The following is a 142312-nucleotide window of genomic DNA, read 5'->3' as shown; positions in this document are numbered from 1 at the left end:
ATTATTTGTAAGAGGTACATAATTTATTAATTGAAGATACATAATATGTTAACTGCAGGTATATAATACGTTAATTATAAAGAAGATGTTATTTTCCCATCTTAAATTTCCCTTAATATTAATTGTAATGTGTATATAATTTATTAACTGAATGTACATAATATATTAATTGTAATGTGTATATAATTTATTAACTGAAATTAAATAATAATATGTTAATTGTAGATATATAATCTTAATATGTTTTAAATCAGTGTCCACAATATACGGTGCGTCCTAGTCCATGGTATAATAATTGTAAATTAATAGGAGTATCATTGAAAAATGAAAAGTTAAAAATTCAGAGTTTATTTCTCAAATCAAATGCTAGAAGTTATTTATATTTTAAAATAAATTGTGTTAAATAGAGTTGTAAATTTTAGCTCAAAGCCCCAAAGTATTTACTATTTAGTAGGAGTACATTTTCTCTATAGGCTATAGGCCCCAAATAAGAAAAAAAAAAAAAATTCATATTAGTCCGGGCTTCATGGGCCATGGCATCTAACAAAGTCCATTGGGAAGACGAGATTTTTCAATGTTTTCTTGAGAAGAATGAAGAAACAAAGTCAATTTTGTTAACATACCAAAATGAAAGTCTAGATATGTAATCAGTTATGCCATGGACCGAGTCCGTGAACTTGGGTCAAAATACACAATTTATATATTGAATGTTTGCAATTTAAATTGTAAACATTTAGTATGTAAATTGTGAACATTTAATATATAAAATTGTGAACATTCAGTATGTAAATTGTGAACCTTTAGTATATAAAAATTGTGAACATTCAATATGTAAATTGTGAACATTCAGTTTGTAAATTGTGAACATTCAATATATAAATTGTGCATTTTTAGACTTGGGTCCACGGAATAATTAGGGAGGTTCAAATCAAGCTTACACTACTTGTCATTAACAATATGTTTGGTTCATAAAATTAATTTTGTAGGAATAAAAATCATATTCTATATAAGATAAAATAGGCAAATAATAGAATATAAATTCTATTTAATTAATTTTTGAAAACAAAATTCTATTTAATTATTTAGTTTCGAAAGAAATAAACTTTAAGAATTGTATTTCAAAGTTTTATTAGTTTAAAGGATATAAGTGGAATAAACCTCCAAAAGACATGCATACCCATTACTCGGAATATATGTTTGTTTAATGATAATAATAATAATAATTGATGGTTTTGTCGGAACTGTGTTTATCATAAATCAGGTATATATATATGTATAGAAGTGCGCAAAAGAATTGTTAATACATTTATTAATAGTGGTTCTTAAATTGACTCGACCTATATCAGAAGTGGCCCCATATATATTTGTACCACAAAATGTCCACTTAAAATGCCAATTTTATGCTATTTTCCAACATATTACACATAAATATTTGAGCACTCAAATATAAATGTTTCAGGTGATTTGAATAAAGGCACACTTTGTAATTTTAAAATGAAGACTTAGAAGAATTCAAATCCACTTTGACCCTAGTTATTATATTGTGGATCATGGTCCAAAAACGACATCGTTTCTTTAAGTAAAGAAATGGCTACTATCTCATATTAATGGAGTTCCGTAAATGAAACTATATTTCATCTCAAATCATACTGCCTCACATTTGTTTTTATATTATCAAAAATGAAACTGTAGTTATATCAAAATGAAACTGTAGTTTTGTTGAAAGGAAACATCAGTGTATATAAAATGAAACTGAATAACAGTTTCATATATTTGAGTATATATTGTCCAATGAAACTGTAGTTATATCGAAATGATATTGTAGTTTTGTTGAAAGGAAACTGCAGTGTATTATAAAAGAAACCGTAGTTGCGTTGAAAGGAGACTGAATAACAATTTTCACATATTTGAGTATATAATGTTGAATGAAACTGTAGTTATATCGAAAAAAAAAACTGTAGTTGTGTTGTAAGGAAACTACAGTGTATATAAAATGAAACTAAATATGTTATACACATAGAGTGAACAGCGCGGAACAGATGTCGTTTCTGACGTTTTTTTTTCATTAAGACGTCTTTTTGATGCATGGACTACCATACATTGTAGACCGCAGTCTATAGTAAAATTTATGCTTTGACCCGCCTCAAATCAAAAGTGGATCCAACTAAAAATTATACCACAAATGATCACTTTAAATGCCAATTTAGTTACTTTTTTCAACATGATACATAAATGAGACAACGATAGAAATGTATGCAATTGAAGGAATGATCACTGTGAAATGATTTTAATATAATGATGTTGATTTGAATTTATCATCTTAGTAGAACCCTACAAGGTCAGAATTGGTGCTTGAGAATAAGAGGATTAATGAGTTACGTTTCAAGTAATTTAATAATACGTTTTAAGTGCTCTTCTTAGATGGTGATTGGTTCATGAATTGACAAAAATAAAAAGAGCTTATTAATTTAAAATATCTAAGCATTTACATGTTGTTGCGATTAGGAAGGCCGACGTTTGGTAAACAGCTTACATTAAAAACATTTAAATAAACCGCAATTAAGCGTTCCAGCTAAAAAAGTTCCAATTAGATACATTTTGTAAAGAGAAAATATCATTTTTAGTCCCTCAACTATAATACATGTATCAATTTTGGTCCTTGACTATTAAAAATTTCAAATTAGATCCATGACTATTCAATTTGTATCACTTTTGGTCCTTGACTATTAACATTTTCAAATTAGGTGCATGACTATTCATTTTGTATCACATTTGGTCCTGCCGTTAAATTTTTCGGCCAAATTTTCGGCGAAGTCATCGGGGGTGACCGGCGTTTTCTATTTTTTTATTTTTTTTTTATTTTTAAGTTTTTTTTTTATTTAAAAGTTACGGCGTATTAAAATAATTTTTAAAATAAAAATTAAATAAATTAGTCGGTCCCGATAATCTCAAAATGGACATCTACTAACCGTTTCAATAGTACAATTTCATAGATGCTCTGCATCTACCAATTTATTATAAAAATAATTATTCCAAAATCAATTAAGACGGCAAGCGTGTTTTGTTAAAAAAATATAGTATGTGCAGTCCAACTATCATCTTAGGCTTTTAGTTAGATGGAGTACATGATTCAATTTGGTATAAGAGACTTCCACGTGGTGTTGCTTGCTTGGGGAATATATAGTACAATCCGGAAATATGACTTTTTGAAAAATATTTGGATGCAATAGAAAAATCTAGTCAACAGAAAATATTTTTCGCTGACTGGGAAAAATGAAGGCATTTTGGCGGAAAATGTCTTCCACTAAATTTTGGCGGAAGTCATTTTCCGCCAACACTCAAAACATGGTTTTCGCCGGAAATCTTTTTGTTTTTTATAAATAATATTATTTTAAATATTATTATAAAAAATTTATATTCAAAATAAAATATGTAAAATGTTTAATTATACAATTCTACTCATTTTCTAGAAAATAAACCAAACACACCAAAACAGATTTTTACAGAATGCAACCAAACACTAAAAAAAAAAAAAAAAGATTTTAGAAAATGACTCATTTTCTATAATACATTTTCCAAAGGACCCTAAATGTAACTCCTATAATTAGGCCTTACTTTTTTTCTTTTTTCTTTTTTTTGAAAAATAATTAGGCCTTACTTAGATACCTTGTGGTTTAATAAAAAAGTTATAATAACAAAAGGAAAATAGTACATGCACTTCCATTTCAAACTCTCAACATGTACTCTCTCTTACAAACTTTTAATATAGATAGACACATATTCAGAGACTCACATAATAAAAATATCTAATATTTATTTATCACATCAGAAAATAAAAGTGAAGGAGTAGAATTTAAAAGTATATTAGAGTAGAACTCATAACAAAAATATATACACACGGAAAGGATGCGTACGGGTGAATGGACAATTTCCGGTTCCAATTACATTATATATAATGCAAGGATAAGAAGAGAGCCTCCACCTCCACTTGTCAACTTTCATAAATCAATACCAACTTTCCTCATTAAAGTAAACATTTCTATTTCATCTTCCATTATTATAACCCGTGATTCAATGTCTTACTAATCTATATCTATATCTATACATATATTAAAACAGAAGTGCGAGCTTTCCCGCTCATTTTAGTCCAAAAATTTTGAAATTGGTCAACATAATATTATATTATAGTATTCCTTATCAGAAATTATAACCTTCGTTATCTTTTTTTTTTTTGAAAATGTAACCTTCGTTATCATTCCTTATTTATGGCTAAAATTGACAAAATATTCAAAATATTATTTCATTCCTTATTATACACAGAAATTCCTTATTCAAAATATTTCATTAATTTCGTTATGGATTAATTGTAAATTGTAATTAAATTCCTTATTTTTTTCTGATAAAGTAATTTTGTCAATTCCATTCCTGTATGGATTCCTTATTTATGTACATATATTAAATAAATAGTCAAACAAAAAATAATAATTATTAAACAAAATTATAGTTATTATACCATGCAATTCAATTATGGTTCAAAATATTTTAATCTTGCGTATTTTTAATATATATATATATATATATAGATTATTATATAATGTATATTATAGTATTCAAAAAAAATATTACGGAGTACTATATTATGTTAATGTACGTAATTAAATTCGTCTAATGATAATGTTCAAAAAAAATTCCAACAATCAAATTGCTATATGATGTATATTATAGTATTCAAAAAAATTACTATATTATGTTAATGTACGTAATTAAATTTCTCTCATGATAATATTCAAAAAAAAATTCCAACAATCAAATTACTATATGATGTATATTATTGTATTAAAAATAATTTATTATATTATGTTAATTTACGTAATTAAATTCCCCTCATGATAATATACCATGCAATTCAATTATGGTTCAAAATATTTTAATATTGCGTATTTTTTTAGTTTATATTCGTAAGCAATCAAATTACTATATGATGTATATTATAGTATTCAAAAAAAAATTACTATATTATGTTAATGTACGTAATTAAATTCCTCTCATGATAATATTCAAAAAAAAAATTCAACAATCAAATTACTATATGATGTATATTACAGTATTCAAAAAAAATATTACTATATTATGTTAATGTACGTAATTAAATTCTTCTCATGATAATATCAAAAAAAAATTCAACAATCAAATTACTATATGATGTATATTATAGTATTCAATTCCAAAAAAATATTACTATATTATGTTAATGTACGTAATTAAATTCTTCTCATGATAATATTCAAAAAAAGAAATTCCAACAATCAAATTACTATATGATGTATATTATAGTATTAAAAAAATTACTATATTATGTTAATGTACTTAATTAATATTGGTCAAATATTTAATAAAGCTTATTTGGTAAGAAACTATAAAATGGAAATTAACTAATATCTATTAATTTGTAATATTGTTTCTATATTCACGTATCAATACTATTAATAAAAGTAAAATTCTCTCATTCAACTTTGCCGCACAAACTAATATTATTAATTAATTAGTAAAAGGAATTAATAAAGTTTAATTGGTAACAATTTTTTTTTATGGAAAAAAATCAATCATTGAGTGAATACTAATTGAGTAATTGGTAACAAAATTTAATTTACCAAATTTTGAGAATAATTAAACCATTATAATTTTGACTATAATGGAAACAAATTCTGCGTAATTTTATAAGAAAAAAATATATTAATTATTATTTACACCAATAATAATAATTCGAATACGTATTTATACGTCTATGTCTATACTACTATTAATAAAAATAAAATCATCCTTTGTGAAATTCCCGCCCAAACAATAGTAAAGATAAAATGAAAAAGAAAAATTGATATTACTAATTGGTTGAAAATATAAAAAGATCCTAATATATACTATATATAAAAGTAAAATCCTCCTATTTCATTTTTCCGTCCAAACTTTTGTAGTCAATTAATTAAATATTTTATTGGTCAAATACTTAATAAAGCTTATTTGGTTAGAAAATGTAAAATAGAAATTAACTAATATCTATTAATTGGTAATATTGTTTCTATATTCACGTATCAATACTATTAATAAAAGAAAAATCATTCCCTTCAACTTTCCGCACAAACTTATATTATTAATTAATTGTTAAAAAATTTAATAAAGTTTAATTGGTAACAAAATTTTATTTACCAAATTCTGAGAATAATTAAACCATTATAATTGTGAGAATAATGGAAACAAATTCTGCGTAATTTTATAAGAAAAAATAATATATTAATTATTATTTACTCCAATAATAATAATTCGAATACTTATTTATACTTTTATATCTATACAACTATTAATAAAAATAAAATTATCCTTTGTATAATTTCCGCCCAAACAATATTAAAGATAAAATGAAAAAGAAAATTGATATTACTAATTGATTGAAAATATAAAAAGATCCTAATGGAAAACGAAACAGAAATTAGGCCAGTTAGAAAAGGAAAAGGATATTACTAATTGACTGGAAATACTTTTAAAAAAATTACACTTCTTTTTGAAAACTTTAAATTATTTAAACTTTAAAAAAATTAATTAAACATGTGTTGTTAGATTTTTTTTTTATAATAATTACCATTAATTTATCCAAATATGGAGGAGGAAGAAAAACTAAATGCGATATGGCGAAAATGAATATACTTACAGCACGTTTGGTTCACGGAATGAATTTTGAAGGAATAGGAATACTATTTCACAGGGAATTGAATAAGTAAGGAATAAGACAGGAATTGTATTCTGTTGTTTGGTTCGTTGAAGGAATAGACTTTAGGAATTGTATTCCGATGTTTGGTTCGTTAAAGGAATAGAAATGAAATAGGTTTTAAAGACATAAATATCCTTATACAAAATAACAACAACAACAACAACAACAATAATAATAATAATAATAATAATAATAATAATGATAATAACAATTATTATTATTATTATTATTATTATTATTGGGAATAGCTAATACTAGGGGGTCCCCTAGGAATGACTATTCCCCCTACAAAGAGAATAGCTCATTCCCGGGAATGCTATTCCTAGGAATAGAATGACGAACCAAACAGTGGAATAGGTCTATTCCGGTGAATGGTATTCCATTCCCGACCTATTCCACGAACCAAACACGCTGTTAAGGTATAAAAGTATAATTCCACATATATAATAATTGCCTAATAATTATTATGGTAATTGAGCTAAACATTAGTCGTTGAATTTATATTTATAATAATTATAAATTATAATTAAATTATTTCTCATTGTTTCCGTATTTATTTTAGTATTAATATAATTACATAAGTCATATTACATATCGATCTTTTTAAGATAATTGTAGACAAATAAGTCATATATTACTTAATTAATTGAGTAATATGTTTGCACTAATCTTATAATCAAATAAATGTACGCGTTCAATATTAGAATTTTTTATAATTTTATCTTTATTTTTATTATCTAAATAAATGATAAAAAATTTATCCGCGTATCGCACAAGTAATTGGACAATTATTTGCTATAATTCAAGCAAGAAAAATATCAAAAAACATAATCGATCCAACCAATTTCATCAATTGCGCTATATTATATTCGATGTTATAATTTATATAATTGTATATCGATCCAAATATTCTTAAAATATTATAACAAATCCATTCCGTGCAACGCACGGGCGAAAATACTAGTATGATTTAAATTGCATGCATCAATTATATTCATTCTTGTCCAAACATTACAAAAAAAAAGTGTTAAATAATTTAATTTTTTGTTCTAAATTTATATGTGATAATTCACTTTTAGTCATTTTTTTTTAAAGAATATTCATTTTTGGTCCTAGTATTATTGTGGCATGTTCATTTTTTGTCATCTATCAACAAAATAATTTAAATTTTGTTAAATACAATAGCATTTTGATCTTCGATTATGGATTTTTTCAAAAAATAAAAATAAAAATAAAAAATATAGTGGGTCAACTTTCATTTTTATAGAAAAAGATCAAAATGTCCTTGAAATTAACGACATTTCAACAATTTTGTTGACAGAAAATAAAAAATGATCATGCCACAATAATACTATGAACAAATGAGGATGTTCTAATATAAAAGGATTAAAAGTGGACTGTTACATATAAATCTAAGACAAAAAAATAGAATTAACTCTAAAAAAAAAAATACTGAGTATCCGAGAAGCTTTCCTAAGGGCTGTTATTTCATTTGCGAGATTCGAACTCGATACTACATTTAAACTTGGCAATATCAACCTTAAATTTGATTAATTTATCAAAAAGAATTTAAACTCATCTTTGCTATTTGTCATCTATCTCGGTTGGTAATCCATAAGTACAGTTCTACTCCAAGTCTTTATTGAAGCCATTATATTGGGCAATTTTACAGTAGACCATGGTCTAAATAGCAACGTTGACCATGAAATATGTAGTACCATTTTAATGGGAAAATTGCATTTTTCGTCCCTAAGTTATAGGGTAATTGTAGAATTCGTCCCTAGGTTATGGTAATACTCACTTTTCGTCTCTAAGTTCTCATTGGCGTTGCACTTTTCGTCCCTGAGTTATTCAAATTGCAAATTTCGTCCCTAAGTTATCATTGCGTTGCACTTTTTGTCCCTAACATAAGTGTGCAAACTTCGGTAAATGTTCGTTTAGAAAATTTTTAATCGAACTTTTCCGGTTCAATGCCAATTTTTTTAACGAAGTTTACTGAAAAAGTTCAATTAAAAATTTTTTAAAACGAAAATTTACCGAAGTTTGCAAATTAGTTATGGACGAAAACTATTTCGGTAAATTTTCGTTTAAAATTTTTTTAATCAAACTTTTCCAGTTCAATGCCAATTTTTTTAACGAAGTTTACTGAAAAAGTTTGATTAAAAATTTTTTAAATCGAAAATTTACCGAAGTTTGCAAACTTAAGTTAGGGACGAAAACTACTTCGGTAAATTTTCGTTTAAAAAATTTTTAATCGAACTTTTCCGGTTCAATGCCAATTTTTTTAACGAAGTTTACTGAAAAAGTTCGATTAAAATTTTTTAAAAACGAAAGTTTACCGTAGTTTGCAAACTTAAGTTAGGGACGAAACGTGCAACGCAATGATAACTTAGGGACGGAATTTACAATTTGAATAACTCAGAGACGAAAAGTGCAACGTCAATGAGAACTTAGGGACGAAAAGTGAGTATTACCATAGCTTAGGGACGAATTCTACAATTACCCTATAACTTAGGGACGAAAAATGCAATTTTCCCCATTTTAATTAAATTTCAGTTTCATTTGACAATATTACTATGTTTTTTACTTTCATTTTTCTTCCACACTAGTTTCATTATAACAATACTGAAGTACCATTTTAATTCTACTATAGTTTATTTGATAACATACATTATTGCTTGAGCTCTATTCTTTTATTTCATTTTCCACAGACTAGTTTAATTATAGTAATGTTGAAGTATTATTTTAATTGCACTTCATGCCATTTGACAATATATGTTATTGTATGGCTCTGGATTTTAGTTTCATTTTCCACGCACACTAATTTCATTATAACTATACTAAATTATTATTTTAATTATACTACAGTTTCATTTGACAATAATGTGTTCTATTTTTTAGTTTCATTTTTTATACACACTAGTCTTATTATAATAATACTAAAGTATCATTTTAATTCTACTACAATTTATTTTGACGATCATGGTCCACATACATAGTAATGTGTGGACCAGGGTCCACTGTATAACAACGGGTTATATTGAAATACCCTTACCCTTGTCAAAGAGATAATGTTGTCACCTAAACTTTTACATATGAAAAAGCATGACTTTGATTGATCCATAAGAATAGATAGAGTCGTTTAAAATAAAATATCTCTGATCTCAAAGTAATGTATAACTAAATCAGATATTATATAAATTTAGTACTTAACATTTACTCATAACTAATGTGTGACATGACAACAACACTTACAAATTTTATTAGAAAGGATTCCATTCAATATGCATCAGACAGTACTTGGAAATATTAGATTTCACACCTAACCATTTAACATAAAAATCACATATTGTTAGACTGAATAATTAGCTTTATAAGATTCTTGATTTAAGTTGTTAGTGGTCCCATTTGTAAAGCTAATTAAAAGAATGGGTTGGGTTGGTGAGAAACAAATTATATTGCCTAATTAGTCATAATCAATTTGTTCATCTCAAAAGCGTGATAATAGCTGTCCATAACTCAAGAACTAACATCACTAATCTCTGTACTTAACTACCAGTCTACCACCTCGAGAATAGCTCAACCCATAACTGTACTATCATAATTACTTCACTACCATGCTTAGCCTCACTAATATAATATACTTTGTGCAGTTGTGCTCCAAAACACTTATACCATGTTTTGTTCATGGAATGAGTTAGTAATAAAATAACATTCTTGTGAATAATCTTATTACATTGTTTGACTTGGCCTTTTTGTCTTGGGAATAGTGTTTCTGGGAATGAGTTATTACCTTTATAGGAGGAATAATCATTCTTAGGGGGCTTGTCATTAGCAATTCTCATGCAATCGGAAATAACTTTTAAATTATAATATCCATGCGGAGCCATGGGGTTTGAGACTTTGTTGAGTTGTCTAATGGGGCCAAGTCCATTATATTGGCTGTAAATGGGTCTATAAAATTAAAAAGGATTCATTAGGCAACATCGAGCGATACAAGGCTAGGCTCGTTGCTAAAAGGTTTACTCAAAAAGAAGGAATCGACTACACGAAGACCTTTTCTCCTGTATCAAAGAAAGATTAACTTTGTACAATTTTGGTTTTGGTTGCACATTTCAATCTTGAATTGCAACAAATAATGGATGTGAAAACAACATTCCTTAATGGTGATCTAGAAGAGGTGGTTTATATTTGAAACAACCTGAAGGTTTCTCTTCTAGTGAATGTGAGCATTTGGTTTGCAAGTTCAAAAAGTCCATCTACGGTTTAAAACAAGATTCCTGCCAATAGTATATCACGTTTGATGGGGTCATTTCTTCACCTCTTAGATCATTGCATATACCATAAGATAAGTGGGAGTAAAATTTGTTATCTTGTTTTATATGTGGATGATATTCTGATCTACTTGCAACAAATGATGATAAGGGGATGTTGCATGAGGTTAAGCAATACCTTTCTAAGAACTTTGATATGAAAGATATAGGCGAGACATATTATATCATTGGCATAAAGATCCATAGGGATAGATCCAAGGGTATTGTGGGATTATCGCAAGAAACCTATATCAACAAAGTCTTAGAAAGATTTTGGATAAAGGATTGTTCAATAAACCCAGCTCCTATAGTGAGAGGTGATAAATTCAGTTTGGACCAGTGCCCAAAGAATGATTTTGAAAGAGAATCCATGAAGAATATTCATTATGCTTCAGTTGTCGGATGCCTCGAGTATGTTTAAGTCTGTACCAGGTTGGACACCGCATTTACTGTCGGAATACTAGGACGATGTCAAAGTGATCCGGGTTTAGACCACTAGAGAGCTGCACAGAAGGTTTTGATATATCTCAAGGGTACAAAGGATTATAAGTTTATGTTCAAGCTAACGGACATTTTGGACGTTGTTGGATATTTTGATGCGGACTTTGCCGGTTGCGTTGATTCTTGAAAATCAACTTCGGGGTACATTTTTATCATGGTCGGTGGAGCTGTTTCATAGATAAGTGCTAAACAAACTCTTGTCACCACTTCTACCATGGAAGCCGAGTTCGCTTCATGTTTTGAGGCTAGCTACATCTTAAGGTGTATGGCTTAAGAATTTCATTTCTAAGCTTAGAGTTATGCACTCTATTTCTAGGCCATTAAAGGTTTATAATGACAACTTAGTTGCAGTCTTCCTGGCTAAGAACAATAAGAGTGGGAGTCGAAGTAAGCATATCGACTCCAAGTACTTGGCCATTAGGGAGCGTGTTAAGGATAAGAAAGTGGTCATTGAGCATATAAGTATTGAATTGATGATTGTTGATCCCTTGACTAAAAGCATGCCACCATTCAAGTTTAGGGATTTTTTTTTTTAGAAAATGGGACTTGCGCTCACTTAGCTTTGTAAAACTTGAATACATTCACTTATTTTATGAAATTCTTAAAGCATTCAGATATTTTCTCATTATTATATTGTGCACATATTTTATTATTGAGAAAATATATATCTTTTGGACCTGGAATAAACATAAGGTTTTAGTTATCACATAAAGTACTTAGAGAACAAATTACATTGTGATTATAGTAGATACTACTCATATTTTTTTTTGAAAACAGATACTACTCATATATATTAAGAGGACATGTCTCATGTTTTTTGTTTCTTTGAGTTTATTAAGTCTCTTAAATGGTCATTAAGTGGTGCCATTAAGAATTGTAACAGTTGTAACGATAACCGTTACAAAGCCTATATTGATGGTTAATGGGCTATATAAAGCTAAGTCCCCACTGGTCAGGTTACAGTACTTTTGACAATTATACACCATTTATATATATTGAACTACAGAAAAAGTGGGAAACACTCTGCCAAAATATCTACAACAACTTCAAGGCAAAAGCTAAGGAAGAACAATTATGGATGGAAGTAGAGCTGTCAATGCGGGCTGGCGGGCCCCGCCCCGCCAAAGCCCGTCAAAGCCCGCCTTTGTGGCGGGGCGGGCTAAAAAGCCCGCCAAAAAGCGGGCCTAAGTAGAGGCAACCCGCCCCGCCCCGCCTTAAGCCCGCGGGCCTTGGCGGGGGCCCGCCAAATTTTAAAAGTTTTAAATTTAAATAAAAATTAATATAAAAATGTAGTAAGTGTATACTAAAATAATTTGGATAATTTAAACATATAGTAATGTATTTGTAATTTTTTAAACACAATAATGACTAATAAATAAGTGTTAATCCATAAGTTAATAACAAATCATTTATATAATTTACTAATGTTTTGAACTTGATTATATATATATATATATTAATTATATAGTGTTAGTTTACAGTTTATACTCTGTATATTATAATTAGTGTATTAATTTATAGATTGAAAACTAATATAATTATATAATTATATAATTAGTTTATAAAATTCAATGTAATTATATATTGAATTTTGATTTACAGTTTACACTGTAAACCAAAATTCAATTACTATTACATTAATTATATAAAAGGGTGTATATATATATTACACACACACTAATGTTAGTAATATAATCAAGATGAAAAGACATATTAAATGTTATAGATTTACTATTGTAGTATTTATTTATTTTAATAATTTTTTATTATACATTTGGCCCCGCCAAGCCCGCGGGTTAGGCGGGAGCGGGCTAAAAAGCCCGCCTTAAAACGGGCTCAAAAAATTAGAGCCCGCCCCGCCCTTTTGGCGGGGCGGGACGGGCTAGCTCGGCGGGCTAAGCCCGTTTTGACGGCTCTAGATGGAAGTTAGTTCTTATTTGTTACATATACAATATTGCATAAATGTATATGTGTTCATATTATGCTTACATATACAAGATATCTCTTTACTAATTGTGGACGTTGGCATGCTAATCAATGAGGATACTTACCTAAACAAGTAAACTAGATATGAATGTGCAAAATGCAATATTTTAGGACAAATTGCACACAATGATTTGCTAAACTCTACAGATGTCCAGTCAAGACAAGATTAAGGGTGTGTTTGGAAACTCGAAAAATGATTTTTGGAAATTATTTTCTAGGTTCCCAGTGTTTGGGGGTGTCTGGAAAATCAATTCAACAGAACCGTTGACTTGGGAAAATAAGCTTGTTTTGGAGGAAAATGACTTCCGCCAAAATTTGGCAGAAGCCATTTTTCAAATAGTTCCAAAGAATGAAAACCTTTAGTTTCCAGTGGAAAACAGTGGTGTTTTATTTTTTCTTTTTAAATTTTTAATAAATAAAATTATATTTAATATTATTATAAATATTTTCATATTCTAAATAAATTAATTAAAATGTTTAAGTTATATAATTCTAATCATTTTCCAAAAAAAATGAACCAAACACACCAAGATAGTTTTCCAGAATGTAACCAAACACTGAAAATGAAACTATTTTCTGGAAAATGACTCATTTTCAAAAAAACATTTTGCGAACGTCATTTTCATGATTTAAACACACCGTAAAGTTCAATTTTGTCTCCTCCCAATGGACAAATTTGAACTTCAAGTATAAATAAATAAAAAACTAGCGATACAAGAATGAACAGTGGAAAAGGATAAGAGTGAAGTAGAGGCCGGAATTATACCATCATCGAACCACTATAAATTGATGTCCTCTGCCAACTACTTCAACTACACCAATTGTAAAGATCAAGCGCTTACCACTACGCCACAAACTATAACTAGTAGGAAAGACACAATTGTATTTCTCTATACTTGCATAGCAGTCAGTGCCATGTTTCGAATGCAAGATGTTAGGCTTGGCTCTCCAAGCCATCACCCAACACCTGTATACAAAAATCTCTTAAAATATTTTGACTATTTAGTTAAGATTTCAACATCACCTTAATAGGTATTGTTGAGAGATCAACTCTTGTAGCCAACACTCAAGTTTTAATTACTAAATTTCGAACAAGTTTTAAAATCTCTGTAAGTCTATTCACCTCCTAGACTTTTACTCTAATTAAACCGGGACCATCATGGTTTTTCCAACTTAATTTTTTTTACTGAGTATTATTTTATATTATATAATATGAATCTCACAGGAGGTAATTAATGGAGTAGCTAGTTTAGAAGTAGAGCATAAGAAAGTTGTTTTAGGATTTTGTTAAGGAAAAATGAATTATTACATAACATTATTAGTTGCAAACAAGCCGTTAAACAAGAATAGAAAGACAAATAGGATTGTTTGTACACTTTTGGAAGGTTTGTTGCGAACTATTTTAACATTTTTCACATATTAAACTAACATTGGATTAAGCTCTTGCCAAACTCAATAGTCATAAAACCCAATAATAATAACAAAAAAGGAAAATATTATTCTTATCAATTATTTTTTTTTTACACCAAACTTTGTACCTTCAATTAGTATGATTTGTGGTTGCTCACAAATTAACGATACTATAATATAATATAATAAGTTAGTAAGATAAAATTACATTATTTTGTATACATCATTGAAGACATGTTGATAAAATAAAATTTGAATCTATATCTAATGTGTCTGAAATGAATATATAATTTCAGTAAATTACCTTTAAAACCTCAATAAAACTATATATATATATATATAAAGATTTTTGTGCAAATGATTTTATGCGTAACATTCCTCTTAACAAAATCTTTCTTCCATTACATTTTTTTATTTGATCAAATCTTGCAATACCTAATATGATTGTTAAGATACGTGTTAACTCAATAAATTTCATATTCATTCACTAGCTAATCTAGTTGTGGTTGAGTTTTTCCGCTCTAAATTAATTAAATAAAATCGTATCTTCTCCCAAACCCATGTCAGAATGTCACCAGTTGAGCTGCACATGCGGGCAAATAAAAACTTATCTAGTATTACGTGATATGGTGCAAATAATTTATTTTCACAATAAAAAAATGATAACACTTTTTTTATTTCTCACAAGTATATTGAGACTTCTATTTATGCAGCTCAACTTTAATTTTTAGTTGTCACTTTTAATATACAAATTTTGAAAATACAATACTTACTTCAGACCCTTCAGCTGTAATTAAAATACATTCTAATTGTAATCTAAAATGTTTGAAATGTAATTTCATCCTTTTTAAAATAAAAAGTAAAAGATTTATAAAAATCAAGAAGTATTACTAAAAATGAATATTCGTACATAAAGAGAGAGTGAATAAGGTCCACAAATTTAACGTGCGCTCCTTTATGGAAAAGCGAGATAATTGTGTGTTAATTCTGATTATCTAAAGCAAAACAATAAGGATGTATGTAATGCAGACTGTCCACCCACCCAAAAGCTCTCTAATTATTTTAGCATTAGCCTTCATGCATGCATGTAATGTAATCAAATCCCCCTTTTTAATTATGCTAAGCTAAACCCATCTTAGGGAAGTTAGGCAATCAATTCACAACGACCGGACCACTCCCCTCAGCTCCTACTTTTACTCTTCCCATAAATCACCAATCATTATGGTCCACACAGTTGTATACTTTCAAATAATGTACATTCGATACACAAATAATGTATTTTAATATATTAAAAATGTATATTATTTAAATACTAAAAGTACATTATTTTATATAATGTACATTCAATACACGAATAATGTATTTTTAATATATGAAAATGTATTTTTTTGTTATGGTCCACACAACACTATATCAGGGTCGGATTGTAGAGTATGCAAGATGTGCAACAGCACAAGGCCCCAAAATTTTAGAGGCCCCTAGTCCAGCCATGACCCAATAGTTAGTATATGTATTTGTGATTATATTGGCTCAAAATTAGGTTTTCATGGCTGATCTAAATTCTAGTATGTATATTATTCCAAAAAAATTCTACTCCGTAATACTCACGCGAATCACTTTTCTTCAATTCGCAGTTTATTTATATTTTGATAAGGCCTCACTTATTTACCAGCACAGGACCACGCAAATTAAAAAAAAAAAAAACCGGCCTTGCATTGTATTAACCATGGTTAACACAATAATTTGTCATAAACCACAAAATAAATTGATTGATCGAATTGGGTCATTTGGGTGGGGCCAAAATAAAAGAAAAAAAAAACAAAATTTCTTTGAAGTTTGAACATTAAAATTGATAGGTGTATTATTACTGCATATAATGATAGTGTGTCAATGATCTTGTGGTCTAGTAACATGAAGTGGCTTTCCCAAATGGGAAGTTATGACTCTCTTTTGAGACAAATTGGACAATTGTACACAAATGAGTTTTTCCCATGCAAACAAATTTGAGATGACCGGTAATAAATCATTATAGTTAAACATGTATTATTTGTTCTGCCGAATAATTCGAACATTTTTAGTAACTTAATATACAGTTACCTAATTACATGCAATTTTTATATTATTAATATATCCCGATGGTAATATACTTATGCTAATAATATTAGCATGGTAAGGTTGATGCATTAAATCAATCTAAATGTGTATAGAAAAATGATGTATGTACTCAAAGGGAGTATAACTCCACCTGTACAAATTTTATTGAATAAAAAAAGTGAATGGATAAAAAATAGTGTCCGCTATTTTTTTGATCAATCAAAACATGACATAGAAGGTAAATACGTGAGAGTATTAAAAGATAGAAAATTAGAAGGTAAATTTAAGAGGGGAATGTAGTAAGATTGTTTGACCATTTCGGTGGAGAATTGTGTGGTCTGTATGCATCAGCTTTTTATGTGTGGGTTATTGGGCGTAAGTCGAAAAGAAAATTGGTTATAAATAAGGGCTCCTAGGGTTAGGGTTTTCCCTGAACGAAAGCTTTTTATCTTCTCTGATCTTCTCAATTATCCTAGCTCACCTCTCATCTCATCATCATCATCATCCCTCCATAACATAACAACTGAAGCTAAGAAATGAAAAGGCACAAAGTGGTTGTGAAGAGAGAGCAATCTTCGCAGAGCTCTGCAAATTCTTCCTTCGCGGTGAGCACAATCAGGTACGGGGAGTGCCAGAAAAACCACGCCGCCAGCGTCGGGGGGTACGCCGTGGACGGCTGCCGGGAATTCATGCCGAGCGGGGAAGAAGGGAGCGGCGCCGCCGCTCTAACGTGCGCCGCCTGCGGCTGCCACCGCAACTTCCACAGGAGGGAAGTTGAAACCGAAGTCCTCAACGACGTCTCCTCTTCAAATGCAGCATAGATAAATATATATATATAGTAAGTTTATTTATATATGTGTGTATTTGTATTTGTGGCTGTAGTAATAGCTACAAGATTTTCGGTTTTGGGTGTCTGCTTAAACTCATCATATATATATATATGTGGCTTTGGAGATCAGAAGACTATGTTATTTTACGTTGTTGTAATGTTTTGGGGTTTGATATATAATACGAAATCTTATATTATACGAATGGATGTGATGCTTTCTTAACAGACAGATCCCAACATTTTTAGGTATACTTCTCATTCTTTTTAAGTGTTGTGTATGTGTGTATTTAGTTATTAGCAGCTAGCTTAATTAGCCGCATGCACGAATTGACTCTAAGGATTTCCTTGTCTTCAATAATCACTTACATGGGAGCCACATAGCTAAATGTCGTAAACATCTTCCTTAAATTAAGGATGATATATGGAGGAATTATATATGTAACATAATTAATACAGTCATCCATAGCAGATCAGAGCCTCATATCATGCAAAATTTGATGTATGTGTAAAGCAGAGACAATTTGGTAAATTGAAGAGAGAAAAGAGCAGTACAGTTGATGTTTAGTGGGGAAGCTAAGGGAAAACTTGTTGCTCTTCCTGTTTGCGACAGATGTCACGATTTTTGGTAAATAAAAGTTTATAAGCTTAAGGTCCTAGGCCAAGAAAATTGTATTAATTTGATTTATAGATCACGCAGGCCACTAGAAATATATATATTATGCAGTCATTACCTGAGGTGCACAACCAGCATAGGGCTAGCCAGCTCAAGCCAAGTTTAGCTTAAGGTATGTTCTATACTTTTTGGGTGAAAAGAAACCCACAGTCATTATCTAAGGCTATGCACGACCAACATAGGGCTAGCCGGCCGGCAGCTAAAGAATTGAACTTGAAATCTTATTATTACCTAGCATAACTAACTTGGTTGGGTTGGTTAGGTATATGCTATACTTATATATTTGCTGCAATTACACATACTTGCTTATGTTTAGATATGAATACATTACTAGAGCTATTTGCCTCTTTATTACTAAATGACAATAGACATATTTACTGCTCCAAACTGCAAAAGTACTAAAGCTGGACACAAATATCCACAATCCTAGACCAAACAAAAAGCACAGAAGGCTATATTTGGTGGGGGTAAAATTGTAGAGGCTGAGGAGCAGCGATGCCAAACAGATGCGATGTGTGCCACAAACACACAATTGGGGTTGGGTACCAGAATCATGTGGTTTGTGCGGAAGGGCATGAATGAGATGAGGGTGTCAGTGTCATCTGCCCAACATATGTTTTGCGGATCAAACTCTGAGCGAGGGAGAGTTGCAGTGCCGAACAGAGAAGACGATGGCCACTCAGAATTGAAGATTCATGCGGTACCAGAAGCGTGTCGTTTGATGTTGGGCATGTGAATGTGCATGCACACTCACACCCGGCCCGCTTCTATGTTAGGTATTATATATATATATATGGATGGAGAGAGCAACTTATTAGGTATGAGTTAATTGTAATCTGGTAGACGTCAAATCTTTTTCTCATCTACTATATATGACATATATGTCACGCTGCACCCAGCCTATTCCATCTATATTGTTTCATTTCTTACAATATAATATATATGTATATAATCCTGGTTAATTTCCATTATATTGTGCCCATGTTTTGTTAGGTCGTCCAACTACACGTACCCATTATCCCATCCCATCCCCAGAGAATGTGAAAGTCCAGGTGAAACAAATTAAATGTTTTCAAGCTTCTATTTGTTTTTATGTGCAGACATGGTAGCAATACACCATCACCAAAGTTTGTGTCTACAACACGCCAGGTGGAATATATATATATATATATATAATTAAAATTTTACACATTTAGTATTAGCAATTTGTATATTTAGTATTAAAAAATTACACTTGCAAAAATGCATTGCACTTAGAGTTTCGAATTTAGAGTTATGGTTGAGATTTTGGTTTTATTTGGTTTAGTTGTTCACTTTTTACTGCTTAAGGTCCAGCATTTGTGGTTTAGATTTAAATTTTAGCTTTTTTTTATTGATTTTATAAAATTTACCAGGTTTACATATTTAAGTGTTCAAGTTTGCAGTGAAGTTCATAATATTACCGCATTTCCGTGAATTTTTACATATATAAGGTTGAATTTAATTCCTATTTCATTCTCACCTATGGTACTTTTCTCACATGATCCGTAATATGTACATGCATGCATGCACTCTTGAGTCTTGACTATGTCTATGGTCATTATATTGTGTCACCCTCGTATTACCGGACGTGCTTCAATTCTGCAAGCCCAAATGTGGTTAACTTTAGTAACATTTGATGTGGGCTTGGGTCTGATCTTGTATTGGTGGAGTGGGTTTGGGCATGTTTGATTTGGTTTAGTTTTTATTTTGGAAGGTCTAGATGAGCTTGCTATTGTGAACTTTGAAATATTAGACTGTGGACAAAAAGGCAAATTATTACATGGACCATGGTCCACACAGCTGTGTGGACCAAAATAAAAAGTACATTATTTTTATACTGAAGGTACATTATTTTTGTACTGTAGGTATATTATTTGACAGTATATATCAAATAATGTACCTTCAGTACAAAAATAATGTACCCTAAAATAATGTACCTACAGTATAAAAATAATGTACCTTCAGTACAAAAATAATGTAATTTTTATTTTTGGTCCACGCAGAGACCATGGTCCATGCAATAATGATTGGGACAAAAAACACACATTAACTCTTTTAATTAATTATAGTTTTATTCATACTTTAAAATACAATTTCAAATATTATTACAATATATAATCAATAATAATATCTTAAATACAGAGAAAAGTTAAAATCTCAGCGATATGATGATTTGTATGATAGTTTATGAAGTGGCCGGATTGCATTGCATGCAAATTCCAACTCTATTCTAGAATTTTTCACTTAGACAGGCCTTGCTCCACTAAGAAGGAACAACGTACAACAACCTTTTATTATAGCCCATATATATATATATGGCCAACGTTTTAAATTCTTGTCTAGACAGTCCAGCCCAACAATATTTCCGAACGATAAACTCATCCAATTGCAGCCAAACATTGCCTGGACCCTTTTATAGTTAAAGGGGGATGGGCATGACACGTGGTGAGGTCCTAGAATCTAGATGATTAAGTGGGTGGACAAGGTTGATCGGGTCTTAACAACCACTTTTTTCAGATGGTAATCGGGTGATGGATACTATAAAAAGGTGCCCTTGCCCACCCACCTCTTACCCCACTATCCCCAACTTCTAACATCATCATCTTCATCACTTTCTTTAGACCAGAGCATCTTCCTCTCATTATTCAGTAGGCACACCCGTGATCGAACCTTACTCCAATCGTGTTTTGTGCGCTTGGATGCGGAGTCAAGGCTTGGTCCATTTCGTGGGCTTAGAGCCTTAGACCCTTATTGGACCAACTTTATTTACTTGTAGCCCAATTGTGAATTATTTGGACCTGGCATTCAATTAATATTATCTTTATTTTCTCATCATTTTATCTATATTCTTACCCAGTTTAATGATCGGTTTGGTCTCGTAAAACCATCACTGATGCCGTTTGTGGGGTTGCGCTACGAAATTATGCATTTCTAGAATCTAATCCACTTCACACCCTTTTTCTCAAAATTACCAGCGAAATATAACGAAATGCTAGGGTCAAAAAGCGAACAATCCCAAGACCTATGGGAATGCATTGGCCGGTAGGGACAGAGATAGTCATGTTCATGGGGATCAGTTTCTTAATCGAGATAAACAAAGGGGTCTAACTAGCATCTTGGTTGTCAGAGATGAAACCCTGGAGGTAAGAACTAATTTGAGCCCGCCCCCTGAGAGCTAAGCCTAGCGTCTAGTTGTTGGACCAGGAATTAGCAAACATTATCTCCGTGTGGATTGCTCAAAAGTAATGGGAGCACATCAAGGCCATATGAAGTAGGAAAGCACTGGCCTCAACGCTCAAGCCAACTTATTTCTCACCCTACTGAGCACATCTCAAGCCGAGAAGAAACTAGCTAGTAAGGAATAGGTTAAAAACCTAAGCTAGGAGCCCCATGTCACAGACGAGGCACTAGGAAAAGAACATTAGAGATGAGCTAAAACTCGCCCATAGGGATGCAATAGACAAGAGCAATGATCAGACCCCAAACCTAGGGAGCCTACTAATAGCTATTTTATAAAAGGATGCATGAGAAATTATCCTGGAGGAATTGGCCGACGAGATGAACAAAGGATAGAGGAGTTGGTACAATGGGAGGAAAGATATCTACCTATGATCCCAAAGGTCACAATCACACTTTCTTTCACATGCGAAGATCATGGAAGAACCTATCCCTATGAACTGCAAAGGACTAAGCATAAAGTAGTTTGACTAGGCCAAAGACCCCAAGAACATATCATTCTCTACTAGGACACCATGATGATGATAGGGGCCACGAAACTGATCATTTGATGGGTCTTATTTTCAACTCTAGGTGGAATAACTCAATATTGGTTCACGGGCTTAACTGGTGGATTGGTAAACTCTTTCTACAATCTTGCAATTAAGTTCATTGGTCACTTTACACACGGGAATAAAACAAGAGAACACTTTTTCTACTTGGCTACAGTCAAGCAAAAGTCTGATGGAATGCTTACTAAATTCTTGTCTTGTTGGCGAGCTGAGGTGGTAGTGATAAAAGGGATGGATGATAAATCCACTATCATCATGTTCATAGAAGCCTTAAGGGAAGGGGACCTATACAAGAACCTCAAGAGGAAAGCTCCAACCAACTATTTCGCCTTGATGGCAAAAGCAAACCAATATGTTGAAGTTGAGGAAGAAAACCGAACTAAGAAGAAATATGAAAAGAGTTCAGTCAAGAAGCCTTGAGTTGAGGAGCCCACTAAGGTGACAGTATTCCTTACGAAAAGGCTCCTGGAACGATGTGGAAAGCCTTAGGGGTAAGGCAACTAATCGTAGGTGAACCGTTGTGATTGCTTCCTTTGATGCCTCCAACACTAATGCACCTAACGCCATTAACTACACGACCAAGTGAGGTACTGGCAAGTGCAATAGCATGCGACTGCCACTGCCACCTCTCATGAAGTTTCTTGGTGTCGAGAAGTCCAAATATTGACAGTTCCACCATCGACATAGCCACGACATTGATGAATGTCACATCCTTAAAAAAACCGAGTTCTTCATTCAATGGGGTTATTGAAAAACTTCATAGGCTAGGATAAAATGGCAGGAAGAAACATATGAAAAAAAAAAAAAAGGAAGTACGCGTAGAGAAGGCGGGAAAGGGGAAAATAGACCCAAGAGGTGATAGAGAAGAGTGTGACTAGTAATGCTTAAACTGAGGGAATGTAGCAAAATACAAAAGGAAGAATGAAAAATCTTAGTTGGGCCCATACATAAGTAATGCGGCCCAATAGATCTGCATGTAGGGAATACAATGAAAAATCCTAGTTGGGCCCTCACATAGGGAAAACATCCTAATAGATTCGCATGTAGGAAAAATATTGAAAAATTCTAGTTGGGCCTGCATGCAGAAAAGGCGACGAAACAGGTCCAAATGTAGGGAAGGCGGTGAAAAAAATCCTAGTTCGGTTCGCATGCAGGGAAGGCAACCAAATAATCTACATGTAAGGAAGGGAATGAAAAACCACAGTACAGCTCGCACGCAGTGAAAGTGGCCCAACGAGTTTGCTTGTAGAGAATGCGATGACAAAATCCAAGTTGGGTTCACACTCAAAGAAGGTGACCCAATATGTCCGCATGTAGGAAATGTTGTGACAAATTCTAGTTCGCTCCGTTCAAAGGGAAGGCAACCCAATGGGTCCGCACGTGAGGAATGTGGTAAAAAATCATGATTAGGTCTGCAGGTAGGGATGTTGGTTAAAAAAAAAATTCCATTGAACTACATGCAAGGATGATTATTGGGACTAAGTCATCTACTTAGTATAATTAAGATAAAAGGAGAATATGTCGGCCCAAGGCCAAGTAACACAATGGGAGTCATGGTGAACTCCAAGGCTTTGCAAGATTGAGAAATCAAGAAGCAAGATTGTTAAGGATATCTAATAGAGGAACATGTGGGCCCATGAAGCCCTAATAAGAGTTGGTTAGGGTAAGGCCTCGCATGGAGTAGTTAGCGCAAAATGAAGGACGTAGGGAAATGCAGTATAGATGAGGAAAAAGAAGAAAACAGAGGAAAGGCTTCGTTTTGGAGTATCTGACAAGTGGAACATCTGTTGAAGTCTATGGGGTCAAGGCTAAGAGCAAAGCTTGAGAACCGACTACAGGCAATATGAAGGCTCCAGTTCGATTGGGTGAATGTAGAGGCCGTGATGCGAAACCGTGCGATCAGGGTCTACTACTTCCTCTAGTTGTCAAGGCAACTAGAAGAAATGGAACACTTGTAATGGAGCCATAGGGCTTAAGCCCAAAGATAATTGGGCATAGGGTGGGGTTTCGGGAGTTAACTGGTCCGCTAAATAATTGGAACCCATGGATAAGATTGTTGGGGCCTATAGTCGAAGGGGAAGAAAGTCGTGGCGCAAATAATGGGGCCTAAAAGCGTTACATAACTCAAGTTAAGCTTTATGAAGCCTGCAAAAAGACAAGGGGAAGTGCAACTAGTGGGTAGCCATGCAAGTGGAAGCAGTAAACATGGGTATGCGGATTTAGCTATATCGACGGTAACTAGCTAATCCACCTTATCTTTTTAAAAATAGTATATATGAAAAATATTAGCCATTCTTTTTAAGATTAATTATCTTATCATTTCTTTATATTAATATGAATTTTTAAAAAATAATAATAAATAATAAATTATATTCAAAAAATAAATAATAAATAATATAATTAATTACAATATAATTAAATTATACCTAATATCAATAAATTTAAAATTAATTTCACTTAATTGGACCTAATAGCAAATAATTACATACAAATGAATTTGATTCTAGGTGATTTTACTTTGTTAGTAAATAGATTATTCTACATGGCTTTTAATCTTTAACCGTTAACACATTGCATATAGATTGTTAAATTATGTATATCGAATTATAAAGGATGCAATAAATTTTGATAATTCAGTCAAAATTTTGTTTAATTCTATTAACCAAAACTTTCAAACAAAATTAATCGATAACTGGATACAAAACCAAAACTTTCAAACAAAATTAATCGATAACTGGATACAAATGAATAACTTTCAAACAAAATTAATCGATAACTGGATACAAATGAATTTGATTCTAGGTGATTTTACTTTGTTAGTAAATAGATTATTCTACGTGGCTTTTATAACCGTTAAGACATTGCATATAGATTGTTAAATTATGTATATAAAATTATAGAGGATGTAACAAATTTTGATAATTCAGTCAAAATTTTGTTTAATTCAATTAACCAAAACTTTCAAACAAAATTAATCGATAATTGGATACAAATGAACTTGATTCTAGGTAATTTTACTTTGTTAGTAAATAGATTATTCTACGTGGCTTTTAATCTTTAAGCGTTAACATATTGCATATAGATTCTTAAATTATGTATATAGACGTTAACATATTGCATATAGATTCTTAAATTATGTATATAGAATTATAAAGGACGTGACAAATTTTGATAATTCAGTCAAAATTTTGTTTAATTCAATTGACCAAAACTTTCAAACAGTCAAAATTTTGTTTAATTCAATTGACCAAAACTTTCAAACAAAATTAATCGATAACTGGATACAAATGAATTTGATTCTAGGTGATTTTACTTTTTTAGTAAATAGATTATTCTACGTGGCTTTTAATCTTTAACCGTTAACATATTGCATATAGATTCTTAAATTATGTATATAGAATTATAAAGGACGTGACAAATTTTGATAATTCAGTCAAAATTTTGTTTAATTCAATTGACCAAAACTTTCAAACAAAATTAATCGATAACTGGATACAAATGAATTTGATTCTAGGTGATTTTACTTTGTTAGTAAATAGATTATTCTACGTGGCTTTTAATCTTTAACCGTTAACACATTGCATATAGATTGTTAAAATATATATATAGAATTATAAAGGATGTAACAAATTTTGATAATTCAGTCAAAATTTTGTTTAATTCAATTACCCAGAACTTTCAAACAAAATTAATCGATAACTGGAATTCGTTAAAATACAAAATAGTTAACAAAACTGAAAAGTTCACTAACTGATTGATTAAACTTTTTTTTTATATGATCGATTAGTTCAAGTTTAATTAAAGTTAGTATACTGTGGATTTTTATTTTGTTACTAGCTAGTTGTAAAAGTGCACTATGTGCTGAAGAATGATCAATGAATAATAAAAAGTTAGTAAAATTAAACGATCGAATAAAATTTGAAAAAAAAAAACACATAAATCTTATACATTTTAGAAGATAAAATTTTAATTTTTGATGATAAAAATATTATTATTTAGCGTAATTCTTTAAAAATTGCATTGAACCTAGTAGGCCAGGTATTGTACTGTATTTCAAAAAGATTATATTTAATTTTTAGCAAATGTAATTAATTTTTCTTGATAGTTTTTTTTTTTAAATTATAATTTGATTTTAACACCGATACTATAATAAACGAAACAGATTGAAATATTTTGCTGAAGATAAACCAATGATGCATGTATTCCGCATCAAATAAGATACAAATGGAAGAAAAAAACATTAAAAATAATAAGAAGTGAGTTTTAAATTTAAAAATAATTTAAATTAAATAGAAGTTAAAACTTTCAAATAAGAAAATCATATTAAAATAAACACATAGTATTTATTAAATAAAATGTACTCCATATTATTGTATTGAAACAAATATGCAAATTTGAGAATGTTAGTTGAGGTGATTCATATCTTAAGAGGACAGAACAAAGCAGTTGATACTATGGTTGAGCTCACCCACGATATCGAAAGGGATCTGATATGAGGATAGTTGAGGAACTTAACCTTTGGAGTCTTTGAAAGCCATATTATTGGTGGACGCTTCCCTAGAACATGGAAAATTAGGACTAGCTAAGTCTTTTGGGGTTGTCCCTCCTCTTGATTTAAAAAAATAAAAAATAAAAAATAAAAATTATTATTAAATTAAATTATATTTATCGAAACAATATATAAAAGTGATGTTAAATTAAAATATATTTATAGAAACTACATATACACATGTAATCATGTGTGTGTATTTTACATAGTGAGGTTATAACAAAATGAAAAAATATTGAATGTTGTTTACGTAAAAAAAAAATATAAATATACAACACAGAGCACTAAAGAAAAGTATTTAGTGCCACTTATACAACTAATAAATCTTTAATTTCAGTTAAAAACTAATGTTAAAATAAATATTAAAAGGTAAAATAGAAAATAAAGTACAAAAAAAAAAAAACAACACAAATAACAAACAATTAATACAACATATATTACTAATACAAATTTTCCATTCTCATTAAGAATTAACATTATTATATATTCTCCGACCTTTGTTACTCTGATCTCTTGTGGTCCCCAGGACTCCTAGGTGGTGGCTATCTTAATTGTCAACTTTCTTGATGTTTTTGGTCTGTGCATTTTCCCATCACTCAAAAAGGCAACAAAGAAAGAAGAGAGAGTGAAATTTTGGTTGTGGCTCAAACCATGTAAAGCCAATTCCATCTCATCTAGACCTAACCCATCGACAACATTAACGTTTAACAGCTCAATGTGTTTTTAGCTTCTTGTCCTCTGACGTTGACCCATCGTTTTATGATATTCGTCCTTGTTTCCGATAATTAGTAACTAACCTAATCCTCACTCACACCACTTTCTTTTTCCCTTCCCCGTTTAGTTGTTTTCGGACATGATATGATATATGTATGTCCCTTCTTAAGGCTCCCATCCATCTACATCATAATATAATATAATGGTGCCATCTACTTACATTTTTGTATAATTTGAAACGTGTATTTTTAGAACACAGAAAGTTTTATATATATAATGGGATAGGTTTCGCTAGAACATTGAAGTCGTTGAATGTATGTAAGAGTTTGATATCAAAAAGTTTAATACAATATATGATACGAAAGGAAACCGTGTAGCTTTAGATGCTAACTCTAGTCTTAATTGTGTCATAAAACGTCACTTTGCTTATGGGTTATATGCTAATTGAAGCAAGAGACTAATCCTTTTGATATTAATTAAGAACATTACCACATAAGTATGTTATTTAAAATTTTAAAAAAAAATCTTATTCTTATGAATAACTGTTTAGATAGATTTTGATTATTTTAAGCATTCTGTATAGACAAATAAGAACCCAAAATTATATGAAATTTTCTTTTATTATTTGTAATAGCTAAAAATAGGATTTAGTAAGGTCAAGTCTGAAGATATACTAATGGCAGAGGTGTAAAATGGAAGATCTTAGTTCATACAACTTTAAAACAATTGAGATACATGTAGCAAAAGAGCTTATTGATTGAAGTAAAACAATAGAGCTCTAAATGAAAACTTCTAATCACTCTCGGAAGAGCTTACAAATCATTAGAGCTCCAAAATTAGCAGACCCTACATTGGCAATGCTAGTATTCTAATTGAAGTAAATTAGCATAGCTTAACTCAAACAATAGAAATTAAAATCTAGATTTTTGGCTGATCTAGCTCTTATTAGAGGATCTAAAAAGGAACGGTAGATATGAATGTTCAGTAGACTAAAACAATGATAACCTTAAAGCTTCCGTAGAGGAGGAGTTCCAAATTAAAAGACCTTGTTCATGATGAGTTAAAAGTCTACTAGCAGCGCAGCGTTATATATATGGAGCGAATAAGATCTACCAACAGTATCTCAACAAAGAGTCTAAGTGTGGAACAACGAAACATACCTTAAAGTCAATAGCAACAAAGCAAAAACTAGAGGAAAGTTTTTCCAAACTTCTATAAGAGCTAAAGTACAAGAATGTTGGAGAATGTCTACCGATGAATCTGTTGAAAAAAGGAGTCATTAGGCACAACTATCAAGAAAGGTCCACAAGATCCTAACAATAAGGCAAAAAGGTTTTTTTTTTAATAAAGCAATTTTTTATTTTTTATTTTTTGCAAAAAGAAACATGCACTCAAGAAAAACTTTGCAGCAAATTTTAGGAGATGACAACTTTGTGACATGGTTGCTCACCTACCAAAATCACTAATGGGCATATTTGAAGGTTTTCAAATCCCTCCAAGGCACTTGTTGCTCAAAGCTTGAAGAATAACTTTTGCATTCTTCATTATTCACAGTTCTAGAGAGATGAAGCAGCTTACTCGATCAGCTATATCCAACATTCAAAGATTCAACTTGAATCATCGATCGAGATTCAAAGTGTTGAACTCCAAATTTTAAACATACTCAACTTGAGAAGTGTTGGAAGTTTTTCACTCAAAGGGGCCTCATGGTAGATCCTTGCAATGAAGAATCTAGATAGTGAAGAATAATGGCTCCGTGACCAAGTTGTTTCGAAGGATTATCTTCGAAGATTTGAGCTAGTAACAAGGAGACTTTGTGCTTGATCCATGTGAAGAGTTCTTTGCTTCTATTTGTAACAATACATAGTGAATTTCTCCCCGAGTATAGGATAATAGTAGAGTAGGGGATTTTGTGAAAGACTATATAGCATAGTGTCAGTATGGACGGTGTGGTTGTTGTGTCCACACTTGTTAATAACTAATTTCTCACTAACAAGGTACTTTTGTATTGAATGATTTAGTGTTTGATAATAAATTAGTGATCTAAACTAATTTATGAGACACCGGTTATAAGCCATGTAGGAAAGATTTTAGGAGAAAAAAATTGTGGAGGGGAACAAAGTAATATTTATATACATATAGTTGGTAGTTAAAAAAGTGGGATTATAATTAGAAGTGGAAATAAAAATGCGTGAATGATGAATATAAATAAGAGTGATGATGATGACCTGAGAGGTGGTTGGGAGAATTCCATTCAATATAATCGATCATTCCATTAGGTTGTGGTTATAAATCACCTGTGTCAATGCTCATTTAATTAACTTAGATGTTTGATTATGTAATGGGAAAGTGAAAACGTATATATGCAGGGTGGGAAGATGCAAGAGATTTGAAAATGATGGGGAGAAGGGTGGGGGAGCGCAAATTATACTGTGGACCATGGTCATACTGCATTTGTGTTGAACTGATATTGTAGTTGTGCTGCAGTTGCGTGGAATAGAGACCGTTCATCCGTTTAACACAACTGCAGTTTCATACGGATGAAACGGCCTTTGTTCAGCGCAACTACAGTTCCCTTCCAACACAACTGCAATATCAGTTCAACACAACTGCAGTATTGATCCATGGTCTACAATGCATTGTGAACCATGGTCCACGGTTTAATAACGACGGGGTAGCGGTGTGAAAATGGCATATATTACATGTGGCCTTTTTATATGCGATAGGGTATGGTGGTCCTGTTGTGTCTTACCCCAGCAATCAGCTTTCGGTTTTCCAAGCTAATTAAGGGTCCATGTTTATATTTATAAATGACGGATGTGCTTCATCTTAACATGTGAATCATAGTTTTTTTTTTTTATCAAATGATACAAAGATGTGAATCTCCACTATTACATTTTCTAGAGATAGGGTACTAGTAGACTTAACATTTTATCAGCCCTCCGTTCAACAATTCTCTACCCCTGACACTTCTTAACTGCACAATTTTAAGTTTTAACTAGTACGCCAACTTTATTAATTTTCTTATATAGGTTCACCATATTTTTGATAGGCAGAGTGCTGGACTTGATTCTTCACTTACATCCATCCAACAATTCTCTTAGTCACTAATTATTAAAATTGACCATTTATCAGCATCCACCCAACCCCTGTAAATCTTTTTTTTTTTTTTTATAATACCCCTGTAAATCTATAATGGAGCAAAATTTATAGATGAATAGTATAACAGAGCAGCTGTAGCCTGTAAGGGAGGGAGGCCCAGCATATATATATGGAGTAATGGAGGGAGGGACGGAGGGTCACCCTCAGAATCCAATCAACATATCATATCCCCTGGTCTTAAATCACAAGTGGTGTCATCTTTCTCAACATTTTTTCTTCTCCATAACATAATTAATTACAAAACCGCTCGATTTTATTTCTTCACTAATAAATATGAATTAAATAACTACAACTTAAATACCTACAAATTTTTTCATTGATAAATTTGACTTTTTCTTGTAATGATAATACTTATAATATTCTAATGAATGTTACCAACAAACATATAAACATATAATTACTTGAATAAAAAAAATATAATACAATTGAGAAATGTGTTCCGTCTCAACTCTCAATTTAAAGAGTAAGTTGATAGTTAAATTATATATATATATATATATATATATATATATATATATAATCAGGTGTAAACTGATCTCAACGTGCAAATCTATGAACTTTTGAAGAACTGTACCACTATATGATTGCACCGTGGTCGGATTAGAGCCCTAATACTCAAGAGAAGTGTTGAACAAAAAAAAACGTTAATTTTATATATTTATATGTGTGGTCGCTGAAATGATCTGAGGTAGTAAAAGTAAAAAAAAAAAAACGATTAAATTAATTAATGAGATTAAATTGAATCTAGTTACCTGCCCAGTGGTTGATGGACAAGACATGTGATCTCTCATCACCTTCTAATAATTACCAAAGACTTAATAACTGCTTCACTTGAAAGGAAAGTGATATTAGCAATAAAAAAACATCTCTCTCAGTCCCAGTAGGAGGTTGAGTTTATTTCCCTAGCTGCTGCTGGTACTAGTGCTACCAAAGGCGAATACAGAAATCTTCTCCAGTAAGAACAAAAGATTAAAATTAATGAAATATATTGAAAATAAAAAAAAAATAACTTAAATACAGAGTCATAAATATTGTTAATTAGTGATGAAAAATCAAAATACATCAAGATAAAAATATTTAAAACAAAATATAAAATATAATTAATTTGATAAAATAGTTTGAATGAAAAATACATTATAAATCATTCATCTCACTATTAATATTAAAAATAAAAAAGATAAGAAGTCACAATGTTACAAATAAAAAATTCAATTAGAATTCACACTATTAATACAAGTATTTTCACCTGTGCATTGCACGGAATGGATTTGTTTTAATAATTTAAGAATATTTGGATCGATATACAGTTATATAAAAATATAACATCGAATATTATATAACGCAATTGATGAAATTGGTTAGATCGATTATGTTTTCTGATGTTTTCAGTTCTTGAATTAGAGCAAATAATAATTGTCCAATTACCTGTGCGATACAGGGATAAATTTTTTATTATATATTTAGATAATAAAAACAAAGATGAAATTAAAAAAAAAAAAATCAATATTGAACATGAACATTTATTTTATTCACTGTTGCAAAAATCCCCGCCTAGGCGCTAAGCACTCCTAGACCGACGCGAATTGCTCCCTAGGTGTCCGCCTAGCGCCTAACTCGGCCGACTGGGCCGAATTTGACCGAGTTAACTCGAGCAAGTCGGACTTGTTAATTTTATTATTATATTTATATATATTTAAATTTATTTATTTATATAAGTAAGAGAAGTAAGAGATATATATATATATATATAATATATATATACTATAATATATGACATACACCCACACACATTAATTAATATTTTGTTTTTATAGGTCACCGCCTAAAATCACCTAGGTACCGCCTAGGCGCCGCCTAGACCGCTTAAGTGCTAGTCTACCGCCCGACTAGCGCCTAGCACCTACTGCAACCATGATTTTATTATAAAATTAGTACAAAAGTATTACTCAATTAATTGAATAATATATGACTTGTTTGTGTACCATTATCTTTAACAACTGTCAATGGCATAACAACTGTAATTTCATTATGTGGACTGTACATCGTCAACGTGGCTTATTTTGGGCAAATTAATCATTTCTATATTACTCCGTACCTAAATTTAATTATTATCCACCACAATTAGCACTTGTTCAAAACTTTTATCTATACTATTTTCTACAAAAAGCATTTAATCATATAATATTTTTCTATCTTCAAAAAAATATACAGTAATATTTTTCTTTTTCTTTTTGCATAAAAGAAATACTGAACAGAAATACCCTTATTAATTACATCTAAACAAAATAAAAACAAACTTAGCCATTGTAACATTGTAACTAATTAGTAAAGACTTTAGTCAATTTATAATATATTTTTTTAATGACGAAGGAAACCGTAGTCACTAACGGAAGGTGTGCATTGAGTAATTCCCATCTTGTAACCTTCGTTGGCAAAGGACCACAAAGAGGTAATCAACATATATAAGTTGCCTAAGCTACTCTTAGCTGATCGGTTTAAATTAAGAAGGTCAATAAATTGTTCATATTGAAAGTATGTAGAACTTGTAACCTAAACAATATAATATTTAAATACAAGTAATTTAATTTTTTTTTTAAAGCTACCTTGGCAAAACTGATTTTACCAAATATTATATCATAACTTTACATAGTTAACAATATCACATGTGCGGATTTGGTGTAAAATAGTGGGTGAAAAAAAGACATTTTCCAAAGTCCAAACTTTGGTGATTTACACAAGCCTTAGGGCAAATTATACCATGGAACACAAATTGTAGACCTGGTCCAAAATAACTTTGTTTGCTATTGACATATGCTGAGAGACAATAGTTTATGTACCTATAAGACACATAATATGCTAATTATATACATATAACAAGTAACTACATACCCATAATATGTTAATTGCACACATATGGAGTAAAATAGTGGGTGAAAAAAAAATGACATTTTCCAAAGTCCAAACTTTGATGATTTACACAAGACTGAGCATATAAGACGTGGGGGCAAAGGGGTTGAGCTAGCACCACTATTTTTTCACAGCTCCGTACTACACACACTATTGCTCCCTCATCAACACCACAACACAAACATCAATAACACATTAAAGTGAACAACAAAAATTTTTAAAAAGTTCAACAAACCAATTACATTTATTAAGAAGAAAGTAACATGATTAAGAATATTATTATATTTCAACTTTTAATGAATGTTTAGTCCACTTTGTGCTGCTTCTTCTGAGACAGGAATATAATCAGAAGAATCACTATGCGATCTCTCTCTCACACAGAACCAAATCTGATTGCATATCTGATCTGCAGGCAAAACTCGAATAATCACAACAGGAAATTAACACATTTGCAAATTTATGGAATGAAGATGCGAATCAAATCAAAAAATTAAAAATAAACAAATTAAATTTCGCATCGAATAAGAAGAAAATTCTCCATTGTTATCCTTAGCAAGGTTTGAGTACTAATCATTTATAGAAGAAAGAAGCTAATACAGCGGAACAAAGAAACACTCCTACTACTACTACAAATAATAATAATAATCTGTAGCTAATCAAGAACAATACCATCCTGGGTTTGTCTTCTGTTTTCTCTTTTTATCTCGGACTATTCTAGCTAAAACGTTTTATTTTAAAATTCACGAGATTAGATTACGAAGAAGAAGATGACCCATTAACGGCGATGGTATTAGCGCTAACATCTTCGCTGTTATGGAGAGGCTGGTGGTTTTGGGTGTCATTGCCGTTGCTTTCTTGATGGAGGTTGAATTGGGCGGCGGGATTTCTACTTGCAATGTGAAAATCCAAACCATTAACGTTATCAATGTTGGATTGAGATTGAGATTGATTCTTGCAGAGGGTGTTCTTGTTGTTATGCATCCATACCTTTAGAACTCCTCTTTCCACGCCTACTTGGGTGCAGAATTGGTTGATCACCTCCTCGTCTCGCTTCTGAATCTTCCACCCAACTTTATCGGCGAATTCCAGCATTTTATCTTTCTGATCTTGGGTGAATTTTGTTCTGAATCGCTTTTTCTGGAGGGGAGCGGAGATTGGGGAATTGGTGTCCGTGGGGGGCCCAGAAAAGGCGGTGCTGAGCGCGAGGAGCATGTGGGGGGCGGAGGAGGAAATAGGCGGCGGAGACGGCGAATCGGAGGACGGCGGCGGCGGCGGAGGGCGGTGGCGGTGGAGGGACTGGTACTCGAGAGCCTTGGGCAGCGTCTCCTCCGGCTCACGGCGGTGGAAATTCCGGTGGCATCCGCACGCGGCGCATTTTAGCAAGGTGGGGTTAGTAGAGGCGGCGGCGGCGGTTGGGGAAGGCATAAACTCCCCGCAGCCGTCCACAGCGTGGCCACCCAAACTAGCCGCGTGGTTCTTGAGGCATTCTTTGTAGGTCACCACGACGGCGTGGTGAAGGGGATTATGGCGCTTGAGGACGCCGTTGCTGCTAAAAGACAAGGGCTTAGCATGGTGGAGAAGGATTGTGGGAGTCTGAGTTTCAGTTTCTGGGGTTTTCACAGTAGTATTGCTGCTCCCTAGACCCCCTAGGTCCATGCTTCTTCAAACTTCGAACATCTAGCGCTGGAAGGAGGTGGGGCTTTAAGTTCCAGATAGATAGATATATCAGCCCCCAACCTTTTTACCTTTTTTCCACTTGTTTTCCTCGCTCCAATCCTTAAACACCGGACAATTAGACGTAGGGTTAAGATTGCACAGGAAAACCAACCATGACGGTAGGGAGATAGAGAGAGAGAGAGAGAGAATTGAAGGAATGGGTTAACTTTGGAATTTGGGTTGGGGAAGTTGATGATGCCAAAGGGAGCAGGGTGAGGGCATACTGGTCTATATAGGCTTAACTCAATAGTTTAGTAGGTAGTAAGGTTCAAAATTTAGTACTGGTAGTATGCAGATTATGTTTAGAGTAGACAGATTTATTGTGCACACTGATATTATTTACTGAGCTATTGAGTTTTTGTAATTTACTTTCTCTTATATATTTTGTCAGGTTGGGGTGTGAGGGTCTTTAGAATTGGAGATTAAACATTCGGGGAGTTGTGTTGGGTGTATAGGTGTATAGTGTATGTGGAGTGTAGATAAAATTAATAAAAATCTTGGTGGTTTGTGGACATAAAAAAATTGTGGATTGTGACCCTGGTTGGTTTCTGTTTCTAATCTTAATCATTCATGGTTAAGATTGGTGCAGAGTGGTGACCCCACTCCCATCCCCACTAAGAGTCATGTGGGTAATAAATACAGTAACCTCTAGTGGACTGGGTAAATTAATGGCAATTCTGATCCTAATACTGTTGTACCACCTCCCCCCCTATTACCATTAGTAGCCTCAACCAACCTTTCCTTTGACTCACTCATTTCTAGCTTTTGTCTGCATTATTTGCTATTAACACTCACTTAATTCCCCTGCTAATCCTAATCTCTACTTTGCTATCTTCATTTATTATTGCGTAATCAACCTGACAATTGACAAGGTCCACATTGTATTATTTATTACTGCGTAATCAACCTAACAATTGACGAGGTCCACATTGTATTATGGACCTGAATTGAAACGAGAAGATATAAAATTCATACTCATAAGTACAAAATTTCATAACATAAGACACAAAAAATTACAATACAACACATATACATGTTATATATTTACTTATCTTTCAAATCTGATTTAGGTATATTATTTGTGTGCATAGGTATAAAACTTTACAATACAAAGACACACAAATTCGTAACATAAGACACAATTACTAATTTGTTTCATGTACAGACTTTCATAATACAAGACACAAAAACTCAAAATATAAAACACATAATAATAATTCTATTAATTTTGTTGGTGGACAAAAAAGGACACATAGTAACAACCCCGCGTATTTTGGTGTGCGTTGGATTTAGGGTGCAGGGATTGAAGAAACACACAAAGTCACAAGTCGCAAGAATGTTGCGCACCGGAAACCACAGTGGCAAAATAGTCCTTTCGCGCTCCTCCGATCCGAAAACTGAAAACTGAAATCAAAGCAATTTGTCTGTTGGGATCACGGGGAATTTCGCGACAACGAGCTCTCTCGCCCAAGCAAATACGGCGTCGTCCCACGCCTTTTCCCGTTACAATCTAAAATTGCATTTGAAAGGGTAATCGAAATACTTGAGATGGTACTCAAAAAAAAAAAAAAAATACTTGAGATGATTCGTCACTCTAATCCTTCTTCCCATAATTGTATAAGTGACTTATATTTTAAACAACAAAAATTTTAACTAAAGGATAAAAGTACAACAGTTATACAATTAAAGTAGACTAAATATTTCATTACTTGATTAACATACAATTAATGAGAACATATAATTATTGATGAACTTCTTGATTAATATTTTCGGAGTTGGGGCAAACACATAGTGTAGTGTCACTTACGAGAGAAATAAGCTATTCTTTTTGGAGTTTAGTGCACAAAACATGAGCCCTTAGAACTTAGTTATTAAAAAAAATCATAATTAACCTATGTAGAGCGTCATTCTACCATCAAACCTAGCCACGTTATATTTGCCGCGACATATGGACATGGTTCTGCCTATTATGAAGTTGCCATGCATGCGCGAATGCTTGGAGGCGGACGCATAGAGGCGAACGCGCTTATGGAGGCAGACGCAGAAGGCGAACACTGCACGCTTATGGAGTCGGACGCATGGAGGCGAATACACTTATGGAGACGGACGCACTTGAGGAGGCGGGCGCATGGAGGCGAACACGCTTATAGAGGCAGACGCACTTTTGGAGGCGGACGCATGGAGGCAAAAACGCTTATGGAGGCGGACGCACTTGAGAATATAGTTTAAGAGCCTATTTGACCATTTTTCTGACAAAAATTTAAAATTTAATTTATTTATTATAAATAAAATATATATGGACATTGCTAAGAACTTTCTATCCTGATAAAATGCGTCATCATATCATTATAGTTTATTAGTTTACAATCTACAACTCTGAAAGAACATTGCATATATTGAGTTGAATAAAGAATAATAAAATCTAATATATTAATTATAAATAAAATATATATGGACATTGCTAAGAACTTTTTATCCTCTGATAAAATGCATCATCATTATAGTCTTATTAGTTTACTATAATTCGGAAAGAACCTTGTATATATTGAGTTGGATAAAGAATAATAAAGATTGATTGTCGATTCTCTCTCTTTTCCTTTGTCTTTTCCTTCATTGTACGTAATATTATTGTTGATAATTGTAGTCAAGGTGAAAATCAATACTTTCATTTATACAGGAACGTCATAATTCACAATAATTATAACTAAAAATAAATAATAATAAATTCTTAAAATGCCCTTACCAAACCGAGAAGCCGTGCAGATACAATATAATTGCAACATGATTTTTCCTTGTGAAAAAAAAAATTAAAAAAAATAGTAAAAATGAGAAAGAGTTGCACATGGTATATAGCTATTAGCTAGGCACCCACTCAAATATGTACCATAAATAGAGCGTAAACGTATGGGCAAAAGATTAGAGGATGATATAATGAGAAGTGTGGTCCCATATATGAAATATGAATAGTGAATAGGGATTAGAATCCAAAGATTTCACCCATTACCCTCCCTCCCTATAACATGCCTTGCTTGCCAACCACTTTAATTTATTGATCACTGATGAGGAATGAGGATTACTCAGCCACTCTCAAGCTATACCTATTTTAAATTATATCCTTTCAATTCTTTATGGAATACATTATTACTATTTTCTCCATTCAAATTATCACCTAACCTCAATCCTTAACGTCAAATTATCTAAAAACTTTTTTTTTTAAATTTTTTCTTAACTAGCAAGTCATGAATTGATTGACCCTAATACGAGTTAATAAAAAGGGTATGTAATAATTTTATATATATATATATATATATATATATATATATATATATAATTTCAGGTGCGATCGTACTCTCCCGTGCGGTCATACACCACTCAATGTTACGAAATACACTACTCAATGTTAAGAAACACACCACAATGTTAAGAAACACACCATAGTGCATATTTGTGTGGTGTGTTTCTTAACATTGAGTGGTGTATTTCGTAACATTGAGTGGTGTGAACCGCACGGCCGCACCTGATCATGACTATATATATATATATAAAGTTAAATATAACTTAAAAGTAAAATGTAATAGAATCAGTAATACTCAAAAAATTTAAAGAGAAACATGAAAAAAAGAAGAAGATAGATTTGATAGAACTAATTTAACGAAGGGTTATTCATAAAGTAAATAAGACACACAAATTTTAATGTGGAAATGAAAGTGTGAAAATAATGTATTATTCTATGTTAAACTAAGTCAAATTTCACTATATTATGGATCTATTAGTACATGTATGTTGTAGAGGCCAAATTAGTATATTTTAATTTGTAAAGTTATTTGAAACGTTTAGTAGAGGTACTATTATCAAGCTTGAACATCTCTTTCTTTGATTATGAAGTTGTTTTTTTTTTTTTTTTTTTTTAATAAAATACAATATAGAATTCATAACAAGAGATTTATGAATTTCTTTACCATTCATGCATGGTAGGATAATGGTTATTCTTGCATAGTAATTAATGAGTTTATTCATATTATCTTCATGGCAAAAATAATGGAATAATAGGGATTTATGAGAAAATAATTGGTGGGCAAATTTTACTGTGGACCACGATACATATAAATAAATTTCATTTTGATAATATTGTTTTATTTTTTAGTTTCATTTTCCACATACTAGTTTTATTATAGTAATGCCAAAGTATCATTTTAATTCTTCTACAGTTTCATTTGACAAATACATAGTAAAATTACATAGTATGTTAAATACAAATACATAATTTGAATATCATTTAGATCAAGATCCACCAATCATTATTGTGTGGACCATGGTTCACACAGCTGTGTGGACCACGCTATCAAATAATGTACATTCAATATAAAAATAATGTACATTGTATTCAGGGAATATACATTATTTGTGTACTGAATGTACATTACTTTTATATTATAAAAATAATGTACATTTAGTACATTAAAAATGTACATTTTATCATGATCCACACAGCTGTGTGGATCATAATTTGTCAAGATCCACAATGCAAGGCAAACACTCGTACATTGCATGTATAACAATTGGAAAGTAGGTCATGAATTAACAAAAATGGTTCATTTGGGTCGACCAATTTTTAAATGGGTCACAATTTTTGTAAAGCCACATAATGGTGGACTAGTGGATAAATGGGTCAACCCATTTCAAATTTTGAAATTTCAATTTAAGCATTTAAAATTACAAAACTAATGCCACATAATAATATTAACATGAATTTTGTTGGGTATTTATCACAAATATTTGAAAATAAAAATTAAACAAAGAAAAAACAGTTATTTAAGGCGTGCGAAACACACTTTTTAAAAAAACAAAACTCACATTTTTTTATGGTTATCAGAGCATTGAAGCATAATTTCTCATAATACAATAGATTATAACAATATATTCGAACACTCAAACATATAGCTTTCAGTGAACGAACGTGAACAAAAGGAACACTTTTAAGAGCTTAAGGTTGTGTTTGGAAAGTAGGAAAATAACTTCTGGAAAATGAGTCGTTTTACGGAAAATATATTCATTTTCTGGAAAATAGATTCATTTTTCGTGTTTGGATGTATTCTGAAAAGCTGTCTTTGTTTGTTTGGTTCATTTTTTTTGGAAAATGAGTAGAATTGTATAATTATATATTTTTATTATTTTATTTAAAATATTTATAATAATATAAAAATAATATTTTTAAGTAAATAAAATTATAATTAAAAAAAAAAACAAAAAACAAAACCCTTCCCCCCCTGGAAACAAGAGCAATGCTCTGGATTCCACCAACCAGAGAACTGCTCTCGTTTCTACTGCGGAAACAAAGCCGGCGACGATGCAAGTGCATTTTCCGTCATTTTGGCATGATTTTTCCCAGTTTTATGTTGACTGGGTTTTCCATGTGTATCCAAACATGAGAAACTCAAAAAATGATTTCCATAAATCATTTTTCGGGTTTCCAAACACAGCCTAAGAGAGGTTGGAAGAAAGATTTCTCAGAATTTTAGATATAAAAATAATGTTTTAGCATGTTAAATTATTCTATTGAACCACATGTATTTGTAGAATAAGTGGAATTCATTAGAATCAATGCATTCAAAATTGAATTTAAAATTCAATTTGTAACTCTCAAAATATGTAAAATTAATCATATAAAATCGTATCAAAGTTAATTCTCATAATAAAAATTCAAATTGATCATAATTAATTATGAAACTGATCATAATTAACTCAACAATTTTTAGTTTGCCTCATTAAGAATAGAAGAAAAAAAAAGGAGATACATCACAAGTTTGAGAAAAATAGTATGACTTATTACGAACACTAATGTGCATCTAAAAGATCTTTCATACTGTGCCCAATCCCGAAATTGGTTCTATACATATGACCAGCAACGAGAAAAATAAATGTAATAGCTAAATGATGGTGTGCAATATCGTTCAGCCATAAACTTTGCGTTTGTGGATGAAATCCCCCGAGAAGCGTTAGAATGGCAGTTCCTGCTCCTTGGGAGGTCCCAAATAAATGACTACTTGAATCGGGGTTTTGAGCATAAAGATTCCACTGACCTGTGAGGTTTGCAAACTTTTACTACTTCCCAAACAACAAAAGTTTTTGTAAAGCTATATTATTCCAGCTTCGAAGTAGCATAAGTTTCGCACGAAGCTGTGCTGCATCGAGCACCACGAGTTTATGAAAACCTCTACTACTTTGAGCAACACAGATTTGCGCAACTTGTGTTGCTTCGAGTAGCATGAGTTCCCTCAACTTGTGCTTATCCAAGCAGTAGGATTTTTATTCTCAACATTTGGGAAAATTTTGAAAAGTATACAAAACCTTGATTTATCTAGGTCACGGGTGTATATGAGTCGAAACTTTTTGGGCTCATTTTGAGATTTGATTTACACACCCTTCTCTATGCGCGAAAGAGAGCCTCTATGTTCACTACTACATAAACAACATATAACGTTGGTTTTTTGAAAAACCGATGTTAAAAGTGAAATAATAAGATACAACGTCGGTTAATTAAATAACCGATGGTGTATGTCTTACGTGGAAACAAAATAAAAAATGAAAATAACATACAACACTGATTAATTAAAACATGCAAAAAGTAGTAAATGATATAGGGTATTGTTTACCAGTTCAATACACCAATATCTACGTCTTGGTACCCATCAGTGTGTCCAATCCACTATCTCATTATCAATTCATACAGAAGGTAAGAGAATTCATTCTCACCCAATGTGTGCCACACACGGTAAAGACCCAGTATGTAGAAGCTATAGCGGATTGTCGAGGACGGAGATATGTGTAATCAGTAGTCCACGAAATCTTTTCTTAGAGATCCACACTGTTGCTTTTTGACTCGCTAACTCACTCTTCACTGCACCATAGTTGCATGGAATACGGCTCAATGATTCAACTTCACTCTATTGTTTCTCAATTTTCTTCTTGGTAAGTGTTTATTTGTCTATATTTCCCCCATTTCACTAAGTCATTTTGCTTATAGATCATTCCAAATGTTACGAGATTAGGACTAAATTGTGTTATTTTGCAAAGAGATTTGTTTGGAAAGCTTTGGGAGCAAAGATAAGTATTTTTCATGCAATTTGCGGGCATTCGAGTCAAATGGAGAATTTTAGATGCATTTGGAGTCCATGAGAGCCAAATAGGAAGCTAAGGAGATGAATGTAACACTTCAAAGGGAGCCTAAGAGTGGTATTTTCAATGGTCTTTGTCATTTGGGCAAATCAAAACAAAAGAGAAGCAAAATATCAAGACATTGCAATTCTCGCATTACACGTCGACGTCTTAGTATCTGGACCATATCTCGGCCTAGAAATGTCCAAATGAGATAATTCGTGCTCCATTAAAAATAAGACTCGAAGGGCTACAACTCTAATGAAGAATATTAAGCCTAGTTTGGAAGTTTTGAAGGTCAAAAGACACGGCCAAGTGCATGGTCGTGCCTGAGGCCGTGTCAATCGGGCAGTAACTTCAGATTTTTGGGTTGATTTTGGCACGGCCGTGCTAATCTCGCTCTAGCCGTGCCAACCCCGCTCTGTTTATATTTAAGCTCATTTTGAGCATTTTCAACTTGGTTTTCGACCCCGTTCGAACCCTAGTCATTTTCTTTCACTTCCTTTCATATTTTTAGGTTAGATTAAACGTAGATTTAGGTTTCTAAACATATTTGAAGCTTGTATTGAAGGATTTACACTTGGATTTCAAGATTCTACCATCTATTTTAATAGAGAAGCTTTCTTTCCCTTATCTCTTTCCTTTGTAATGTTTATATTTATTACTTGTGCTTTTGCTTTATTTATGCTTATAATGTGTGAGTAGTTAGCTTTTAGGCTTGAGTTAGGGTTGTATTATCTGTCTTTATGCTTAATTTGTGATTATTGCAAAAAGGGGGAAGAACTCTAACCTAGGGTTCATGTGTTTGTGAAGGTTTTGTGTTAATATCTTGATAATGTTTGATGTACACATTCATTGGCATGTATTTGGAGGACTCATTGCCTTAACGTGAGTTGGGTGATGAATTCGAGCCACCCCTTGCATAAACCCGTTTTGCTCCTATGAAAGTAGGGAAAATTGGGGGTTATGATGTTTTGTGTACTTGATGGGCTTGGAATTGGTACACTACGAGAGTGGGACAACTCCTTGTTCTAATCCTTGTATATTTGCTCACGGAAGTGGCTTTAGACTAGGATACTTAAGTGCATTCCCCTTTGAATTCTTGGTTATTTGTTCTCCCTAACCCCGTAGGTTGTTGAAGCATCTAGTTGATAATGCCCCCTTGCTTGAATCATATTTCTTTATTTTGTATTTATCTCTTGTCCATATGTGTCTGTTCTACCTTGTTGTTGTTTGCTTAGTTTTTTGTTGATCTCCTTATGCTAGTGCCTAGTTTTGTGATCGCATATTGCATGCCATAACCCCCAATCCTCAGCAAAATGACATTTTTTTAACCTGTAATACTTATCAACTATGTTTCTTAAACTCCAATCAACAATAAAGTCTTCAGAAGATAATATATCATAGTGGTCCTTTTAGGAGTATAAAGAGAGTTTCTTGTGATTCAGATGTTGAAGATCATCTATTGTATATTATCCCTTGAATCATCTCTCTAATGTATACCACCCTGACTCTTGGAAGACAAGTAATCCTTTAAGATATTCCAAGTAATGAATTACTGTCTTACCCTTTGAGGTATATCAGGAGATAAGGACTTTCTTGTAAAATAACCTCAAACACTATAAGTGCTCTACCAATTGTTCTCAGATAAGTAAGTGTAGTCTAACGGCTAGTTTCCAAGACTCTGGTATAGTGTTTGTTCCGTCATATCTTCGCTTAGTACACTAAATAACACTAAACCTAACCTATCTAATTTGCCATAATAATAAAGCCAATTATAAGTTGGGGGTTACAACGTTTAAACACTAACAAGAAATCAGAATGATTTGAGCCAAAAGGCCCTCTTGGCTGAGGCTAGAGGAAATAGGAGAATTGGGTTGAAGGCTAAGAAGGGATTCTAAAGGCAACCAAGCCCAACTGATTCTAAGCTTGGTAGGATGGTAGAGGAAATAGTTGAAGAGGCTGCCAATAATCTCTTGGAGAAGATAACCGAATCAGTTATGTGCCACGATCTATAAGGGTCCAATGATGTGAAGTCTTCAAAATGGGGCCGAATTGAGATAGATTTGGAATTAAATAATTTGGGCCAAATCAATATCATTGATAATTCATTTCAAATTCCTGTGAGTGTGAGCTTAATTAATTCTACCTCTAGGATTAATTCCACACTTAATTTAAATGCCAAAAAGTTTGAATTTTGTAAGAAACCCTCAAATAAGACTTTGGAATTTAATCATAGCAAGGAGGATATGACATATGATAAGGTACAGTTGTTGAAGTCCACCGTGACTAGTTTACTTGGGCCGAGGGAATTTGAGGGATTACTTAGCCTGAGGATTTCTTCAGAGTTACAATTAGCGGGCCTAAGTTCTAACTTGGAGTATGAGACGATCGATTGGTGGTTAGATTATGGGGATGATTCCGATGATGAGGCTTATGTGGAGTAGTTAAAGCACCCTAGGGGGCGTAGTGGATCTCGGGCACGTGGCCGTGAGAGGAGGCGTGGTCACTATGAGTTTAGGTACCGTTTTTATTGTTATATTACGGATTTGTCCCCGTTTTTTTTAGATTCGGTTTGATCCAATATCTTTTTGTATTTGACTTTTGGTGGATTAATCAAATGGTTGGGGAAAAACGGTTTAGGGTTTTAGTATAAAAAAAACGCGGAGTCACACACACAAAGGATTTGATCCCGTTTCTCTACCTCTCGATCTTTTGTCTCTCACACAAAGGCGCTCTCTCTCTCTCTCTCTCTCTCTCTCACTCACTCTCACTCTCTAAAAATAACAATTATATAAATTTTTGATTTGCTCCGATCACTCCTTCATTGCTCCGACCAGTTTTCCGATCGCTCATAAATCTTATATTGGCTTGGATAGCTTACCCAATTGGTGGAAACAGGTACTTCTCTTTCACTCCATACACACACAGACAAACACACACACACACACACACGCTTGATTATTGTTTCTCTACCTCTCTTTTTGTCTCACACGCATATACTAGCTCATTCTCTCTCTAGCTCTCTCTCTAAAAATAGAAATTATATAAATCTTAGATTCGCTCCAATTACTCCTTCGATTGCTCCGATTAGTCTTCCGATTCCTCATAAATTTTATATCGGCTTGGATAGCTTACCCATTTGGCAGAATCAGGTACTTTTTTTTTTCACCATTTTCTCTCTACATCTATGTTGTTATATATACTAATTTTTAATTTCTCTGCATTGTTGTTGCTTTTTATTTTTTATTTTTTCATTCATTATGCTATGCATTCTTTTCCGTTTTGTGATGTTTGATGGTGAAAAGCATTAATTGTTAGTTGGAGATTACATAATAAATAATGAGATTACATAATAAATAATGAGATTTTAGATTACATAATTAATTGTATGTATTAATACATGCTTATAGGAAGTTTAAATAATATTTTTGTATCGTGAACGAAATTGTAAATGTTATTTTAAATTTGGTAGAAATTTTATTAAATTTGAAATATTGATATTCTAATTTGTATTTAAAAAAGAGTTATTCTTCTAAGTTTATATTTGAAGATATGGTTTTTAGTAAGATTTTTTTTTCTTTTTTTTTTTTTTCAAAAGATTTGGTTTTTCAATAGACATGGTTTTTTTTTTAAAAGAGATGGTTTTATGCCTTTTTATGTCTTCTAATTTTATATATTCTTATGTCTTATAAGTTTTATATCTTCTAATAATTAAGTCTCCTAATTTTACATCCCTTAATATGTCTTCTATGTTGTATATCATTTGATATAAGCCTATTAATGTTCTAGGTATTTTATGATAAATTAGAAGATTAGTCAATAGGGATACTATTAAATTATAAGATACTAGAATAGTTTGATATATCTTCTGGTTGATTATATGACGTTGATATTTTCAAGTTTATTAATTTTAAATATATTTATTGAATATAAACTTTTTGCAACATCCATATTTGCTCTAGTAATTATGAGGTTAGGAAGCAATTGTCTAATGATAGATGATAAATGCTAATTATCTCCATCTATTTCTCAACAATATCATGTTCTTGAAAGATAATTTATAATGTTCTTGGGAGAGTTTTTTTAAGAATTTAATTGATGGAAAAGCAACAAATGCTCTCTCATTACACTAGTAAGGGCTATCAAATACCTTTAAGGGGAATAAGTGAATACGTAATGTTTAAAAATTAGAATAGTAACTTTATTTTATAAAGATTCCAAGTTGAAATATACTTCCAATATCATATACTAGAACACAAGCGTATGGAAGAGGCGAAGATCTTATGAAATGAATTTATACGTTCTTGGCAACAGGTAATAGAAAGAGGAAAGAGAGAAAAATAAAAGAAAAATTTTAATTACATACCAATTCAAAACAAAAGTACAAAACAGAGAGAGCAAAGCTACTTATATAACAATTCCTAGCTAGTAACAACTCTCAACAAACTAGCTCAAGTAATCTTTGTGTCAGTAAAATATTGTGGATCTAATTTTGTTCTTCCTCTTTCTCAATCTTTGACTTATTGGGGATTATAAGGTAACTACCCAATATTTGAGGTGGCTTACTGGTTTCTTCAACTTCATGAGAGCTTATAGGGTTCCTCGGTGCGCAACTCCTCCTCACGGCGTCGCCGTCCTCCCCTGAGTATTACCCACTCATTCACCACTCTGATACCATGTTAGACAGTGAATAGGTTTGAATACTAGAGTGTGTTCTTCTGTTTACTGTGTGTTTAAAGTACAAGGAGATAGTCCTATTTATACAAGCTACAAAAGAAAATGAGCCACATAATTCAAAACCAACTTCGAAGGGCTAAGAGTAATTCTCTCACCCACCACCTAACTTCTCTAACAGTGATGAAATGGTTTTGACTTTGTTAGTCTCAAGCAAGCAAGAAAGTCTAGAAGAGGGGGCGGTGAGAGGGGGGGGGGGGGAATAGACTTTCTCTAAAATTTTGAAAACTTGTTTGAAGTAACTCAAAGTGAGCTAGAGTTTTGAAATGAAAGCTTGGAAGTATGTTTCCCTGCAACGAAAGTCTTTTAGCTTGCCTAAAAGAGAAGTAGCTAAGTTTTTGTAGTGGTTCGGAAAATACTTAATACTCTACTCTTCTCCTTAACTCCAAGAAAGTTTCACTAAGTATTGTTACAAATACAAAGTGATAGAAGCCTCAGGTTCTTCTGGATAGTCCTTGAAACAAGGGTTACAGACTAAGTCACCCTACATATACTTCACTATATAATTAACATTAGCCAAGGGTTGACCACCAAGTCGCTTTGCTAGGTTGATTGCACAACTCCTTATGGTAAAAGATGGTAGGCATCCAAAAGCTGTCATAATCCCCTAAAAACTCATTGTCATTCCCTTAACTTGTGTACGTAGCTGGATATCCATAAGGTAATACCTATTACCCTATCTGTGTATAAGTGCTCCAAAGGTAAAAAAGAGCTGCTCTTGCTTATCACCAATTTATCTTTTCCATAGACTCCTAGGTGTCGAACGAGTTGCAATTATCCAATAACTCTTTTTGTCATTCTTTGAATGAACTTCTTCCGAGGATGGTCTTCCTTAAACATACTTCAATGAATCTCCTTCATGCTTGGAATATAGTAGTGAATGCCCTTTTATCATCCATAAAAACCTTGTTTGAATGTCTTTCCTTCCGTTCCCCTTCATTTTCATTCGATTTAACTCTTTCCAGAAGTCTTCTTCCGAACCCTTTCCTTCTGGTTATTTCCGTCCAAAGCCTTTCCTTCTGGATGTTTACTTCCGAGACTACTTCCTTTTGATCAACTGGAATGCGAAGCCTTTCTAAAATTACAAAGATTTGAGATGGGTATAAAACACTTATACAATTCACTTACACCTTTAAAATCTATTATAAATAATTCCTTACAATTTTCCCGTTTTTTATGATGTCAAAACATAACTTAGAAAGAGATTGAATCAATAAAGAGGTTTTATTGATTGCACTCTCACACCATATAAAAGAATATTTTTAATTTACTTATAACATATTTGGGTACATAAGAGTTCTGCAAATACAAATTACAATTTGAATACAAAATCAATATCCAAGAAGTATTCAATCTACGTACTCCTAACAGGCTTGTAGAGTGATGATTAATTTGCAATGAGAAAGTGGACCATGATAAATATGTGCCACAAAACTTGAGTTTTAATTTCCTTTGCTTATAACTTGATGGTGGTTAGTTTAGTTGGGGTTTAAAAGCCTAGGTTTCTAAGTTACAGAGAGATTGACCTCAATTAACTAAACTTATATATGCTAGAGTGCCATGAGGGCTTAAAGTGTACAACTCAATTTGAATATTCTTACATTGAGAGATATGATAAAAAACTTAAGCAATGGTCTAACAAATAGTGTGTTATCACACTGTTTGATCGCATCTTGATAAGCAACATGATGGCTGGCTCTCACTCTAAATTTGACTTTTCTTATTCTACTTTTCCATTTTTTTTTTTTTCACTTTCTTAAGCTCTCATAACTCCCAAAACACATCTACAATCTATTTGTCCATATAACTTCAAAATTTATCAAATTGAACTCTAATCTACATGATTTGGTGATTAAGTTTTTGCGTTATAGGTTTCTGTTTCCGTTCTGGTTTCTATTTCCATGCTACCTAAGTTTTTTTTTATCATTTCTATCATGAGTCCTAGGAAACACATTTTTTATCCATTTTATTAAACCCCCCCTCCTCAGTCTTAGATTTCACATTTGAATGCTTACCACACATATCCTTCTCAAAAAAAAAAAAAAAAAGAAAAATCACACATATCAAAATATTAATCATTTTTTTTTATGTATACATGTATTGTACAACAAAGCTACAAGTATTAGCTGATTACATGGCGAATGTAAGTAGAGCCTCTAGAATGAGAACTAGGCAGAGTTCCAAGGAGCATTTGATGCATGAAAAAGTGATGAGGAAAGAACAACATCAGCAAAATCCAGAAATAGAAGACCCTGAAGACCAACTAACCCTATCCCAGTTGTTCATGAACAAAGATCGACCCTCTGTTGCTCCCTCTCTGGTCAGTGTGTTCTTAATTCATGCACACCTTAATAAGAAACAGCTAGCCTGGGTTTCACATTTTCTGAGTTTACATTGTATTCCTTTAATTTGTGCAGGTAACTCTTTTGGACCGTGTCACACACCCCAAAAGGTTAGTGATACTTCAATAGATTCCATAAGAACAATAGAAGCAGTGAGAATTTGGAAACTTTTAGTAGTAGTTCCAAACTTTTGTTACATGTAACACAGGAAACGATCAAAGCGAACCATAAAGAAAAGATTTACGAAATCTGCAGCTCACCCTTCACCTGTTTTGGAGGCCAGTCATGTTACACAAGTAAGTGCAGTAATTTTTTTTAGGCTAACAAGTATTTTTTGTCCTTGATTTTTTGTATAATTTTGTTTTAATCCTTAATTATATGTTACACTAAGGATTTGGTTGATACTTGCAATAAATGTGCAACAATTAATCATGCAATATGTAATTTCTTTAAATATAGATTTGATAGAAATTAATCTTAATTAAGTATTTTTTTTTATACTGCAGGGTCTTCCTGAAGATCACATGTTAGAGGGTGAACAGTTCAGTTCTGAGAGTGGGTTAAGTTGGAGTTTCTCTGGGTTTGACATGAGCAATTTCGGCATTAGAGTAAACGGGTGCCTTATAGATTTAGAGATCCCCTACTCAGAACGTATCAAGTACTACAATTTGTGTTCTGCCCGAAAGTTATGTCTACATAATGGACTTGTTGGGAGTAGTAACTGCAAGTTGGTTGCTGGAATCATTTCAGGAATAGTTAACATTGCAGATGAAATCCAAGCTTGCAGTCTTTCCACCTTTCAGACTAAGCTCAATGAATGGGACAAAAGGTTAGAAGGCTTTAAGTGCTTCGGTATGGAGGTTGGTTTTCTTCAAGAGCGAATAAAGGAGCTCTCAAAGCTTTCAAATCAATTTCAAGATCAGTATGGGTACAACATAGTAACTAGGCGTTCTGAAGTTATGAATGAAGAAACCCGTCTGAATGAAGAAATAACATCTCTTGAAACCAAACTTGCAAAACTGAAAGAAGCTAAACTCACTTTCCAGATTGAGAGAGAACATTATATGAACAGATGGCTAAGTCTCTTAGATAATCCTCGGGAAAGGTAGCTAGCCTTTTTGCAGATGGTGTCTAGCCCTTGAGGTATGTTTAACTATGATAGGTATTTCAATCTCTAATATTGCTTATGTTGTTATGATGCTAAGTTTTCGTAATTAAAATTTTATTCAGTTCTGTTAGATTATACTCCGTATTTGTATTTAAGAGTATGTGTCAGTATAGACACTTCCATGCACTTTGTTTTTAGTTCAAAGTGTAAGTCTAATGAGACTAAGCAAATGAGAAACGTGAAAATTTGTTGGCAAGATTCATGAACTAGCAAATCAGAATTTTAGTTGCGTATCTGATAAGAACGAATCAGACAGGGAATCATACAAATTTTTGAATTAAATATGGTACAACTTCTGAAATTTGATGATGGTTTCAATTTTTATGAGATCGTAGAACTTTTGTGCAATTATCTATCACTTAAATTTTTATACCAGTTTGATACTTTAGAAGAGGCTTGTTGCTTTTATTGATATATACAAGGGGATTGTGATTAAGAAATGGTTTTCATTCCTGTGTGTGCAGGGGACAACTCTCACTTGTGGAGCCATGACTACTGGGTTATGCATTAAAGAGCATTATATTCTCACCTGTCCCAAAGTTCTATCATGAAAGCTTGCTTATGTTGATCTTCATTTAAGGTTGATTTCTGTTAAACAAGTGTTTGCTCGAAAGTCCTGAAAAGTTGTTGTAATATGTATACATTGTTTTTGTATTTTAATTGATTATCAGCGAGAATGGATGGATTTAAATAGGGAAACATGTAAAATTATGAACAATGGGAATTTTGGATATTGCAGACTTGTTATTATTTAGATTATTTGAGCTTGTTGCCTTCCCATGTTCCAAAAGGATTTTGGTTGATAGCTAGGTGAAATACCAGTTTGCAGGGTTTTCCAGTTTATTTATGCAGAGTATACTTTTAACTCACATAAGGTTGGATTTACCTTGTAAATCATCCACTTTCAAGCTGACATGGCTTTAAAAAAAACAAAAAGAAAAATTATTATAAAAGCCAAGTTGGCTTGAAAACTTGCAAACTTTGCAAGTTTTCAAACTGTGTCAGTTTATTTATTTTTTAATTATTATTATATTACTATTTTGTTTTTATATTATAATAATGTAATGTAACTAGGTAAGAGTGAAATCATTTTAAAAGTGAGAGTGTGTAAATTTAGTGATGTGGAGATATGATCACTTTTAAAAGTGGGAGAATTTTGGAGATAAAAATAATCTAGTGGTGATCTTTTTATTGTGTTGGAAGAAAGAGAATGTTATATAGCTGAAGAGAATGTTATGCAGTCTTCATGCATGGGATTTTCTTCCAGAGGTTGTGCCAAATTATATGCCAAACACACAATTAATGTCCACATACTTACCTCAATTGATTTTAAGTAACAATCAAATAATCAAAGAACTTTGGTTAAAACTTATGAGTGACTCTAATTTATTACCTGAATACATAATATGATTAGTTACAAGTACATATAGCACAATACTCATGGTGAACATTAGTCCACAAAATAAAAATTGAATTATTCGAGATTGTTATGCCATGGATTCGGGTCCACCTTGCAAGGTGGACTCAGGTTCATGTTCACAATTTTAGAATTTTATGTTCATAATTTTTTGAACTCTATATTTACAACTACAGAACTTTATGTTCATAATTTCAGAACTCTATGTACACAATTTTAAAACTCTACGTTTACAATTTTATAACTCTATATTCAATAGTATAACACAATTTTTGAATCTATATAACAAAATTGGGAATATAGAGTTCAAAAATTGTGAATATTGAATAATGTAATTTTATATATTAAAATTTAAAATTGTGAATATAAAATTTTAAAATTGTAAACATAGAATTTTAAAATTATAAACATAGAGTTTGTAAATTGTGAACATGGACCTGGTTCCATAGCATAATTTGCCAATTACTCGTACCATAGACTTCAGACATTTGGGCCTTTACAAAAGTGAACCGCTCCGGCCCATGTCAAATTTGGTTTCAAAACTTCCCGCCCAAATATTGTCGACTAGATTTGTTGAAATTCCCTCTTCTCACACCGATGATACTGATAAGCTTATACTGAGCTGACAAGCAAATCAAGGCCATTACGCCTACAGGAACGCATAATTTCAGCTTAGTCGAAGATTTGGCCGGAGTTGGGCTTCAGCACCGGTGTTTTCTGAACCAGTTGTTATGGGTGCGGAGATGGAATCGGCGACTGTTGACGAGTTGATGACGGAGGACAATCGGCCGGGATCTCGAGGACCGAGGCTTGTCATTAAAGAGATGGTGATGAGAAATTTCAAATCCTATGCGGGCGAACAGCGCGTTGGCCCATTTCACAAGGTTAGGGTTTTCTTACAACTTGTCTTTCAGAAATTAAAATTGTTTGAATCTTCTGGAGCTTAATTGCCCCTATTCTGCAGAGTTTCACTGCCGTGGTCGGTCCTAATGGAAGTGGGAAGAGCAACGTGATTGATGCTATGTTGTTTGTGTTTGGAAAGCGAGCCAAACAAGTAAAAAGCAATTTTAATCTCATGTGTTTTTGTTGATTTTATTCTTATGTGTTGTCCTTTTAGTTTATGTTTTTATTTTTATTTATTTACGTAGTATTTATTTTTATTTTTTTTTGTCGTAGATGATGAATGGAAATGAGATTTCTAGTTGCAGCAGAAAATGAAATTGAAATTATGATTTCCATTAGTATTTAATGACTCCTCAAATTTTTAAGAATTTATTTCTTGCTACATTTGGTTATTTTCTCCACATGTCATCAGTGGTTGCATTTCATGTTCAAATTTGCAATTTGCTTGTATTTGAGCAGATGCGGCTTAATAAAGTGTCAGAGCTCATTCACAATTCAACCAATCACCAGAATCTGGAAAGTGCTGGTGTATCTGTTCACTTTCAGGAGATCATTGACTTAGTATGTTTACTTGTTCTTCTTTACTAATGAAGTTGAAATCGGGATGTTACCATTTCATTGACTTCACATGCCTCTTTATAGGATGATGGAACGTTTGAAGCAGTCCCTGGAAGTAATTTTGTAATTACTCGTGTTGCCTTTAGAGACAATTCCTCAAAATATTATATTAATGATAGAACAAGTAATTTTACTGAGGTCACAAAGAAATTGAAAGGGAAAGGAGTTGACTTGGATAACAACCGCTTTTTGATTCTTCAGGTTTGCATTTTATTATTATTATTATTATTATTTTTAAAATTTTGAAATGTAGTACAAAAAATTTGCTTGAATTCTAAGTTAAAGAAAGGTGTAATTTCATCAGGGTGAGGTTGAGCAGATATCGTTGATGAAACCAAAAGCACAAGGACCTCATGATGAAGGCTTTCTTGAGTATCTGGAGGATATTATTGGAACTAACAAATATGTTGAGAAGATTGATGAATCATTTAAGCAGTACGCTCTGTTACTTTGTCAAAGTTGATTATCTTCACTCCTGCAGATGGCTTTGTCTATTGAGTTTAAAGAATTTATTTCTCATAGTTCACAAGGTTTTACTTTAAGAAGGGAAATGGTATTTGAATAATCATGCTGCCTTAAATTTTCTTCTTTCTAATGTATGACATTGATATTCTGGTTTCCAACTTCCCATGTTTTTCTTTGAACAAGTTATTTTATGATGTCACACATTTAATCCCAAAATTGTATTAGTAGCTTAACTGCCATGAGTACACATCCTAAATAATCATATTGAGTGTATGCATGCAACATTTCTTAAGCCTGTGTTTGTGACATATTCAATTGCTTATAGGCTAGAATCCCTCAATGAAAAGAGGACTGGGGTTGTTCAAATGGTGAAGCTGGCAGAGAAAGAACGGGATAGCCTGGAGGTATGTTTTACACATAACAGGTGCCTATACTTTCCTCAATTAGTGCTTTGAAATTAATTTGTAATGTTGACTCCATCAGGGTGTAAAGAATGAAGCTGAAGCCTACATGCTTAAAGAATTATCCCTGCTGAAATGGCAAGAGAAAGCAACAAAGTTAGCTTTTGAAGATAATTCAGCAAAAATAGTTGAGATACAGGGTAACATTTCCACCACGGAAGAGAATCTGAAAAATGAAAGGTAATTTATCTATTTTCAAGCTTGAATTCATGTGGCTTGTTGCTTTATTGCTGTTGATTCTGAAAATAGCATGCACCGTTGCAGGGAGAAGATTCGAGAAAACAGCAAAACGTTGAAGGAACTTGAGGCACTTCATATAAAGTATATGAAAAAGCATGAGGTCTGGACTTTAGGTTCATCTAACAAACTTTATCTAGCCATTTAGGACCACCTTGCGTAGAGTTCCCTGCAGTCAGTTTGAATTCCTGTCTCTTTTTTCTTCCTTTCTAGCCTTTAATTATACTGGTCTTCACTTTTGCTTTGAAAACCAGGAGCTTGGTAATACCCTGGGACGTTGCAAAGATGAGTTCAAGGAATTTGAAAGGCAAGATGTGAAGTATCGTGAAGATTTGAAGCATTTGAAAGAGAAGATGAAGAAGCTTAATGCTAAACTAGATAAGGTTTAGGGAAAGCTTGACATTGACTATGCTACTATATGAGGAATTATATGCTATTACTTTAGAATTAGTGCTGACAGCCTTGCTGTTTTTGATTTTAGGATTCAGCAAAAATTGAGGATACCACAAAGAAGTGTGAGGAGTCAACTAATTTGATTCCACAACTGGAGGAAGATATTCCTATGCTGCAAAAGGTTTTACTGGATGAGGAAAAGATCTTAGAGGAAATAAAGGAGAAGTCTAAAGGTAGAGTAGTTTCATATGTGCTGACAAAAGATTAAGTATCTTCTGTTTTCTGTAAAATTACTTCATGAATTTGCTACTCAGCTCTTAGTAGATTAGAGAAAATCTCTCATCCCAAGGTTTCTCTTGATATTAATGTGGTAGATCCCATAATGGTATGATCTAGTTTAATGCCTTACCAAATGAAGGCTTTCATAGTCCTCTGTCAACCTGTCATTAGTTTCACCTGATTCATCTCCTTTGTTTGAATAGCTTATTTTTCATTGACTTAAATATTTATTTCTCTTGTGGTTTAATGGAAGTTGTCATGATGGCTCTGTTAAATTAATTTAAAGGTTTAATTCTCCATACTAAACAATGCAATTTAACATAAAGATATGGATTAATTAATTACCTAATGTGTTCCATCTTGTCTAACATTTGAAAAATAGTTGAGACGGAGGTTCTCCGAGGTGAGCTTGCTGAAGTTCGAGCTGAATTAGAACCATGGGAAAAGCAACTGATTGAGCACAGGGGAAAATTTGAAGTTGCATCAACTGAAATGAAACTTCTATCTGAGAAGGTAAGCTCTGAGATTGTGTTGTTCTGATGTCAATTGAAGTCTATCTTTTGTTTATTGCTTGTTTTGTTTTAAAGAGGGCTCTGTCGCAGTCACCTGGGAAGATATTGTATAGACTTCTACTGAGGAAATATATTATGTTTATATTGTGGGATTGCAACTGATGAGATATAGCCACAGGATGTGTTCTACACTTATTTTTCTTATCTAGAGTGTTTGTTGGCCCATTATTATACTAGTATTCATTCCAAAGCAAATTTTATGCAATTACATATATGGTCTAAATGGACTTAAATTGTAGAACATGCTTATTCTTGTTTAGTACAGATGCTATTATTTAGTGATCTTGCTGCATTATTTACCATATTTTCCCTATTTTGTACAAATTGATTAACTGCTCGTTTTAGTCTGTGATTTGGTTCGGCTGGTTAGACCTCTTGATGCTGATTTTGATTACTTGCAGCATGAGGCTGGCCGTGCTGCTTATGAGGATGCTCAGAAGCAGATAGATGAAATAGAAAAGAAAATTGAGACTAAAGGTGCAGGCATAAAGAACTTAATCAATGAGCTCGAGAGGAATAAGATTGAAAAATCAGAAGCGCAAAAATTGGAAAATGTATGCATTTTTTTTTAATTTAGTTTTTGAATATTCAAATTGCATGATGCTCTTCATATTTTCCTGGGTAACTGTGCATGGTGAAAATTTTGAGCCATTGCAGGAATACCTCCTAGAAGAACAAAGATTAACTCCTCTTGAAAAAGCTGCTAGACAAAAGCTCACTGAGCTTGTATCTGTTATGGAATCTGAGAAGAGTCAAGGATCTGTGTTGAAAGCATTACTGCATGCCAAAGAAGCAAATCTCATTCCAGGAATATATGGTCGCATGGGTGATTTAGGTGCTATTGATGGTGAGTGCCTTTATCTTTTTAATTTTTATGTGCTAGCTCACTTTTTGTATTTATTATTTGTCCTTTCACATGGAAAAAATTGCAATTTAAGTGTATCTAGATACCTTGACTACCTTCTCCTTATGTGCAATTGAGAACTTCCTTTGCTATGATGCTATGCTAGGACTTGTATAATGCTATAAATTACTTTTTAATTAAAATGATCTAAATTTGCAGTGTTATATATTGTGTTATAAAATTTATATTTTATTGCAATCAATCACATTCCCATATAAATATTATAATTTGAAGTATTAGTGTATGTTTTTCCTAGTATTTTTCTCAATAATTAATTAATTAATTACTTTATCAATGCTGTCAATGCAATTTTTCCCAGTGGCTTCTTATTTCAATGCATCAAACGACTGGCTCTTGCATTATTCTAGTCAATTTGCATTTTTTTTCTTAAAATTCTGCATTATATGTATGTGCACTTGTATTTATTTATTTAGTTTTATTTTGACAGCAAAGTACGATATTGCAATATCAACAGCATGTGCTGGACTTGACTATATTGTAGTGGAGACAACTGCAGCAGCACAAGCATGTGTGGAGCTACTTCGCAACAAAAATCTTGGTGTTGCAACTTTTATGATTTTGGTAGACATCTCTTTTAAGATGGAACAGTTATTTTTATTTTTATTTTAGTATTTTTTTTGTTTTGTTTTTGTTTTTCTTGAAGTTAGATTAGATAATGATCGATTAATGTTAATCTGGATGCTTTCTTTGTGTGGCCTGTTTAAGGTGCATCTAAAAAATAGCAACATTGTTTCCTGCATTTGTGTTTTTCAAGATTTTGTTGCTTGTAATAAACTAAGCAAAGTCTTAAGTATTTCAAGTAACAGATTATGAACATTCAGAGAAATTCTTTCTGTTCCTTAGTTTGGTTCTTAGGTTTGGAAAAAACTGTTTTTGCAGGAGAAGCAGGTTGATCATTTACATAGAATAAAGGAGAAAGTAACTACGCCTGAAGGAGTCCCACGGCTTTTTGATTTAGTTAAGGTTCAAGATGAGAGATTGAAGCTTGCTTTTTTTGCAGCATTAGGGAACACAGTTGTTGCTAATGATATTGATCAGGTAACATTTATTTAACTTTCATTCTTTGACCTCTGCTTCATTTTGATTTTTAGGAGACTCTTGAAAAAAGTAAAATTTTAAACTTTCCTTTACCATTGCCAAATGATTATGATGCAAACATTTGTGTCTTGAATTGGGAAGCAATTATGATTCCAAGCCATAAACCTGAGTGGATTGGTGTTGGTGAAAATGTGAAATAATCTCTCATTTCTCTCACCAAAAGTAGTGTGCTATTTGTGATTTATTCTTTTAAGATTATTTTTCCCCTGTTCATGCAATGATATCTTTGAAAAGAAATATAGCCATGATATGTGATTGCCTCTTGACCTATAGGCAACACGAATTGCATATGGAGGAAACAAAGAATTTAGGCGAGTTGTAACACTCGATGGTGCTCTTTTTGAAAAATCTGGGACTATGAGTGGTGGTGGAAATAAGCCACGTGGTGGTAAGATGGGATCTTCAATCCGACCTGCCAGTGTTTCTGGAGAAGCTATTGCAAGTGCTGAAGATGAGCTTTCAAAGTTAAGTGAAAGCTTGAGGAATCTAAGGCAAAAAATTTCTGAAGCAGCAATGCGTTACCGGTCATTGGATGAAGCAATATCTCACCTGGAAATGGAATTAGCCAAAAGCCAGAAGGAGGTTTCATATCTGAGACTTGTTAAAACATTTTTTTATAAATATTTTCTAAAGAGGCCTTGTTAACTTTGAATTCGGGGTTTTAACCAGATTGACAGCTTGAAATCACTACAAAGCGATTTAAAAAATCAAATGGATTCCTTAAAGAGAGCTTCAAAGCCAACCAAGGATGAAGTTGACCGACTGAAGGAGCTTGGCAAAATTACAACTGCAGAAGAAAAAGAAATAGACAAGCTGACTCAAGGGTCAAAGCAATTGAAAGACAAGGTTAAGTTTAACCTGGTTTTGTGCTTTTCAACTGTTATATTTCGGGAGTTTGTGGTTAGTTCAATTCTGTCTATTTAACTGAGAAAAAGTTTCTTAGTTCCTGTGATATTTTTGTTGTTGTAGGCTTCAGAGCTTCAGAATAAAATAGAGAATGCTGGTGGTGTACGGCTGAAAAATCAAAAGGAGAAGGTTAACAAAATTCAGTTGGTAAGAATTTAGTTGACGTAAATTCAAGTTTGGTGGCAATTAGTTTTACATTGGTGTGATAGAATTGATGCAACTTCTAATACCTTAGAATTCCTAGCATCTTCAATTACAAATGCTCTGCTTATATCAGGATATTGACCAAAAAAGGACAGAGATCAATCGCTGCAGAGTTCAAATTGAAACAGGTCAGAAAATGATTAAAAAACTGGTAAAGGTGATAGAGGAATCTAAGAAAGAGAAGGAAAGACTGGGTGAAGAGAAAGAAAAATTGCTTTCTATGTTCAAAGTGATTGAACAGAAGGCTTTTGCAGCTCAGGAAAACTATAAGAAAACACAGGAGGTTGGTAAAATACTTGTAGTTCTCTTAATCAAGTAAGATCTTTTGATAGGCTAAAGTAATTTATTTATTCATTTTTTATACAGCTCATCAATCAGCACCAAGATGTTTTGGATAAAGCAAAATCAGATTATGAAAACCTCAAGAAGGCCATGGATGAATTACGGGCATCAGAGGTCTTGTGCTGTTAAACTCATTACTGCCTTTTTCTAGTGAACCATCATTCCGTAACATTGTTCAACTGGAGGTGCAGGTTGATGCTGACTACAAGCTGCAAGATATGAAAAAAGTGTACAAAGAGTTGGAACATAAAGGGAAAGGTTATGAAAAAAAGCTCTGTGATTTGGATACTGCTCTCTCAAAGCATATGGAGCAGTAAGACCTCACTCACTTATTGTACTAACAAGCACTTCCAATCCTTGTTTCTTTTATTACTTATTTTAAAGTATATTTCTGCCTTTGGATCAGAATTCAGTTAGACTTGGTGGACCATGAAAAAGTTCAGGCAGCCCTTACTGATGAAACTCTTTCTGGAAGTTGTGATCTTAAAAGGGGTCTTGAGATGGTTTCACTTCTCGAAGCCCAATTGCGAGAGATGAACCCAAATCTTGATTCAATATCAGAGTATGCTTCTTGTGAATTATAAAGCAAAAGATCCATCTCCTTTCTTATGTTGATGTGCTAAGAGTTTTCACCCTCACCCTCGCTAGGTATCGGAAGAAAGTGTCTCTGTACAATGGAAGAGTTGAAGAACTTAATTCTGTAACCAAAGATCGTGATGATATAAAAAAACAATATGATGAATGGAGAAAAAGAAGGTTTGATGATCTGTCATAATTACTTTTTTTCTGTCCTAATTACTTATTACACTGCTAGTAGCACTTATGGTCTATTCACACTGAATAAGATTCTTTGTCACAATTGTCAGGTTGGATGAATTTATGGCTGGCTTTAATACGATATCTTTGAAGCTTAAAGAAATGTATCAGGTTGGATTATTTGAACTGAACTAATCATTTAATTCCATTTTCCAAGTTATCAGGTCAAAATTTGTCATTACTTTTACTTCTGCTGCAGTTAGACTGAGTTTTTATTAGGCAAGGAGTATTGCCTTTTGTTTTTATTTTTTCTAACAAATTGAGTCTAATGTATTTGTTTTCCAAACTGCTCGAACCTTCAATGTATTTGTTTACTATCGGTTTTCAGATGATCACCCTTGGAGGAGATGCAGAACTTGAGTTAGTGGATTCTCTGGATCCTTTCTCGGAAGGTGTTGTTTTCAGCGTTAGACCTCCCAAAAAAAGCTGGAAAAATATTGCAAATTTATCTGGCGGTGAAAAGGTACACCTGTGAAATATAACTTCATGCTAGTGTTAGTAATATTATAGGAAGCTAATCTAATATATTTAATTTAATGAACTGGTAATGTCAGACACTCAGCTCATTAGCCCTGGTTTTTGCCCTCCACCACTTCAAACCCACTCCCCTTTACGTGATGGACGAGATTGATGCTGCTTTGGGTATGCCCTTTTCATCTTTGTCACTTGGTAATGCTGTGTCTAGCCCCATCATTCCAACTTTCCAACCTCTGTGTTTATTGATATCTATGTTACACTTGCCAGATTTCAAAAATGTGTCTATTGTGGGACACTACGTAAAGGATCGTACCAAAGATGCCCAGTTCATAATTATTAGGTAAGGCTAAGGTACTTGAAACTAAAACATGCATGGTTGTGAAATTGATGCATTCGGAATGTAATTTGGAGCTAAATTTTGTGCAGCCTTAGAAACAACATGTTTGAATTGGCTGATCGTCTTGTTGGAATATACAAGACGGATAATTGCACCAAGAGTATTACTATAAACCCTGGAAGCTTTGTCGTTAGTCAGAAAGCTGCATGATGCCTTGGCAGATAGTTAGTTCGTGAAGCATGTAAATTATATGTCTGTATTTTATTGTTGAATGTTTGTCCAGCATGTCTTGTATAACTATTGTATAAATTTGGTAGCATTTAATGTCGACTTTTTTAATTACCCAGAAAGTGTCTAGAGCACACAATTCGTCTTATGTATGTGTTATAAGTAAATTTTACTGTGAACCGCGGTCCACAATGCATAGTAGTCCATGCATCAAAATGATGTTTTGTTTAATGAAAAGAAACGGTTCCGTTTCGCGCGGTTAATTCTGTGTGTATAACATATTCACTTTTATTTTATATACACTGCAGTTCTCTTTTAACATAATTACAGCTTCTTTTTAATATAATTACAGTTTCATTTGATATTATATATTCAAATATGTAAAATTATTATTTAGTTTCTTTTCAACACAATTATAGTTTTTTTTATAATGCATTGCAGTTTTTTTTTTTAACACAATTATAGTATCATTTCGATATAGTTACAGTTTCATTGGAGTTGTATTTCATGGTCCACCAAACTTTATGGACCATGGTGTACGATATAACAACTGCTAACTGATCCAGATTTAGTTTGGACATATTATATCAATTATTATCAAATCTTGCTAATGCCAGTTAAAAGTTAAAACTCGAAGTTATGTCGTGCTTGAAAACCGTACTATGTTGTAGGATTGTATTTTTATGTCCGTGACATGGAAGTGGTATTTGGTAGACCATTAGACAAAGACCAACCAATACACACGTGATTATTTATTTTTAGATTAATTTACACCTCCCTCCGTTCCGTAGATGAGATTGATATCTCTCAGACGATATCGTGGAAACTGGAAAACGGAAAAACATCCCATCGCCATCATTACATTTAAAGAAAAGCTTAGAAACAAACAAAAGTTGTAAGGCAGCAAAGCACCGATGAAGCCTTTGTCCTGTAGTGTCGAGTTGTGTACAAAACAACCTCATCTCTTAGTGGATGGGTAAGATGGATTGGTGGAGCTCCCTCTGAATAATTGTTTTTTCATTCCATTCTATTCTATTCTATTCCTCTTCCCAGCCGCCCTCCTCCTCGGAGCTTAAACAGTTAAGAACATGGAGCCCAAATTCGATGATGGCCATTCTATTACCGTAAATCTCTTGGATGGACATCAAAAACTCCACCAAAAGCCCGTTTCCGGCCAGACATCCTTTTTCAAGACCTGTTTCAACGGCATCAATGCATTGTCAGGTATTTTCATTCTCCTAAGGCTTTGATTTACTCTTTTCTTCTTATTGTTTGTGGGTCTTTAATTTATGGCAGTGCTTGATTTTCCAAATATGAGATGGCATGCATTTTGTTATATTATTGATTTGATTTGATTTGATGTGTGTAAGATCCGTTTGGAATAATTAGATCTCTATCTTTTGTCATTTTCTGCGTTATGGCTTTGTACTATGTGAATTAGTAGTTGTAAAAATGAATTATTATTAATTAATGTGATTATCAGGAGTTGGTATACTGTCAGTCCCATATGCATTGGCGTGTGGAGGATGGTTGAGCTTGATGTTTCTGTTGATAATCGCGGCATCAACCTTCTATACAGGCTTACTAATTCAAAGGTGCATGGTCATGGATTGTAGGATAAAGAGCTACCCAGACATTGGTGAGCGCGCTTTTGGAAGTGTAGGAAGGACTGTTGTATCCATAGTTATGAACTTGGAGCTTTACATGGTGGCCACTGGGTTCTTGATCCTAGAAGGGGATAATTTGGACAATTTGTTGCCAAATTTGAAGGTGGAGATATGGGGGATTGTGATTGGTGGGAAATCCAGTTTGGTTATTTTGATTGGGTTGGTGATATTGCCCACTGTTCTGTTGAACAATATGAGTATTCTGTCTTATATATCTGCTAGTGGAGTAATTGCTTCGGTTACGCTTCTGGGGTCAATGCTGTGGGCTAGTGCAACAGATGGGATTGGTATTCATGCAGATGATGTGGTTCTTGATTGGAAGGGAATCCCCACTGCTGTTAGCCTCTATGCCTTTTGTTACTGCGCTCATCCTGTTTTCCCCACTCTTTACACTTCCATGGAAAATCCCACACAGTTCTCAAAGGTATATATATGGCTATGGGTATGGCTTGGTTGGTTTCCTTTACACTACATTTGAATCACTCATGTGGTTTTGTTGGGCGAATGCCGGGTAGAGCCAAGTTAACAAGGTTGTTGGGCGGAGTCCAGTAACTGGCCAAGTCCAACACCCTAGTCTAGCACCATGTGCGACTAAGGAGAATGTTGGGTGGAGGCTGATAAAGGGCCGAATCCAGCAACTTGGATCTCGAAAATATGGCAATAAAGTTGCGTTTTTGCTACTAGCTATAGTTTTTGGCATAATGGTAAGCGTTTGATCCTAACAGCTTAACAAGTGGTATTAGAGTTAAGTCACGCGTTAGAGAGAGCTAAGTCCAACACTCTAGCTCTTATAAATGTGCTGCGGTAAAAGGAAATAAAGCTGCCCTTTGTTACTAGTTATAGCTTTTGGCGTAGTGGTAAAGCGTTTGATCCTGACAGGTTTCCTTGGCTTTGCTTGTGCCTTGTAGGTTCTGATTCTCTGCTTTGTAGTGTGCACCATTAGCTACGCATCAATGGCCATTCTGGGGTACCTTATGTTCGGTCCAAACGTCCTGTCTCAAGTAACCCTAAACCTCCCCACCCACAAACTCAGCTCCAAAGTGGCCATTCTCACCACACTCATCAACCCAATAGCCAAGTACGCATTAATGGTAAAACCCCTAGTGAATGCAATGGAGAACCTCTTTGCATCCCATTGCAGCAAAAAGGGGTCCAGCCTGGTGATCAGAACCAGCTTAGTAATCAGCACAGTGATTGTGGCCGTAGCCATTCCCCTCTTCGGCTACTTAATGTCACTTGTGGGGGCTTTCTTGAGCATAACAGCATCTGTTGTCCTGCCTTGCCTGTGCTTCTTGAAGATCTCTGGGATATACCGCACACTGGGGGTGGAGATGATAATGGTGTTTGTGATTATGGTGATGGGTGTAGCTATCATGGTTGTAGGGACTTACACGTCTGTGCTGGAAATCGTTGGCCATTTGTAAACCAAATTGCTCTTGATGATAGGTTGCTAGGAAGGTGGTGTTTGTCGTTTCTCGGTTGTACAAGTTTTCTGTAACATTTTGTTTTGTGACTTTGTGTACGTGGAAGTCATGTTAACATCATCTTAACTTTAAGTCACATTTTGTTGTTTAGTTTTGGCTATTTGAAGTTCCCCAATTTATATCATGAACCTGGGTCTGTATAACATTATGGATTCTGGATCAAAACGACGAGATATAAAATCCATGCTTATAAGGTACAGAATTTCACAATACAAGACAGAAAATCACAACACAAGACACCTGCACATGTTATTTATTTATTTTTCAATCTGATTTAGATACATAATTTGTATTTAAAAGTACATAATTTCATAACAAACACATAAATTCATAACATAAGATATAATTATTAATTTGTTTCAGATACAAAATTCATACTCTTTAAATTAACTCACAGCATAAAACACATATACATACATCAAATTTCTCAGTTTACTGTGAACCCTAATTAGTATAAAGATTGCTAGTGTCAGGTCTCGGCATTAGGAACGGAACATCGTAAACTGGGTTAAGACATTGGAAAATGCATATTTTGTTTGACCATTATTGATCCAATGTCTCTTTGATACAACAAACCAACTAAAAATTTAAAACAAAAAATTTATAAAAGTCTATAAATATTTGTGATATAAGACTTTCATCAACTCTTAGAAAATTTTAAAATTTTTTTATAAAAGTAAACTTTATAAAAATTTATCAATTACAAAGTTTATATGAATATACTCTCTTAAGTTCTAAATGTACTCTCATAAGTACATATTCTTTTTGTATAGTTTATATTGATTGAAAGGAAAACTAATAATCAATCAATGAATCAAGACAGGTGAGGAACAAGAGTAACACCATTATATAGGTTTTTTCATGATTTTTTGTTAGATTTACATGGAGAAAGAGAGGAGAGAAAAACAATGAAAAATAAAAAACAAGAAACAATCCAGTTGTCAAAAAAAAATATTGTTAATAACGCGCTCAAATGGCGCATGCAGCACCCATAAAAAACCTAATTATTGTAAATTTATTTTCATCTTACTCCTCCCTGCTCTTACCTTTTAAGTCAGAGAAAAACACCATCTTAAATCTAAGCCTTAAAAACAAACAAACAAACAAAAAAAAAAAAAAAAACAAAACAAAAGAGAAGAGAATGGACATCATGTATAAGCCTTAAAAAATACCAATGCAAAACATGCACGTGGAATTATATTAGGCATAATAGTCCATGCATGTCAAAGAATTAAAACAAAGGTGGCCTACTTTTATTCTCTTCTTTTCTTTTCCTTTCGTCTTATTAGGCAACATAATATTCTATAACAGTACACTTCAATAATTTTTTATTTTTTTTTCAATTTCTTACCATTTTATGTAAAAGCTTGTCGAGGCATGCCAAACTATGAATTGTCTCAATCATTATACCATAAATTATGGTTCAATTTCTTCCCATTTTATGTAAAAGCTTGTCGAGGCATGCCAAACTATGAATTGTCTCAGTCATTATACCATAAATTATGGTCCACACTCCACTTTAATGAACTGTAGACGGGAACTGACCAAATAATTTGTTCAATTGGCATGGGTGAGGGTTGAACCCCATACCATGTTCATGTGGTGTTGAACCACCACCACCACGCCAATCTGGTTCATAAAATTCATTATTAATTATTATATAGAATGTATATTTTTAGTATATTAAGGGTGTGTTTGGTTGACAAGTTTAGCTATCAAGAATGAATATCAAAGTTATTGTTATTGTTTGGTTGACAGGTTTTTAGAACACTACTACGGATTTTGATTACCCATTAATTGCAAAACTCATTCCATAATAAAATAAGCGTTTCATTTCCCTTTCTCCTCCGCTTCCCCAACTATTATGGAGTAATAATCATTCTCATTCTACCCTACTACCAAACATGCAAAACACTTTCAAGATTCATATTCAGATTCCCATTTGCTGATGAAGCCGGTTCACATTTACAGTGAAGAGGAAGCGAAGAAGAAAGGAAAGTGTTTTCAATATTTGTCAAGTTGTTACAGGAGCAGGTAACTGCTTACAATATATAGGCCTAGGCTGAAGCAGTTACAACAGAAGCCAAAGTAGTTACAACAGAAAATAGAAAGGAGAATACATGCAAGCTTTTAACTAATTTGAGCTGCCTTTCTCATCCTCTAACCACCCCTCGTAAGATGGCGCATGCAGGTCTTGCGTGCCCATCTTAGAAACGAACAACAGGAACTGAGCATTAGGAAGGGGTTTTGTGAAACCATCAGCTAATTGATTGGTCGAAGAGACAGATAACAGCTTAATGGTTCCCTGAGCAACTTTGTCACGGACAAGGTGACAATCGATTTCTATATGTTTGGTACATTCGGGAAAAACGTGGTTCTCAGCTATTGCCACAGCTGATTTATTGTCGCAGAACAGAACTGCTGGCTTCTTCATGCTAACTTGCAGATCCTTGAGGAGAAAAGTGAACCACTAAACTTCGCAAACAGCAGCAGCAAGTGCCCTGTATTCGGCCTCTGAGGAGGATCTAGATACAGTAACTTGTTTCTTTGATTTCCAAGAGACCAAAGCAGTCCCTAGGAACAGACAATAACCAGTGATAGATCGACGCGTCTCAGGGCATGAAGCCCAATCAGAATCTGAAAAAACATTGAGGTGTAGTTCAGCACCTTTAGGATAGAACAGACCCTGGCTAGGAGCCCGCTTAATGTACCTAAGGACGCGATGTGCTGCACTTAAATGATTTTCTGTGGGGCAATCGACAAATTGGCTTAATTGCTGCACGGCATAAGCTATGTCCGGTCTTGTGGCAGTCAAGTAGAGCAGGCGCCCAACCAATCTTCTATATGAACCAACATCAGACAGTGGCTCGCCATCATTGTGACTTAGGCGAAGACCGGGCACCATTGGAGTAGGTACATGTTTGCAGTGAAGGTAACCTGTTTCAGCTAATATGTCAAGAGTATATTTGCGTTGACATAAATTCAAACCATCCTTGCTTCTGCTTGCTTCTATCCCCAGAAAATAGCCTATCTTTCCCAAGTCTTTAATTTTAAAAACATCATCCAGATATGTCTTGAGTTCTGTAATCAAAGCTAAGTTCGGGTTGGTTACCAATATGTCGTCCACATATCCAAGAACTGCAATAAAACTGTCTGCACATCCTTTTGTGAACAGAGACGGATCTAACTTTCGACTGTGAGAAACCCATCCGAGAAAGAGCACTGCTTAATTTCGCATTCCATTGCCGGCTCACTTGTTTGAGACCGTAAAGGGAGCGCATCAATTTACAGACTTGATTAGGCTTTGAAGTTTCAAATCCTGGAGACCGGAGCATATATACCTCCTCTGTTAGATCGCCGTGCAGAAAAGCGTTGTTAATATCCAGCTGATGGATATGCCAGTCACAGGACGATGCAATAGCTAGAAAGGTTCGAATGGTAGTCATTCGAGCCACTGGGGAGAACGTTTCGATGTAATCAATACCGAGCTGCTGATTGTAACCTTTTGCCACAAGACGCGCCTTATATCTTTCAATCGATCCATCCGCTTTGAGTTTGATCTTGAATACCCACTTGCAGCCAATGGGTGTTTTTCCATGGGGTAAATCTGTGAAGCCAGTTCACATTTATAGTGAAGAGGAAGCGAAGAAGAAAGGAAAGTGTTTTCAATATTTGTCAAGTTGTTACAGGAGCAGGTAACTGCTTACAATATATAGGCCTGGGTTGAAGCAGTTACAACAGAAGCCAAAGCAGTTACAACAGAAAATAAAAAGGAGAATACATGCAAGCTTTTAACTAATTTGAGCTGCCTTTCTCATCCTCTAACATTTGCGAACCAAACACACCCTAAATATTTTATTATTATTATTATTATTTTTGTATTGAAGATTCATTTTTAAGTATATTATCAAAAATTGAACCACCAGTTCAAACCATTTTTTTGTTTTTATTTTTAAAATAATCTAAATTCAACAATTATATTTTTTAAAAGAATTTTTTCATTATGAAATTAAAAAAAAACAATTATATTAAATATTTAAACTTTAAAGGTAAACTAAAAAAATAAAAATAATTTTGAACTTGTACTTAATTTTACTAAGAATAAGTTGCTTATGTGTTTTCAAACAAAAAAAAAAGTTGCTTATGTAACTTTTTAGAAATAAATTAGTTTAAATTTTAATTAATTTACTAAAGTCAAAATAATTTTGGAGTCCCACCACAAGCTTTTTAGAAATGATTTTTTATTTTTTACATGATACACATATTTTTGTTTTTGTTTTTTTTTATATGAAATACTCATGATTTTATAAAAAGTAGTATATATTCTATACTTTCTCAAACATTTTCACCCTAAAGAATCTAAACTCCCACGATTGAAGTGTTCGAACCTATGATTATCTATTTAGAATGGTAATCAAGACACTTCAGGATAGTTGGCTCTATTTTTTTTTGAAAACGATATTTGGCTCTATTAGTGTAGCTTTATTTGCAAAAGATGGGCTTATGTAAGAAAAAGGAACTGCATAATCTAATCCAAGAAAACTGGTTTGGACAGATTTGTTTGGATTGAAGCAGGAAGGACATTCAGAGATGTCGTCTAGGGGTCAATGTCATTCCCCGTAAGAGGAAGAACCGAACAATCTAGTGGAAATTGATTTACCCTCTTATTTTTCTGTCCTATTTTACTTATTTTGTTTATTATTCAATAGTCAAATCAACTATTTATTCATTGTTTATTTTCTTTATTAATTTTTAAATTTAATTTTTATATTTAATAGTAATATTAATGTAGTTTTTAAATATAAAATTTTGTATACTAATATTAAATTTAATATTATAAAAAATTAAATTAAAAATAACTTCAATCAATTATCTTTAATCGAATCAGAAAAATAAAATGAGAAGGGGTATTATTTATTGGTCAAATTAATTTTTTTTTCTTTTGATAATTTTATTTATTATTTTTAAATTATTGTAACTTTAAATTTTAATATTTAATAGTATTGTTAATGCAATTTCTGAATATTATAAGCTTTATAATCTAAAAAATTGAATTTAAAATTATTTTAATCAAGTTTCATTTATCAAACCCGAGGGAGTATATTATTATTTGTCTTTTATTATGTCTCCATTTGTAGGAGATGAGGTATGGCCATGATAGAGTCGTAATGGGTATGCTTGAAAATTGTGGAATTTCTTTTTAACTTGGGATTTTTTTGGAGTCTATTTACAATGGAAAAATAAAATTTAAGCTACATATAAGTCATTCATTGACGAATAATTATTGAGTCATAACGCTTTTCAGTACAAGTTACAGGGGTTTTATATTCGAAAAGTTTGTATCCATTTATATTTGATACTAATTATAACTTGATGATTTGAATTTTAATATAAAACTCTAAATTTCGTGTTTATAGACGTCAAAAATTCAACACAATCAACATACCTCAAAAGAAGTCCCATTAAATTTGATTATATGCCTATACTAGGACAAATCAAACTTCAAAGTGTTTTCAAAAAAAAAAAAAAAAATCAAAGTAGAATAACCCACATTACCCTACCCTTTATGTTTAAGATAATATCCAAGTAGTAATTAAAATGTTATTGTTTGATTAGGAATAAAAGCACAGTAATTCTCTAAGGGTCCGTTTGGAAAGTAGGAAAATGACTTCTGGAAAATAGTTTCATTTCTCGTGTTTAGATGTATTCTGAAAAACTGTCTTTGTATGTTTGGTTCATTTTCTGGAAATGGGTAGAATTGTATAATTAAACATTGTAATTATTTTATTTAAAATATAAAAAATTATAATAATATTATTTATTAAAAAATAGAATTAAAAACTCAATTTTTTTAAAAACATAAAACAAAAACCTGTATTGTGTCCGCCTTTCGTCGGTTTCCCACCTCTTGGTCCATTTTCGGTCATGGGTGATATAGGATATGGGTTGGTTTTGGTTGAAAACATGTGAAACGGTCATTTTGGCGATTCCGAAAAAATGAACTGATTTTTCTTGGTCAACGGAAAACATTTTCCGTTGACTGCATTTTTCGGACGTTGCCAAACAACGAAAACTCAAAAAACATTTTCCGGAAGTTATTTTACGGGTTACCAAACGCACCTAAGATCATCGACTTCATTCCTTCCCTGAAACTTTTCATATGCTGCCATTTTGGTCATGATCTTGTAAGTAAAATTACATGGAGCAATTGGGCAAACATGATAGACATTTTTTGACGCATCTTTCTTTGGAATGAAGATAATAATTGCATCATTTAACCCCAAGGGAAGTTGGTATCATGTAGAATGTTGGCATTGTGGCTTCTAGTTTTCCTTTTAAGAAATTAGTTAATCTTTTTTTTTTTTTTTTTTGAAAACAAGAAATTAGTTAATCTAATTAGTTATCAAGTGTTTTGTAATTATAGGTAAATCGAAGAACTCCACCTTCCAAGATCAATCTTTCAAGAGTTCTAAGTTTAAAGATAAAAGAGCAAGATTTCAAGACCAGAGGAAGAAAAGCTCAAGAGATAGGATTTATTTTGTAAAAAGTTGAAAATACCTCTATTGATTATTTTGTGAGATCAATTTTGTTTCAATAGTTTCTATTGATTTTGTGAGATCAATTTTGTTTCAAAATTTTCTTAACCCTTCTTCCGTATCTTTTGGTGAGTCACTCCTTATCTTTTACCAAACATTTTTTTTTAATTTATCAAAACGATTTTTGAGTCAAGTGTGTGTGTGTCTTCTCAAAGCCTTAGAACAAAAATTTTCTTCAAAACTCTTTCAAAATTGTCTAAGTATTTTAGTCTAATAGGACATTAGTGTGATCTCAACAACCCACCAAGATACCGCCCACCACATAGAGATGAACAAAGCAATTGCAATAGGATATATTAGTGAGATCTCAAAAGTCCACTAAAAAATCGTCAATCGTTGAAGAAAGTGGCGCAATGTTAACAGAATTTAGCGAGATCTCAAAAGTCCACACAATAAGAATCTTCAAGAATCAACAAGAGTTTCTTAATAAGCAGCAGAACATACTTCCAAGCACGATAAGAATGAGATCTTTACCGACATTCTCTGCTTATTCCTTACTGCTTTTGGAACGTTTCACATTATCCAAGAAGGATATATATACATGCATTTTTAAGAAATGTTTTGAAAGACTACAAAAGCTATAATTTTAGGACAAGTTGCCATCATCCATTGAAAGCAACCTAAACATATCAAATCCGAGCACAATATTTTAGTGGCAAGTGGATGAATTTGAATTTGTTTTCTTCCCACAGGCATATTCAAAGATAAAACTATAAATGACTTGAATGCCAAAGAAAAGAGAAACAAAAGATATATTCATATTTTCAAATTCAAGCATTCAAAATCTCAAATCATCATCAATCAAGTTCAAGTCTTGACTTGTGTCCAAGGGGGCAATTTAGTGAACTAGGGGAGGTGGGGAGCCTAATCATTCACTCATTCCGCGGTACGGTGTGTAATTAGTGAATTGGGACAGCCAACTCATATCTTGTTTATATTAAAATTACAGAGTAGTAATTAATTTTAAAATAATAAATATCACAATGAAAAAAAAAATAGCAAACATGATAGTTGAAATGGTTTGAGCACACTGTTGATGAATGAATGAATAAATAAAACGGAATGAATTTTTTTTCTTCCCAAAAGATTGAATCCCCAATCCCAAGAGTTCCTACGTCCCACCCATAGAAGCATTTGGGGGATATAAATCATGATAATTCATCTGAACTTAGAAGTTAGCTCTTCCCACACACAAGGAGCCCTCACAAATGAATTAATTTTGCCATGATGAATGCCTTGTATGTTTTCTTTATGAAGAAAATAAATAAATTAAAAATTGAATTAAATAAGAAAAAAAAAGTAAGTAAAATAATAAATATAGAAAATGCTAAGTTGACTAATTATAATGTCACTATTCTGATATCACAGACAAAAATTTCTTAAATAAGTGAAATTTAAGATCTATATATAATTGTAAATTGAGCAACTACATGATTAATATACATAAAAGTAGCAAATGTATAGTACTTCACATATTTAAGTAGAAGGAAGCATTTAATTAGTAGTGAAGAAGTAATTAGAAGAGGATTGGAGAGAGCCCATTCAATTCATTTGCAGTGTTAGTTGGAATTGAAAATGGTTAGGCTTAGCTGGTGTTGGATTATGGTTGAATCAATAGTAATCCCCAATGGATTCATGAAGTGGTTTTACTTGAGCTTCTATATCCATCCTTCTTTTCTAGCCCTTCTCCAAATTTTCCTTTGGATCACTAAGCTATACACCTCTCTTCTATTCTTCTTAGTTTTTGTTTCTAAAATCTCCACTTTTCTTATCACCAAAACCCTCAGCTTCTTCAACCGTTGCTTCTGCAACAACCAAAGCCACACAATCATTATTCCAAACCACCTCACTACAACTAATGGATTCAAAACAAGCTTATCAGTAGTCAATATTTCTGCTGTGAAAATCTACCAACAAGAAGAAGAAGAAGTTTGGCATGTTCTTTCTTTTAACGAGGTTTTCTCCTCGCCCTGTGACCCTAACCGACAAAGGACCACAAGTTGCAGCTCCAATTCACCTGACTCTGGGATATTGAATGATCAGTTTTTCGCATCTTCTTGTAGCGAAGAAGAAGATGAAGATGATGATGATGATCATGTGTTCCTATCGAGTTGTAGCTCGAATTCGCCTGACATGGGGATGAGCACTGATGATCAGTTTCTGGCATCGCCAGGTTTTAGCTCCTCAGCTGCTGATGATGAGTTTGAATATGATGAGATGATGGCTGCTGCAGGTGTTTGTAACTTGATAAATTCGCCACCAGCCATGGGTGATGATGAGGAAACCAATATTGATGAGTATAATGTTGGTGAAGATGATGATGATGGTCATCAGCTCTATCAGGAAGTAACAGATCCATTCTACAATGCATATTTACAAAAAATGAAATGGTTTGATGTTCTCAATCATGATAGATTTTTCGCTACAAGTGAGTATGATATTTAATTAAGTTGAATTATATATATATATATATATATATATATATAATTGACATGCGAACAAATCTAGACCATTCGATGAGTTCAGATCAACAACTGAAAATCAATCAAAATAGAAAAAAACACCGGTACATTTTGGTAAATTTCTGCACCCAAATATATTTTTGTTGTGTACTAAGTGTTAGTATATGGTATTCTAACTGTTGGTATGGGATGCACTTAATTGTTGTCATTGGCCTAGTCTATAGTGCACCACCAAATGCTGGTTTGTTGTGCACTAAGTGTTGGTCTGTGGTGCACACGGAATGCTTGACGGTGCATTGGACTCAAAGCACCATCAAACATATCTAAATGCACCAGCATATCATTAAAATTATCAAAATGCGACATTGTTATGTTTGTCACCTTTTTTATTGATTTTCAGTTGTTGATTTAAGCTCATTCAATAATCTAGATCTACTTGTACGGGAGGAGACTGCCGCACCACAACCGAACTCTATATATATATATATATATATACACACATATATATATACATATATATATATATATATTAATGGTGGAGTTAACTAACTAACATAATTTGGTATTGGATAATCAATCATGTGTATCAGAAGCGATGAAGAATGAGAAGCATAGTGCAGCAAGAAGGCTAGGAAAGAGCTTAGAGAAGGATTTTGAGTTAGTTTATGTGGCGCAGTCATGCTTGTCCTGGGAGGCCCTACATCACCAGTTCACAAAGGTTAAGGTTGAGGCTCCTCATATGTTGTTCCACAACAGCGTTGCAGAGAGATTCCAGAAGTTTCAGATTGTGTTGGAAAGGTTCCTTGAAGATGAGAGGTGTGGAGGCACAACAAGGCATTCTAATTATGTCCATTCAAAATACTCTCTCCAAACTCTACTCCTTGTTCCTCAACTCTCAGGTAGTATTACATTTTAATTTTATTTTAGGTAAATAAGTCACTAAACTTATTGTTCAATTGGATCACTGGACTTAAAAATGGTGCAATTAAACCATCAAACAAGCAAAATATGTGAAATTGGAAGAATTTTTCAAATTTTTTTTGAGAGAATCCGATCATATTGCTTACATAGTATGTACTAAGAGTCATCATTTCTACTGTCATACTAGTTGAGATGAAAAATTGAAACTTTCAACTCAATTTGCATTAAAATAAATCAGGAAAATATTTCAATTGCACATATATTTTGCTTGTTTGATGGTTTGATTGCACATTTCTTTAGTTCATTGACCCAATTGCATAGAAATAATAAATTCAGTGACATATTTGATACTTCTTCGGTAAAATTAATGTATGGTAACCTGTCCAAATAAACCATAACTCACATAATTTTTTTAAACTTGTTTAATACAATTTATATATAATAATTAATGTCAACAAATTAGAAAACAACCTAATTTTTAAAAAAATTTTAACCTGCTTTTCACATACTATAATGCTACTTGGTTGTAAGTCTGTGTTTATGTATGTATTTATGTATTTCTTTTCTTGATATCTTCTTGGCATGTTTGACAAGTGTCTTTTAATTTAAATTAAAGTTCCACACTAATATATTAAGCTCCATTTGCAAGTCACCAGTCAACTATAACTTATGTTTATACCAATTAAAAGAGTAAGATTTTGATTCTGACGGACCAAAACAATTAAATTAAAGTAGGATAGATTATTGATTTTGGTGTGGCAAATAGGAATAGTTGTTGGTTTATCCTTGTCGCCATTGCAATGCCTCTTTCCAGAAAATTAATCAGATGGACCACAAGCACCTTATCTTAGTACATACTAATATTCAATTCCATTCACACCTCACTCATATATATAGTTTAATCATTTTGCAAGATAAAGGAACGTGTATGACTTGTCCATGCATGCATCTACAATATAATGTTCATTTACATATATACTATCTAACATCCAATCATTATATTGTTTGTTAAAATGAATGGTTCATATTATCTTGATTTTAATATTTTGTTATTATTATTTTTACTTTACAATCTATTATATCATTTTTTTTTCTAAATATCCTTACATTCCGTCAGGGTAAACTTTAATAATGAAATATTTCATTAACTATTTTTTATTCTTAACTTATTTATTGATTTCCATAATGATTGTCTTAGGTTCGAACCCCATCCTAATCAGATTATATTTGACATAATTGTTGAATATATACTATGAATATGTTAGATTGTATTAAAATAAAAATACCATATAAATTAAAACTAACATTAACTTTGATTAATTAATTAGTCAGACTATATACATATCATTTAAAGTTGAGAACCAGAGATTGCAAATAAGAAACCTTGAAAATCATTTTCTTGTATATATTTTTTAAAAATACAAATTTAGGGTTATTTTTTTCATTTAATTAATATTCTTTTGATGATTTAGAACAAGACTCAGTATTTTAATTATGATTTTGCATTATTGAGAATAATTTAGGTAATTATGGTGTTAATAATAATTTTTTATTGTTAACCTATTTTAGATTCAAATCTATTATTTTTGCAAACTAGCACCAACAATCTAATTGTACATGAGACACTACCAACAAAAAAGAAACCAATCCAAAAATAAATTAACAAAACTTATAATAATTTCAACCAAAAGTAGTATATACTACCTAATATCATACCAACTACAATAATTATTTAGATAACTATTTTTAAAAAATTAATTTTAATGTCAACTCCTATATAATCTTGCATTGATATACTTTGGTTTACTTATTTAAATACAAATGTTAGGTATTAAATCAGTTGCAGACTACGCATATAAAAAAATTAGTATACTCTATAGAAAGATGAAAGTATGTTGTAGAGTTGTAGTAGAAAAAGTCCTTGGCCTACATGGTGCTGATGACCTTATATAGAAAGAGAAGAAACACTACTTGGCATGAGAATGACATGCAAACTCCCAAATTTACCTTGGCGCCTCTTAAATATATAGCAATATAGCATCCTTACCTTGTCCCTCCCTAAATGGGTATACTTGTAAACACTTGTTCAATTTTGAATTCTTAATTGAGCTTTATTGGGCCGGGTGTTATCCCATCAATATTAAAACTCCTCAAATATAATGTAAGTGAAAATAAATCTAAGAAGAAAATTTATAATTGGTTCATATAGATCAATTGTTCAATAGGCTTGCTAATTCAACTATATATATATTACTCAATGGGTTTATTGAGCAATTTTTCCTTAGGTCGTTGAATGACCATGACCAAATTGTCATTCAAAGCAATTTTTCCTTATTAATTAGTGTCATAATCCACTTTTTTGAGTCAATATTGACTCCACTGAGACTCGAACCCACCACCTCCCGTATAAAGGGAAGGGTTTGATGCCACTGGACTACAAGGTCCTTGGCAACTAGTTCTAACTTAGGGAGTGGTTAAGGAGCTAGACCCTCTCTATATATATACACACATACCAGAACTTTAAAGTCTGTATCTTGAATTATTGTCCAAAAATGTATACATGTATTATTTGTGTTTGGATGATCCTTTATAATTTTGATAGGGTACCATAATGGAAAAAGGTTGAATGAAGGCATGAAAGCAATTGAAGTGTTGAAGGCCATAGAAAAATGTATAGCTACTTTTTGGTTATACGTGAAGGCGGATACTAAGAAACTGGGATGGAGTCGCCCGGCCCTCGAAGACCCAAGAGATTTATATCTTCTACATACCTTAACCAAGTTATTACAAAAGGTAAGATATGTTTCACGACCCATGCATCTCAATCGATCTTAATTAACTTGAAATTCTATTCTTTATGGATGCATAATGTTTGAATGAACATTTGGAATATATAATGTTGAAGAAGGAGTCAGCGTTGAGAAGAGTGGAAGGAAAAAGGAGATGTTGGTTGAGGAGAAGAGCAGTGCATATGCAGGAGGAGGAGAACACAGAATTAATATGTACAAAGATAGAGATGAAGTTGATTGGGAGGGTGCTCAAGCTTCCCATCATCTCCACTTCTCACCTCCAATGGTGTCACCACAAGCTTAGTAACTTAGAGTTCAACAAAGATGGAAGCATAATTAGGGCATACACCGGCCTCTTGTTTCCTTCTTGAAAATATCATCATTGTTTAAAAAAAAAAGAAAAGAGTTGGTTCTGATATCAAATTGAATAATGTATTCCATCTTAACTAAAATATTAAATTGATAAGATTGCACATTTATATTTATATGTTATATATGCTCAACATTTCTTATTAAGTATACAAAAATTGAAGATTTGTGGATGAGAACATTATTTTGTTCACTAATAAGGTTTGAGAAAAAGTGAGTTGATAATTTATGTCTATTGAGTAAAGTTGATGTGATTCGAGTTAGTCCAATTTGGCTAACATTTTTTTAAAAAAAATTAGTGCAATGGATTTCTTTAGGCCTAATCTGAAACAAATTTTTGACAAAATTTGCAACCTTTTGAAGCCCAAAAAAACTATTTTAATTTTTAGTAGTATTTTATATAATTCTGATCTAATTTATTAGTTTGAATGACTTATGGGTACATTTTACTTACACTTGTAATATATTTTATTGCGTTCAGTGTTTTTGATCCGTTAGATTTGGATATGTGTACGATTCTGAGTGATTCAGATTTCTCTCTTGGGTTAGATATTTTCACATGATCATATATATGGTGGGCAATCGTTATATTGTGGACCCTGGTCCAAAACGACGTTGTGTCGTTTTGATGTTAGTGGACGCGAATGACTCCAGCGAATTCATTATATCTATATTACACATAATCATTATCTAGAATACACAGAACGTTTGCCTAGGATACACAGAACGTTTGCCCGGAATACACAGAATATTGACACAAAATTCACAGAACTCATCCTCCTAACATTCAAATGCACAAACACATCACAACCTGTGTTAATAACATGAATACACAAAATATTGACACAAAATACACAGAACTCATCCACCTTAACATTCGAATGCATAAACACATCACAGCATGTGTTACTAACATTGAATATACATTTTCAAAAAAAACATTGAATATACAGAACGGTTGCCTAGAATACACAGAATGGTTGCCTGTAATACACAAAACGATTACTTAAAATACACAGAACTCATTTTGATACGGGGTGCACAATGCATTGTGCACCGTGATCCACGATATAAATTGCCTACGGTGAGTTGAGTGGAATTTTTGGTGAATTTTGTACATAAATTCGATTTTATTTTTTTTTGAGCACACATAAATTCGAATTTAAATTTACTGTGAGTTTATTTTGTTAAGAGCCACCCGAACCATCACACATTACCACATCAAAAAATTCAATCTATATAGAATGAATTCAAGTGCCAGAGACCCGATCGAAATTGTCATTCCTATCCTAGGTACGTGCTAGTTGAAAATATCTTTTCCATGATTTGTACGGAACGGAGTATAATTTTATCTTCACACCATCCAAGGCCTTAATGCTGAATCTGTAGACTGTAGTTGTAGGCCAACGTCCACCTGCATCACCGATCATGAGACTATGAGTTTGCGCCACCTAATACTGCCACTGCTAGGGCTGTTGGGCGCTGAGTGTGACGGTTGCGGTGTTGCATCGATCAATGGACTTCTATCATCCTCTTTGTACTGTGGGCTCGCCTCTCTCCATCAAATCTGAGAACCCTCCATGATTGATTTCTTCCTCCCTGGGCCCTCCCTTCACTTCCCTCTCCTTGCTCCCTCACTCGCTTCTCCTCCTCTGATCGGACTCACTTCGTTGAGGCAATTCATCGAACGCCTTGCGATCATCTTCTCATCTCTGTGAATTGTGATGGAGAGCTCAGTTATCCGGTCCGCGCTTCCCCTGTTCACGCCTCGTCCGAGAAAATCCCCCATTTCTGGAGCTTCTTCACCTGATTCCTTAGTCGTGTTCCCCAGAATTTTGAATGAAGCTGTCGCGAGGGTGTCTCTTGGCCATGGGCGCAGCAGGCATCAAATGGGGAGCATTATGCGAGTAAGAGCGGCGGATAAAGGCGATGCCGACAGTGAAGAATCGGAGAATGCTTTGGAGACTACGATTGAAAAGAGCAAGAAGGTTTTAACCATGCAGAAAGACCTACTTCAACAGGTATTCTTTCAGGAAAAACCAAACTCTGTAGTTTTATATCCTAGCATCGTCTTTGCGTTGTTTAATACCTTGATTGAATGATTGTAATGAAGTTGTTCGGGGATAATGTTTACCCATGAAATTACAAGATTAAGTGTCCTAAAGACGAATTCAAAACATGACCAAATGGACTGGAGAATGTACATAATTTGCTTGTTTTTGCTAAACTAAAGCTAGTCAATTATGTAAAGCCCCCCTGCTTCAATGTCGACTCCTGCTAAACCAACTCTGGAGAATTTACATGTTTTAGCATGTGGCAAACGTGCCAATGTTGAGCTTAGGCTTCTAACAAAATCAGGATTATTATTGCTTTGGAAAAGAAATTTGGCTGCATGGGTCATTTTTCTATTTTTATCATGGTTGAAACTGTTTTGTTTTAGGATGTTGTTATGGGCTTAACTGCATACAAAGTGTATGAGTTTTATTTTTAAAGACTTGAATTATATCAGAACACTAGTTCATTCTAGATGTCATTCTGGTAATCTCAATGCATTCTCATATAACTTTTTCTTGTGTTGAATTATTACCTTGATTGCAGATTGCTGAAAGAAAGAAATTAGTGGCTTCAATAAAAAGTAGCCTGCTTGACCCAGATAGTAGTGTTAAAGATGGGGAGGGCAGTTTTGCAAGTGCAGATATTGCTCCAACCCATGAAGACACTGATGACGACTATAATGGAGTATTATCTACTTCAAGTGCTCAAGCAACTCTTGACTTGGAAGAATATCCACAATTAGCTGTAAGCGAGCATTTTGTTGAAACTTCTCAAACAGGTAAAAAGGACATGCCCTTGAACAAAGATTCGGACAAAAAAACTACAAAAAGAAATCCAAAGACTGTGGGATCTACTGAAAGGCCAGCTGCTCTATCAAAAGTGTCTTTGAGTCCAAGTCAAGTGACTTCTTCAACAGTAAATTCTCAGGAGCCAGCAAAAGCTACCTCTGATACTGTGAAGTCCAGTCAAGTGATGCCACTGGACGTGGATTCACAAAAGAATGTGGTATCCTTTTCTAGGGAGATTATTTTGTCTGATATTCCTTCCTCCTCTTCAATGGCATCTGCATCTACTTTAGAGGATGAGAAAAGAGATCTTAGAGAGTCAAGTTCAAAGGAGATAGATGTTGGGACTGAAGATCCTGTAAATGAAGACTTGAAGCCGCCTCCATTGGCGGGAACCAATGCCATGAATGTTATATTAGTTTGTGCAGAGTGTGCTCCATGGTCAAAAACAGGTATCCAATATGCTATATACACTGTTGAGTGTTGAGGTTAACATTAGGATGCTTGAACTAATTCTTTATTCCGATGGCTTAAGTTTCAGAATTAGTTGCATTGTCATAATTCCTCCTGGAATGTCTTGTATCATTACTTATCATATTGTTTCATTGCTCTAACTGATATATAAGAGTCAGAATAGTTCCATCAAAACAACCCCCCTCCCCCCAATGACAAAAAAAATTAAATATGGCATTGGTTGTTACCTTAATATGTTGAATGGGATCTGTACTTGACATCCTGTTCCAAATTGTTTCCTACACTCCAGAAATAGACTGAAGAATAACACCATTTTAATGAACCAGTTTGAAAGCTTGATATTTAAATGGGAAGAACAAAAGCTTGAATTTATATAATGGTGTATGTCCATATAGTAGCAACAAATACATCCACCTGTATAATTGCAATGACTATGCAAGGACTCACAAATGAATTATCTTAGGTGGGCTTGGTGATGTTGCTGGAGCACTACCCAAGGCTTTGGCTCGGCGTGGACACAGAGTTATGGTAATGTTATTGAGCTTCTTGTGTTAATATCATTGTAGGTGAACTGTACTAGAGAAAGATCATAGATGAGTATTATCAATGTCATTGAAATTTAAATGTGCTTCATTAGCTCTATTACTCAGCTGCCCCTGTATTTTAGCAAGAGTTCGTACCCTGTAATACTTGTTTATTTTCCATTGGAACTTATAGGTTGTGGTTCCTCTTTATGGAAACTATGCTGAACCTCAACATACTGGAGTTCGAAAAATGTATAAGATTGATGGTCAGGTAGGCAGTTATTCAAAATGCATTTATTATTCATTGGGCCTGAAATTCCTGTTTGTTTGCAAATATGTACTAATAATCTTTGGTTTTAACCTATGTATCCTTGCAAATATGTACTAATAATCTTTGGTTTTAAACTTTGCAGGATATGGAGGTGAATTATCTCCATGCCTACATTGATGGTGTGGATTTTGTCTTCATTGATAGTCCTATATTCCAGCATAGAGGAAACAACATATATGGAGGAAATCGTGTGGTATGAACCCCCTCCCCTTCAAAAGGGGAAAATAATTCCTCTCTCAACATCCTGAATACTTGTAATAATAATAGTTTTGAGAAACCCCTAAAGCATATCTTCTTTATGATGTTTTATATGATCTTTTATATGTGATTGCAGAATGTATCACAGTTTCCTTAGAATGTGATATTATAGCTTACAGCTAATGCTAGTTTTAAAAATACCAATGTGCTTTAGCTGATCATTACGACATTACTTAGTTTATCAATTCACTTGTGTAACATAAGGTATTGCCTGAGTATATGCTCTGGATGGCACACCATTCTTTTTGTCTTTTGTCATCTTTTATTCATCAGTACCTTGTAGTTTGATATTGCTGCTAATTTTTCTGCTTCCTATTGCAGGACATTTTGAAGCGCATGGTCTTATTTTGCAAAGCAGCTATTGAGGTATGTTAGATTTGGTAGGCACTGTACTTTGGCTACTGCTTCCTGTCAAAAGGACACTGTAATAGAATCTTCTACTCAGTAGACACCTGACCAATATCTAACTTTTTAGGATATGCAAAAGATTAAATTTGGGAACATGAAACTTCTAGGTGACGAGTGAACAAAATATTCACTAGAATTTCCAATTAACATTTTACAGCTTGATACAAATAGAGAATGGGAATGGAAAAGTGTAACAAAAACTAAAAAGTGAATATAAATTAAATGAAAAATGCACTTATACGGTTTTGTCATCTCCTCATTCGGCCATCTCAAGAATCAAGATGCCAGTGGACTGTCTTGCCACCTCGGGCATTGGAAAGAAATCTTGCAGATTGTATTTCTTGAATTGGTTTTTCTATTTTGGATTTTGTTAATGCAGCGCTTAGTGAACTGTTGAATTGGCAAATTAGGTTCCGTGGCATGTTCCGTGCGGTGGTATTTGCTATGGAGATGGAAACTTAGTGTTCATTGCAAATGATTGGCATACTGCATTACTGCCAGTCTATCTAAAAGCATATTTCCGTGACAATGGAGTAATGAAATTCACTCGATCCGTGCTTGTCATTCATAACATAGCTCACCAGGTTTATTCCATCTTAAGGTTTCTACAACAATCATCTTGTCTATTTCTTGTTAGTATTGATCCATGCTCTTACTTTAGGGTCGCGGGCCTATGGATGATTTTTCCATTGTGGACCTACCAGCTCAATATGCAGACCTTTTTAAGCTGTATGATCCAGTAGGAGGTGATCATTTCAACATATTTGCAGCAGGTCTAAAGACAGCTGACCGTGTAGTCACAGTGAGTCATGGATATTCCTGGGAGCTTAAAACTTCTGAAGGTGGATGGGGTTTGCATGGGATCATTAATGAGAATGAGTGGAAACTGCAGGGGATTGTCAATGGGATTGATATTGAAGAGTGGAATCCCCAATTGGATGTTTACTTGAAGTCTGATGGCTATGCCAACTATTCCCTGGACACCTTGCAGACTGGTAAACCTCAGTGCAAGGCAGCATTGCAAAAGGAAATGAATTTGCCTGTTCGTGATGATGTCCCACTAATTGGTTTCATTGGGAGGCTTGACCACCAAAAAGGTGTTGATTTGATAGCCGAGGCAATCCCTTGGATGATGGGTCAAGATGTGCAGCTGGTTATGCTGGGCACAGGCAGGCCTGACCTCGAACAGATGCTCAAGCAGATTGAAGGTCAATACGGTGACAAAGTCAGAGGATGGGTTGGGTTCTCAGTAAAGACTGCACACCGGATAACTGCGGGTGCAGACATTCTGCTGATGCCATCAAGATTTGAGCCTTGTGGACTGAACCAACTGTATGCTATGAGCTATGGAACAATCCCAGTTGTCCATGCTGTGGGTGGACTTAGAGATACGGTGCAGCCTTTTGATCCTTTCAATGAATCAGGGTATGGATGGACATTCAGTAGGGCTGAGGCAAATCAGCTGATTGATGCACTAGGGAATTGCTTATTAACATACCGGCAGTACAAGCAGAGTTGGGAGGGGCTCCAGAGGCGTGGAATGATGCAAGACTTGAGCTGGGATCACGCTGCTGAGAAGTACGAGGAAGTTCTTGTTGCTGCAAAGTATCAGTGGTGAGGTTTACTACAATCACTGCTGACAACAGGTATGATTGTAGTGTGTATGGCATACCAATAGCATTCATGTTCTGCACTTGTTGGTTTGATCTGAATCAATCTGATTTCTGTCTAATTGTTTCATCACTTTTGTTTCTCCAGGATCAGAAATCATGCATTCCGAACTCGCCCATCGCCCATCACCCATCGCCAGCCATTCACTACTATCTATTTTCAGATCTTGCCAAGAGAAAAGGATGAAACAGATTGCCAACTTATTGTATAGGCAGTAGGCTCTCTCAAATGTTTGAAGTGAGATAAAATTTTATGGTTGGTTCTAGTTTATTTAATAACCTATACCCAGCCTGCCTGGGTACTTCTTTCCCTTACCCTTACCCTTAGGAGTAAATCTTTTTGCACACTGCTATAGTATTAGTAGTAGCCACTAGCCAGTAGAAAAACAGCCGCCCCCATAAGCATTTGTCAAATGCTAATATGCTATGTTACTTCTGACCTGACGGCATGACTTGCTTTAGACAAATCACTAGACGCCATATTCGTTGAACAAACTGTTACTAACCTACAATAATAATAATAATAATGTATAAAGTTTACTCTGTTGAATTAAGAGTAACCTCTATACACATGGTTTTTTTTGGAGTTTTTAAGGCCAAAGTAGGAGATATGAGAGAGAGAGAGAGAGAGAGGAGAAAAATAAAATAAAATAAAATAAAGGCCAAGTAGGACTGATGTGAAGAGAGAGAGAAAAAGGATTTAAAAAAAAAACAAACAAACAAACTAGTTTGACCCAACAAGAAGAAGCAAAGACCCTTTTACGTGCCTAGCGTGGCGTATGAAAAAAAGAAAAATGATGTTCCAAAATCTAATGATGTGGGTGCCCTAAATATACAAGTTTTTTACTCTTTTGATCAAATTCTCCATGGTTTATCAGTTGCTTAGACATGACTGCTGTTCCGATTTTGAACTATAGTCCATGTGGGGATTTTGAACTATAGTCCATGTGGGGATAGCAATGGATTAGGGATAGGTTAGGGAGGATTACATCCACCAGACCACCATCCGACCCATTTTATACTTTCTCCACTTACTCTCATCCCCCATCTTCGACCTGCATCAAGCAGACTTTTTCAAAATTACATCCCCCATCTTCGACCTGCATTAAGCAGACTTTTTCAAAATTACCACAACGTACTATACTATTATTTTTTAAAAATAAACCTAATAGTCCATGGCATAACAACCCCCTTCACGGAAGTCTCTAAAAGCTCCCTAGAATTGGGCCTACTCAACCTATCACGCAAATCATGCACGGAATCGGCTCCAACAACGTCCTTGACTCCTGACGCCCCTTTCTAGTGGTCACCTTATCTTTCAACAATGAAAAATACTCAAAAATTCTTTCACAAACTTGAACCTGAAAAGCACAACTTTTTGTTCGATCATCACAAACGGAGCTAATGTTGATTTGGTGACTCTTGGGTGGTCGCCGACAAGCCCATATATACTGGTTGGTCGCTCCCCTTTATTGTCGAGGTAGTGTATATGGTAACTCAGCTGAACACAGAGACTAGGCTTTTGGTTATTGTGCACAAGAGTCACTGCCGCATATGCTTGTCCTTCCATAAATGTTTTATTGTCATCTTTTAATGATTGACTGTTGCCATAATTATTCTTCAGTAACTCTAACCGGACTACTTTCACGAGCCTTTTTGGGCCGTCTACCGAACACCTGGTCGAATCTAATATAATTTTTCATAATATGTTAATTTCGTGTATATTATCTGAATATCATTTTGGATCAGAATTTACAACGTAAGGTGGACTCTAGTTCATGTTATAATTTGCCGTGTGGGTAGGGGTTGGGGGATTGTAATTGTTCAAGCTAATGAAAATTTGGCCCTAAAGAAAATGGTACTCCGAAAATAAAAGACCATAGGCATGACTCGTGAAAAGTGGGCTAAGGTATGACTGTGAAATAATTACGAATCAGAAAATAAGATAAACTGTCGTAGACCAACAGTCAAGTAAAACAAAGAAAATGTTATATGAATTTAATTTTTATATTAAACATGCTATCAAATGATATGATTTGTTATGAGTGCTGTATAAACAAATAAAATAAAACATTTAATTTGTATATTTTGTTTACACCTAAGTGTATTGATCGGGTGAAATGATAAGGAAAACGAGAGGAAAGAAAGATACGTTAACAAAAAACATTATTTTGTTTTTCTAGATTAATCATATTATACCTTGTCAGTAAAAAATAATAAATATAATATATGTTTATTTGTTAATCGAAAAAATCCTTGTTAGTTTTACGGCCATGAGGTAGACAGACGACGTGCTAATACTATCGCAAAACAATCAAGGGGAAATTGAGATATATAGTAAGGTGGCAAAATTATTGCTAGAGAACTTGAAACTGAGCACCTTTCAATGTGCCTCTGGAGGGGTATTTAATTATTTATACAAGGTTTGCATGCTTTGGGAAAGGAAAGAGAGATATTAACAAAGTTGATTTTAAAAAAAGTTTCATAAGCTATCAGATTTCATTTCTTTCCTAATGATGGAAAGAGAAATCTCGTCCAAATTTGGAAGAAATCTCAAAGAAATATATTTTCTTGCCCTAGAGTCTAGCATCCAGTCTGCCATGCTAACCCCGACTGCCTGCGGAGGGGTGGGCGACTGGGGTTGACCTGGTGTGCTAGCGAGAGATCAGACCTGACTGCTTGGTCTGCAGCTTGTACTGATCGACAACGAGGGATTAGCGGCCCACCTGTACCTTATACGCGCCCCAATTTAGGTTCCCCTCAATCTTCTGAATAGGCTGTAGGCCCTGAGTGCGTGGGTGTGTTCCAGATTGGGTACCCTACTCGGGAGTACCCATCAATCCTAATACAAGATAATAAGACAAAATAACATTATATAGTTTTAACAAAAAATGTTTTCAAAAAAAAAGTTCATATAAAAATAATACTTTCTATCACATTTTACTTATCAGGTTTACTTTTTCACTGGTTAACCAACTCTTTATCTTTTACTTATTTTTTAATTATTTGTAAATTTTTTTTTTAAATTTAAAATATTTTTAATGTATTTTCTAAATATATAAATTTTATAAAATAATATTAATTTAATATTATGAAAAATTAAATTAAGCTTGCAAAAAAAATTAAATTAAAAAATAATTTTAGTCAAAACCGAATAAAAACATAAAATATAGCGGATGAAGTAGTAAAATATACATATAGGCTCTGTTTGGTAGAGCTTATTTAGGAGCTTATAGCTTATTTTAAGCTACTAATAAGCTATAAGCTCTGTTTGGTAATGTCCCTAAAATAAGCTAGTAACTTAAAATAAGAGCTTATTTTTTATAGCGTTTCAAAATAAGCTAGTAGCTTCCTCACTTTTTTTCCATCTTTAACATTATTATTTAAAAGAAATGACATCATTACCATTCCCAATTAAAACCTTTTTGGCTAAACCTTTTTGGCTTTTTCTCTTCAATATGTATGGTTGTAATTTCAATTTGACATTTATTTTCGAACATTGATTTTTCTATGAACTAATCTTATGAATTATAACTTTATATGTTTTCAAATATATGTTCTTACTTTATATTTTATTAAAATATATTGATTTCACTATTTTATATTTTAATTTATAAACAAACCTATTTAAATTCAAAACTATTTAAATTGTATGAAGATGACTTTTTTAGTTTTTTTTACATTTATTAGCTTATTAAAAAAACTAATTTTACCAAACACTTTTAAGCATAACAGCTAACTTAACAGTTTTTTAGATTTCAGTTTAGCTACTTTTCAGCTTTCAGCTATCTTTTCAGCTAGGTTTGCCAAACATAACCATAGTGGTTCGTTATTATTTCTGATTTTCTTCAATTAATATTTTTTTCTCATAGGAAACAGAAAGACGTGTTGTTGACGTGCAGAATTTACTGCTTCCTTTTTGCGTAAGACTTTCGCGAATATTTAAACAAACTTCTCCTGACGACTGACTTTACTTCTAGTCTTCTCCTCGTTGAATAAAAGTATAAAATAAAGAGAAATTTTTCCTAACAAATACGACTATTTCAATATATTATGCGTGTTGATTTTTTATTACGATTCATATTCACATTCTCTTTCTTGTTTTTATTTATGTATTTTTTATATTTTAATATATTACAATTTGATGGGGGTTATAGTGTAACCCGTCATGTTCTCACTGAGACTCAAACCTATAACCTCCTATTTGAAAGAGTCATTTTGTATCACTAGAACACAAGATGATTGCCATCATATCACCTCTTTACTTCTGATGAGATTCCAAACTATTCTACCTAATAATTGATTAACAATTATATATGTATTATTTAATTATTTTTGCATCAAATATAGATGGGATCGGAATACTGAGATTCGAATTCAAATTTGTTTGGTAATATAAAAATTCAAATATCATTCAATTACTTAAGTGGGAAGAAAATAATGAACTAAAATTCAAACGTATTTGTGAAAAGTGTAATTTGGTATGAAACTACGGTCTACGGGGCAAAATATAAAATTAAGAGAAAATAACACTTTGAGTTCTAAATTGTTTTATTTTTAAAAATGTGATCTTTGTAAAGTAATTTAAACAAATTTATTAGCTCATTAATTGCTCATAGTGTTACACTTTATCCCTAGTGTTATTTAATTGTTAAACTCCATTAACATATGACGGTTATTTTTATCATCTAAAATTAATATTTACGGTTAAAAATGACAACCACATGAATAGAGTGAAATTTTAATAATTGATATTAATTCTAAATGGCAAAATTTGATAATTATATAACACCAATGCCTAAGAGGCGGGTACACTCTCACCACTCAGGTTTGATTTTGTGACCATCGGCCCAGAGTGATAACATAAGTGTCATAGTAGTTGGCGGAACATAATTAGTTTAAATCAATTAATATGAAAAAATTTTCAAAAGTAAAACAATTCATAAGACAAAAGTGTTGATTTTTTCTAAAATCAAATAAGCAAATACCTTTTGTAGGAGCTCGAAGGACGGGCATTGTTGTACTGTCACTCGTTATTTACCTTTTGTAAGAGTTCAAAGGACGAGGCCTCGTGGAGAGTGGTGATTTATCTTTGATAGAGGCTTTAAGGACGAGACCATGTAGCTTTAGAATTAGTCCAAATTAAAATCGTCTACGTATTTTAAAAAAAACAAAAAATTGAAAAAAAAAAAAAGAAAAAGAAAAGAAGAAGAAGAGTAAATACCGATTAAACATAAGCTAGGGTGTGGGAAAACATCCATGATATGATTGGAAGATGCGAGGAAAGTTCCGTGCCGGCTAAGAAAGTTGAATGAAACTTCACTTGTTTGTCTCTCAAGTCTCAACCCAGTCAATGGAATATTATGCGATGCATATTGCATAGGATACGTATTCCCACCCAAAAATGGCCACCATACCCTATTATTCCCCAACTAATTAAGATACCTCACCTCAGGCTCAGCTCCTCCATTTGTGCCGGATCGGAGCAGGTTTGAAATCGAGAAGCTTCCTTTGCTTCTTCCCCCACCGCCTAACTTTCTCTTCTCAAATGTATATATAAATTCCCATCCCATCAGAACACACATCAACAACGTAACCAAAAACTTAAATTCTCCTCTCCTTTATTATTTGCTTCCAATAATTTCTCTTTATTACGAGAATTGGATTGAAAAAGTGAGAAGCTAATATAAGTAGTGTGGCGAGCCATGGCTTCCAACTCTCAGAACCGTGTCCCTATGAAGAAGATGCCCATCGCTGCTACTCCACTCCCGTGGTTGCCCATCCACGGCTTCTTTGGGCTCATTTTGCTCTACATAATCATCGAATGGGGGAGAAAGATTTTCAACATATTAACATCTCAGTTTTCTGTCCACTCCAATTACACTATAGATTCTGGGTTGAATCAAAAGCTGCCCCGTTTCAGAGAGGATGAAATTAGCATTGGCAGGGATGAGGTGGAGACGGTTCTTTCAAAACTGGGGATTTCTTGCCACCCTGAGTCTGAGGGTGGAGAGAAGAGGTTGAGCTCCAAGGACTTTATTGGGCTATTTGGTGGTGAGGAAGAAGAAGATGGTGGTTTTGAGTTGGATGAGGTGAAAGCTGCTTTCGATGTTTTCGATGAAAACAAAGATGGGTTTATTGAGGAGAAAGAATTGCAGAGAGTCATGTGCGCGCTGGGATTGAAGGAAGGTTTAGAGTTGGAGAATTGCAGGAATATGATGAGGATGTTCGACCAAGACGGAGATGGGAGGATCGACTTCTCCGAATTTTGTGCACTTTTTTAGATATAACTACTAACTACAAACTCTTTTTGATATGCTGCTATTGCCTATTGTACGTTTTGCATGCTTATATTCTAATTCAATATGTATATATCAACATTTTTTCATTTAATTCCATCCTCGTCAACTTCTTTTTCATCTTCCTTCCACTCTTCAGATTTTCAAAGTACCAACCTAAACAGCTAAAACAACTTTTAAGTTATTGGGAATATATCAAACTAGCTTAGCTTTTACTCCAAGAATGGAATGTCGCCACCGCCAATCAAATCCCCCCCTCCCCCTTCCATCACCAAAGCTAAGTGTAATATTTGTCCCATTTCAAGGTATGATTCTAACTAGTTAATAGCCACATGATTTTCACTACCCAACACAGTGACTAATCTCCTTATTGAATTGTAGATGTAGGACAGCTGGTCTAGAGATTGGTTGCTCCATATCTAAAGACAAGATCAAACTTTTATCTTTTGGTTAAAGATGAATCAGTCCATTCCACTCAATCACACCCTCAAATTATTTTTAAAAATTATTTGATACTTCTTCATTAACTAAATTCTCAAAAAAATATTTTTAAAGAATATGCTGAATAACATTACAAAAAAATTAATTAACATGAGAATAACATTATACTTTTTCAAAATGGCTTGCTATTTACTTTTTACTAATGACTCGTGATTTACTTACCCCAAAACTATTGGACAAGGATTTTAGGGATGGTCTCGCATAAGCTACTAAATTTAATGTAAAAAAAAAAAATCTAGAAAGAAGCTACTAAATTTAATGAAAAAAAAAATAAATCTAGAAAGCAAGAAGATGGGCCTCTAGTAAGCCCAAGAGTGGCAACCATGGGCATCTGAAGTTGATGATGGACATGGACGGCTGAGATAGAAAGGAACAACGAAGTGTTACTACTCCTCCACTGTTGTTTCTTCCATTCCATTCCATCGCAGTCGAATGCTTCATCTTCTTTTCAATTTCCATTCAAGCAGGCTGCAAATCAAGCAGGTTCATTTCCTTCTCCTCCATTTTACTCCTTTCTCCTCCATCCCTCTCCAATCTTCTGCATCGCCTACAAAACCCACCACAAATAATGCATCTTCGGATAACTTTCGTGGCATTGCAAAACATGTGATATCCAACTGCTCACATCTCCGCGACAACACCAAATCTCTCAAACATTACTTCCTCACGCTTTCTTGCATCTCCCCGGAAACTGTTCGCAAATTCTGGAGAGTTCGTCTGTTAAAACCCCAAGATGTTCTTGAAATTCTGCTTGGGTTTCAATGCGGCGGCGATAATTTTGTGCTTGAGCCTAAAAAGGTCGAATCTTTGTTGGGGATTTTTAAGCGGGCCAGTGAGCAGACTAAGGGTTTTGAACATCTTCCTCAATCTTACAAGATCATGGCGTCGATGCTTGTCCGGGTTCGCCTGTTTGAGGAGGTTGAATCCTTGCTATCCATGGCGGGTACTCGAGGAATTTTGTTGGAGGATCATGAAATTTTCAGTGACTTGATTCAAGGGTATGTGGATGAGCTTCAATTGAAGAAGGCTGTTTCAAATTATGATAGAATGAGGATTCTAGGCCTAGTTCCATCGTTATCATGCTATAAAGTCCTGCTTGAGTTCTTAGTTCAATTAAATGAGACACAATTAGGGTCTCAAATTTTTGTTGATGCTATAGAGCTTGGTTTGGGAAGAACAATAGCAGAAGGGTGCATTTATGGGAGTGTTGTTCGGCTTTTGTGTGCCGAAGGTAAAGTTCAGGATGCTAGAAATCTTGTTAAGAAGGTTCTAACTCTTGGAATCAAGCCCAATGATTTAGTTCTCAATTCCATGGTTACTGGATACTGTGAGAAAAAGGATTATGATGATATACTGAGTTTCTTTGTTGAAGTAAGATGTCTCCCTGATGTTTATGTTGCCAATAAAATCATACATTCTTTGTGCACTGATTTTGGTTCCGAGTGTGCTAACTCGTTCAGGCTGAAGCTAGAAGAACTAGGTTTTTGTTCCAATGAAATAACCTTTGGGATTTTGATTGGTTGGAGTTGCCATGAGGGAAAACTGAAGGATGCATTTGTTTATTTTTCTGAGATTCTGTCAAGAAGTCTCAAGCCCCAGATATATTCATATGACTCGCTTTTGAGTGGCCTTTTCAAGCAGGATATGTGGAAGCACTCTCAAGAAATTCTCAATGAAATGAAAGATAAGGCAGAAGTGCTCCATCTATCAACTCTTAGGGTTCTTTTAGCAGGGTATTGTAAAGCTAGACAGTTTGCTGAAGTGAAAGCTGTAGTTGTCCAGATGGCAAACTGTGGCTTCATCCAACTAACACCCCTAGAGGATCCACTTACCAAAGCATTTACACTACTGGGACTTGGTCCCTCTGCTGTGAAGATACAAAGAGATAGTGAATTGGGATATTCTAAGGCAGAATTTTTCGATGACCTTGGGAATGGACTTTATCTGGATACGGATCTGGAAAAGTATGAGACTGCTATGGAAAAAGTTCTTGATGATGCCATGCTTCCCGATTTTGAGTCCCAAATATTGAATTGCATTGGGAGCAAAGACATCAAAGAAACTATGCTAATGGTTGACAATATGGCGAGGTGGGGTCAAGAGCTGTCTTTGCCTGTGTTCTCAACATTAGTGAAAGGGCTTTGTGAATGCCGCACTAGTATGAAGACGGTTATCCGTCTGATGGAGGAAAATCCTAAGTTTAAGTATCAGCTTGATCAAGAAACTTCAAATAAGCTTGCTCAGGCTTATGGTAAAAAAGGTTTCATGCACCGAGCAAGAATAATTGTGAATGGGATGCTACAGCAGCATCTAAGTGTTGAGAATCAAACCCATACTGTCTTGCTACTTGGTTTATGCAAGAAAGGCGATAGAAGAGCTCTAGCTAACTACTTGCAGCTTGCACAAAGATATAACTGGGTTCCTGGCTTGAAGGATGGAAAAGCTCTTCTCAGATGCCTATGCCAACAAGGATTGCTTGGCAAGGCTCTAGGGCTATTTGAGGCCGTGCTAGTGCACTACCCTCATAAAGACTTCGTTGCCTTTAATGAGTTTCTTGAGCATCTTTGTGATTCGGGGTATACAAACTCTGCTCTTGTTTTAGTTGACACACTCATAAGCCATGGTTACATCCCTGACCATGGGACTTATTGCCTTCTTATCAATGGATTTTGTAAAGAAAAGAAATTTGCCAAAGCTTTTGTGCTATCTGAAACTATGCTTTCTAAGAATTTCCTCCTGCCCATCGATGTATGTATTAAGTTAATTCCTCAGTTATGCAGGACTGGTAACATTGAGAAAGCTGTTGTTTTGAAAGATATTTGTGCAAAAGAGAAACCTTCTGCTTCGCTTTATGTAAACTGTGTTCTATTGCATGGTTTTTGCCAATCTGGGATGGTTGGTGAAGCATCAAAACTCTGCCAAGAGATGCAGGGGCAGGGCCTTGTCCTCGACAAGGAAGTCTATAATCTTCTAGTTCAAGGATACTTTCAAGCTAAAGACTTCAAGAAAATTGGAGAGCTGCTTGGTGTCATGATCCGGAAGAACTTGAATCTTACAGTTGCAAGTTACAGAAATTTCTTGCACTTAATGTGTGCAGAAGGCAAGCTCCATCTTGCATTGAACTTGAAAGAGTTTATGCTTAAGGAAAGAAACCTTCCACACACTTTGATATATAATATACTGATTTTTCGCCTCTTCTCAGTGAATAAAACTTCAATTGTGAATACACTTGTACATGAAATGGAATCTGAAGGACTGCTGCTTGAAGAAGTCACTTACAATTTCCTCATTCAGGGATTCTCTCGGTGTAAAGATGTGTCATCTTCCTTGCAGTATTTGAAAGCTATGATGCAAAAAGATCTTAGGCCAAATAATCGTAGTCTTAGAGAGGTAATAAAGTGCCTTTGCTGCAATGGGGAGCTTGAAAAAGCTTTGAACTTGTGTGAGGAAATGGAATCGAGAGGTTGGACTCTTGGTTCAGTCATTCAGAATGTCATACTCGAAGGCCTTCTTTCTCGTGGCAACCTCAGAGAAGCAGTGCAGTTTTTAGACCGTATAGCTATAAAAGGCCTGATTCCAGGAAACATCGACTATGATGTTCTTATTAAATGGTTTTGCCAGCACGGAAATGTAGACAAAGCAGTAGATCTTCTGAACATAATGTTGAAGAAAGGGAATGCCCCAGACTCTACCAGTTTTGATTACGTTATCCAGAGTTTTTGTTCATGTAACATGTTGGATCTAGCTCTGGACTTCCATACTGAGATGTTATGCAGGAACCTAAGAACAAACATCAGCACATGGAACACTCTTGTCCGTAGCTTATGTAAAGGAGGCCGAGTTGCAGAGGCAGAAAATTTACTTGATTTGATGGTTCGAATAGGTGAAATTCCAAGCAGGGAAATGTATTACGCTGTGATTAATGAGTACCGCTCTGAGAAGAGCTTTAGCAAGGCATCTCAGGTTTTACATACAATGCAGCAAAGTGGGCATGAGCCTGATTTTGACACTCACTGGTCTCTAATCAGCAATTTGAACAATTCCAATGACAAAAACGGGGGTGAAAAGAAAGGTGGATTTTTATCAAGATTTCTTTCTGAAGTTGGATTTTCTCGGAAGAATCCAAATGCCAAGAAGGGGTAACAAAGTGTATATTTCTCTGCACTTACGCTCAGTTTTGTTACTTTTTTCTTCCTCAATATGTGGTAATGTATTGTTTACTAGAAAGTAGAAACTAGAGTAATTTAATATGGCAATGAAAAAAAAATCATTAACTGATACGGAGTATAATTTAACCAATGTTGCAGAAAGCGCTAGGCACTAGTTGGGCGCCCGGGGGCGCCTAGCGCCTAGGCGGCAGAGTAATCCGAGTATATCGTTTCCGCTTTTTCCACTCAAGGCTAGGAGTTAGACTGTTATAATCCCCAAATTAGTCAACTGCTTATGTTAGATGGTTAGTTGAGTACATGGCTAGAGAAATATAAAAGATGAGTAGCCGAGTAGGCCAAAAAAACCACTCGGCGGAGTTGAGCGCCAACTCTGCCGAGTTGGGCACCGACTTGGTTGAGTTATGCACTCAACTTGGCCGAGTTAGACTCCTAACTTGGCGCCTAGGGCGCCTAGTCGGCCAGTTAGTCGGTCGGCAGACTAAAAGCCGCCTAGGGTTCACTGCTAACATTAAAATGTCATGTGTCCTACCTAATCTCTTTTGTCAAAAATTAGAAATAAACAAATTCATAATGCTATAAAACCTAGGAAACAAAGATTTATGGACAGTAGTTCAAGGACATGTTTGAGTTGTTAGGCACAAAAGCACTAGTAAAATAATACTTGTCCCTTAAAAAGATGCAGGTAAAGTCTCACTATTATTCTTGCTTTACTTTGCAGGTCAATAACAAAACCTGGCTCTCTGAAGATAAATCATATGGCACCACATGTTCTAGTCTGATTAAATTTAGCATAACATTAGCCAAGAAAAGAAAATGGCAAGACAAGAAAAAAAATTATAATTATCTGATAAAAAGCCATTCAAATTGGATTTGCTTTACCACCTGTATTTTTGTTTGGCCACATATTGACTAATGCATTTGGCATTGAGAATATGGTGTTTTCCACACCAACCATCTCAAACCGCAATGTGCATTCTTGATTGTACTACTTGACAGCATGTATAAATTCACATGCTTAGCCGAGATAATTCAGTCTCAAACCAACCAGATAATCACATCCTTGGTCCTTGGAGCTAGGAAGATGAAACCAGAAACTCTTGAAGCCAGTGAGGCCTCCAATGAATCTCCCCCGAAGACTGACGTGAATAAAGGGGTGTCCAAACTCGATTTTATCATGAGAATTGTGGCCATGTTTGGTACCTTAGGGAGTGTCATTGCCATGTCAACTATTAACCAAACGCTCCCCTTTTCCATGCAATTCTTTAGGTTTGGGATCAAGCACAATGGTCTTCCTACCTTCACGTAAGACTTCATCACACTCCGTCGTTAATATTTAGCTATCTTGAACTATACCATATGGTCGCAACCTTGTTAAGTATTCCTGTTTATGAAATTTAATGATGCCATTTATATTTTGCAAAACAGGTTCTTTGTTGTGGCAAATGTGATTGCAATTTGCTACCTGGTTCTATCCCTTGCCCTATCAATCTTCCACATAGTGAAAAGTGGTGCAGGAATCACCAGGGTAATTTTGATCTTCCTTGACACGGTAAATTCCCTCAAATTATGAGTATTACCTAATGTGTCGCTAAACAAATAGTGTTTTGACCGAATAGCTGAGTGGTTTGCTGTTGTGCAGGTAATGCTAGCATTATTGACATCCGGAGCTTCAGCTGCTGCGGGCATTGTACACCTAGCACACAACGGCAATGTCCAGGCAACCCCGGTCACCATTTGCCAACAGCACGACTCTTTCTGCGAGCGTGTCTCGGGTTCTTTGGTCGGATCCTACATAGGATGCCTCGTGTTTTTACTGTTGATTGTGTTGTCCGCTTTAGCCCTTTCTAGAAACTGATCCGCACTGAATAATCCAACAAAGATGTCCACGTTGTATTTGGTGATCGAACTTTGTTTGCATCCATTCGTGTTTTCTTGTTCGGGTTATTTTCTAAATTTGTTGTTGATTCACATAAGAGGGAACACTATCAATGTAACCCTCCCTTCATGTTTTGCTAGCTGTGTGATTTTTTGTACTGGCCACAGGAGAGTTGGCCCCATGATTAAGATAAGACATATAGATAGCTTAGTCTTAGGTTGTGTCTATCCTTTTATCTGATAAAAGGGACCATGTATTGTCATATGTTTTTACTTGAGTCTATGATTGTCTGTCCATTTTCCATTTTCTTACAGATAAGCTTTATAGTACCACTTCTATATATGGGATCCGTATTACTTACTCCAAGGAAGATTGCCCCTTAGAACAGTACTACAGCTATAGGGTGAAGATGACCTTAGTCTTCAAGTTCATGCATGGCAGTAGTGTCCACTACATACTCTCAGATCCATCCATATCCAAATGCTTCCAAGTCAACTTGTTTTGTATAAAAAAAATCGAAATGTCATTATATTTAATAGTATTTTAAAGATTTTGTTAATGGAGAAAAAAATGTCATTCCATAATAATATTATGATCAAAGAGAATGAATATTTTGAAAAAAGAACTAAAGTGAATTTTCATCTACAAGGGAGCCTTATTTTGTAATGGTTGACTGGTCTATCAATTACGGAGTAGTATATTATGTTTGACAGAACTCACAGAAGAGACATCAATTATAAAACAAATAAGTGGAATTCAATTTGGTTGTTATACAATGAACCAACCATAATCTACTACTGCTTTCACATCGCTCTCAAGTCTCAACGCCATTGGTTAGTTTGAACCAACCAACACCTTCATGATTTATGTCTTCCTCTGTTCCTCACCACTACATCAACATATATATATATATATATATATATATATATGCGCCCTGAGTAATATGTTTGTATTGCATCATATGAGAATAAGCGAGGGTAAAATTAAGAATCAATTTTAGTCTTATATCTTCTAAAAAAAATCAGAGAGATATTATTTTTTTAGAAGAAAATATGGTGGCATTATCGTAACTTTCTTCTCCCCAAAGAGTTCACTTGCAACTTGAGCTACCCCATTGGGTTGTGACATTATTGTAATTATCACAAGTTTTACTATGTAAATTTAAACACTAAAATCTACACTTCTTATAATTTTTTAAGTTTGCCATTTAGTATTAAAAATTAAAATATTGCACTTGTAAAAATGTGCAAGTAAATTGCACTTATGGCCTGTTTGGTTGGATGTAGTTTGGGGAGAATTGTAATTCAGTGAATTCCCAAACTACAGTGTTTGGTTGGAGGGAATTGCAATTCCTTCCAAATGATGAATTGCAATTCATGGGGTATTGCAATTCCTTCCCCATGAATTGCAATTCGGTGGAGAGGAGGGGCAATTTGTTGGTGTAAAGACAATTTTGCCCCTCCTCCCATACCCTTTGTCTTTTTTTTAAAAAAAAAAATTAATTTGAAAGAATTATTATTATTATTATTATTATTTTGAAAGAATTATTATTATACTTATTATTATTATTATTAATTATTTTTGAAATTATTACTACTACTACTACCACAACATAAGGGCATTTTAATCATTTTGTCGCTTCTTACCTTTTAATTCCTTGTACTATTATTTCTGCATACCAAACACTGTAATTTCAATTCCTACTTTATTCATTGAATTGCAATTCCACCGAATTACAATTCTTTTCCCCCCTAATTCCTTCCTCCCAACCAAACTCCCTGTTAGAGTTTATATTTTAGAATTTATGTCTGAGTTCTTGGTTTTATTTGGTTTAGAATTAATGATAATTACGAAATTGTCACTATTTTTTAAAAAAAAAATGATTAATCTGTTTAATTTTTACAGATATAAGAGTAAGATTAGTTCTCTTTTTTTTTTTTGGGTGTATTCTCATTAGATAATAATTCAATCCGACCCGTTTAACAAATAAAGATTCGTAAAACAGTCTCACACAAGTGTGACATTCTGAAAGATATATGACTAACTTTTCTTTTTACCTAATAAATATAAACCACGTGGCGAGAGTGTTTTTGTTGGTTGATAAATGAAGCATATAATTGTGATATACGTAAGATTATTTAAGCTGATGCCGACACATTAACTTTATTTATTAGAATTGAAGTATAATTTGCGGTAAATAATGTAATCTGGAATTTTGGGCGAACGCCACCGCTCCACGTGCTTGTTCCCGGAGTGGCCACATGTCGGTACAGATGAAACATGGCCCACTCTGCGTTTTTTTTTTTTTTTTTGAAAAAACCCACTCTGCGTTAGTTTTAGCAAAAATTAGGTTTTGATTTTTAATGTAACCATCCACGTGCAGGTTCGGTAACTTTGTTCGTCGGCAGGAACGCGGATGGACCGGAATGCGGCATCTGGTATCCACGTGGATTCTGAGGAGACTTTGACTATGGTGTTGTTTCAAAATGATAATCGGATTCTAAGGAAGTAGCAATCTCGTCATATGTCTTGATTATATTAAAAAAAGATTAACGGTTACAATTATATGAAAGGTTTTGTCTAATAAGGAGATGAAAAGTTTTGTCTAATAAAACATAAAATAAGGTTTTTCATCTGACATATTCTAAACCTGTCATTTTCATCTAGGAGACAAACCATTTGTGGTGCAAACAGTACAACTGTAGGAAGACATTTGGGATTTCTGCTACAATGATGGTTTGCAGCTATTTAAGGTCCTTCACCTCTCACTGCTCATAACATTCAGTCTCATACACCATCCAGAGAGTATAGAGTAGAAGTGAGAGAAAAATACAGTTCATTCAAGCAAAGGCAGCAAGTAGCACAGTTCATTCACGCAACAACAAACACCAACTATGGCTGAGCACAGTTCATTCACGCAACAACAAACACCAACTATGGCTGGAGGTTAGATCCTTAATATTTCAGTTTTATTCTTACAGTTTGGAGGTTAGATCCTTAATATTTCAGTTTTATTCTTACAGTTGGTATCAGAGCCAAATATAATTTCAGTTTTATTCTTACAGTTGGTATCAGAGCCAAATATAATCTCTGCCTAGTTATTAGTTTGAATGTGTATGCAATATGAATATATTTATTATACTAAAAGCATACATATATATTTGTGCTTTGCTTTTACAGTACATATATATTTGGATTTAATATATGTATATATATATATATAAGCAAATTTCTGCTCAATATTTGCATATTAATATTTTCCATATCCACATATACATTTATTTGGATTTTATGTGTATATACATAAATTTTTACAATAATTTATGGAAAATATTATAACAATTTTTCGAAATATACATTCGAAATAAATGTCATATATACATACTGCCTTTGCGTTGAATTCGACAATGCCGGTGACGGAACTCGAAAAATCGCTGGACGACCATGGTTGAGCACCTCCTGTGCGGATGCGATGACGGTGGCGGCTCTGTCCTCCGGTCTCAGATCGGCTCGGGGCGGCGGAGTGAAAGGTGACCGGCGATGGCGGTGGTTGCGAACGGTGGCCGGCAACCTCTCTCGCTTTCTCTCTTCGCGTCTCTCCTTCAGTCGGCTCTCTCTCTCTCTTGTCTGCGTAAATGAGCTAATGGCTGCTGATGGAAAATACATAATGAACTAGCAGGAGTAACAGCTAGGTTATAACATTATAATGATCTATGGTCTATGGGCTTGGGCTAAGTTAACATTATAATGGTCTATGACTTTGGGCTTGGTCCTACTTTTTGATTTGGGAAATATTGAAGTAGAAGAAGAATGATGAAGGGAAATTATATTAGTTTGGGTTTGGCCCAATTCGGCCAAGCCCATTATACCTTAAAAAAAAATTATAATTGGGCCCATTTAGATTGTTTAAGTCATTTGGACATGCTTTAACTTTTGGGCTCATTATAATTATATATGAGCTTGCTTTAGTGTTTTCCTTCTATCATATTTGGGCTTCTTCTATCCTTAATTGTTCAAGATTAATTTCTCCTTAATTTATTATTAAATTATCATTTAATTGTGAGTAAATATTAAGTTTTACATTTGCTATTTGGATTTTAATTTAATAATGAGAATTATATTAAATTGCCTTAAGTATTGCAATTTAATTATAAAGTATAAGTTCATAATATGCATAATCTGAGCATGCTATTTATATTTGTTGCAATAATTATTTGACTGTTATAATTATGCCTTTAGAAAAACATGTTCTTTAAGGATGAATTTAGAGCCTTCTAGGTCTGAATTAAATGTTTATTATGCATGATATAGTGCCTTTTAGGTGAATTTAGTGCCTTTAAGGATAGATTAAGCATATTATTACTCTTCAGTTGTGTCTATTTAAGGGCACATTAAAGAACCAAAGATAGTTCACCCTTTTAAAAGCCTTATCCATAGGTGAACTCACAATCTTATAGATCTCTCAAACGATTTTACTTCAAATATGAAAACACATGAATTAGGGAAGTTTCTTGGGAAGGAATACTAGTTATATGGCCCTGGCTTAAAACGCCTTGCTGGTTGAAACTGCCATAGTGCCTTCAGCCATATTGCTACTAGTCCCCTTGCGACGCTACTCTGTCTAAGGAGTTGGTTTTTAAAGGAGCCTTAGCACCTACCAACTTTCCTGGGAGTATACCTAAGGATTGTCTATCATAATTTGGTTTAATTGGTTTGTTAGGCTTTAAAATCTCTTTTGCCAAGTGATTACAATTTTGATTAATTAAAGAGTAGCCACAGCATCTTTAATTGACTAAAAATTATTAAGTTTAATCACATAAAGATCGACAATAATATGTCTAGTGATCTTATAATTTTAATTAATTGAGGAGTAGCCACAGCATCCTTGATCAATTGAATTTATATATTAAGTTGTTAGATCACATAAAGTTTTAGACATATCAATTGTGATTAATTATATGTAATATAATGAAATTTAGCCCACAGGCAATTTTGTTATATTTATATGATTAATCAGGATAAAATATCAAGTTATGATCATAATTTCGCCCACAGGCAATTATGTATCGGCATATAGTTTGATAGTTTTGTTATTAAGGGTGGAAAAAATCAAATCAAAATCGTACCCATTCTGTTTCCACCATTCAGCCTGATGAATTCATTGTGCGTAAAAATTTCGCCCACAGGCAATTTTTATGGCATACGAATCTATATTTTGCATAACTTACATTGGTAACAATATGCACTTCTCTCTCTCTCTCTCTATATTTTGCCTCGAAAATTTTAACCAAGCCTTTATTTCCTTACAGCATTTCAATCTCTTAATCATACAAAACTGAACATTGAAGTTCCAGAACTTAGGGGTTACAATTATAAAATATGGAAAGAAAGAATTCTCCTTAATTTAGGGTGGAATGACTTAGACTATGCTATACATAATGAGAAACCACCGGTCCCCACTAAAGACAGTACCCAAGATGACATTGTGTTATATGAGCGATGAGATAGGTCTAATTTGCTCACTACAATGTACATCAAGGCGAAAATATCTTATGAGATTCGGGGTTTTATTAATGAAAAGCATAAAGATGTCCGAGCATTACTCAAAACTATTGACGACCAGTTCGTCACTTTAGAAAAGTTTTTAACTAGCACCCTTATTATGATATTTTCTTCTCTCCACCTCACTTCCATTAAGGGTGTGCGTGAGCACATCATAGAATTAAAGGACATCGTGGCTCAACTCAAAACTCTTGGGGTAGACATGTAAGATGATTTCGTGGTGTACTATGCTTTGAATACCCTACCATCACAATATCAACCCTTTAAAATTTCTTATCACACACATAAGGAAAAATGGTCTATTTCTGATTTAATGATCATGTGTGCTCAAGAAGAAATAAGATTGGTGAATGAAATGGGTGATAGTGCAATGCTGGCTACAGCATACAAGAAATCTAAATCTGGCAAATCTCGGGGTTCCACTTCAAAAGCTAACAGGAAGAACAAAATTCCTTCTCAAGATAGCATAAAGAAGGTGCATAAGTGCTACTTCTGTAAAAGGAAGGGACACATGAAGAAGAATTGCATCAAGTGGATCAAGAAGAAAGGTAATCTATCCTCATTCGTATGTCATGAATCTAGTATGTCAAATGTTAATACTAATTCATTGGTGGATTGATTTTGGTTAAACTATCCACATTGCAAATTCTTTACATGATATGCAAAATTTGAAACAACCAATGGGAAGTAAGTGAACCATCTTATATGGAAACAAGATGGGCTCACCAGTTGAAGCAATTAGGACTTGTACTTTAGTATTAAGAAAATGGATTTGTTTTGTAAATGGTTTGATTAGACCTTTTATGTATCTAGTTTCTCTAGAAACTTGGTTTCAGTTTCAAAACTTGTACCATTTGGATTCCAATTTAAGTTTTATTGCAAGTATTTTCAATTGTTTCACAATTCTACTTGTATTGGAAAAAGGTACATTGTTTGATGGTCTTTATCATATTCACTTACAAAACAATCTAATTTACAATTCCTTAAATGTTGAAACTAGTACCAAACGTTGTAGTATTAACAAAAATTCCTCAATGTTATGGCATTGGAGATTATGATATATCTCCCTTGAGCTTATTAAAAGATTAGTAAAGGATAGAGTACTTTCTACTCTAGACTATACTAATTTTGAGACTTGTATTGACTACATTAAGCGTAAGCAGACAAACAAGTCAAAGAAATGTGCCAATAGAAGTTCAACATTGTTGGAAATTATACATACTGACATATATTGTCATGATATGGATGTTCATAGTCAGAAATATTTCATCTACTTTATTGATAAACTTTTCAAGATTTACTTATGTGTATTTACTTCATAATAAGTATGAAGCATTGGATGTCTTTAAATTGTTTAAAGCTTAAATTGAAAACCAATGCGAGAAGCAAATACAAATAGTTAGATCTGATGAGGGATGTAAATATTATGGTAGATACACATGAAAAGAAACTTAACCCAAAGACAATTAGTGCTTTCTTTTTGGATAAGCACAATCTTCTAAGGGTTATAAGTTTTATTGTCCATCACATACTACTAGAATTGTGGAATCAATTAAGAAGTGCTTAAGTTTCTTGAAGATGACTTAATTAGTGGGAGAGATCAATTTAAGAACTTAGTTCCTACTTTCGATCATTTCGCCTCTCACCCTTTATGCCATCCAATAGAGTTGTACTTATGCGCAGTATTCCTTCATTATCTCCTGCGGTCATAAAACTCACTATTGATATTCCACAAGTTGTTGAAACTCAATCAATTCAGGATTTATAGTAAGTTCCTGAACCGATGTAGATTTAACCAATTCAAGAACTGTCCTCAGTTCCTGAAGAGGTAGTTGCCCCGCAAACTTTTTCAAGGTTTCAGTGGTTCAACATTAAAAATAATCTAATCGGGTATGACTTTCAACATTACCTAGTTACTATGTATCGTATCTACAATAATTTGACATTAGAGCCGAAAATGATCCTGAAATATTTTCACCAATCATGTTTTATTCATAATCCAATTTGTGATTCATAATCCAATTTGTGATAAGAAGCCATGAAAGATGAAATGAATTCCATAAAGAGTAACGAAGTTTGGGATCTTGTTAAGTTACCTAATGGGGCTAAGGCTATTCATTAGCTAAATTAAGAGATACAAGACCAAGCTTGTTGCTAAGGGATTCACACATAATGAAGGTATCGATTACAAGGAGACTTTTTCTCCTTTATCAAAGAAAGATTCTCTTCGAATTATTTTGGCTTTAGTTGCACATTTTGAGTTGCAACAAATAGATGTGAAAATTATATCTAGAAGAGGAAGTTTTATGAAACAACCTATAGGTTTCTCTTATAGGGGTAGTGAGAATTTAGTATGTAAGCTTAAGAAATCCATATATGGCTTAAAACAAACCTCCCGCCAATGGTACATTGTTGAGTTTAATAGGGTTATTTCTTCATTTGGTTTTGTTGAAGATCCCTTTAATCATTATATATACCAAAAGGTCAGTGGGAGTAAAATTTGGTTCCTTGTTTTATACGTGGATAATATATTACCTTCTACTGGAGATAGGGAATACTTCATGACGTGAAACAATTTCTTTCTAAGAACTTTGATATGAAGGATATGGGTAATGCATTTTATGTCATTTGCATGAAAATTCATAAGGATAGATCCCGGTACATACTGATCTATCGCAAGAAACCCATATAGACAAAGTTTGGGAAAGATTCAGATTTAGAATTGTTCACCAACTCTAGCTCCCATAACAAAAGGAGATAAATTAAGTTTGAATAAATGTTCTAAAATTGACCTGGAGAAGTCCATGAAGGACATTCCATATGCTGAAGCAGTTGGGTGTCTTGGATACATTTAAGTATGTACAAGACCAAACATTGTTTTTGGAATGCTATGACGATACCTGCATAATCCAGGCAAAGACCACTAGAAAGCTGTAAAAGAGTTTTAACGTATCTCAAAGATACTAAAAACTATAAGCTTGGGTTTAAGAAAATATCTTAGATGTCATTGGATATTATCATGCGAACTTTGCTGGCTATATTGATTCTCAAAAATCAACTTCAGGGTACATATTTATTATGGCTGGTAAGGCTATATCATGGAAAAGTGTTAAACAAAGTGTTAAACAGTCTTTAATAACTACTTCTACCATGAAAGCCAAGTTCGTTTTCATATTTTGAGGCCACTTCATAAGGTGTATGGCTTAAGAATTTCTTCTCTAGGCTTAGAATTTTTGGATTTTGTATCTAAGCCATTAAGAATCTATTGTTACAACTCAGCTACAGTTTTCCTAACTAAGAACGACAAAAGTGGGAGTCGAATTAAGCACATCGACATAAAGTTCTTAGCTATAACGAAGCGTGTTAAAAAGTAAATTGTGGTCATTGAGCACATCAGTACTGAGTTGGTAATAACATATTCCTTGACTAAAGGCATGCCTACAGTTAAATTCAAGGATATTGCTGAAAAGATGGGACTTTCACCCATTTTGTAATATTGTATATACATACAATTTTAATGAATGAAATTCTTTCGCATTCAGAAATTTTCTCATAAAGTGTGTACACTCTAAATTCATTGAGAAAATATTTCAGTTGGACTTGAAATAAACATATGGTTTATTTCATAAAGTTTTTTTTAGTTTCCTAATTAAGAGCTTGAAGGCAGTTTGCATTTGATCATAATGGATATTATTCGCACTAATGAAAACATATCATTATGGTTGGTGTTATTCTATTCTTTAAGTTTAATGTTTGCACCAAGTGGGAGAATGAAAGGTTTTGTCTAATAAGGAGATGAAAAGTTTTGTCTAATAAAACATAAAATAAGGTTTTTCATCTGACATATTCCAAACCTGTCATTTTCATCTAGGAGACAAACCATTTGTGGTGAAAACAGTACAATTGTAGGAAGACATTTGGGATTTCTGCTACAATGATGGTTTGCAGCTATTTAAGGTCTTTCACCTCTCACTGCTCATAACATTCAGTCTCATACACCATCCAGAGAGTATAGAGTAGAAGTGAGAGAAAAATACAGTTCATTCAAGCAAAGGCAGCAAGCAGCACAGTTCATTCACGCAACAACAAACACCAACTATGGCTGGAGGTTAGATCCTTAATATTTCAGTTTTATTCTTACATTATATAGTTGAAATTATTAACTAGGAATATATTTTTTTGTGAGTACAATCCAATCTTAACTCTAGTATAGTAACATCAATGTTATCACACCACAAATTAATTCTAAAGTAAGGGTATGTTTGAAAACTCGGAAAATAATTTTCGGAAATCATTTTCCAGGTTTTTCAGTGTTTGGCAAGAGGGAGAAAAATGTGGTCAATGAAAATTAAGGTGTTGGTAAAAAAAAAAAAACAAAACATTTTTCTGGAAAATGACTTCCCTTTTTTTGCGAAGTCATTTTCTGGAGTCTTTTACACTTCCTCACGGTGTGCCCTCTTTCATCTGCTTCTTCCTCCTTTTCTGCTTCTTTAATTCACCTAGCCGGAAACTAATTTTCAATGACCGATTCAGTATTCAAGTGTGCCCTCCTGACCTACTGGTTTCTGAAACCAGTCGACCGACTAGTTTCATATGTATTTTTTTGTTATTTTCTTTGTGATTTTTTTTTGTTATGAATGAGTGATTTTTTTATAATTGTGATATTTTTGTTGTGATTTTTTTTAGATTGTGATTTTTTTGCTTTGTTTCCTAGATCATTTTTTTGTTCATTTTCTTGAAAATTAATCAAACACACAAAGATATTTTTTGTTGTGTAGCTAAACACAAAAAAAAATATTTAAAAATGATTCATTTTCCATTAAACATTTTTCAGAAGTCATTTTTCTACTTTTCAAACAAACCTTAAGAAAATTACTTAAAAGCTTCTCATATTTGTCCAATTAAAAAACAGTCAGGTTTATTCTCTAGGAAATTGTGTGTGCACATTGCAGTGGCAAATTATGTTATGGACTCAGGTCCACCTTGCAAGGTGGACCTGGGTCCAAAACTACGTCGTTTTTGTCTCTTTTTTTATTTTTATTTTTTTTTAGAGTAAACATATTGTTGAATATAGAGTTGTCCAAAAATGTGTGAATGTAGAGGTTTCAAAGTGTGAATGTAGAGTATATAAATCGTGAATGTAGATTTATGATTGTGTGAATGTGGAGGTTTCAAATTGTGAATATGGAGTATAGAAATCGTGAATGTAAAGTTATGCATGTGTGAATCTGTAATAGAGTTAAAGAAGTTCTAGCAACTTGTAGCCCTGTAATGTGTGAATGTGGAGTTCTCAAGTTGTGAATGTGGAGTATAGGACCTGTGAATATAGAGTTTTGAATGTGTGAATGCATAACAGTGGTAATATAATTACTAAACATATAATCCTGTAATGTGTGAATGTGAAGTTTACAAATTATGAATGTAGAGTATAGTGTATGTGAATGTAGAGTATAATGTATGTGAATGTAGACCCAGGTCCACCTTGCAAGGTGGACCTGGGTCCACGGCATAACAACCCCATTGCAGTCATAGGTGGAGATAAGCACGACAAGTGCACTTTGGTAAATTTGTCACTTTGTGAGTTCCTGACGTGTATTTTTGCTGATGTATGGCAAACAACTAGGGACGGGGGAGTTATAGTGTATTATTTTGAGTATGTTTTGTGTTTTTAGTGTTTTTATGTATTTCAATTGTTGTGTATTTTTTAGTATTGAGTGGTGTATATTTATATACATAATTGTGTATACAGTATCAACCGCAAGGAAAGACGCGACCACATTTGAGCAGATTTCTACATAGATACACACACATATAATACTGAATTATATTTTGTTTATTGATTGAAAGGATCTCGATGGAATTTTTTTTTATTTAATTAGATAACTCAATTATACAATTTAATCATCTTAAGAAGGTTATTGGATACTTTAATTTTTTTTTCTATTATCAAAATACTGAATTGTAAGAAGTGTTACGTTTTAGACTTGTGGTACAAAGCGCGATGGCACCACATGTGAGTAGGAATGGCATCATCATATCACAATTATTTAGCTAATAGTGGTCCCACCATGATTATCCCATCCTGTCTTAATCTCATCAAACTCAACATAATATAGGTGATAACATATTAAATTGGTAGGGGCTAGTATACTTTAATTTATAAATATTCAACATAATCCATTTAATGAGTACAAATAATTTTTTAACTTATGGGTGAAAATTGAATTTAAACTATTTTAATTAAATGAATTAACTTTTCAAAAAAATTAAAATGAATTAATTTCTTCAATTCAATTAATTCGATTGTATTAAAATAAAAATCGATTGATACTAAGGGTGTGTTTGGTTGACATGTTTAGCTATTAGGAATGGTATCAAAGTCATTGTTATTGTTTGGTTGACAAGTTTTAAAACACTACTATGGATTTTGATTACTCAATTAATTGCAAAACTCATTCCCTAATAAAATAAGGGTTTCATTCCACTTCCTCCTCCTCTTCCTCAACTATTAATAATCATTCTCATTCCACCCTACTACCAAACATGCAAAATAATTTCACCAAAATCTATTACCATTTGATGTCCATTCCGATTACGATTCTCATGTGTGAACCAAGCACATCCTAAATGATTCTACGACTTTGAATAAATTACAGGGTGCTTCATTTAGTTAAGAAAGTAGCTATGAACCTATATTACATTTTAACAGAGTCAATAGTACTCAAAAAAAAAGGTTTTTTTTTTCCTGTAAAATAACCATTAATAACAATATCTTAAAAAGTAAAAATAATTTAAAATTATGATATTTTCAATTAATTCGCAGGAATCTCACGTTACTTTGGAGAGTATATGATATCATCACCTTAACTTTAATTTCTACTAGGGGTGCCGGGCAATGCTTCTGCTAGGCTTAGCTTGCAGGGGTTGAATGTTGCACGCGCCCTCCACCACCCCCCCTCCAAAAAACAAAAAATCTTAAACCCCATTTTGCACTCTTCTTGAGTTTAATCCTTAGATTTTATGTATTGTCGCACTTTTACATCTAAACTTTTCTTTCTTCTTCACTTTACATCTTATCTTTTAATTTCATTCTTTACACTCTGATATTTATCACCTTCTTAACTCTCTACCTTGTCCAGCTTTAAATGTCATCCCTCCAACATTTGTACTTCTTCACCCTTAATTCTACTTCTCAACCCAATTTGCACCGCAACTTTCTTCTCTTCCCATCTAGGCCCAAAAACCTACCTATGGATTCTGATTATTCCTTAGAGTCAATTAATTAACTCATGGATCTCTACTTCCTGACACAATTGATGACCTTGGCCTCAAGCCTCATTCCTATGCTTTGACTATCTATCTAAATGTGCAATTTGGGTGAAGTCCTCCTTGTGACGTTAGTCAGCAAAGGACTACATGAAATCATCAGTCTAGGTTGTCTATAGCTTACCGATCAAACCAAGAAAGCTAATAGGCAAATCTCTTTTCTTGTAGGAAAGAAATAAACCATTTTTAATCCATTGATTGTGATAGTAGTGTAAATTTATTACCTTAGTTATTTGCAGGGTAAAGTTAGGGTTAAATGAACCACTTTATTAAGAATCAATGACCTAAATATATACTACAAATAATTAAAGGATTAATATACATATACATTACTATTATAACAGAAGAACTAAAAATGTATTTTATTAAAAAAAATAGATTAATTTTATCCAGAGAGAATTTCTAACACCTACTAATTCATTCACAAAGTTTGAATTGAAATCTTTTTTTTTTTAATAAAAAAAATGAAGAATCAAATCCATTTCACTTAGTCATTCCGATCTTCCTCTTTCCGTTCCTTCTTTCCTTCTTCCTTTGTTCTCCCTACTATTGATCTTACTTTTCTTAGTTTGGTAGAGAGTAAGGGCTACGGGTTGTAAGTTTTCCAATGAGGAAAAGATGATGGGTATCTTTATTAGAGCATCCGAATCAGTTGATTTTCTACACAATATTTAAGGAGATCATGTAGGAGAAAAATAAAAATGGGAGAGAAAAAAATGATCTCACAAAAAAAAAAAATAGAAATGAGAGAGAAATAGGCTGCCACTCTGACGCGCCCCAAACACACTTGTCGTTGTGAGCTTCTTTTTTTTTTTTATTAATTTCTTCTTCTTCTTCTTCTTAGAATTTGCAGGAGAAAAATTTCTCCAAAAATTAACCTCCGCATCAGTGTTGTTCTTCTACACTCAAATTTTTCCCTGCAAAAAAAAATTACAGATGTGATTGCTCATACTTATGTAGCAGCTTTAGCTTTGGAATTGAATTGAAGTAGATAACTTTGGGTAAACAAATGGCAACTAATACGTAGAATGTTTTTATATTTTAGAGTTTACCCAATACGCCACTTGTGGCTTGACAAAATAAATAATGAGAATGTGATTCAGCTGTTTTTGGGTCAACTTCCACATGAAAAGGACGATTATTGCAAGTTTTGATTTTAAGTTTCATTTGACATTATGAAACTTCATTAAACTATACTAATTTTATTTTCAACAGTCCGAATATACTGATTTTTTAAAAATAAATTTAATCTTAAATATCATTTTGATTAAAATAAATTCATCCTCATAATTCATTAAGCATAATTTAGAAATTGTTTCCCTAACAACCTTTAAGTATGTCTTATAGGATGTGATTTATCTTTTATGGTGACTATAAATTTCTTTGGTCACCCAAAACAAGAAATTATCTCGTGCATATGATAATATTGGTAGGTTTATAAGATGTGTAAATTCGAGTCAGTTCCAAGTTTTAAAATATGTACAAGGAATCTAACCCGCACTCCCAACATGGGAAGCCTAACTCTAATGATGTTTGGGGTAGGATTTAATCTCAAGTACTCTGTTACCTCCGGTTGTGAGTTGAGATCAGGTGATCAATTAGTATGCTATAGGGTCCATGAGAGATGTTGATGATGTGATCTAAGTGGTTTTTTTTAAATGAAGAGAGATAAAATTAAAAAAAAAATGTTTATTTGTGTTTTCACTAACCGCTTTGCGTTGAGTTCACACGGATTATCTCACTTGTAAACAGCTGTTGCTGCTATACTACACTTTTCAACTGACATAACATAACAGATGAGAAAGAGCCCACCAATTCCCTTCTCTATCAACAATTTTGTCCATATAATCCCCTTCCCCTTCCTTACCCATACCTGTCTACTGTCTTGTCATTATTATATTGCTGCTTAGCTTCCTTTCTAGTCTTACTCGCTAGCTGGCTGGCTGTCTGGTTCTGTCATATGTTTCTTGATTCTTCAATTCCAATCCCAATTCCCAAAAAACATTCTCAAATTTATATATATGTCTGGTTTTAGTGGCTCCGACAACGATATGGATTTGCCTCCGGGTTTCCGATTCCATCCCACCGATGAAGAGCTCATCACTCACTACTTGACCCCAAAGGTTCTTGATACCCGGTTTTCTGCAGCCGCCATTGCTGAGGTCGATTTGAACAGCGTTGAACCATGGGATTTGCCTTGTAAGTCTATATAATGAATATCTAATTAAGATTTTATTAGGCACAGAGTCTGATTGAATAATAACGAATAGGAGTACTCAAATAACAACTTCTAGTTATTCAGTTCAACCATAGTTTTTACTTGCTGGCTAGGTTTGATAGTATATATGTTGTTGTTGTTGTTGAGGATGAAGGGAAGGCGAAAATGGGGGAAAAGGAATGGTATTTCTTCTGCGTGAGAGATAGGAAGTATCCAACGGGGATGAGGACCAACAGAGCCACTGGTGCAGGGTACTGGAAAGCCACAGGGAAGGATAAGGAGATATTCAAGGCCAAAACCCTTGTTGGGATGAAGAAGACTCTGGTTTTCTACAAAGGGAGAGCACCCAGAGGTGAGAACACAAGCTGGGTAATGCATGAATACTACAGATTAGAGGGCATGCACAATCTTCCTAAATCTGCCAAGGTACGTATCTTAGCTTTCTGTTTCTCTAATATGCTCTGATATGCTCTGATCCGGATGAATTTAATTTGGTGCAGAACGAATGGGTGATCTGCAGAGTGTTTAAGAAGAGCTCCGGGGGAAAGAAAGTTACTATTTCGGGTCTGATGAGAGGTGAAAATGGCGGCGAAAACTCGAAGATGCCTCCATTAATGGACATATCACAAACTTCACATGTGCCCTGCCTCTCCAACTCGGTGGAGGATCAAAAGCCCCGAAACGGCGAATCCTCCGGAACCCTTTCCAATCATCAGATCATGCCGGGACTGGACGTGGATTCCGGGATGATGATGATGCAAGATCATTCAATTCTGAAGCTTTTGATGGGGAACAACCAAAACAGTGAATTTGGGGGGTTGAGGCCCTGTGATGATGACCAACAATTCCTAATCACTTCAGCAGCCGGGGCGGTGGACCTGGACTATCTCTGGAATTATCATTATTGAGTTTCAGATAACAACCATTACGTACAGAATAGTGTGATTTGGGGTGACCAGGGAAACCGCTCCTACTATCCCAGTGTGTACATGGATCAATTCTGTCTTGGAAAGAAAATCAGTTTAGATTGTACATAACTGACCGGCTTAAATGGAGAGAAGTGAGATTCGAACTCTCATAATCTTGTGGTTACAAATTTATATTCTTAATTATCTGGCTTGGATTATCATAATAGTGTGATTTAGTGACATGGGAAGATCAAGTGCTAGGGTAGTCTAGTACTAGTGTGATCATTCTTGGTTTTGATTTGCATACTTTTTTATTGTATATTTTTTTTTTCTCATGATAGGAAACTAAGCTAATTGGTTTTGTGAATACCAAAAATCTCAACTGTAATCGAAGTTGTCTTTGTCAGTCAAATTTGTGGGGTGAGTGTGCACGTATTGTAAGATATCTATCTTTTTCAACTTTCAGTTGAGTTTGATTAGTTTTCAAATCTTTGTTTGTTCAGTATTACTATGCTTTCATAGTCTCAAGCCTCAACTCTGAACTCTGATGCATAGTCATATAACTTTACAGTTTCTAGATAGAGATTTTGCTATTTTTTGTGTTTATTATGTTGCTTTTGATGATATTGATCAATAAATAACTTTCATGTAAAGTTAATTTTGAATCTCATAGTTACCAAAATAATCCTTCTATTAATTTGGCTGGAGTTGCTTCCTATTATCTTTCCTTTAAGAAATGAAGATGATGGATCAAGTAAGTTTAAAAAGTTGAGTATACAAAAAAATTGAGAATTAACAAAATTTCATAATGTATTTTATATAAAAACTAAAGATATGGCAGCCAGGTACAGTTATGGGAAATCATGGGATGGTGTATTTTAGTTCAATGAAATGTATGTTTTGCAAGTCAAATTCAAAGTCATGTAATTGTTAGTTTGTTAGGCCACCAACCAAATTATATTGGAAGATGATCTAAGTGGTGACCGGTGAGTGTGTAGTTTGGAGTTTTTTTTTTTTTTTCTTTTAATTAGGCTAATTTAAACTTATTAATGAAAATTGATGTTTTGTCACATGCATTGTTTGAGTTGTAATGCCATCGTCGTTTAAATAAAAGTTTAAAATACTAACAATTTTGCTACAATACCAATTTGATAAGTTTATAATTATTTTATTATTTAATATTAGCATTACTTTGGATAACCTCTTAAAATGTAAAAATCTTTTGAAAATAAAATTCTTAAACTGTAAATTTATTATTTTCTAATAATCTTGTGGTTTTCCTTGTATAATTTTTTAACTAAATATACATTAGTATTATATATATTAGTATTTGTAAAAAATCATGAGTATTTCAAAAAATATATATATTAGTATGATTTATACTTATCATTTAAATTATTTTAATTTTTTAAATATAAGGAATGTAATATTGATTTATTATTTAAATGTCAAGTATAACTATAAATAATAGCAATATATATAAAGAAAATTACAAGATTATTCAAAAAAATATTATAAGGTTTGAAAATTTTATTTTGGAAAGATTTCTATATTTTAGAAGTTTCCTAATTGATAATAAGATTAAAAAAATTAATTGCAAAATTAATAAATTGGTATTGTAATAGAACAATTATTATACCATGGACCGAGGTCTACCTTATATCCCTAATCTAAAACGACATTCATATTATGTTTTTTCAGTCAACATATTATGTATAGTCAAGTAATAAATTATGTATATATTACAATTAATATATTACATTATTATGTACTTGCAGTTAATATATTATGTACATGTTGTTAACATATTATGTATCTTCAATTAATAAATTATGTACTTATTACAATTAATAGATTATATTCTTTCAGTTTATTTATATATACATAATATGTTAACTGCATATATATAATTTAAATATTTTTTGGATCGGGTCTATAATTGAAGTTGGACTATGGTCCATGATATAATTTGTCGTAATAGAATGTTTAGAGTTTTAAATTATTAAAGTTTGATTCTTATTAATAATACAAGTATTTCATATGCGCAAAAATATATGCCCAACTTTCTCAAAGTACTAAAACACAAAGAGTCAATACCACCTCTACTAAGCTCGAACCCACAACTTTCAATATGGGAGAACAATTTGGTGCCCTAGACCATTAAAATCTTTGGCAAATCCTTGGATTTTTTTATATAATAATTACAATTAATTCATTATGATATTGTGTATGTATGTGCATAGTAATAATAAGGAGAAAGATAACAGGAGTTATAATAGTAGAGATATTTTTGTCTAAAAACTTATATACTATAATCTGACTTGAGACTTATTATTTATTATATAGCGTAATGTATTTAAAAAAATTAACATAAAAATATATATGAATCAGATATATAACTTGTTTTGAGACTAATTGTTTTTTAGGTTTAAAAAAAAAATGATATGACATATACATGATATGGCAAAATGTGCAATGTTTACTATAATTGGGAAAAAAACTCTAAGTTTGGAACAAGAATTGCGTGAGCAAGTATGATTCCAAACAGTTATTTTTGTTTGCAAGTCCCAACATAAACTCAATTGTCATACAATATATCAGAGTGATGCTGCATTATGACCCTGCTTCAAAGCCACATTCAAATTAAATTATGTACTTACCGTTAATCTATAATGTACCTTCCGTTAATAAATTATATATCTATTATAATTAATATTTTTTTTGAAAATACGAGAGCAAATATCATTAATGAATCAATAACTCAGCGATACAATCAGGAGGGATAGAAACCCACGAATCAAGGCCAGATAAAGAATCAGTTGCCCGTGCAAGCACATGAGCCACATGATTCACTAACCTCTTAACATGGCGAACAGAAACGTTCCCAATGTCCATAGCCAAAGAACGACATTGCTTAACAAATTATATATCTATTATAATTAATATATTATGTACATTCAATTAATAATTTATGTATCTATTATAACTAACAGATTATGTACCTTCAGTTAATAAATTATGTAGATAATACAATTAACGCATTATGTACCTATACTTACTATATTATGTACTCCCAGTTAATAAATTATATACATATCATAATTAACATATTATGTATCTTCAATTTATTTACATGTGCATAATCTATTAACGAAAAGTATATAATATGTTAACTACAAATCATGGTTGAAAAAATCGTTAGGCACTCCTCGGGCGCTCAGGGAGCGCCTAGCGCCTAGGCGGGGATTAATCGGCGCCTAGGCGTCAGTATATTTTTTATTTTATTTTTTATATTTTAAAAATTTGTTTAAGTATTTTTAATTTTTAAAGACTAATAATTATAAATTATATAATACTTTAATAGTTAATACTAAAATATTAAATATTGTTTTGAGTGAAATAACCTATTAAAAAAGAACAATGGCTAATTGGCCGACTAGGTGGCCTTGTCGGTGCCTAGGAGGCCTAGGCGGTCAATGCCTACGCAGTGCTTAGGCGGCCTAGGCGGTTGCCTAGCCAGCCAGCCTCCTAGACCACCATTTAAGGTGATATGCTAGGCAGTCGACTGGCGCCTAGCGCCTAAGCGGGAATTAATCGGCGCCTAGGCGGAATTTTTTCAACACAGCTACAAATACATAATTTAAATATTATTTTGAAGTATAATTTATATTGCAAAGTGGACCTGATTTATGGGGCAAATTATACTGTGCACCATGGTACGTAAACGACGTCGTTTTGAGCATTGTAAATTAATCGCGCGTTTTTTTGGAAATCATATTTCCCGTTTCGGCCAATCACTGTATTTATGTTAATATTCTGTGTATTCCATGCAATCATTCTGTGTATTCTAGGCAATCGGTATGTGTATTCGAGGCAACCATTCTGTGTATTCATGTTAGTAACACATGTTGTGATGTGTTTGTGCATCCGAATGTTTAGGAGGATGAGTTCTGTGTATTTATGTTATTAACATAGGTTGTGATGTGTTTTTGCATTCGAATGTTAGGATGATGAGTTATGTGTATTTTGTGTATTCTGGACAAACATTATGTGTATTCTAGGCAAACGTTCTGTGTATTCTAGATAATGATTATGTGTATTATAGATAATGAATTCACTGCAGTCATTCGCGTCCGTGTCCACTAATATCTGCGTATTTTGTGTCAATATTCTGTGTATTCTGGGCAAACATTCTGTGTATTCTAGTCAAACGTTCTGTGTATTCTAGATAATGATGATGTGTATTATAGATTATGAATTTCCTGTAGTCATTTGCGTCCGCGTCCACTAACATCGAAACAACGTCGTTTACATACGTGGTGCACATTGCTATGTGCATCGTGGTGCAGGGTATAACAATTGGATTTATGGTATAATTTGTCATCTAAATTGTATTGGGTTTGGAAACAAAATCCTCGCAATTTAAATGGCTGAAGCCCAAACCAAACATTCTGTGGGCTTCCTTTAACTTTTATACTATTATTATTTATTGCCCTATGACAAATTATTCCGTGTAAAAAATACATTATTTACATACAGAATAATCGCAATATGTATACTGAATATTCACAATTTACAAACTAAATGTTCACAATTTAGTGATTTACAAATTAAATGTTCACAATTTATTGATTGCCCAATACAATATACAATGCCATAAATTATCTACTTGAAATGAATGCAAGTGAGATCTAATCATGGTAAAAGCATTGACAGGATAAATGGGCAAGGTATCTAATCATGGTAAAAGCAAACAACAGTCAATAGCAGATGGAGTTGCTACAAGCTAAGAGGCGAACACACTTATGGAGGGGGGATGCATAGAAGTCAAACGGTCACCAACACATTAAAGAGGGGAATTACTCCCGCGGCTCCCCGCTTATTCTTAGCAATACAACTCTACTCACTATTACTTTCCTAATATTATCTGGTGATCATATTTACAGTCAATATTTTTAGATAGGGGTAAAGACAAAAAATATTGCTTCAATATCAATTTAAAAATAAACATAAATGCAACGACAAATAAAAGTGCAAGTTTATTATAGTTGTGGAGTTGAGTGATCAAAACGTTTTCTTTTTATTTATTTATTTGTTTAATGTTCTAAAAATTTATTATTGTTATAATTGCGGAGTACTTATTTGCTTGATTTGTTTCAGTGGCAAGTGGGCACGTGGACCTATAATGGGCAAGTTCGTGATAGGATATTAATAAGAGCAGTTAAGGTTGAATTGGACCACAGGGACAGGAGGCAGACAGCTGGCAGTTGTCAAACCCAATTTAAGGTGGTCTACCCCATCGGGCCCCCACACCGTATTCATTGGGCTTCAATGCCGTTTACTTTACTTTACAAAGGTCCGGTCTCTTAGCCGGCGGTGGGGGCCGAACCCAATCAAGCTCCCAGCCCCACTCCCCTTAATTAGATAAATTAGATAATGAATCAGACTTCACAGAATTTTGATCTAAAATAATATTTAAATGATGTGTTTATAATTAATATATTATCTGTCTATGGTTAATAAATTATGTATATATAAATACATTAAAAGCATATTATATATTAACTACAAACACATAATATGTTAAATGTAAACACATAATCTGAATATTGATTTGAATTATGGTACTTGTAAAATGGACCTTATCCATAATATAACAATTGCCTTAATTTCTTTCCTCGCATACTACCCAAACTACCCTTCATTGCTTCACTCCTCCCCTCTACATACATATGTGCATGCCCACATGCTACTATGCATAATGCATTATGCAACAAATCACACCCACATCATATGAGAACACCATGACTAATTTAGACATTTGATTTTGGAGTTGCATGTGATCATAATTTTTTTTTTATATTTGTTGAATTATTTATTTACATATCCCAGAAAGTGTAGCAGATTCTTAGCTTTCTGCGACACGGTGACAAGTTTCGCAAAAAAATTTGACTTTTTTGCGATACCACATATGCAATTTTTTACTAGTGAGTAACACAAAAGTATATTTATCAAATATAAATATTGCTAATGAAAGAAATAAAAGAGTATAGAACACAAAAGCGGACTTGTTATCACATAAGAGAATTGTAGCTAGGCTTGGATGGAGCCAACCCAAAGTCACTTAACATGAACCATACCCACTGAACTTCACACACACCCATTGCCAATCCTGTATTAACCTTCAACAAGGACTTTGAGACAATAGGTACTTATTGGACTTCTAAGAGATCAAATCAAAGAATTCCCAAGAAATATACAATAGCAAGATATGAGTCTATCACTTGGGATATCCACTTGGCAACAAGCTAGCTGCAGGGCCATCTATCTAATAAGTGACTAAGGAGTATATAAATACCCCTGTTTAGCTCGTTTGTACACTCTTAAACTATTAACAAACTTTGATTTAAAATGGTATTTATAGTTATATTTTATGGCATAATTTTTATAGGGGGTTTATTTTTTATTTATTTATTTAGGTGGGTCAACCCGTGAAACCGTACCGGTTTCAGATTCTCCTAAGTGAAATTTTTAATTTGATATATTATATGCACAAAATGGATAATAAGTGAATAAGAACATAATTATCAAAATATACCTATTTGAGTTGAAAAAGATAAAAGATGAAAAGACTTGTAAATAATATTTGTCTCACATTGAAAAATGAATTTGGGTTTGAACTAATACATATACAATTCACTTTTTGGAAGAATTTGAATTATATAGAGGCTCTCTTGCGCAAGAGAGTGGGAGTGCAAATCAATTCTTAAAATAAGTCTGAAAAGACACTAATTTTAAACGGTCCCAATACTTAATATTTTATAAGAGCAAGGCCATCCACTAAAAAATTTTTGGAGAACTTTTTTGCCACATAGAAGAAGAGGGAAGATGGAGAAAAAAAAAAGAAGAAAAATAAAAAAGAAGTGTGTTAGAAGAAAAAGAAGAAAAAAAATAAAGCATTTGCGCGCCTAGATGGCACGTGCTGGACGCGTACCAAGCAAATGCCTTTTTCTTTTTATCTCTCCGTATCGGTCTCACAAAAAACTTTAATTACTGCAAGTTTGTTTTCTCTCTCTCTCCCTCTTTCCTTTACACTCTCCTCCAACTCGCCATCTCTCTCTTCGAACTAACAAAGCATAAAATCCCTTAAAAATTCACAAATGGGGATGCTCTAACATAAACTACATATATACTTAAACCACGAATGAGGATGCTCTAATATAAAGTACATATATACTTAAACCACAAATGAGGATGCTCTAACATAAACTACGTACATACTTAAACCACAAATGGGGATGCTCATGCTCTATCATAAACTACATGTATACTTAATACTCCTAACCTCCCTATTGAGTCTAAATTTTGCCTAGCTTGTTTATTATTTATTGGCCAAAATAACTATTTCTTAATTACTTATTTTTTTAATAATTTTTATTTATTTTTAAATTTAATTTTTTGTGTCTTATAGTACTTTTAATTTAGTTTTTAGATATATAAATTTTATATACTAATATTAAACTTAATATTATAAAAAATTGAATTAAAAATAACTTTTGTGAAGTCTCGTTAACCAAATCAGACAAACAAAATGTGACGGAGAGGGTTATATTATGGAACAAATAAAATAGAATAAAATGTTAAGATACTTTATTTGAAAAAAAAAAAAAGAAGAGAGGTGGAGGAAGAAGAAGACAGTATCGAATTCAATAGCACGGAGTTAACATATGGGGTATAATGCCTTCTTTGTTGTGTGTATGTGTTTGTATATTCAGTACATAGCTTATTAAAAACATCATGAAACAATAACACATGCACATGTTGTGCATACATTGACGACGGTCTTTTGTATTGGCTAAAAATAAAGATTATATTAATAGGAATGCAAGTGGTTAAGACTTGATGTGTCCATAAATAGGGAAGGAAGAAGTCGCATATTGCAGTGATGAAATTAATATCTCTTATCTGTCTCTGTCGTCTGATCTGCTGCTCTCACCTTTCCCCTTCGCCAACAACTCCATCTCATCTGTCTTCATATTTCTTGATTGCTAATGGGCAGATCTCCTTGCTGCGATAAACTAGGGCTCAAGAAAGGGCCATGGACACCAGAAGAAGATCACAAACTTTTGGCTTACATCCAAGAACACGGCCATGGTAGCTGGCGTGCCTTGCCTCCCAAAGCCGGTACGATTTTAATACCAAATTGAAGCATGTACTGATATCAAATTAAAGCATGTGCTGCATCTCAATTAAAAATTTAAGTTGATAGTTGAATTGTACATTTATGTTTATATATTATATACTCGTTGAACTAATTTACAGGCCTGCAAAGATGTGGGAAGAGTTGCAGGCTGAGATGGACCAACTATCTGAGGCCTGATATCAAGAGGGGAAAGTTCAGCTTACAAGAAGAACAAAGCATCATTCAACTCCATGCTCTTCTAGGAAACAGGTGCCACGAAAATTCTTGTTTGGATTTAACAATGTTTTTGCTTTAATTTGTATATATGGAAGTGTGGAGTGTCGTTTACATGTCTGAAATTATATATAGCGAGCTGTCTTGTTCTCAGGTGGTCGGCCATAGCCACTCATTTGCCGAAAAGAACGGATAACGAGATCAAGAATTACTGGAATACCCATCTCAAGAAGCGCCTGGCCAAAATGGGCATTGACCCGGTAACCCACAAACCCAAAAATGACGTCACCTTGTTCCCCCGTGACGCCGCCGCCGCCACCCTGAGCCACATGGCTCAGTGGGAGAGCGCCCGCCTCGAAGCCGAAACCCGGCTGGCGCGCCGATCCACCCTCGCTTGTTCTGAAAATGTGGCGCAAATTTCAACCGCCGCCGCAAAAATCGGAAACTCGTCGGCGTCGGATTTTCACGGCGGGATTTTCCCGGATAATGCGGCGTGGACTACGGAAGATTCTGTTAGGACGGCAAACACACAGCACATTCCTACGCCTACTGGTAATTTTGTGGACACATTCACCGACCTATTGCTGAGCAGAGCTTCGGGCGACCGGAGGTTCTGCGACGGTGGGAGTACGGACTCCATTAATGGCGGCGGAAGCAACTACTACGAAGATAATAAGAACTACTGGAATAGTATACTTAACTTGGTGAATTCTTCACCGTCGGATTCGCCCATGTTTTAATTGCTTAATCTAATCTCTAAGATGATAATACTAGTCCATTACCTAGAATTTGGGTGCGTTGTGTGTACGTAGAAGAAGAAAAGAAGAAAGAAAACTCATACTCCGTAATTAGTTGTTTACGTCCGTACAAGACTTTACAAGGTGTTTGCTTGGCTATAATTTAAATTCTTTTCTAATGAAATTTAATACTCATCAAAATTATATTGTATGGTTACAGAAAATTTTAATTACGGAGCATTATTATTACTATTATATAATAACATTTTGATCTTTATATAACTTCTTCTCTTTTTATTCCTAATTAATTATACTCCTTCATATCAAACCATAATTTGAATTCTTACTTTATCATCATCTTACATGGCGTTTGGTTGAAATGAAATAATTAGGAAGAAAGAAATTTTAATTCGATAAGAAAAGAATAAGACGATAACATAGAAGAAATTCAAATTACAATGTTCCGTAGGGAAAAATAGAATTATTGAGAATGAAAAAAAAAAAAAAAAAGATACAAGGTATACAAAATAAAATATCCTTTATGTAATAATAATAATAATAACAATAATAATAATAATAATAAATGTTCAAATTAGCCCGTAAGTCAAACGAATATAGTACAATTGAGTTCTTCGGTTAAAAAAAAAACTTCTCTTAAAATGTTGAATTGAATCCAAAAATGAGTTAGAGAGCTTCTCGTGCTGACACCTGTCTCTTTTTAAAATTTTTGTTTTTACTAATTTTACTTAAAAACCTTTTATTTTCTTATTTTAAAATTTTAAAATATTATTTTTATAATACTTTCTTCTTCCCACTCGTCCTCTCCTCTTTGACTACTCGCTGGCGATGGGGCTTCCATTTTGGTCGGAGGAATTCATCGATTTAGTACAACTGTTGCAGTTGAGGAGCTGATTAAGCCGCTTGTAAGCCACCAAATCCGATGAGCGCTGCCATGGCCGTCTAACGTGACTCTCACCAACTCCAATGAACGCTGTCAAATCTCCCTCTTGAAAATAACCATGTTCAAGAGCTGAGCATCCTTGTTTACCGGCATAATAGTTTTGGAATCCGGGTCATCCACGACAACCACGTCCCTGAACTGCTGCGCTTTCTTAGTGAACATGGCGTTAAAACATCTCTGATATCTCGCTAAACTTAGAATACACATTGGTCTGAGATGCCAAGGTGCAGATTAAGGTCTTCAAATGGAAGGAATCAATTTCCCCCTTGCTTCTTTCTACTTTACCTTACAAATTAAGATTACCCACTCCCACACACACAAGTAGTGTCTCATGAATGGTAACAAAAAAGCAACAACCGACAACAATCAAGGCTTAACAAGAGTTTGTTCATGGAAGCTCCAAAAGAAATCAAAAGGAGTATCACCGTTAAGCTTGAGCTTAACAACTAACGAGAGAGAAGGAAGACAGAAGTCGAATTTGTACAATGACACAAAAAGTTAAAATATTCTTAAAATACTATTAGAGCATATGGAACTAGTATGATGAGAGAAATAGACTAGAGCGAGAATAAGGTCATCAAGTGCAAGCCAATTTTGAGATAGAGGGTCTAAAACTTAGTTATTTCCAAGAGGGAGATTCGACAACGTTCGTTGGAGGTGGCTAACATGCAGCTTAATCGCCTCCTCAACCGTAGGAGTTGTGCTAAATTGATGTATTCCTACAGCTAAAATGGAAGCCCCTCCACTGGCAAGTAACCAAAGAGGAGAAGACGAGTGGGAAGAAGTATTATTATAATAATAAAATTAAAAAATTTTAACAGAAAATAAAAAGATTTTTTTTATGAAAAGTTAAAAAAAAAATCATTTAAAAAACAAAAATATTAAGCTTGTTCTAACGGGCTAATCAAATCAATTTTAGACACTATCAGTTTGGCTTAGAGGGCCAATTTTATTACTTTTCCTAATAATAAAATTCCGATCATTTCAGTTTTCAATATACAAGAATTTATTATTCTTCGATTGTTTGATATATTACAGAACCAAACTAATTCTATTAAAAAAAACCAAACCAAGTTGTCCACCTCTAATAAAATATTCTGTGCCTATAAATGGATCCACAGTGCAAATGGACTAACAATTGTGTTTATTGGCATGCATACATTTATATACACAAGCAAACAAAAACCCCAATACAAATACAAGTATACCACGAAAACATAACATCAATAAAAATAATCTAACACACAATACCATAATAAACAAGATAGTTGCATACATAAGTGCAAGAAAAGCACAAGTTTGAACACCATCCCAAACAGGTGGGACTTTATTACAGCATCTGAGAAGCAAACCACATACATTCTTATAGTTCAATGTAGACAATTTCAAAAACACACACAATATGAGGGAAAATTATTAAGTAGGCATGAACCCGGTTGAGAAGGCAACCTGCAAATTATGCTTAATCATCATAGTGCTGGCGATGGTGGTGATGGTGATGCCTGCGCTCCTCATTATCGTCGTCATCCCCATCACCCTGCAAATTGTTAAAATAACAAATTAGGAACTAAGATAAACCCTAAATTGGTGGGATATTCAATAGTTTTAAAACCTAATAGAAAACAGAAAAAAGCATAAAAGAAAGAGATTGAAATGGCTCACATATTTCTTGCGACCATAGCTCTCATCATCATCATCATCACGCCTCTGGTATCTAGGTTTCCTGTACTCCTCTTCCTCATTGGGCCTATCATAGCTTGATCTCCCATAACCTTCACTCTCCTCAGTTCCATAGTTCGAACGACCATAGCTAGGCCTGTCCTCGCCCTCCTCCTGGCCATAGCTTGGCTTCCTACCATATCCACCCGATCCATATTCCGAGCCATGTTGCTCATACTCACTCTTCCTTCCATACTCGTCAGATTCGTTACGACGCCCATAACCAGATCCATATTCAGAACTTTGATCTTCATATTCAGGTTTCCGCCTATAGCCAGATCCGTACTCGGAATCGGGCCTCTCATCTTCGTTCCTGCGTCCATATCCGGATCCATATTCAGAACTCGGCCTTTCGTCTTCGTTCCTGCGTCCATATCCGGATCCATATTCAGAACTCGGCCTTTCGTCTTCGTTCCTTCGTCCATATCCGGATCCATATTCAGAACTCGGCCGATCATATTCGGACTTACGGCCATGCCCCGATCCATATTCAGAATCGGGTCTCTCATACCCCGATCCATATTCAGAAGGCCTCTCATGCTCTGGTCTACGACCATATCCACCTTCAGATCCAGATCCGCCCCCTCCGTACTCGGATTCACCACCATAGCCTCCTCCACCGGGGCGACGACCATAGCCCGCCTCGGATGATCCCCCGTGAGAAGGGCCGGGTCGAGGCTTGGGTCGGCTATAGCTCTTGTACTCGTTGTCAAGAGCCTCATCGGCATAGGCGGATGGCTCGGCATAGTCGGAGTAATGGGGACGATCATAGTCAAAGTCGCCGGAGGCGGAGGAGATGGGATAGCAGGTCTCCTCGGATGGCGGAATGGGACGGCCGTACGTCACAGTAATGTCGTATCCACCGTCGTAAGGCGTCGGATCGAACTCGTCGAAGTCGTCGACGTCATCGTCGCCGGCTTGGTGGCCTTTCGGGTAGTAAGACATGGTTGATTTTTGGTGATTCTGCAGCTGCTTGCTTTGGATAAGCGATGTCGCGATATCAATCAAGCGAGAAATAACCCTATTTATGAATCAGACAAGAAAATTGTAGCGATAGAGTAAACGACGTCGTTTCCCCCGGATCACGAAATTCACGGCGGGCCTCATCAATCATCAATCATCGTCCAGTTTTGTAATCTGTGTTTCCCACTCTGCTATTTTGTTTTATTGCCAATACACCCCTCAAGTTTTGAAAAATTAAGATGATGAATGAATTAAGATCATTATTTTATGGACTATGGACTATGGTCCACCTTGTAGATTAGAAATACATTATTTAAATATTAAAAAATATTAGCTATTTTGTATATTATTCAATAATGTATTTTTAATATATTAAAAATGCACCTTGTATTAATGAAAATTACATTATTTGAGTACTAAAAATACATTATCTTATCTATAATCTAATAATGTACATTCATTACACAAATAATATATACATTAAATATATTAAAAGTGTAACTTGTATTCATGGTCCGTATGGAAAAAATTATTATGTGGACCATAGTCCACATAGCTATATGAACCATAAATGCAATATTCATTTTTAGTATACTAAAAGTACATTATATGTGTATTGAATATACATTATTTGATAATATTATAAAAAATCATGTGATTTTCAATAATGTACTTTATGTATACAAATAATATACTTTTAGTATATTAAAAATATTTTTTTATTAATGATTTACACAAATGTGTAGACCATGATCCATAGAATAATGATTGGTTCATGGCTGGCTGAATGGCAAATTATGTTATGGATCCGAGTCCACTTTGCAAGGTGGACTCAGATTTATGTTCACAATTTAAAAACACTATGTTCACAATTTTAAAACTCTATGTTCATAATTTTAGAATTTTATATTCACAGTTTTAAATCTCAATATACAAAATTACATTACTCAATATTCATAATTTTTGAACTCTATAGTCACAATTTTGTTATATAGATTCAAAGATTGTATTATGCTATTGAATATAAAGTTATGAAATTATGAATATAGGGTTTTGAAATTGTAAATATAAAGTTTTAAAATTGTGAACATAAATTTTTAAAATTGTGAACATTGATTTGGGTCATCCTTTTAAGATGGACTCGGTCCATAGCATAACAACTGTGTGTGAATCATTGTCTATAGAAAAACTTGTCAATGAATTATTAGTGGGCTTGGGTTCCATTAAAAGCCCAGCCCATTAGAAAGAACTCCTTAGTAAACGAAAAGGAAGAAGAATTTACATGGCGCAAACGCAGCCTAGTCGAGAGTCGAGACTAGTTATTGACGATTGTAAAACAGAAGAGGAACACGTCTGACGACTGCTACCGCTCCGCCCCCTCCCCCGCCCCCGCCGCGGGTTACGCCGTCGCGAAGGGTATTTGAATGCTTGCGCTCTCCTTCTTGTATATTGTGAACCCTATAGTTTGGATTCCCACGCTGAATATATTGTATTTCCCTGTAAAAATGCCTAGTTTTGTTTGTTGGTTTGTAGTTTATAGTAATTTGACCGGTTAGAGATATGAGGGTTTGGTTAATCTTTGTTTTGGAGAGCCGTAAAGTGTTGAGCATCAAATTCTTTGATACTTCAACTCACATCTCCCTCCAAGTGAGAGTTTTGGATGTGCATGCAGTTAAGCTGAAGATTGGAAGAAAAATAAAAATAAAAATTCAATTTCGGAATAAACCCTGGAAATGTCTAAATCTTAGAAACCTTTTTTGTCCATTTTCACTTCCATCTGTTTTTAACTGATATTCCAGCAATCAGAGTTTCATTTTTTGGTTAATGCTTGGGTTAGATCCTGAACTACAACTACTGGATAGACCCTGGGGATTTTACACTGATTTAGGGTTTGTTTTTTTAAAACTTGCTTTCAGGATTATGAAGCGGATGCAGTTAAGAATAACTGATCTAAACTATGATGTTTTGAAACATGTAATGTACTATGTAGCCATATCTTCTGATGGAGCCAAGAACCTTGCCAGGGTGGTATCTGTGTGAGTGTTATTGATTTCAGAAAGTGATTGAGAGTCGTATGGTATTTCCTAGCCAACTGAGTACACAACTGGCTTTGTTTATAGTTGCAGGTTGTTTAAGGAAGTTGCCAAGGATACGGACATCTTGAAAGCTGTGACATTTGATGATATTAAGCTCTCTGCTATCCATGGGTCATTTTGGCGACCTTCTGGCCTTTTATGTACTTGTGTAGCAAATGCAAATCAGAGTGCTTCTGACAAAGTAACTGATGTATGTGATCCCCAGGACAGGATCCTGCTAATATCGTGAACGGGATCAAGCTTGATCACAGCTTAAGTTTGGTTCGGTTCACATTTTTTAACTGTCTAGTGGCTAGTGGCTTTGGCTTCTTCTATATAATGTTTAACATGCGTGTGCAGTATGCAGAAATGCTCAATGCAACTCATAAGGTCCTTAAAAGGGATATGTTCCGTGCAAAGATGGTATAAAGCCTATTGACCATTCCACCTTGCTCTTCTTTTAAGAACATATGTTTCTTTCTCCCCTTACTATTGTTTTGACTAAGAATAGTGTTTATCTGCAGATTCTCATGGCAAGAAATAGAGCTGTTGAAACTGTAAATACAAGGGCGAGGAAGAAGGCCCTAGATTCAGCAATAGATGTTGGTATTTTGACTGCAATAATTTCATTTTCGGTTAGTTCCAGCTAGTATAACCAACAAAGATGGGCTCATACAATGTTTAAACCTTGAAATCTGTGTACAAGCAGGAGTGCACAAAGACCTGTGATGCTGTTGATGCTCAACTACAAAGAACTGAGCAGTTCTTAGAGATGCTCAATGCAGTGCAGAGAGGTACTAAGCACGCTAATGAATGGCTTTTGCTGGTCTAGAAGAGCTTTTCATATTACTGGTGTAAATTTGCAGAGAAACTACTTCTTCCAGCATGCAGTGGGATATCCAAGAAATATGCAAGCTAAAGATGTCATTCCCGAGGGTCATTGTTTTTACTTCGATTGTTGGCAGCAGAAGATGACATTGAAGAGGCCTATCTCTCCTCAAAACATATAGCCATGTATGTAATTTTGAGGCTGCTAGAGGATTTTTGCTCTCGTTTGTTGTGCGATTGTTCTAGTTTTCTACATCATATGGTCTTATCAATTTTTCTAGAATCCTGCCTTTTTCATTTCCTTTCCTTTCAAGCTGCTAGCTTCATAGAACCAGATACAACTCAGCCGAGAAGTACTCAAGTGCGTGGCATTGAAGAGAAACACAGTCAATGAAACGGAACACTAAACTACATACTACAGCCATGATAAAGCAGCTTATGTTTGGGGACTAATTTGGAAGTATGAAGTACAAAATCAAGAGAATAGCAACAATAAGAGCCGCAACTATTGCTGCACTAATAATCCACTTCTTGTTTCTGCTCATCCACCGTGATATCCTTCTCTCTTTGTTGTCGTCGACATCATGTAACTAGAATGGGAAGAAGACAAGCTAAGCTGTGAGGTAAGTTTGTATTTTCTCTAGAACAAATCTCAACTATCAATCCAAAAAAGTAGAGTGAGCATTATAACTGTGAATGATGTCCTGTTCAGGCTAAACCACAAGGAACCATAGCCATGTTGAGCATATATAATATATAAACGTAAATGTGCTGTCCAACTATCAGCTTAGACTTTTAGTTGAGATGTAGCACAATCAGCACGCTTCAATTAGCAATAGGGGGATACATACATATACTTTAGGTAGTAAGAAGTGCAGGCATACCGTTTTATGAGCATGAGCATGCAAGAATGGCTGCTGCGGCTGGGATTCCAGATCTTGAAGAATTGGAACATCAAGCTCTTCTGTGTCTAGAATGGTTTCCCTAATCTCATGACTAGTCTGATCATGTGTTTCTGCTAGTGCCTATTACATTACAGTTACCATCAGTGTCATAAGCCAACGCTACAAGAGTGTTGGCAAATAAAATGGCAATTGCCTATGCATAAAACATACCGGTAATGTGTCAACTTGATTTGAGTTTGAGGTTTGTTTAGTTACTTCAGTCTTTAAATTATCTAAATCTGATTTATACTCTCTAAGCTTTGCGAGAAGAACAGCTTTCACATTTGGCTGCAAACTTCGTGCCTCAGCATCCATTTCCTTGATCTGAAGAGTGAAAATTGAGAACCCCACCCAAAATATTATAATACATATATATGCCTGCATCCCTGCCAGCCATATTGATGAATTAAATATGAACACAGCTAAGTACCAAGGTTTCTGCATTGTCCATTCCAGCTTTTACTTGACATAATTTCTGCTTCCTTTGCTCTGCAAAGAATTCAGTAACAAATATGTTGTGTGCAAAAGCAATATAATCAAACTGAAGATGAAAAAAAACACAATGAATGGTGGAAGAAAGCCAGCTAGCCAGCCAATTCAGTTTTCCACCATGACTAATTTTGCATAGAGAAATATCAGAATCCAAAAACCATAAAATTATTATGTATACGCACTTCAAGCTTGCACATATACTGCCAAGCGATTATATTGCTTGAATGATCAAAAATCGCAGGAAGAAAAAGAAGCAGAGTATAATTTGATTGTTTGAGCAAATTGGCAGGTAGGGTTCCCTTGCAGAAATAGTCAATCCCAGGAGTGAAGAAGAATCAGAGTAATAGATCCAGTAATCCAGTGGATCCAAATTTCACTACACAACCCCGCCCAATCGCCCATAATCAAACTCAAACTAGCTTTAGAGCATAAATCAGATAAAATATAGGCAAAAGAAGTAATTAAAATAGCAGATTAATCAACCCATACGAACACAACTTTACTTCATCATCGCCTTTCTCTAACCTCCATCGAGTACATTAGCGGAGGCGCACTTCTTCCACAAATTCTCACAAACTTCGCAGTATAGCCGCTCGTATCTTTCAAATGCTTCACTCATCTTGCGCCACACTCTAACCGACCTTCAAATCTTATTACACGCCAGAAAATCAATGTTTCAATCACATAATATAATTATAAGCAATAATCAGCATCAGTAATGTATTCCAATTTCCAAACAACTACTTCTACAAAGGTGCCGTTTTCTTCTAGCGCACGTACCACTAAGTCCTTTCGCTTTTTTGTTTTATAGCTATAGCCTATAAGAAAAGCATTCCCAAATAATATTGTTTATTAAAATATAAGATTAAAAATAAACAAATAACAAAAAAAAAAGAAAAAAAAAAAAGAAAAAGATACGAGTTAAGTGTATAATATGTGAACGACGAGTCGGGTTCTCGAGCTTGCAAGACTCTAGGGAGAGAATGAGCCCAAAAGTCGCCTCTATAGGCATCTAGCAGGGTATTTATAGGAGATTTCAAGGGAACACATGTCGGGAAGCCGGCATGCACGCCACATGTCCTACATGCACTCGGTGTTCTTGCGGCGAAGGAATAGCGTCCACGAGTAACGAGATATTTGAGTCGCCAATAGCCACCGGGGTCGATTTTAAGTGTCAGAAGGTACATCTTTGAGGGCTTATCTTATGGTCTCGGGACCGAGGTCAAGTACTCGGGTCAGGACCGAGCATAAAATAGTTAGAATAAAAGCTTTCTTAAGTTAATAAAGGTCTTAATCTTCAGGTCAGATCGGTTAATATTCACCCGAGGTCGAATCATGTCAAGAAAGATTTTCGGTTCTGATCATGTTCTTTGGGCATACACGTCAACATACCGATGTATATTCCCTATCACATACATGATTCAAATATGACACCTATGTTAATTCATAATACTTTTCTTAGAGAAAATAGTGTTTTTGATTCTCTAATTATATAAGTATAATTTAGGGATGACAATTTCAATCCGTCTTGTCCCACAAATATACTTATTAATGGAGATAGAGAAAGGCGTTATAGTCACGTACTCCATAATCCATTACTCGAACTGATCGGAAAAAGCTAGGCTAGACATAACTTCAACCAACAAATCATATAACGTGGTGAGGGAGACTACAGATATTTAAGGAGTTACAGTTCTACACCAAAATAGAATAGAATTAACATTTCTCTACATCTCAATTAAGCAATATCACCACGGTATATGCCTGCCAGCCACAAGGTGGGCAAGTTGTTAAACATAAAAGATGACTTCCCAAGACCCTCGCTGACTGACGTCTCTAAACTCCCTAACCTTGTCGTCATTTGCCACATCTTAGTTTAGAAATTTTAACTCGATTCTCTTTTAGTACAAGCGCAAAACGCGCTATCTATTGAGCTTCCCACAACCTTTAGGATCAACTAATCCATGTGCATGTGACATTCACATGGAACATTTCCCCTCAGCACCCTTCAAAGTTCTCATTTAAATATTTGTTACTACACCCAACATTTGCATCAACAACCACGTTGCTCATGCTCACATCCATGGTTTTTGCAATGATTGTTGCGCTCTCCTACTCATTAGGGCCTGCCTCTTGCCCCAACAATTGAGTATAGGTCGCACGTTTAACTACCATCCATTTTCAGTATTAGTTGATTCGACATGTGAGTTGTTACACACTCCTTAGTGAATTTCAACTTCCATGACTACTATATTGTAGTTCCAATTGACCAACACCTTTGCTATGATCTAAGGTAGTGTGCATTTGATTCCAGGGTGTAACCCAAATGAGCAGTCGCACTGCTCTATCTATTTAAAGTTAGTTTGAGAATAGATCGAGAGCGATATAGTCCGATGCCTCTAATCATTGACTTTACCCCATAAAATTCTTACGTTAACTATATCTATCTTGAGAAAAACTTTAAAGACATATTATAATCATTAATTAATTTCAAATTAAATATATAGAATGATTTAATATAATACAAGAGTACAAACTTGTGTTTATTAGTTTTCCAAAATATCTATATATTTTCAAATTCTCATAAATATATACATATTTTTTAAAAATAATTTTAACACTTGGTAAATACAAACTCATGGGGCCATTTCAGGATTAATTCATGTTTGTATGTTAATTCACGAATAGCGGAGGTGGCGAGGGAGGATGGCAAAGATGATGAATCGGCCATTAACTGAAAAAACACCTCTATCCTCTCGTTCTCTCTCCATTTTACTCGCTCTATGCGCATATATATATACATAATTCGTTGAGAAAGAGAAGGCTTGGGACCTTGGGTCCTGCGCATCTGACCCGTTTACCCGTTGTCTCTCTCTCCCTGGTTTTCTTTTGATCTCCGGAGGGAGGGAGACCGGTGGCCTATGTTATCCCCATACAATCGGTAAAAAGAACATTGTGTGTATAAATTATGTGTATATTGATTTGATGATATGTATAGGCTTTGCATTTCGGATAGGAGCCTTTTTCTGTATGCATATCGTATTAGTTTCTTTCTTTTTTATGAATGTATTAGTTTAATATTGCTTTAATATGTGAGATTTGAATAAAGTTGATGGCTTTATTTTAATTCCCATCTTTTGAGTCCACCTAATGCTGCTTTCCTGTAGGTGATAATCTTATATTTTCCCCTTTTTTTCATTTAAATAGTAAGAATTATCCTTATTGATAATGCCTTTATTCCTGCTTTTTTAAAAACAATTATTTATGTATTCTTCTGGGGAATGACCTTTTTCCACTAATGATTTCCAGTTTTTTTTAAATCTTAGTTGCTTGGTAGATGTTATTTGTTTGTTTGCCTCATTCTCCTTTTTGGAACTTTCTGCTTTCATTTTCATGTCATCTTACTCTCTACGGCTCCTCAATGTGAACCCACCTGCAATTTGGTTATGCTTCTGTTTGTTTGTATGCTTGATTGATTGTGATACACTACCATCCATTTTATTCTTTTGGAATTTGTTCGTGATTTCCCATTTGACATTGATCCATTTTCTCTCGTGCAGTATTTTGCACTTCTGCCGTCTTATTTGACATATTTTTCTTCCATTTAGTCTTCAAAAGCGAATCCATAAAGGTCATGGCATTTTCCACAATCATTCTTGTTCTATATTTGCATAGCCTGATATTTCCAGCAGGGCTAGAGAAGAAAAACATGTGAAAAGCACCTACCACACATTGTATCCTATGATAGTATGATTCCTTTTCAAATCTTTTCTGTGTCTAGTTTTTGCCATTTATTGTCTTCAATCACATGGTACTGCTTAACGTTCTGTACCTTATCAATCCTCGATCCTAACAGCTTCTCTCTTCCTGGAGACTTAAAAAAAAATTCTTTTACCTTGTGAGTTTTGTTGTGTTGTCACTAGTCAGAGATTCATTTTAGAATATATATAGTTGATACCCATATTAATCATATTCCATTTGTCTGTGTTTCTAGTCTGCAAGTCTTGGTCAGTGATGACTAGTAGCATACTGACACTTTATACCTAAAAAGACTTTAACATATCTTTTTCTTGACTTCCTTTCCTGAAGATGTTTGGGTTGTGTTAAGGTAGTATATCTATGATTATCTATCTTCAGAGTTTGATATTTTCAAATTATGTGATTCGGAGTACTGGTTTAAGAAAGCCACTCGATTTGGAAATTTGATTAATTATTCTTCTGTTCATATGATTTCTCATTAATTGACTTCTTTGTATTGTTTTAAATTTCCTTTCCAAGTTGAGCATGAAATGTATTTCAGACTGTCTGTTCTTTAGCATAAACTAATTTCTAGTGTTACTGGTGAAGTTGGATCTCGTATGAGGACAACATCAACTAGCGAGATTTGTAAGCGGAGTCAGAATAATGGGTACTTGTGCATCAACACCGTCCCAGACAATCCGGGTGAAGAAGAGACACCACCATCGCCGCCGCCACAAGAGACATCGTGGAAAGGTTTCGAGTGCTGTTATAGAAGGAAATAGGAAAAAGAATAGCGATGCAGCGGCTAGAGTGACAGATATTTCTGTTAGTGAGTTTGTTCACACAACCTCAACACGCAAAATATCCGAGTTTTCTAACTCCACATTTCATCTAACTCAGCTGCAATGGCACCATAGCCGGAAAGATGCTAACGGTATTATGTTCTTCTTTCCTTGTTTATTGTGTATTTATGCTGAGATAGGGTATAATAATATAATGTATACAAGAATTAAAGATATGGATGGGGTTGCTCTTCTATCACTAGGGCAAATGGGAGTTCAAGAGTTGTTATTATTAATCATCTTTCCTCAATGCCATAGAACTTCAGAACTATAAATTTGAAACTAATGAGAAATTCACATGCTTGTAGTAAGTTGCCAAGACGAAGCATGGTTCGATACAACCAGCATTTTTGAGTCTGACTCAGATGGTGATGGTGATGGTGATGATGATGATGAATTCACCAGTGTTCATGGAGGTAATCAGCATAATATATATTATTTTAATTCCTATTAATAACTCTCGGTGTTTGTAAAATTTATAAGGCTCTGGTGTTTCTTTTACAAACTTTCTGTTGACAGATTTCTTTGTTTCAGTATTTCAACTATGCACTTATTTAGTGATATTATTTCATCTCTGTGATACAGATTATTTTCCTTGTGTGCCTAATGGACAAGTACTTCAGTATGAGACTTCATCTTGCTTTGTGGATAGCAAATGTAAGTACAAAGAATATCATGAATGATATCTAAAAATAGACAGAAATAAAACAAATAAACTTTTTTATCAATGATGTCAAGGAGCAAAATGGGCTGTGGACTTCTGTCCTTGGGGAAGACTGAGAAGTTTGAAGATATAAGGACAAAAAAAGTTAAAACCATGCTCAAGTTAAACGTAAAATGTGACAGACATGACATAAGTGAGAAAAATCAAGAATGCCATGAAGTTTGTCTTACCTAAACCAGTCACTTCTTTAAGTTCCAATGATGTTTTAAGATCATTAATACATCAAATTCAGGTGTTTATTCTCAAACAACAAAATCAGCTATCATCAAGGTAGTATCCATAAAGAGGACATCTGTTGATGAAGAAGCAATAGATGATTTATGTAAGTATATTGTGATTTCAATTTTGGGTATTCTTTCATTGTTATGAATTGAGTCTTTTGGGAATATTTATCCATGTAGGAATTTGTTTGACTATACGGTTTCAAAATTTCTGGGTGAGGAAGATCACCTCTTTTTTAGCATTGTCCGTATGATCAGTTGTATTTATTTATTTATTTAATTTATTCTGATGATGGAAGATAGAGCTGTCAATACAGGCTGGCGGGGCGGGGCCGGCCAAAGCCTGGCGGGCTACGGGCCTAGGCAGTGTGGGCCAAAAAATCCTGCTCCTTGGTAGGCCTGTGTTTTTCGAAACCCACCCTCTACCTAAGTAGGGGGTGGGACGGGCCGGCCCCGTGGGCAAAGCCTGTTTTGACGGTTTGGGTGTGGGTCTGGAGTTGGAAACTTTTCTCAAGAAATGTGTTATGAAAATATTGACATATACATGCAGATGGATCGAAAAAATATCTTTACCGGCCCAGAGCAGGACTCACAATCCCATGTTGTACAGACACAAAGCCAAAACCAGGAACTTGGTCTATTACTGAGCCCTCTAATTTTAAGCTCCGTGGTGATACTTTTTTCAAGTACGATCTTAACTTCATTTTATTGACCAATACATAGGAACTTGGTCGATTGCATAACTTCGTTTCATAGCTTATTGGGTGGTCAGGCGTAAGTTTTGCAATATATTTATGAACTTCAACTCAACCTGCAGGGACAAGAAGAAATCCCCTGCTCCAAATTTTTGTCCTTATACTCCCATTGGAGTTGATTTATTTTTGTGCCCAAGAAAGATAAAGCACATTGCACAGCACCTCGAGCTTCCTTCTATTGAAGCTGATGCTGGGAAACTTCCCCCACTGCTCATCGTTAATATTCAGGTATATTTGAAGTGCTTCACTCCAAAAGATGAGCTTTTGTTGGAAATGACAAATATCACGCATTTCTTATTACTACCTTTTTTTTTTCAGCTGCCTAATTATCCTGCACAAATGTTTGGTGATAGTGACGGGAAAGGATTGAGCCTTGTATTGTATTTCAAACTTAAAGAAAGTTATGAGGAAGACATCTCTCCCCAGTTTCGAGAAAGCATTAAGGTATAAATGACTATTATATTTGTGGGTAAACCTGACCCTAGCCGGTAAAGGACCACAAGGAGGTAAACCAGCCTAGGTTGCCATAGATGGCTACTTTATGAGTTTACTAGCGCTTATTTTCCATTGTATTGTTTTATTCCTTTGTCATAATAGCGATTAGTTGAAGATGACATGGAAGCAGTTAAAGGATTTGCAAAAGAGTCTACAGTTCCTTTCAGAGAAAGGTTAAAGATTATGGTTGGGGTTTTAAATCCAGATGATCTTGTATCGACGTCAACTGAAAGGAAACTCTTGAATGCATACAATGAAAAGCCAGTGCTTTCCCGCCCTCAACATGACTTTTATCAGGTTAATATTATGCCTTCAATTTGATCTTTCTACGATTTCCGTAAACCTTGCTTTCACCAACATGAATTTGACACACAGAATCATAGTTAGTGATCTAGTGTATGCTATATGGTTCAATGAATTTCTGAACCATTGATTGTTGTTTCACTGCAGGGCCCAAATTACTTTGAGATTGATCTTGACATTCATCACTTCAGCTATGTAGCAAGAAAGGGGCTTGATGCTTTTAGAGAACGCCTGCAAGAGGGAATTCTGGATCTTGGTTTGACAATTCAGGTTTCACAATAATTTACAAGTTTTCCCTTTTTTGACCTCGTTGTCAAGTAAATCGCTATTCCTAGTGACTCGCAAATTATATCGTATACCAGGGCCCGCCATGTGCATTGTGGACTGGTACAAGTTATTATGTACTTTCAGTTAACAGATTATGTACATTCAGTATAACCAAATGTATATAATAACTAATAACTGAATATGTATATATAATCTATTAACTGAAAGTACATAATATGTATGTTAACTATATATACATAATCTAGACCAGGTTTACTTAAGTGAATCTTGGTCAACGATATATAAAAATCGCCTAGCGACTTCACCGGACCTATGTCTTGTTGATGTTTGTTTCTTGAAGTTTTAACTAATCATTTGTGATAAACATACAGGCACAAAAGCCAGAGGAGTTGCCAGAGAAAGTTCTTTGTTGTCTGAGGCTAAACAAGATTGATTTTGTTGATCGTGGCCAAATCCCAACACTTAGAATGGTTGACGATGGCTCTTTATCAGAGTAGCATCCATTATATTGCCAGCTTTTTACCCATACACACACGATAGTATACATGCATGGGGGAATATATATCAGGAATTGAGTATGGACTGTCAGCTTTCTCCAAGTTGTATTGTTGGCCCCAGACAGTGCAAATCTGTACAAAACATCTTTTCTTTCTCATTGACACAGAAGACAGAAAAGATGTATTGTACTCAGATTTACCATATTGTGTGTCTGTGTATATATAATTATATATATATATGTATGTATATTCTTTTGTGAGTGTTCAAACAGAAAGATGTCTTGTATTGATTTGTAACACTTGAAATGTTCTTATATAGCATCAATACACGCCAAGATTATTATTTTTCCCTCCAAGTTCTTTTAGTAGCATGTGCTTTATCTTAACTAAAAGTGTAAGCTGATAACTAAAAGTGTAAGCTGATAGTGACGAATCTTGACATGGATCGACTCCGATACTAAATTGAAGCATGCCTTTTTATCTCAACTAAAAGTTTAAACGGATAGTTATATATTATATGGTCAACATTACATATACTAACATTGTTTATTCAATCTTTTTCATGTATCCCAAATAATATACAGCTTTTGAGGATGCATCATTGCTCCCAAAGCTATTTGTAGAAGAGGATGAAGATTGAAGGGCAGTCAAAAATCTGTTCTGTCAAGGCTGTTTGGGTTTAAAATCACGTGACTCGTTGCTTTCGTAAAGGCATTATATTGTACCCAAAGTAAGGTGGCCCTTCTTTCTTTTTCTTTTTTTTTTTTTTTTTGTGGGTATATTTTAGGGGATGAGAATTGAACCAGAATATAAAAAAAAAAAAATACTGTTTGATCAAGTACATTATATATTATTTTTGATATATTACTTAAAAAAAATGAATTTATCGGTTGTCAGGATCGAACATTTACGATTACACTAAAAAGTTATAAATAGTAGCGAATGTGTAAATTTTTTTATACTTATGCAACAGTCAACGTCACGTTTCTATGGCACAATTAGTTTGTGTAAATGTTGCCGCCACCACTATTCATCTTCAACTTTCATCAATTTTTTGTTGAAAAATACCAAATCTCCAACATCACTTACGATTAATCACTAGAGGATGTAAACAGAATGTAATATATCACCACTCCCATCTCCACCGGGCTCCTATTCTGTTTATATAATATATAAGATATCATATCACCATTTACTTATTTCCTATTTTCAAAATTCCTATTATGTATTTGTTCAATCTTAACTAAAAACCTATGTTTATAGTTATATTACACATTTATGTATATATATTACACTATATGTGAAATCTAGGGATGACAATTTGCCCTGCAGATATCCACCCCACATGGATCGGATTTAATTTTGTTGGGTGATAGTAGGTGATGGGTTGGGATGAGTCTTAAAAAAGTAAACCTGTTGTGGGTAGGGTTGAATTTGGATTCTATATACAAAATTCGTCTAAAACTCCACCGACCCACCATATGTGTGTGTGTGTGTATATATATATATATATATATATGCACACATAAAATAGTAAAATAAATAGTACTAATATATAGTTAATTATAAAATTTTCGATAATTAACCGACATGGTTGGCGTTCAACTCTTCGTCCCTTAAGCATGAGGTTAGGAGTTTGATCTCCACCCATGCGAATGGAGCAAACTATTTGGCATCTCTTAAGCATGCGGGTTGGAGGTAGGGGTGGGCGAAAAAACTGTAAAGTGTATCTGGTGATAGATGTAGCACACCCTGACCCATTGCCATCCTAGTGAAATCAAGAGAAAAATTAAACATGAAATTGGAAATAGCTAAGTGGTCAAAAGATTTATTATAGGGATAAGCACTTGGACTCTTTGTTTTGGGGTTAAAATTACTTATATTATATGACATGGAATATGTGAATTCAATAGAAAAAAAAAACACGAAATCAAGGATTAGGTTGCAAGATGAGAGAGTTGAACAAAAAAAATAAAGAATTGTTCAAATTACTTAGGTTGCAAGAATAGAGTACAAAATGATTAAAGAAACATGAAAGCTGCAGACAAAGCCATAACAAGGACAACAGAAAGGGAAACGCTTTGGGGAGACATCACCGGCGGCGAATTGGATTGAGAAGGTGAAGGCGCCGGAGTAGGATGTTGCTGGACGTTGATCGCCATTTTCATTTTGTTCCAGCAATAGCCTCCGCTGCTAATGAAGTAATATGGCCTCGTCTCGTTCAACTGGAACACATCCCGACCGCCTCTCGTGATGTTGGTTATGAACTCGCCGTCGTTGCACGTCTCGTAGTTGCTGCTGTTCACCTCCAGCACATTGTAATAGTGCTTATCGAACACAAAATCTGCCACAAATTCTAAAGCCTTAACTTCCACTGTAAACAACTGGAAATTAAACGAAAAAACGAAATAAGATCGATCTATATGCAAGTGTTTAAAATACAAAAACACTTTCCTTCAAAATTTCTGAATTTCATAGTTAATCAGTGATCGTTGATAGGATATTTCCAAAATTTTAGATCAAACTAAGCCTCAAGGCGGCGTAACTTGTTTTCGCCTAAATTATTTTTTTTTGTTGTTTGAAAAGAAATAGCTAGGGTTTAGGAGTAGAATGTTACAGAGCCAGTCGCCGACGTAGAAATGCTGTTTGGCCGCCCATTCGGTGTAGTTCATAACATTGGGAGTCCAACCGACGTTCCCTCCCACCTTAATCCGATCGCCCAGCGCGGATGTTAATAGCAGCGATCCGAACACCAGCGGCAACCACACAGCGCCGACATTTCTCGCCATAACGCCCGAAGCCGAACCTTCCATGACAGAAAATTAAAGCAGTGTTTGATCGTTCGTCTACTCTCTCTCTCTCTCTAGCTTATAAATATAAATATAGATATATATAGAGAGAGATAAAGGATGCGAATATAAAGGGCAACGAATTGAAGAGGCGAGAGTGGGGTTTCTTTGGTAAGAAAAGAGGTGGCCTGGCAACCATTGATGAGGCAGCTAGGGCAGATTTCGGTTTCAAAAAAGTTAAGCGGACGCTACTGATCGATCATGCTCTAGGTGCTCTTGTGTTGTACACCCACTCACCCCCACCCCCGTCAGCCCATCGCCAGTCTAATCACCGTACACGTGTACATTTGAGTCAGGGATCCTTTCTCAAAGGCAGCGTAGTTCGTGGTTTCCAGTACGGACTACGGAGGCGAGATTTGCGTGGCCATATAGGACAAGGCTATTCATCAATTGCTTATTGCTATACAATTAAACTAGTATTATACCTTGCGGTAGCGGACTAAAATTGTTGACTTATTTGATGTACGTTTGTCAATTATATTGTATGACTTTGGTTATATTTCTTGTAAAAAAATTGTTAGTAAAATAGTAAAGTCCAATGCTTAAAAAATTAAATTTATAAATTATTAAATACTTCTTTGTAAACTACATTAGTGATTGAATTAGAAGTATTATCTAACTCATTACAAATCATAAATTTGAAATCCTTAGGATTACTTATTCTAGATGCGGCTACATGTAACTGTCCGTGCACAAATACTGATTTTTTGAGTAGCAACCCGACATGAGGTAACGTTTTTCCCTGACTTTTGTTTATGGTCATTGCATATGAAAGCATCTGATGGAGTCATGGTCATTCGGGGAACCAACACCCTAGTACCTGAGTAATCACCTGTCGAAATCTTTGCTTCTATTACGTGCTTTGACAGCTTGGTCACTATCAATCTAGTACCATTACAAAGCCCAAGGAAGTGATCTATGTTTCTCAATAGCATCACAGGGGATCCAACCTTTAATGTTAATGAGTGATTGGGTATGCCCGAAGTCCGATTACCATTTAGGAATTCTGGTGTGTGCACGTTTGCAAGAGTACCATCATTAGACTCAGATCGACATACCGTGTCGCAACTCAAGTATGTCCTACTCTTAGCAACATGTATGTCACTCATGTATTGGTTGACAGCATTGACCACAACAAATGTTGGAGCTAGAATCACACGACTTTCTAAAAAGCTATTATCAACATTGTGTGTTGAAAACATTGGGTCCACGTTCTGCGTACATCTAGTAATTGTCCCATGCAATGCACGGACTAAAGATTTAAAATATTAAAAGTATGCTACGTTAAGAAAACTATTAATGTT

The 142312-nt window shown here is 34.0% G+C and overlaps 15 protein-coding genes across 27 annotated transcripts; 11 read left to right on the top strand and 4 right to left on the bottom strand.

Annotated features, from left to right (window-relative positions):
• Window positions 1-34018: 34018 nt before the first annotated feature.
• Window positions 34019-35628, bottom strand: LOC115998231 (zinc-finger homeodomain protein 9-like). Of its 2 annotated transcripts, XM_031237731.1 has the most exons (2): window positions 34698-35628; window positions 34019-34116 (listed from the first exon to the last, which is right to left on the bottom strand). In XM_031237731.1, exons 1-2 carry the CDS (start codon window positions 35364-35366, stop codon window positions 34084-34086), a joined length of 702 nt encoding a protein of 233 aa, XP_031093591.1. In that variant the 5' UTR covers window positions 35367-35628; the 3' UTR covers window positions 34019-34083. The 2 variants fall into 2 exon arrangements, with proteins under 2 accessions (XP_031093591.1, XP_031093590.1); XM_031237730.1 differs by lacking the exon at window positions 34019-34116 and having other exon boundaries at window positions 34221-35624.
• A 17205-nt stretch (window positions 35629-52833) lies between these two features.
• On the top strand, window positions 52834-61769 carry LOC115998055 (structural maintenance of chromosomes protein 4). The gene is made up of 28 exons (XM_031237513.1): window positions 52834-53129; window positions 53210-53299; window positions 53608-53709; window positions 53791-53967; window positions 54071-54201; window positions 54557-54635; window positions 54715-54872; window positions 54957-55032; window positions 55184-55312; window positions 55411-55555; window positions 55984-56114; window positions 56575-56727; window positions 56831-57020; window positions 57526-57659; window positions 57978-58136; window positions 58470-58778; window positions 58866-59042; window positions 59166-59249; window positions 59380-59589; window positions 59673-59762; window positions 59840-59961; window positions 60055-60210; window positions 60297-60404; window positions 60515-60575; window positions 60793-60927; window positions 61019-61106; window positions 61209-61281; window positions 61368-61769. The coding sequence occupies exons 1-28, from the start codon at window positions 52977-52979 to the stop codon at window positions 61486-61488; spliced, it is 3741 nt and encodes a 1246-aa protein (XP_031093373.1). The 5' UTR covers window positions 52834-52976; the 3' UTR covers window positions 61489-61769.
• Window positions 61770-62419: 650 nt separating this feature from the next.
• LOC116000041 (amino acid transporter AVT1I-like) lies at window positions 62420-64800 on the top strand. 2 transcript variants are annotated; one of them, XM_031240045.1, is made up of 3 exons: window positions 62420-62730; window positions 63086-63597; window positions 64082-64800. In XM_031240045.1, exons 1-3 carry the CDS (start codon window positions 62595-62597, stop codon window positions 64595-64597), a joined length of 1164 nt encoding a protein of 387 aa, XP_031095905.1. In that variant the 5' UTR covers window positions 62420-62594; the 3' UTR covers window positions 64598-64800. The 2 variants fall into 2 exon arrangements, with proteins under 2 accessions (XP_031095905.1, XP_031095904.1); XM_031240044.1 differs by having other exon boundaries at window positions 62426-62730; window positions 62990-63597.
• A 7966-nt stretch (window positions 64801-72766) lies between these two features.
• Window positions 72767-77812, top strand: LOC116000140. Of its 2 annotated transcripts, none has more exons than XM_031240172.1 (4): window positions 72767-73681; window positions 74306-74614; window positions 77239-77429; window positions 77545-77812. In XM_031240172.1, exons 1-4 carry the CDS (start codon window positions 72829-72831, stop codon window positions 77794-77796), a joined length of 1605 nt encoding a protein of 534 aa, XP_031096032.1. In that variant the 5' UTR covers window positions 72767-72828; the 3' UTR covers window positions 77797-77812. The 2 variants fall into 2 exon arrangements, with proteins under 2 accessions (XP_031096032.1, XP_031096031.1); XM_031240171.1 differs by having other exon boundaries at window positions 77542-77812.
• A 1243-nt stretch (window positions 77813-79055) lies between these two features.
• Window positions 79056-84790, top strand: LOC115999029 (granule-bound starch synthase 2, chloroplastic/amyloplastic-like). The gene is made up of 9 exons (XM_031238754.1): window positions 79056-79815; window positions 80393-81086; window positions 81572-81636; window positions 81826-81903; window positions 82046-82156; window positions 82543-82587; window positions 83040-83213; window positions 83291-84275; window positions 84388-84790. Exons 1-8 carry the CDS (start codon window positions 79519-79521, stop codon window positions 84245-84247), a joined length of 2421 nt encoding a protein of 806 aa, XP_031094614.1. The 5' UTR covers window positions 79056-79518; the 3' UTR covers window positions 84248-84275; window positions 84388-84790.
• Window positions 84791-89783: 4993 nt separating this feature from the next.
• Window positions 89784-90718, top strand: LOC116000085 (probable calcium-binding protein CML45). Its single transcript, XM_031240105.1, has one exon. It carries the CDS (start codon window positions 90005-90007, stop codon window positions 90581-90583), a length of 579 nt encoding a protein of 192 aa, XP_031095965.1. The 5' UTR covers window positions 89784-90004; the 3' UTR covers window positions 90584-90718.
• A 744-nt stretch (window positions 90719-91462) lies between these two features.
• LOC115999026 (pentatricopeptide repeat-containing protein At5g15280, mitochondrial) lies at window positions 91463-96116 on the top strand. 2 transcript variants are annotated; one of them, XM_031238751.1, is made up of 2 exons: window positions 91463-95238; window positions 95987-96116. In XM_031238751.1, exons 1-2 carry the CDS (start codon window positions 91532-91534, stop codon window positions 96045-96047), a joined length of 3768 nt encoding a protein of 1255 aa, XP_031094611.1. In that variant the 5' UTR covers window positions 91463-91531; the 3' UTR covers window positions 96048-96116. The 2 variants fall into 2 exon arrangements, with proteins under 2 accessions (XP_031094611.1, XP_031094612.1); XM_031238752.1 differs by having other exon boundaries at window positions 91463-95248; window positions 95987-96093.
• A 127-nt stretch (window positions 96117-96243) lies between these two features.
• Window positions 96244-97447, top strand: LOC115999028 (casparian strip membrane protein 1-like). Its single transcript, XM_031238753.1, has 3 exons — window positions 96244-96570; window positions 96694-96817; window positions 96908-97447. Exons 1-3 carry the CDS (start codon window positions 96266-96268, stop codon window positions 97121-97123), a joined length of 645 nt encoding a protein of 214 aa, XP_031094613.1. The 5' UTR covers window positions 96244-96265; the 3' UTR covers window positions 97124-97447.
• A 14443-nt stretch (window positions 97448-111890) lies between these two features.
• Window positions 111891-113646, top strand: LOC115997967 (NAC domain-containing protein 79-like). Its single transcript, XM_031237389.1, has 3 exons — window positions 111891-112231; window positions 112405-112676; window positions 112751-113646. The coding sequence occupies exons 1-3, from the start codon at window positions 112054-112056 to the stop codon at window positions 113156-113158; spliced, it is 858 nt and encodes a 285-aa protein (XP_031093249.1). The 5' UTR covers window positions 111891-112053; the 3' UTR covers window positions 113159-113646.
• Window positions 113647-121101: 7455 nt separating this feature from the next.
• LOC115999784 (transcription factor MYB16-like) lies at window positions 121102-122535 on the top strand. Its single transcript, XM_031239690.1, has 3 exons — window positions 121102-121342; window positions 121481-121610; window positions 121729-122535. Exons 1-3 carry the CDS (start codon window positions 121210-121212, stop codon window positions 122312-122314), a joined length of 849 nt encoding a protein of 282 aa, XP_031095550.1. The 5' UTR covers window positions 121102-121209; the 3' UTR covers window positions 122315-122535.
• A 1942-nt stretch (window positions 122536-124477) lies between these two features.
• Window positions 124478-126024, bottom strand: LOC115999439 (uncharacterized protein At5g39570). Its single transcript, XM_031239289.1, has 2 exons — window positions 124935-126024; window positions 124478-124809 (listed from the first exon to the last, which is right to left on the bottom strand). Exons 1-2 carry the CDS (start codon window positions 125934-125936, stop codon window positions 124735-124737), a joined length of 1077 nt encoding a protein of 358 aa, XP_031095149.1. The 5' UTR covers window positions 125937-126024; the 3' UTR covers window positions 124478-124734.
• Window positions 126025-127251: 1227 nt separating this feature from the next.
• On the top strand, window positions 127252-130030 carry LOC116000380. 6 transcript variants are annotated; one of them, XR_004094099.1, is made up of 8 exons: window positions 127252-127370; window positions 127871-127990; window positions 128075-128240; window positions 128390-128452; window positions 128554-128631; window positions 128739-128823; window positions 128896-129043; window positions 129179-130030. XR_004094099.1 is itself a non-coding variant. In XM_031240458.1 (7 exons), exons 2-7 carry the CDS (start codon window positions 127875-127877, stop codon window positions 128946-128948), a joined length of 555 nt encoding a protein of 184 aa, XP_031096318.1. In that variant the 5' UTR covers window positions 127252-127370; window positions 127871-127874; the 3' UTR covers window positions 128949-130016. The 6 variants fall into 6 exon arrangements, 2 of the variants coding, with proteins under 2 accessions (XP_031096318.1, XP_031096317.1); XR_004094098.1 differs by having other exon boundaries at window positions 129172-130030; XR_004094097.1 differs by having other exon boundaries at window positions 128896-129480; window positions 129570-130030.
• LOC116000379 (vesicle transport v-SNARE 13-like) lies at window positions 129148-131008 on the bottom strand. The gene is made up of 5 exons (XM_031240456.1): window positions 130819-131008; window positions 130232-130290; window positions 129973-130125; window positions 129742-129882; window positions 129148-129447 (listed from the first exon to the last, which is right to left on the bottom strand). The coding sequence occupies exons 1-5, from the start codon at window positions 130910-130912 to the stop codon at window positions 129307-129309; spliced, it is 588 nt and encodes a 195-aa protein (XP_031096316.1). The 5' UTR covers window positions 130913-131008; the 3' UTR covers window positions 129148-129306.
• A 1984-nt stretch (window positions 131009-132992) lies between these two features.
• On the top strand, window positions 132993-138510 carry LOC115998099. Of its 4 annotated transcripts, none has more exons than XM_031237572.1 (11): window positions 132993-133234; window positions 134641-134968; window positions 135185-135292; window positions 135462-135533; window positions 135833-135922; window positions 136372-136507; window positions 136639-136804; window positions 136895-137020; window positions 137174-137368; window positions 137522-137644; window positions 138034-138510. In XM_031237572.1, exons 2-11 carry the CDS (start codon window positions 134698-134700, stop codon window positions 138157-138159), a joined length of 1413 nt encoding a protein of 470 aa, XP_031093432.1. In that variant the 5' UTR covers window positions 132993-133234; window positions 134641-134697; the 3' UTR covers window positions 138160-138510. The 4 variants fall into 4 exon arrangements, with proteins under 4 accessions (XP_031093432.1, XP_031093433.1, XP_031093435.1 ...); XM_031237573.1 differs by lacking the exon at window positions 132993-133234 and adding an exon at window positions 133624-134040; XM_031237575.1 differs by lacking the exon at window positions 132993-133234 and adding an exon at window positions 134056-134191.
• Window positions 138511-140117: 1607 nt separating this feature from the next.
• On the bottom strand, window positions 140118-141132 carry LOC115998091 (lamin-like protein). Its single transcript, XM_031237561.1, has 2 exons — window positions 140777-141132; window positions 140118-140503 (listed from the first exon to the last, which is right to left on the bottom strand). The coding sequence occupies exons 1-2, from the start codon at window positions 140970-140972 to the stop codon at window positions 140181-140183; spliced, it is 519 nt and encodes a 172-aa protein (XP_031093421.1). The 5' UTR covers window positions 140973-141132; the 3' UTR covers window positions 140118-140180.
• Between the last annotated feature and the right edge of the window lie 1180 nt (window positions 141133-142312).

This window comes from Ipomoea triloba, chromosome 12, assembly GCF_003576645.1.
Source record: "Ipomoea triloba cultivar NCNSP0323 chromosome 12, ASM357664v1".
In the NCBI taxonomy this organism is placed as follows: Eukaryota; Viridiplantae; Streptophyta; class Magnoliopsida; order Solanales; family Convolvulaceae; genus Ipomoea; species Ipomoea triloba.
Note: the sequence above shows the minus strand (reverse complement) of the source record. Positions and strands in the feature narration are given on the sequence as shown.

What these genes read in the sequence shown, in the direction of transcription:
- LOC115998231 (XM_031237730.1), bottom strand. Translation starts at nt 35,366, where the DNA reads ATGGACCTAGGGGGTCTAGGGAGCAGCAATACTACTGTGAAAACCCCA.
- LOC115998055 (XM_031237513.1), top strand. Translation starts at nt 52,977, where the DNA reads ATGGGTGCGGAGATGGAATCGGCGACTGTTGACGAGTTGATGACGGAG. An exon ending in TGATTTAGGTGCTATTGATG is followed by an intron (nt 57,021 to 57,525) that starts GTGAGTGCCTTT and finishes TTATTTTGACAG; the next exon opens with CAAAGTACGATATTGCAATA. An exon ending in ACTATAAGAAAACACAGGAG is followed by an intron (nt 59,590 to 59,672) that starts GTTGGTAAAATA and finishes TTTTTTATACAG; the next exon opens with CTCATCAATCAGCACCAAGA.
- LOC116000041 (XM_031240044.1), top strand. Translation starts at nt 62,595, where the DNA reads ATGGAGCCCAAATTCGATGATGGCCATTCTATTACCGTAAATCTCTTG. An exon ending in CGGCATCAATGCATTGTCAG is followed by an intron (nt 62,731 to 62,989) that starts GTATTTTCATTC and finishes TGTGATTATCAG; the next exon opens with GAGTTGGTATACTGTCAGTC. An exon ending in ATCCCACACAGTTCTCAAAG is followed by an intron (nt 63,598 to 64,081) that starts GTATATATATGG and finishes TGTGCCTTGTAG; the next exon opens with GTTCTGATTCTCTGCTTTGT.
- LOC116000140 (XM_031240171.1), top strand. Translation starts at nt 72,829, where the DNA reads ATGGTTAGGCTTAGCTGGTGTTGGATTATGGTTGAATCAATAGTAATC. An exon ending in TGATAGATTTTTCGCTACAA is followed by an intron (nt 73,682 to 74,305) that starts GTGAGTATGATA and finishes CATGTGTATCAG; the next exon opens with AAGCGATGAAGAATGAGAAG. An exon ending in TAACCAAGTTATTACAAAAG is followed by an intron (nt 77,430 to 77,541) that starts GTAAGATATGTT and finishes ATAATGTTGAAG; the next exon opens with AAGGAGTCAGCGTTGAGAAG.
- LOC115999029 (XM_031238754.1), top strand. Translation starts at nt 79,519, where the DNA reads ATGGAGAGCTCAGTTATCCGGTCCGCGCTTCCCCTGTTCACGCCTCGT. An exon ending in TTTGCAAAGCAGCTATTGAG is followed by an intron (nt 82,588 to 83,039) that starts GTATGTTAGATT and finishes TTGGCAAATTAG; the next exon opens with GTTCCGTGGCATGTTCCGTG. An exon ending in TTCATAACATAGCTCACCAG is followed by an intron (nt 83,214 to 83,290) that starts GTTTATTCCATC and finishes CTCTTACTTTAG; the next exon opens with GGTCGCGGGCCTATGGATGA.
- LOC116000085 (XM_031240105.1), top strand. Translation starts at nt 90,005, where the DNA reads ATGGCTTCCAACTCTCAGAACCGTGTCCCTATGAAGAAGATGCCCATC.
- LOC115999026 (XM_031238751.1), top strand. Translation starts at nt 91,532, where the DNA reads ATGCTTCATCTTCTTTTCAATTTCCATTCAAGCAGGCTGCAAATCAAG. An exon ending in AATCCAAATGCCAAGAAGGG is followed by an intron (nt 95,239 to 95,986) that starts GTAACAAAGTGT and finishes TTTACTTTGCAG; the next exon opens with GTCAATAACAAAACCTGGCT.
- LOC115999028 (XM_031238753.1), top strand. Translation starts at nt 96,266, where the DNA reads ATGTATAAATTCACATGCTTAGCCGAGATAATTCAGTCTCAAACCAAC. An exon ending in AATGGTCTTCCTACCTTCAC is followed by an intron (nt 96,571 to 96,693) that starts GTAAGACTTCAT and finishes TTTGCAAAACAG; the next exon opens with GTTCTTTGTTGTGGCAAATG. An exon ending in TTTTGATCTTCCTTGACACG is followed by an intron (nt 96,818 to 96,907) that starts GTAAATTCCCTC and finishes GCTGTTGTGCAG; the next exon opens with GTAATGCTAGCATTATTGAC.
- LOC115997967 (XM_031237389.1), top strand. Translation starts at nt 112,054, where the DNA reads ATGTCTGGTTTTAGTGGCTCCGACAACGATATGGATTTGCCTCCGGGT. An exon ending in TGAACCATGGGATTTGCCTT is followed by an intron (nt 112,232 to 112,404) that starts GTAAGTCTATAT and finishes TTGAGGATGAAG; the next exon opens with GGAAGGCGAAAATGGGGGAA. An exon ending in ATCTTCCTAAATCTGCCAAG is followed by an intron (nt 112,677 to 112,750) that starts GTACGTATCTTA and finishes AATTTGGTGCAG; the next exon opens with AACGAATGGGTGATCTGCAG.
- LOC115999784 (XM_031239690.1), top strand. Translation starts at nt 121,210, where the DNA reads ATGGGCAGATCTCCTTGCTGCGATAAACTAGGGCTCAAGAAAGGGCCA. An exon ending in TGCCTTGCCTCCCAAAGCCG is followed by an intron (nt 121,343 to 121,480) that starts GTACGATTTTAA and finishes ACTAATTTACAG; the next exon opens with GCCTGCAAAGATGTGGGAAG. An exon ending in CATGCTCTTCTAGGAAACAG is followed by an intron (nt 121,611 to 121,728) that starts GTGCCACGAAAA and finishes TCTTGTTCTCAG; the next exon opens with GTGGTCGGCCATAGCCACTC.
- LOC115999439 (XM_031239289.1), bottom strand. Translation starts at nt 125,936, where the DNA reads ATGTCTTACTACCCGAAAGGCCACCAAGCCGGCGACGATGACGTCGAC. An exon ending in GCTATGGTCGCAAGAAATAT is followed by an intron (nt 124,810 to 124,934) that starts GTGAGCCATTTC and finishes AACAATTTGCAG; the next exon opens with GGTGATGGGGATGACGACGA.
- LOC116000380 (XM_031240457.1), top strand. Translation starts at nt 127,875, where the DNA reads ATGAAGCGGATGCAGTTAAGAATAACTGATCTAAACTATGATGTTTTG. An exon ending in ATATGTTCCGTGCAAAGATG is followed by an intron (nt 128,453 to 128,553) that starts GTATAAAGCCTA and finishes GTTTATCTGCAG; the next exon opens with ATTCTCATGGCAAGAAATAG. An exon ending in CCCTAGATTCAGCAATAGAT is followed by an intron (nt 128,632 to 128,738) that starts GTTGGTATTTTG and finishes GTGTACAAGCAG; the next exon opens with GAGTGCACAAAGACCTGTGA.
- LOC116000379 (XM_031240456.1), bottom strand. Translation starts at nt 130,912, where the DNA reads ATGAGTGAAGCATTTGAAAGATACGAGCGGCTATACTGCGAAGTTTGT. An exon ending in TGGACAATGCAGAAACCTTG is followed by an intron (nt 130,126 to 130,231) that starts GTACTTAGCTGT and finishes TTCACTCTTCAG; the next exon opens with ATCAAGGAAATGGATGCTGA. An exon ending in ATGCTCATGCTCATAAAACG is followed by an intron (nt 129,448 to 129,741) that starts GTATGCCTGCAC and finishes TTCCCATTCTAG; the next exon opens with TTACATGATGTCGACGACAA.
- LOC115998099 (XM_031237572.1), top strand. Translation starts at nt 134,698, where the DNA reads ATGGGTACTTGTGCATCAACACCGTCCCAGACAATCCGGGTGAAGAAG. An exon ending in TTGCTTTGTGGATAGCAAAT is followed by an intron (nt 135,534 to 135,832) that starts GTAAGTACAAAG and finishes CATCAAATTCAG; the next exon opens with GTGTTTATTCTCAAACAACA. An exon ending in TGCTCATCGTTAATATTCAG is followed by an intron (nt 136,805 to 136,894) that starts GTATATTTGAAG and finishes TTTTTTTTTCAG; the next exon opens with CTGCCTAATTATCCTGCACA.
- LOC115998091 (XM_031237561.1), bottom strand. Translation starts at nt 140,972, where the DNA reads ATGGAAGGTTCGGCTTCGGGCGTTATGGCGAGAAATGTCGGCGCTGTG. An exon ending in CTACGTCGGCGACTGGCTCT is followed by an intron (nt 140,504 to 140,776) that starts GTAACATTCTAC and finishes AATTTGTGGCAG; the next exon opens with ATTTTGTGTTCGATAAGCAC.